The sequence below is a fragment of the Numida meleagris genome, chromosome 20 (assembly GCF_002078875.1).
Source record: "Numida meleagris isolate 19003 breed g44 Domestic line chromosome 20, NumMel1.0, whole genome shotgun sequence".
Classification (NCBI taxonomy): domain Eukaryota; kingdom Metazoa; phylum Chordata; class Aves; order Galliformes; family Numididae; genus Numida; species Numida meleagris.
Genome location: NC_034428.1, coordinates 3,548,974 through 3,691,191, shown reverse-complemented (window position 1 = coordinate 3,691,191; position 142,218 = coordinate 3,548,974). Strand labels below are relative to the sequence as shown.

General features: G+C 44.2%; 5 protein-coding genes across 21 annotated transcripts in view; 2 read left to right on the top strand and 3 right to left on the bottom strand.

Moving 5' to 3' along the window:
• CTNNBIP1 (catenin beta interacting protein 1) overlaps positions 1–18,612 on the top strand; it is a 26,235-nt gene extending 7,623 nt beyond the window's left edge. The window contains exons 2-5 of one of the 2 annotated variants that reach the window (XM_021417367.1): positions 6,445–6,535; positions 7,947–8,068; positions 8,559–8,649; positions 16,611–18,612. In XM_021417367.1, coding sequence (XP_021273042.1) covers positions 7,973–8,068; positions 8,559–8,649; positions 16,611–16,669 — 246 coding nt within the window. In that variant the 5' untranslated portion in view covers positions 6,445–6,535; positions 7,947–7,972 and the 3' untranslated portion in view covers positions 16,670–18,612. The remainder of the gene's footprint in view (positions 1–6,444; positions 6,536–7,946; positions 8,069–8,558; positions 8,650–16,610) is intronic. The other variant, XM_021417368.1, reaches the window with a different exon arrangement.
• Positions 33,283–69,278, top strand: CLSTN1 (calsyntenin 1). 4 transcript variants are annotated; one of them, XM_021417822.1, is made up of 19 exons: positions 33,434–33,521; positions 42,449–42,571; positions 48,289–48,318; positions 49,732–49,927; positions 52,221–52,429; positions 53,369–53,518; positions 53,613–53,798; positions 54,312–54,560; positions 55,109–55,230; positions 56,637–56,799; positions 58,797–58,847; positions 60,681–60,838; positions 61,481–61,629; positions 62,107–62,333; positions 62,736–62,906; positions 63,498–63,643; positions 65,096–65,231; positions 65,756–65,940; positions 66,646–69,278. In XM_021417822.1, the coding sequence occupies exons 1-19, from the start codon at positions 33,434–33,436 to the stop codon at positions 66,838–66,840; spliced, it is 2,934 nt and encodes a 977-aa protein (XP_021273497.1). In that variant the 3' UTR covers positions 66,841–69,278. The 4 variants fall into 4 exon arrangements, with proteins under 4 accessions (XP_021273500.1, XP_021273497.1, XP_021273498.1 ...); XM_021417823.1 differs by lacking the exon at positions 48,289–48,318 and having other exon boundaries at positions 66,646–66,840; XM_021417824.1 differs by lacking the exon at positions 58,797–58,847 and having other exon boundaries at positions 66,646–66,840.
• On the bottom strand, positions 69,414–115,223 carry PIK3CD (phosphatidylinositol-4,5-bisphosphate 3-kinase catalytic subunit delta). 8 transcript variants are annotated; one of them, XM_021417819.1, is made up of 23 exons: positions 114,923–115,223; positions 91,898–92,061; positions 90,308–90,536; positions 89,847–90,076; positions 89,036–89,215; positions 88,236–88,385; positions 87,840–87,929; positions 86,620–86,841; positions 83,375–83,471; positions 82,830–82,960; positions 81,876–81,935; positions 81,506–81,673; positions 80,732–80,853; positions 80,424–80,567; positions 79,639–79,738; positions 78,598–78,776; positions 78,246–78,355; positions 77,547–77,625; positions 76,546–76,713; positions 75,995–76,118; positions 74,660–74,805; positions 73,827–73,959; positions 69,414–73,308 (listed from the first exon to the last, which is right to left on the bottom strand). In XM_021417819.1, exons 2-23 carry the CDS (start codon positions 92,036–92,038, stop codon positions 73,171–73,173), a joined length of 3,141 nt encoding a protein of 1,046 aa, XP_021273494.1. In that variant the 5' UTR covers positions 92,039–92,061; positions 114,923–115,223; the 3' UTR covers positions 69,414–73,170. The 8 variants fall into 8 exon arrangements, with proteins under 8 accessions (XP_021273494.1, XP_021273491.1, XP_021273496.1 ...); XM_021417816.1 differs by lacking the exon at positions 114,923–115,223 and adding an exon at positions 109,078–109,174; XM_021417821.1 differs by lacking the exon at positions 114,923–115,223 and adding an exon at positions 108,850–108,873.
• On the bottom strand, positions 98,155–114,916 carry LOC110408759 (forkhead box protein L2-like). Its single transcript, XM_021417832.1, has 2 exons — positions 111,748–114,916; positions 98,155–98,239 (listed from the first exon to the last, which is right to left on the bottom strand). Exon 1 carries the CDS (start codon positions 114,504–114,506, stop codon positions 113,772–113,774), a length of 735 nt encoding a protein of 244 aa, XP_021273507.1. The 5' UTR covers positions 114,507–114,916; the 3' UTR covers positions 98,155–98,239; positions 111,748–113,771.
• On the bottom strand, positions 116,210–141,678 carry TMEM201 (transmembrane protein 201). Of its 6 annotated transcripts, none has more exons than XM_021417828.1 (11): positions 141,494–141,678; positions 136,373–136,496; positions 135,626–135,820; positions 134,942–135,118; positions 133,953–134,344; positions 133,263–133,466; positions 122,778–122,995; positions 122,405–122,476; positions 121,470–121,760; positions 120,876–121,007; positions 116,210–120,437 (listed from the first exon to the last, which is right to left on the bottom strand). In XM_021417828.1, the coding sequence occupies exons 1-11, from the start codon at positions 141,595–141,597 to the stop codon at positions 120,340–120,342; spliced, it is 2,007 nt and encodes a 668-aa protein (XP_021273503.1). In that variant the 5' UTR covers positions 141,598–141,678; the 3' UTR covers positions 116,210–120,339. The 6 variants fall into 6 exon arrangements, with proteins under 6 accessions (XP_021273503.1, XP_021273504.1, XP_021273505.1 ...); XM_021417829.1 differs by having other exon boundaries at positions 136,373–136,493; XM_021417830.1 differs by lacking the exon at positions 141,494–141,678 and adding an exon at positions 139,489–141,372.

The window sequence follows — 142,218 nt, the reverse complement described above, 5'->3', positions numbered from 1 at the left end:
GATATGACCACAGTTGTTGGTCTGGATGCTCCTTGTACCCCATGTACATGTTTGTGGATTGCCCTTGGGGCTGTTTCTGAAATGAACACAGGGCAGACATGTGCTACGAGAGCCTGGCCTTGGTGTCTGCAACTAATAGCCCAAAAATACGGTACTTCACTGATGGAGATGTTATCTGGGTATATATTTTTTCTCATATGTATAGCATACCTCTCTCGTTGTATGCAGTTTGTATATGGAAAATATTTTGATTCGTGTAAGGTATCAATAAAATTGTTTCTTGTTTCTGGTGCTCATTATTTTCACTAGTTTGATTCAAGTTGAGTTCAAACTATGGAAATGAAACCAACGTCTTCGGGTGTCTCAAGTTGTCTGGCATGTTGTAAGCTTGGTTTTCTGTTTCTGAAAAGCTAGAATATTTACAAAGAGTTCCATGGAAAGCATTGCTTTGTCTTGATGATGGATGCGTAACACTTTTTTTTACAGCCATGATTGTGTTGTTTGGGATACCCGGTAGTTAAAGTCATTATCTATCCATCATTACGGCCTGGCTTCCTGTTTAGAGGATTTGTAGCTTTGTTATAAATGAGGGAAGAGGTGCATGAGCCTCTGAGAGAGGTGCTGGGGATCAGGACAAGAGCAACGCTCCTCATTGCTGTCGAAGATCATCTTGGCTGAAGTAAAGTATTGCAGTGCTTCTTAAAAGTTGTTTCTTTGGCTTGGGATAAACTTTGAATATTGACTGCTATCACTACATTTTGTAACTTTTTAAAGCGTTTTTGGCAAATTCTTTTTTGAAGTATGAATACCTTGAAAATGGAAATCTTTTAAGATTTTGTTGCTGTTACTACATTTAATTTCAGAGGCTTCGCACTGACTGCCAAAAACCTGTACCACCTCTTCTAACTGCATGAGGTGTGAGCGATGTCTTCTGCGTTCAGGTTTGCTGCCTGGTAAGGCAGACAGTATGAATCTGGTTTGTGTGTGCCTGAAGGTCAGGACACGAGCAGTAATTTAATTTAGATGGTGATTATAAAAGTAGGGTGGCAGCTTGAGCATGGATTCTAAGAGTAACTTCATTAAACTGTGGCAGTGGTTTGGGCTGTTTCCTGTCCTTCTCGAAGAGGGAGGACTGCAGTGGCTTTGTTTAAAATCAAGTTCTTACATTTAAGAGCTGTGAATCTATCATTGGAGTTCCAGCTGGAAATGGACTAAAATCTGACACTGGGATTCAGGTTCTGTGATAAAGTAGAAGACAATACTGAATTTAAAACAATAAGACAAAAATAGACAAATACTTCAGCTCTTACTGTTCACCTATAAATAGGTAGCTGTTACAAATTCTTCCTTGCCATATCCCTCTGGAGATGGAAATTAATCCCACCTCCAGCTGCCTGCAGCTGAAGGTCATGAGTCAGACAGAATTAGAGGAAAATTGGTAGCAGGATTTTGCAGACTCTGCTTCCTGACTTGAGGTTTGGGGCTGCAGCTTGGAAGGTTTTCAGTGCTCAAGCTGCTCTCTGTAAAATGGCATTTGAAAATTAACAAGGCTTCAAGGTGCTGCATCCCTTTGCACTTAGAATTTCCCAGTATGATTATATCTTAACCACTGAGTACTCAATGGTGTGGCAATGGGAGCTAGCAGCTTCGCCTTGGGTAATGATATCAGAGAATTAAGGGGATCTCCTTATGCTGGCTGTTAGCTCCATTTGTGCAGTGCAAATGAAACCTCTGCTGGTTGGGTTTGTTCACCATGACTCCTTATTGGAGCCTTTGTAATCCTATCCCAGTAATTGGGGTTTTTAGCTGCCTTGAACAGAACCAGGCAGATTGAAGAAAGAACTGTTTCTGGAGCTGAACTCGCTCCTGTTGGGTTTCATTTGGTTGTAACTAGAAATAATACAGTATATTAAAAAGGCAGTCAGCTGTAACCTACATCTTAAAGAGCTTGCCAGATGGCTGCTCTAAGTAGCCTAAATTATTAAGACTGAATATGTAAAATATTACTCACGATTACTGGCGCTTTGCTGCCTTTCTCACCTTCAGTCCAGGCTGTGCAGGCTGCTCGCTTCTGCTTTGCTTCCTCCCATACCAGGGAGGTGGGGGTGTTAGGAATTGTCAGCGTTAGAGAAGTGCTGGGAGAAAAAAACCACCGGGAAGGAACAAAAGCTCGCGTGGCTTTTTTTTGTTGGTGGTGTTGCATGAAGCAAGCATGCCTTTAAGATGAAGCAGGGTGCTGAAGTAACTTGCTTTATGCCAAATTTACAAACTTTCACTTCTGAAATCTGTTTTTTTTTTTCTGTTGGGGTGTGAAATGTCTTTCGGTTCATTTAAAATAAAAATAAAGGGGGTGTCAGGAGTTGAGAAATTCTTTATAATAAAACTCTCTGTGGCAGTGCCCAGAAAAAAAAGCCCTTCCAGGTTCTGAGTTGGTAGGAGAGGAGGTGGAGGCGAGGGAAATGGTCATAACTCTGTCCTTGTCAGTTGCTGTGTGCTGGAATCCTCCTTGACTGAAAGAGCTCAGTCAGAGCAGCTCTGGCCAGCGAGCCCAAGTTTCCTTAGGAGCTGTTTCCATCTGTTCATAAAACAGAGCTGTTAGCTGAGTTTGTGTCCAGAGTTCTCCCATCTCTGTTATTTTAAATGTGCAAACAGTGCTGTTGATGTTCTAAATCTGGTTAGGAAAAGGACGGGGGGTGGCGAACTGGAAATGTAATATTTTATCCCTGTGTTACTACTGCACAGTTGTGTACAGCGTTAGTGGTTGAAGGGAACTCTGCGTGGTTCTTCTGTTTGCTTTCGAGAGGGATTTTTTTTCTTTTCAGGACCATGGGCGATGTGGAGAGGCGAGGGAGCATCCCTTCCATTAGCAGAAGAGTTAACACTTAATCCTCTTCTATCTTGGCAACATACCTACAATGTAGCCTAACTTCTCAGGTGTACATCTGCTGATTCCAAAATAAGCCCATTTTACTCTTATCCCTATTTACTGCCTTGCTAGGAAGTGCAACTTCAGTTCTTCAGTGGAGGAGGTGGTATTTAAACTCTTCCTTTTGTAAAGAGACAGGATTGCATCTGCTGCTTCCGCTGCTGAACGGATGGGCTGGGTAGGCAGAGAGGGATGGGAGCAGGGATGTCAGGCATGCAGGGCTCTGCCCAGTCCGCATGTTGGGCCTTGCCAAGCAGAGAGCATTCCTGTGATGCTCACCCAGCCCTTCTGCAGGCAGAGTGAGGGACGGGGCAGCTTTTCCCATGGCTTACTGCTTGGGAAAGGGAGACCGTGTTTTTAAACCCAAATTTGTCATTTCGCAAAGCTGGGCTGGCAGCTTTGGATGTAATATGTGGGGCTTCCTCATTCATTATTCTGTCTTGTGAATCATATTAAATATAAATGAGAACCAAGTTTCATTCCCCATGCGTGCCAAGCAGGGAAAAATGAGGTGACCCAGTTATGTCCGTTTTGCAGCGAGTTGGATGCGGCGGGTTGAACTTGGAGGATTTAGTCCTTTAACACAGGTTAGTGGGTGACGCAATTGTTGCAGCCTAAAGGGCAGCTTTTGAAATGCAGAGTCCCATCTTTTTCAGGAGAGAGGAAGAAGTTCTTATCTGCCAGATGGATGAGGTACTGAATTTCAGCGGTCACCTTGCAAAACAGTCATACCTGGAGAGACCAGTTTCAGGTCGGTAGAACAGCACGTACTGATGGCTTAATCACCTTGTGGCATCTCTTCCTTTAGAAGTACTAATTCAGTGTAGGACTGCCAGGAATTAAGCTGAGAACCCTGTATTTCTTGGCTTAGACCAATAAGTACCAATGAGAGTGTAATGGGGCTTCTGGGTAGTTTTGTGTTCTGTTTACTGAGTGTGAAACGCACTCTTTCTTCTCCAGAAAGTTTAGGTTGAAATTGTTATTCATCCAGTTGAATCTTTTCTAACTGAGAGGGAGGTGAGGCTGACAACCTATGTTCATTTCTAGGTTCAAATCCTCCTAGGTCCATACCTCGTTTGTTATCTCTAATGGACAGTATTCGTGCTCTGTTAATGCTGTGGAAATTCCTTCAGTCCGGTATATGACAGTTCATGTTTTTCCATCTCCATGTCTGGGATCACACAGATCAATATCTCATCTTTCAGGGAGTTTCTCATTCTTTCTCTCCAACGCTTGTGGTGACAGAGGGACAGCAAGTCAGAGCTGAGTGCTGGCACAATGAGCAGCGGCTGGGCAGGAGCAAAACGTGGGCATGGCTGAGCACAGGGGATGATGGTAACTGAGAGGAAGAATTAACCTGAGCTGAGAAGTGCTCTGGGTGGCTTGCTGTGCAGCGGGCAGGTCTGTTGGGACTCAAGAGACTGCGAGCACAACTTGTTCTGCTGATGATTCAGCTGTTCCTCAGCTGTCTTGCTGAACGCTTTCTCATAGTTTGCACTTCTTCCCTCCCACCCCTAAAATACACAGTTGCAAAATATTTGTAGATCTTATTTCTTAGGATTTGTTGGAGATGAACATGGAAGTGTTGATATATAATTGAAAATGTTGGGTGTGTGAGCTGATGTTGGTAATAGCTAGGAATTGGTTGGTACGTGGTCACCAGGTCTTACAGTTGTGTTTTGCCCTTGTGCATTTAAAAAAAAGTAATGGAATGTGATTTGTTTGTCTTAGGTCAGGTATCTTGGACCTTTAGCAGTGAAGGTGTGTGTCATGCAGAGCACTCTCACTATAGGTTAGCAGAGAAGCTCTTGAGATATGGTGTGCAAGCGTGGTGGTCTGCCCATTGACTTGCTGAATTCTTCTGAATTTACAGGGCTAAGAAAGCATCTCATCTTCCTGTTCTAATTTGTGTTTGGTGTTAAATACAACAAATGCATAACGACTATTATTAGCGATTTAGGGGAGGATTGGAGGTTTTAATGGTAACCATAAATACACTGTTACTGTGAGTAGCATCTCAGAAGTGGTTAGCTCCTGTGTGCTCTGCTTTTCCTTGAGGAAGGAGTTCTCACGGCTGTGCGGTAGATATCTGCACGCTGTGTGGGGTTACTTTGAGGTGTATAGGAATGAGAATGGCAATTAGTTACTGCAAATGGCCCTGTTGTCAGTGCTGTAGATGATCTTTCTTGGGACTGCATATTTAGAGGGCAAGAACAGTGAGAGCTAATTAACAAGGTATGGTTTAGATAGATCAGATGATTTCTCTCCTCTGGAGAGGTGAAATGATTCTTTTAAATGATAAAACGCTGAAGCTCAGCTGCCTCCAGCACGTGTTAGTAAGAGCTGCTGTAGAGAACGTCTGGGTGAAGCTAGCAGTGTTTTGAATGCAGCCTCTTTCTATGATGAATCTGGTGCACAGAATATTGAGTGGCTGGAGCTACCCCTTCCTTGTTTTCCTGCTGGTAATGACACCTGCATGCGGTGGTAAACAGCCACAAAGGACACTTAATTAGTCTAGCTCTGCTTTTACATACTGACTTTTCAAAAGACAAAAAAGGGAGAATATGTTTAATAAATATAAACTGGAGTTTGTTAACAAATGATGTGGGTATGCGCATCTTCTCTAATCAGATACTTAAGTACACCAGCATATGGTAATTAATACACGATTCTAGCTGTGATGCTGTCTGGAGTAGCAGGCTCTATTTCCTAGCACATAACCCTGCAGAGGGTTGGAACAGTGATCGTTGAAGTCCCTTCCAACCCAAGCCATCCTGTGGTTACAGGAGACGTGAACTACCACTCCATTTGTGAGCTTGAATCATTTGTCTTACAGGCTAACATGATGGACAGGGAGAGCTGTAAACTCTTCTTGAGCCCTGGTACCCAGTGTCAGTTGTAAAATGTGTCAGATATGTGTCACAAGTCCAAAAGAAGGAAATAAGAACATGCAACTGTTAGCTGTTGCTGGCTGAACACTGAGGTTGGTCTGGAAAATTCTGTGCAGCGGGCTTTCTAGCCCAGCATTCAAATGCCAGTCTTGTAATTACTATATTCACATAACGTGTGCATAGCTGAAAGCAGTAATTTGGTCGAAGTCACCATCCTTTCTCCATAGTTTTCCTCAAATCTTTGCTAAGCTACGCCTGTGTTTTTTATCTAGAAGAAATTACATGTCACTACTTCTATTGGCTTTTTCAGGGAGCCGGCTTTTGTGCGTAAAGCTTCTTAAGGACTGCTGCAAAGCTTGAATGCCTCCCATTCTCTAGTGATTGGGAGTGTCACTGGTATGTACAGGGTATGAATCTCGCAGATGTAGAATGGATTTACCTTTAAAAAACTTACATTTAAAGAATAAGAAAGGATCTACAAACTCCAGACAGAGCTTTGCTGTTATGAATTTTGGCTACACCGTGGTATAAAGCAAACTGTGCTGCAAAAGGTATTGGCTAAAGTTGTTTTTTCTGGCTCTCAACTTTGTCTATTCCTGTAATGTTTTGCTTTTTTTGTTTTCATAGGGCCGTTTCCTCATACTTCTTTTTCCAAATCTGGCAGTTAGTTGGGAGTGAGCGCGTGGATTATCTGATCTTCTGTGGTTTTTAGAAGCAGGTACGTTGGCAGGGAAAGCTCTTAATGTTGTACTGATTTGGGAGGGGGCAGGGTGGGGAAGGGGGAGCTTTCCTGATCCGTGTATCAGAAAAAGGATTGCAGGGTTAGGGAAATGCTGCTGGGTCGCGTTGCATGGTGTATGGCATATTAATTTAACTTCCTTGGGAAAGCCAAGTTGGTAAGGACTTCAGTAAGGCTTTCCAATCCTTTGTTTGTAAAGATGGATTGTATTGTTTTAGAGCATAGACCGGTTTTGCAAGTGGTTGTGGAAATGTCCTGATGTAATTGCACAATATATATGGTGGGTAGTGTTTGTCATCCTAAAGGGCATCTGCATGTAACAGCAGCAGAGAGGTGTTTTTCAGTCTCAATATTGTTTTAAAGTTTTTGTCCTTCTTCTTTAATTGTCAAATAGGAAAAGCTGTGGTTGCTGAGACTTTGACCCAATCTGATTGTGCAGTAAATGGAGAGCAAAGCCCTGCTGCTCTGTATGTCTTTATACATACGTTGCAGTAGCTTTTGACTTGTGCTCAGTACTTTCCCCCCCCATGTTGCTACTGCCTTTGTAAGGTATTCCCTGGATGGGCAGGTTTAATATTTTTTGATTCTTCCTGTTAAATATGTAGGTCGTGATGAATCCATCTCTGTTGAAACTCGCTTTAGAACAACCAGATTTAAATAGCAACATTACATTCACCTCTTTTAAAATATTTGATAAATTAACAAGCGACTTGAAGTCTGTTACGCTGGAAAACCATGAATAATTATATGTATTTACTGCAAATCTTTGTAATGCCTGATGTGTAGTGGGATGCTGAAATGTATGGATTGCCCGAGCTGGCGTGGAAGCTGCAGTGGCATTTTCTGGGTGCTTGTGTGTAGTGCCACCTATTGGTAGATATTCCATATAACTTCTGTTCTTAAACGGTAGGTGTGTTGTGGTTGATTGTTTTGTTAATTAAAAACAAAAAACTTCAGGCTTAAGAGTTAACATTTCATCTACTTCTATTTATCCAGCGTGAACTTCGTGGCTGAGCATTCTGCATCCTGTTTTCACGTTGGCTGTCGTTATTTATGGGGGGAGATACAAAAACACAGGCTCCTGTGTCAGAGTAATTCTTTCATCTAGGAGTCAGATTGCTCTTTCTCTACTTCTACAGTAATGTAACAACAGATAATGAGCTCGTAGTATCTGAACGTCAGCCTCTTTCAGTCTCTGAGTTGAGTATGGCCCAATTTAGATTTTTTTCAAGGATTTCTCTTATGAAGCTTGTGATTCCTCACACTTGTAGTCAGCGAGAGTTCTGCCTGCTAGTGAAAAATAGTTTAGGAACTGAACTTGCCTGTTGTTCTCACAATAACACCATTACCTGTTTTGATTTGTCTTTTTCTGATATTATCACATCTCCAGGAAATCCAGGAGCTGGCAGGAGGGGAATGAACCGTGAGGGCGTCCCCGGAAAGAGTCCGGAGGAGATGTACATTCAGCAGAAAGTGAGAGTCCTACTCATGCTGAGGAAGATGGGATCAAACGTAAGCCTGTCACAGCCTGTGTTCTGTGGCTTTCCAGATGTAATTTTGTAATAACTGGGATAATGCTGACTAAGATGGGGAGATGATGATCTGGCTTTATTATTGAGTTGTTTTAGCTATTGTTGATTTAGCCATTATCCTGTGATTAAATACAATTGAGTTTTTTTTGTGTGTAAATATTGTGAGGCTTGTGATGCCTGAATCTAAACCTGAACATCTGAGTATTTCTCTATTTCCGGAAAAATTTTTCATTATTGTGATAGCAGGAAAGTAAGGCAACTGCTTTAAAGTGACTTTGAATCTCTCAGTGATGTACCAGTTTGCAGCTGTAGCCTTGCTGGTGTTATAATTTATGTGAGTAATTGTTAGCCTAAATGGTTGAAGAGTAAAATAGAGGTAACCCTGACGTTTCCTATTGGAAAGTCAGAGATGATATCTTGAGTCTTTCTTCATTCTCCTTTTTGCTGACCAACTCTTTGTACACTTCCAGCTGACTGCCAGTGAAGAGGAGTTCTTGCGCACGTATGCAGGTGTAGTGAATAGCCAACTTAGCCAGCTGCCTCAACACTCAATTGATCAGGGTGAGTACTGGATTTGTTTGCCTTGTGTTTATTTCACTTGTGAGAAGAGTCTCAGAAAATACTGTTTAGGTTCCTATCTTTGTGTAATAATATACTTCCTATTAAAACCCATCCTGCGATTTGAGGTATATGGTTCATTTTCTGCTCTAATCTTTGGAGGAGAACTGGAGTGTAATGTTCAACAGGACTCAAACTTTTGAGATACAGTACAGACAGAGATAACTGCTGCTGTAAAGCTTCCATACTTGTTCTGGTAAATTATGAGCTCTTCAATAAAATATTTTCATTGGTTGCCGTACTGTGTTATTTTAATTGGGTTTGTTTAGGTTCCAATTAAGGAGATGAAGTAGGTGTTGCTTTTGAGAATTCTTTACAAAGGTCTTGGTGAATAATTCTGTGGTGTTATCCTGAAGCTGCAGATCTGTTCTGAACTGAATGCTTCTTTCTGCATGTTTTTTTTTCCCTTCGTAGGCCCTGTGCCGGATCACATTCATGATGTGGGTTTTGGTTTGGGTGGAAAATTTTCTTTCTTGTGCTGGAAATAACTGAGTTGAGCAGAAATTTAATATAGATCTGAGACATTTAGAAAAGCATTAGAAAACCTGTACAGACTTGCTCTTCAGTTCTAAGCGTGCATTCATTCCTCACATAGCTGGGGGATTGATGCAGATAGATAGACTTGTGTATTTTGGCGTAGAATTCCTAAACTTTTCTGCCAGTCTCGAGTGAAAATTTGCCAGTTTCTCCTCAAAAACTGAGGAAGACATGGAGATAAGAAAGGCTGACTTCTTTAGCAGACAGCTATGGTGCTGCCTTCAGCAGTTGGCATTTGTCAGCTTTATCCCTAAAGCAGCTACGTTTTGCACAGTAAAAAATGTATGCTGAATGGTCTCAACTTTGGCAAGGAAGAGATACTAAAAACAGGAGTCCAGCCAGGGGACAGGGATACTTGTACAGCTCTGTTCCTATACATCTTATCTGACTTCCTCGTCTAAGCCGTCTGGTTTTATTATCTGTAAAATTAGCAAACTATTTTCTTTTCAGAGGGCTTTGGAGACCGTTCTTATATTGTTATATGTAGAGTGCTTTGGAATTCCTGAGGCGGTGTTGTAGAGAAAGCTCCAAGTACTGTGCTTCTGGTTGCTTTGCATCTGTTAAGATAACATTAAGAACCCCCAGAGGATGCTCTTTCTGATACAGGCCATAAACCTGCAGCTGGAAAAATGAGTATTGACATAAATTTTAAATTGAATCAAAAGAGAGATCAACAGATCAACAGTTCATTGTTTTTCTAGACTCCCTAATCGTGCAATACAGGAAATGTAAGAACTTTATACTCTGTTCAAAAAGTTGTCTTTGTTCCGTATTTGTACAGATGCCAAATGATTTCTCTGTCATCGTTTTCTATAAGTCCTTGAGAGTTCTTTAGACTTCTTCCCCAGGGAAGTGAAATCCTCCATGTTAATGCTCACTTTGATCACATCTGAGATGCTGCTGTCTTTCTTGTGTGATTTGACCCTGCGATCCACCTTCAATCCTCCCAAGTTATAATTAAACTGTTGGCCTCACCATAAAGGCTTTTCTTGGTATAAGAAAGCAGAACAAAGAAAGAAAATATTTAACTCTTCAGAGAAGTGGAAAAAGGCGTTGGTCCTTTCCATCACCAGATATGCCATCTTTCCAAATAACTGGAACTTAGCACGAAGAAAAATTGTAATGAGGAAACCTGGCCAAATACCATTTCCTCTGGAGGAAGATGAAGCTGCAGCACACTGTAAAGGCATGAGCAACTGTAATCTATTGCTCAGGACTTTGATCCCCAGAAAATCTCGGCAGGTTTGTAATAGTCAGTTGTGTTAATGCTGCTCTTTGCTCATTTTCTTCCATGATTTTTCTTTATTGAGAATCACCACCAGCTGCCGGGACCCTTTGGTTGCAACGTAGTGTAGGTGAACCATTGCTTGGGTTCATCATGAAGTTATCAAAAATAGAGGGGAAAAATTCCTTAGGTGTCCAATGTGCCATCTAAAGGGAGATCCCGTCTCCACTAGATGGCGTTATCTTGCACCGAAAAACCCTGTCCCAAGTCCGAGCACTGAGGTACTTTCATGCTTTGTTTTCTTCAAGGTTGCTTAAAGGAGTTTTCTTCCCTACTTTTCTAATGCTTTCATTGGGTCTCCCCTGAAGGATTTTTTTGGTTTTCGTGCAGTTTGCCTCACACACCAGAGGTGTGTTATGAAGGAGTTACTTACAAGGACTTACTAGGTTAGTGGATTTCACATTCTTTCCATCCAATAAAAGGACCAATGGCTCTCAGCCCCACCAATCTTCAGAGGCCTTTTTCTCCAGCACGCACACGCTGGGCAGAAAGCTATTTCATACCCTTTCTTTCCCAAAGAGGGAATGATTTTCTTGGCCCTAAAAGCTGTGGTGCAGACCTGCACGTTTCTGTGCATCAAACATGCTGCAGTCTGGACCCACACGTGCAGAAGGTTCTATTTTGTTTTCATTAAGAGTGTAGGTGGATGGTCTATTCCAGCAGGCAGCAAATGGAAAGAGGTGCAATTCTACCTAGTATATGTTCCAAACTTCACTTTTGCAGAGCAACATATGTGTGAGTCTTGAATGCCTAGAATAAATGTTTCAGTCTTAAAATAATTCTTTGTATTCCAACTCTCTCCTGAAGTATTTAATACATAAATTTAACATTAATGAAGAGCCTAAACCTCCATACCATGTTGTTGACTTAATGTTCTAACCATTTTATTTTTGGATTGTTTCTGTAATGTTGTTAACACATACATGGCAGTGCAAAATATGTGGCATTTTCCTTTGCTGAAAGACTTTTTCTAAACTGACACCTGTGGCTTTTGCTGTTTTGTTTTCATGGCTTCAGGAATAACTGAGGAACCATCTCTCTGCAAGCAGTGCCTGTGCTAGAGGGGAGGATTTGATCAGGAGCTGTTTCAAGATGTTGCTTGCTACTCTTCTTCCCTGCATTGCAGCAGCAGCTAGAGCAGCTCAGCCTCATTAGGTTTCTTGAGCTTGAAATGATGAAATTAAAGCTTTGTTACGTATTTTTAACACAAGCAAAACACTTCTCAGGAAGTGAAGTGCACAGAAACACCTGGGAGGAGGAAAAAAATCCTGCTTGTCAGTTCCTGAAATTGCTAAATGGTAAGCTAGCACTTGGCTGCCTCAAGTCACTGCTCTGTGGTGTATCTGAAAATGGAAGCTATGCAGCTAGTAAGCCTGATATGTGAATTATACTAAGACCTTGGTGATTACAGCTCTGTTGTTCCTATAGCAACAGGAGTGTCATGCTGGCTCTTGAAGAAAGCCGGTCCCTCAGGGAGAGCAGCGCTGAGATGCAGGCACACGCCTCGGCTGGGTTAGACACGTTCTCTGGATGTCAGGGTATTAAAAATGAATCTAGGCTGCTCGTGGAGTTAAGAGGGGGGACTGCAGCCCTGAAATACCAGATAGTGGTGGAGAAATTGAGATATTGGAGCTCTTCCCATCACAGAGCGTTTCCTTCCTTTTGAGCACCATGCTGGTCTGACTGCGTTCCTCCTCTCAGCAGCGCGTGTTGTATTTTTAGAATGCCAGACTGGTAGGATATTAATACTGAGAGTTTCCTAGAAGAGTTAATGTTTAGAAGGTAATTGCTGGAAGGTGATTAAAGGAATGTATATTTAAAGATCTTGGGGAAAGCAAAGATATACATATATATTTTTTTCCATTTGGCTTCCTTCTGACATTCATAACACATTTACCTTTCTGATCTCTGAAAGCTTTCCAGGTTTATTAATTTTGCAGGTGGCTGCAAACAAATCAGTTCTCTGTATCTGTACATAGTTTCAAGAACACTTGGACATAGCAGTTGCAGGAAACATCTTGCTTGGGGTCAAGGCAGTGTGGTTTTAATCCACCTCGTACCCTACTGGCTTGGTGTCGCTGTGGGTGCGTGCTTGCTGTGGAAAGCTACAAATTAAATATTGTGAACTGTGGGAGGGATGGGAGTGTGAAAGTGTAAGGCAGAAGTGGGAAAAGCATTTTCACGTCCAAAAGTTTGAGGCAATGAATGCTTTGCTCATGAAGGAGGATGGCAAATATTCTGTTGGCTATATGCAAGTCCCTATTTCAGTGTAGAAATGCGTGCCCAGAAAAGGGAAGGTTATGCAGAGAGGGTTTGTGTGTATAGAATGCAGGGTGCACATTGGGTATACGTGTACCTTCTTCATTGTTCTATACATTAATTACTGGAAGTGCAAAGCTCCGCGGAGGATGTGCTAAAAGTAAACATGGCCCACAGTCCTATTGTCTTAGTTGCAGACTTCTGGCAATGTGCAGCTTAACTTTATAACCTGTGCTCTGGTTTTTCAATTTTTTACTTGATTAGAAAGAAAACATCCGCTGTGGGAGTTGAGTGAGGCTGTTGCAGAGGCCTTATTAATTAGTACTTTAATCCCTGCTTTCCTTTCACTGCATAGAAACCCCTTCTCCATTCTCTGGAAATGTTTGTACTTGTACATGAGCACAAGTGGCCACAGAAGTGCTTAATGAGCAGCCTTGCTCCATGGGTTTCATTTAGCTCTGGCTAGCTTGGGTTTCAGGACTGGATGTGAACAAAACCTGCTCTTGTGCTGAGAAATGTGGATGGACTTTTTCTCGAGAAATGTCACGTGGGGTTTTGTTTTTTGGCTACAAGGTATCTTCAGAAATACTGTCATACCAAGTGGCTCCAGGAAGAGCAATTCCAATTGCAGAGTGCGCTTTCACCCTTACTCAAGCAGGATAGTAGTTATTCAGCAGAGAAGCTTTTCATTCTGCTTTCAGATCACTGAAATACCACTAGATAAGCTTCTCAAAATTGTACAGTGCCTCCTCTTTGAGGAACTCAAAATACTTCACAAACTCATTTGCTGGAACCTTAGTGTTCATATTAGAGACAATGGAGGGTGAAGCGAGCTGGCAGATTGTGCGCTGGTCTGAGGCACATGGGATGGGTGTAGTTCTGCTGGGTGCTGTGCCTTGGGATTACCTAGCTGCTCATCTGTCTGCCTTGAAGGTATTCTCTTTTATTTGATGGATCAAATGATCTTTTATAATGTGATCACCTGAGGCTCTTGCAAATGGTGGTTTGCGTGTATTTCCTGCAAATGAAACCATTGGTTTTTCTATTACAGCACTGAAAGGATCTGAGGAGGGAGCTGGAGGTAACACTGCTCAGAGTTGTGTATAAAATCCATTCTTTTCTGATCTTGTGCGGGGCAAAAAGCCTCCAAGGTGTTTTCTTCATAAATTCACTCAACTTTAAAACTATGATTATCGTAATTACATCAGTGCCAAAGCAGGAGCTGGTGTGCTGTTAGCTTTGGATATGAAAGACTGCAGCCTTGAATTCCGGACTCATTCTCCATCCCACTGATCTCCGTTGTCATTTAGGATGCACGTAGTAATAATGCAGTAATGCTATATACATTTTTTACTCCGTATTCTTTACTGTAGTCTTGCTTTATTCCTCCAGAGAGAACGTAATTTTATAATTCGACTTTTTCTGCTTTCTGATCATATTGGCAAGCTGTATTTCTTCTGTTCCCTTCTCCTATTGAGTGCAGGCACGTTCCCAGCTCCTGCTGACAGTGTCACTGGCACTGAGGCTGTGCCACATGGGCCCAGAATATGAGAACAGGAACTGGTGAAGTGAGAACCTGCACTTTGGTGATAGCTATTTTGATTGTAAAGCCAAAATGAACTGCGGAATTCCCAGCGTCCTTTGCCGAAAGCTATTTCTGCTCATCATGTGCTTTAAACTGCTGCTCGCTCGCCACAGCAAGCTGTGCAGAGAACAGCACTGAGAGCTGGGCTTGCTCGGGGTAGGCAGGAATAATGCCTGGTGGGTTTGTGGGGCTGCGCAGCCCGTAGGGAATGATATTTCCATGTGAAATTTGTGAGAATGCCTGCAAGAATGATTCGGTTCGTATTTAGCTGGTAGAGAGGGGAGATGTCAGGAAAACAATCAACATCTGTTAGATAATCCAGCTCATCTCCGTGCCCATGCGACGTCACCACTGATGCTGCTGTTGCTAGGCTGCTCCAGCTGCTCTGGGCTCACACAGCTTGAAAGGGGATGCATACAAAATGCAGAGGCATAGGCTGTGCTTCATGTGCACTTGCTTTGCTAATGATTTCAATATCGTTATTCCCTCTCTCTTTTTGGCACAGGTTTGTTTTCTCAGAACCGCTAGAAGTAAAATCCTCTTCCTGTAGAGGCTAATGGCTGTAGTATTTATGGCCTTGGAAGAAAAAAATATCATCGCTGCAACTTGTTAATTCAGATCTGGATTCTGGTGCTGTATGCCATTAATGTTTTGATCCAGGAAAAAACAGTTTGTGGAGGAGATGAAAAGGGAGAAGGCTGCAGGGCTTCTGCGTGTTGGCAAGAGGGAGCATCGCTGCAGTTTTTGATGTAGTTCTAGAAAATGTGGGTCCTGCATATGAAAAACAAATTACCGCTCGGTCCTTAATATTTCTTCCTTTGAGTACATAAAACAAATAAGTTGTGAAGTGTATAAAAATAAATGTAGTCATATTTCATATGCATTGATTTAGTTTTTAAGGGTATTAGCAGGGGGAATTAATAACCTTCTCTTTTTCTCCTTTTAAGTCCCTTCTTCCTTCTGTATCGCAACTAAAGAGCGACCTAGAGAACTGAGAAGTGACATTTTGGCTGGCATTCATACAGCTGTAACAGCTGAGGACTTCTTGTTAGTCCTCTTTTACCTTGTGTGCAAGTGTACAGGTGAAGTTGCTTGGGATGCAGAGCTGAAATCTGCTGCTGGATATGCTGCAGATGGAAGGGTCTGGAGAGCTTCATGTGCTGATGCTCCATCCAAGCCCAATCTGAACTTTCCAAACCCCGGTAAAAGATATCGGCAAAGCTGAGCAGTGATCTGAATGGCCCAGGCAGTCAGCGCTGCTCATAGCATTTCCTACTTGGTTGTCTAATCCTTTAATAGAGGCTTTGAGGAAAACCTTATTAAGCAAAATTATCCCAGGCAGACCAAATTAATTAATGAAGACTAAAATGGTCATTTTGAGTCATCTGTTGCGTTTAAGTGTCTCAGATCATTTGATTTTTAGAAATTATACAGACAGTAACTGGAGGTTTCATCATATTTTCTAATCGGTTAAATAAATGCTGTTAGAGGATCTACAGATGAAAGCAAGCATTTACTTTTATCTGACTTTGTTGGGGATCAAATTCTTACCAGAAATTAAAAACATTGCATTCAGCCCTTCAGGGTTCTTCTCCAGTTCTTGTCTAGACAAGAGATGTTGATCTAAATCACTGATTTGACACTATCACGTGATGTATTTTTATTTCCCTATTGTCCTGAAGAAGTTTTTCTTTAAGTGACTGTTAGACCATGCTCTATATTTAGGAAGTCTAAAGAGCTGATGTGTTTTTAATCTGAATATCTCATGTTACCGTTTTTGAAGAATGAGAGTTTAGCATGGAATGTTCTTTATAAGCCTTTATCAGACATGATTCTCCAACTGTTTAGGGCTTCCTGCTATAAATGCCCACTTGAAAGATGATGGAAGACTTGGAGATGGTTCACAGGAAGGTAACAGCACGTTAGGGGACATGAGTTTTGATGGCAGTTACACAGTTGATGGTCTCAGTTGAAGAAAAAAATTGAAGAACTGAGTCTACGCACTGAACTCTTGTGGAAAAGATTTCTTTAGGTTAGGGGAAAAAAAAAACATTGCTTAGCAAAGGTAAGTCTCAGTTCCAGTTCAAAAATAAGAAAAACACAGCCTTCTGTTCTCTCTGTGCTCTTTCCTTTCCTGTTGATTTTACGGATGTACAGGGTGACAGTGTGGATATTGCATCTATCTACTGTTTTTCAACAGAAGTAATCATGGCACACGTTTTCCTGTTTCTGTTACAGGTGCTGAGGATGTTGTGATGGCATTTTCCAGGTCAGAGACAGAAGATAGAAGACAGTAATTACAGGACACCTGAATGACACAGAACTGGAGAGGACAGTGTGATTCCTGAAGATAGAGGAGGATGGCTGAGCGTTAATAAGTTCCTTTGCCCACTCTAAGTTTTCCATGGTTGTCCTTCTCCTTTGTAATTTTGCTTCCATTTGCCCAGCCCTCAGAATGCATCTCACAGCCATCTGTTCCTATAAGTTTTTGCTACTCAGCTGGGCTGTGTTAAGTAAGGACAAACCTACAGGTGTGTTTTTGATTGGCTCAAAGGGACAGACTGTGATTGGCTAAAAGAAGACAATTTTTAAACTTGACCAATGAAAACCTTTTCTCTTATTTTATTTTCTATTTCAAAGTCTCTTGACATCCTACTTCTAAAGAAGCTTTTCATGCTGTGGTGCTTATTTAGGTCAAACTTGTGAATTTGAAGAGGGTTTGATTTGGCTGCGTAGAACTGGAAGCAAGTTGTGGTTGGTTGACAATGCAAATGCTTTACCTTCAGTTGGCTTGCAGGTGTTTTGCTGACATCAACATTCTCATTGCAGAAGGCTGATATTTTGGTGCGTTGGCTGTTTCTTTATCCTTACTGACTTGGGGAAAAAGACAAATGTGCTTTGCGATATTTATTACATCTATACACGTATACATGCTTGCTTGTTTGTTTTTGTTTGTTTTTGATTGGCTTTGAAATCACGTTTTTCCTTTCCTCTTGTCTGCAGTGTTTCTGATGCCATCAGTTTTTCCATACTCATCTGCCCTGTGGCCTCGAGCTCTTTTGGGAGCATGTGTTGAAAGTGTGTTTAGTTCAGTAAGCCTACCTGTTTCAGCTGGAACACGGAGATCACCAGCCGTTCTGTGCTTCTGTGTGAGCTGTGCTATGAACTCCTGGTTAATCTGGTCATTCAGGTGGCTTCTCTCTTTGCTTCTGACAGAGGAGCTGTAGGTATTTTGCAGGAATTGCAAGAATGAGATCTATGGCTGTGATGTGAATTTGCCAAATTTGTATAGAGAATATGTGAACTTGTTTAAAATACGACATATAGTTCCACTTTAACCTTTTAATTGCTGCACGAGACTAGCTCTCGTACAAGGGAAAACTAATGATCATTAACTTAAATCCAGCTTTCACTGGGCTTTAATAAAGTAAGTTCCTAGTCACTTGAAAAAATTACATGTGGTTTGGCTCCCTGAGACTGTTTGGTGAGATGGAAATTATCTGGATCCTGGATAATAGCATTTTTCTCTAGGCACTGGTCCAAGAGGCAGCAGCACTGCGTTAAGCTGTCCGGTGGTGAGTGACAAGTGACACTCAGGTTTACTCTTCTGGTAGTTGCAGGGCCTTCAGACACACACAGATGCATTTACAAACTTAAAAAACCTGCAGTGAAATTAGTGCACTGACTGTTCAGGAATCTGCACATAGACTATCAGAAGCCTAAAATTCCAAGCACTGCTGTCTAAAACCTAGCACTTCATTTCCTCTGGTGTGTGCAGGTCATTTGTACAATACTTCCAGATTTTTCCCATGGGTTGCACTGATTTTAAGATGTTTGAAAACCTATTAAAGCAGAAATCCATTCATTCACCTGTTCCTGGCTCTTTTCATGTGGTTGTTAATTATTTGTAGTAACAACTCGGGAATCTGTGTCAACGTGACCCTTTTCCATGGCAAGAAGTTCTGACAACAGGATGCTGTTGTGGTCTCACAGTGGGGGGAAGAGCTTGAAAGAAACCGTAGAATGTGTGCAAAAGGAAGAACGGACTTGTGAGCATGAGGAGGGAATGTATCTTGAGCAAATAAAGATGTAATGAGAACAACTGTACATCTATTTATGAAAGAAGATCCTTCCGATTCCATTACAGCTTTGTAAGGTTCGATTTGTTTCTCTTTACCTCCTGTTTGCTGGGGCTGGATAAGAAACTACTTCATTAAAATAAACCAGGAACAAGCCCAAATGATTCTGTACCTCTTGACTTGATTGCCTAAGAGGCACTTTTATCTTAATTTTTGTGTAAACAGGGCAGCCCATAGAAGGTGAATTTAAGGGGCGATGAGTGTTTCTGACTGCTGGCTGGATTGAGTGGGCTGGGTTGTGGTGGCCTGTCGTTGTCAAGCTAACGTGCTTCCTCTGTGTGTATCTATGGCATTTCTGAGCTGTTGAATCTTTTCAAGGAGAAAAGTGAAGTGTTTATGTGGTTTAATCTTATCACTGAAAATGTAACTGTTGGGGGAAAAAATACAGATTTTAATAGCTTCTCTTGTTTTTTTTTTATTTCTTATACTGCTGACCCACTAATTGGAAAATATTTGCTTCACTCATGTGGAAGACTTCCATGTAGACTCCAGTCTTGGATTATGAGTAATGTGTTGAGAAGGATACATTGAGAAATGTCAGTGTGTCATATAACAGTGTGCTTTGGGATCCAGAGCCTGGAAGAAATCTGATCTCTCGGGAATATTAGTGCTGCCTTTGTTACCTGTGTGCTCCCCGGCTCCTCACAAATGATTTCTTACCTTTAAACTAGGGCCAGAACGTTTACAATAAAGGATTGGTTTATAAATCAGGGAGCAAGTAGTGGAAGAGGCAACTTCCTGATATTTCCTTTGAATTATCTGTCTAATTATTTATTTTCTTGCTATGAAAGCTAAACACCCATTAACACTGTGGAGCCTGGATTAATTGGGAGGGAGAGGAACCTGCATGGAGTACATCAGCGCAGCTGACTTGTTTATTGCACATGCAAATTTCTCCAGCTCCACCTTTTGCTTCTGCCTTCTCAGGCCAGCTGTTATTCATAAAGGGAAGAAGTGCAGCACTGTACAGGTCAGAGGTTAGCACAGACCTACAGAGAAAGGTGTCTATAAACACAAGAGGCTGTGCAGTTCAACTACCAACCAAATTGTGCTTAAAGCATTCAGTTAAAAAAGCACACATCCTTTAGGACATCTTTTTGGGCAGACGTGTTCCTTCAGATGTTCCAAACGTGCTGTTCAACTTTTCTTATCACAACAGGCTTATAACCTACCTCTCCATACGCAGTGTTTTACAGAACTTGAGGAAAAGATTTAGAGCTGCATTGGATTCCCCTCTCATCGCTCTCCAGATGGGCAGCAATTGCTGTAATTGTCAGTAAAGGTCATTGTGTCTGTGAGCAATGCCCATTGTAAAGGAAAATGAGACTCCTTGCTATTCACATAAGCCTTTAGATTGATTGTCCCAGGTCCTGCAATAAACCCTGGAGTGGCAGGACATGAGCTGGTGGCATAGCAACTCTTGGAAGGAACTTTTGTCTGAAAGAGGCTGGACCATGAATAAAATAAGATTGCAAATGTTTTTCTTGTTCCTGTCAGGTAAGTAGTCAATGTAAGGCGTTACCTTCTCTTGCCTGTGTGAAAGTTTTTAATGCTTAACCCTTAAATCTGTTTCAGTTTCATAAGGTCAGTATTTCTAATTCACCGGCAGCCTAAATAGTTCTGGTGAAGGCTAAAGATTAAATGGCCCATGAAATTCAAAGACCCTGTCACACATAGCCAGGATCATCCTAAATAAGGCTTCAGGGTCACACGTAGGATGAATTTGTATAGCTCTCGAGAATTCTGGTATAAGAACAGAGCAGTGTTACGTCTGAAGTTATCAGTGTTCTTATAATATACTGGGAAAACAGAGGGGAGGGGAAAGGCCAAAAGTTGAAAGCTTTGATTCCAATGAACGTGGGTTAGAAATTATTTTATGAAAGATGTACTGAATGCCTGAGCAAGGAGGGGAATCTGTGGTGTAGGTTATTTTAAGATCAGTCCCTGAGCTTTCTTTTTGGTCTCTTGGCCCTGAAGGAACGTGTGGCAGAGCTGGTGCCAGCAGAAACCAGCAGTGCACTAAGAACAATCTCTGAAAGTTAAACAAATCTTCAATTATATTCAGTGTCTACAGAAGAAAGCATCTTTATCTCACTGTTCTTGATCAGTAACAAAGTATTCCAAAGCTTAGTTGTTAATACAAATCTCTTAAGAAGCTTTTTAGAAACTACAGTTATTTTAGCTACAAGAGTAACAGGATCACTGCAGTATTGCACAGTTGCTGCCCTGGTGGAATTTTTGCTTCATGTTGTTGATTTTCAGATCAACTGACAGCAATATGATTTACACTTCACCCGAGCATCAGCCTGTTCAACATCAGAATTCAACCGGACATATTTGTTGCTCGGTGCTGTAGTCAGAGCTGTGTGTTGTGTGCAGGGGAAGTTCTTCCCTGTTCACAGTATAAACAGGAAATAAAAATTATTTTAAAATGTGTTTTCAATTCAATGTTTTGATTTAAGTTCACCTTCCTTCTGCTGTAGGTGAGCGTTAAGGATCCTGTCAGCATGCCTGGCTCCGTTATTTCAATAAACTCTTGCAGTATAAATGGTCTCACGCGAAACCAACTTGTAAATACGTAATAATGAGTCAAATGTTGGTAATCATGAGTCACAGAGGCATAATGCTGACGAGTATTTGCTGGACAGTTTTTTTTTTCTTGCAGTCTGAGGTGCAACAAAATCAGTTTAGTGCATGCATCCTTGCAAATTATGTATCCTATGTATCTGTAACTTTCAAGCTCTTGTGAATAGGGCACTGCATTGCTGTGGTTCTTCCAGGCCTGCTCTAGGCTTGCTGTATAAGCATGGCGTGCCCGTACAGATGTCTTGCAGTACAGTTTTCCTTAACCTTCCTTTTGTTACTGATGCTTTCCACATTTGCAAATGCAGATGTGCTTTATACAGCGAGGAGCGTTGTTATTGCTCACCGCGGTAAGAGAGGAGCTTGGATCTATTTGCTGTCAGACCATAGCAGGTGCCATACAAAGACAGAAGAGATATCACCTACTCTGTCTTCTGAGCTCTACTTTCATTTTCTTAGCAGCTGATTTGCCCTAAGCAGAGTTCCTGCAGTATGTTATAAACAACCTGGCTGGTTTCCTTTATAGCCTGAAGCATTTCAATTTGAGGATTTATTTATTTTGGAAGAAAGTTGGTTTTGTTGGGTTTTTTTTGTTGGTTTTTTTGAATATTTTTAACTCGGCTTGCTCCCAAGATGCCTCGTGTAACTACTTCGCGCTGATACGTGCACGGAGCTTTTTGCTGTCTTGACTTATTCCAGGTTGGTTCTCCTTGCTACTAAATGCTCACCTGTGACCTGCAAAATGCAGAAAGCCAACTCTGAGCCTGTGTTTCACAACTTCAGTACCAACTCCAACCCGGGTCTGAACTGATGCATCTCCACTTCTTTAGTTTTTCACCTTGAATAGTTATTCTGGTGGAGTTAAAAATGCAGCAGTCCCAGCAGGGTCAGAAAAAGACACCTCAGTTCTCAGTACTGCAGAGATAGACCAGAATTAAAATGTGACTCTACAGCTGTGCTCACCAGTTGCTTTTGTTTGCATGTTATTGTACATGTACGTTTATCCCATAAGACAGGAGAATGCATGAAGTTATTTGATCATGCAGTGACACAGAAGCTTGTCTGGCTACGGACTATGCACTGTAATCCATTTTCAGCTTTATGTGTGACCTGCTAATTGAGGGCACAATGGAAATTGCATCGAACGTGATTGGAATGGACAGCGGTAACCAAGCATTTTCCTTCGGTCTTTTGTCGTGTACCTCAAGTAGCTGGAGCAGGCTGACATAACTACATTTTTTTCTAATCGGTGTCGGTAGTTCATGCTTGAAGCAGGTGCTCGATGCCTGATCACAGCTAGTCAAGTCAAACAGTTCACAAAATAATCTGTGCTCTGTTTGATGTCTTTTCTGTTGACAAGATTCTACTAAAACTGATGTGTGCGAGGAGGAAGGTACTGGCTGGTCGGGAATGGATGAATTTCTGTAGGTGGAAGCATAAGAGGAGGATTCTCTGTCACTGTTTTCTTCTCATAAGCTGCTTTGAGCCCGGAGAAAGATGGTAATTAAACTGGACAGAATCTTAAGCTTTTGACTTGCCAGTAGCGCCAGGTTTCCCAGTCCTCTGAAATATCTGTGCTGTGTGCTGGTTCTGCAGCATGCTTAGCTGCTTGTACCACATGGGTGGACGGAGCCTTTTGTTCTGTTCTGGCCTCGACCTTGAAGTCACAATCATCTGAAGCTAAGGGGGACGTTTGGACTTTATCATCCTGGCTGGTGTAGCTGTGTGACTGTTACCAAAAGAAGGCAAGACTTAACTAGCTGAGAAGTGTTCAGATGAACTGCATGCCGGTAACAAAGAGGAAAGGCTGTCTGGAGGTTTACAGACACCAACATGAGCAGAGCTCACATACCTGCTCTAGTAAATAATCCAGTTAGCAGGGTAGCACTGCTGTGTATGTGGAGATTCATAGTGCATGTCCTTCTGCGTCCTTTCTTGTGTCCTTAGAGATTTAAACAGAGAATTTGTCAGCAAAAGCACCTCGGCTTAAGTGGTAGCAAAATGGATCACAGAGAAAGAGGTCTTTGACATAGTAAGATCCTAGACCTGGTAGAGCTTACAGCTTAAAGTCAACACCTTGAATTCAACTTGGGCAGATGGAGCATTAAATTCAACTGTGTCTGGTTGCTGTAGAGCAAAGCCATGAAGATATCTCAAACGGAAGTCCTGTTAGATAGGTATCACTTAGGGGTATTGTAAAATGAAATGACACGTTCTGACATTCTTGCAGGAGATGCTGTGCTGCTTTTGTGATCTGATGGATAATGTTTTCTGCCACCTGGGTAGAAAAAGGAGATCATGTGTTTTCTTTCTTTAGTCTCCTATCTCGACAGAGTGCAAAGAGTTGATTCCTGTCTGGGCCTGAATTAATCTTTATGAAGATTGTTAATACCATTCTTGCTTCAAGCTACTGAAAAGAGAAGGGGAGCAGAGAGGGGAAAAAAAGAGAGATTAAAGGGAAAAAGCCAGTAGGTTATACATGCGTTTTCCTCTGTGCTGCAGGTTAAATAATACCCTATGCATGTGAAAGAGATACTGTGATTAAGGAGCTGTCAGGCAGAACGAGAGTTGGGCAGCAAAGGGAGCAGAGATGCTTGAGGGAAAAGGATATGAAAATGTTCTAATGCTGAGCTCTTTTGTGCATATCTAGCGAATGATGTGAGGCTTTGTGTGCCTTTCATTGGAAAAAATGGTTATCCTACAGATACTTAGTTTTTCTTTTCCCCTCATTGCTCAAGTGTCTTTTCCCTCTGGGATCTCTCACTGGTTTCTAGTGACATTATTTTAGAAAATGGCCCAAATCTCTAATCTGCACTGCTCCATCAGGGTTAGGATGCCATCTGATAATCTTGTACGTAAATCATGGCTCTGGTGAATAGGGAAGATGCTACCTCCGTTATTTTTTTCCTGTTTACTCAGGCAGAAAGAATAGTTCCTGTGCATGCTGCTTTGTGTGAAAACTCCTCAGCCACTGCAGAGCCTCTGGAAGTGCAGCTGTCATCATTATAGCTCCTGCTGAAATTGGTGAACAGTAGGCGCTCACTTTTAAATCAGGTCAGTATATATATTTGACCTGTCCTGAGCTGCATTTTCATGCTGCACAGACACCAGCCGTTCCCAGAGGCAGCTCCTCGCACTGCAGGAAGGTGCCTGTGTAAGCTGAGCTTCAGACGGGATGATATGCCTGTCTCCTCTCATAAGCTTTTTACTTGCATTAAGTGGGTAATGTATCACAGAACCGGCAGTAAACGTGGAAGAACTTGTGTCGTTAAAATGCAGTGCAAAGCTCTGTATTTCTGTCGCTTCCCACAGCAGGGGGTTTACAGCCCCCTCAGCTTCCTTGGCGGAGCACAATGCACCGCTCCACTTGTTCAGCTGGTTCACTTCTGACTGGTACAGAACAGTGCCTAGACCAGAAGAGGAGAAGATAAGAAGGCTCATTGTCCACAGTAAAAACAAGGAAAAACCTAAAATGTGGAAGAGTGCAGGTAGAATGGAAATGAATGGCTGCTGAATGGAAGCCTACGTGGTAGGATGGCCCTTCCAACTGGGTTGCGTCCAGCAGAAATGAGTTCTGCAGAAGTGCTCATGTGTCCGTTACAACAGAGCTCTCTAGGAACGTTTTCCACCACTGACACAAGGAAAACATGGAGTTAACAGTCTGACAGATACATTAAGGCAGAGCATGTTGGGATGGGGTAATTACTATAAATCACTTGGATTCACTTACGTTTATTAGGTTGGATGGGGGCGGGGTGACATCCTTACCTTAGTGCTGAGTACAAACCACGGTGATGTTGGTTCTGCTGGCTCTTAGCTCTCCGTGTCTATTTGCTTTGTGCTTTTTTAAAACAGTACAGCTCCTTGCTGGCTCCCTTTTAAGGTGAGACAGTGCCTTGGTGATTCATATTCAGCCCTGCAGAGAAGCCACTGAGCGGAATTCTGTGAAGTTTTCCTGCTGGTGGTAGGCTGAGTCAGTGATAGATACAAACCTGTGTTTATCTTCAGTTGTTCCCAGAACAGGATTCCACTGCTTTAAAACAGCTTTCCCACCCCAGGACAGTTTGCTGGTTAGAGGCAGGGTCAACGCTTAACCTCCTTTCTGTAGCAGAGCACAGCGAGCGTTAAAACCAGCAGACAGACGTGTCCTTGCAGGGAGACTGTCTGCCTGGGAGCTCCCCACGGGGAGGCAATCAGCCCCTGCCATTGGCAAAGAGCTCTCACCCACTCAGCAGCATTAATCAGGGTTGACTGTTCCTCTTAATCCTCTGATCCCTTCCATAAGGACGAGAACGCAAGCGTGGTGTTTGCGTGTTATGCTCTTCTTCGCTGACAGTGGGCCTGGCTTTGTGGTTAGTGATTAGAGGGGTGGGTGATCAAAACATGATTAGCAAATCTGCAATTAGAGTGAAGGCCAGGAGGGCAGGGGCTTACTGCGAGGAAGGGTCACAACTGGTATGTGTCAGAATCGAAATAAATATGTGAAAGGACAAAGGATTTAGCTGCACTCTTGTCTGATGAGACTGTAAATAGCCATGGCACTGCTGGGAAGATGCTTTGAGCACTGGAATTTTAGAAAAGAATAGCAAGTGAGAGGAGGCTTTCCTCCTGGAGTAGGTAGTTTTGAGAAGCACTTTTTAAAGCAACAGAGGTCGTTCACAGAGCTTAAAACACGGGCTCAGAAACTGTGACATCAATTCTTAATTTTAGGCCAGACGCTTTTTATGACTGATGCACGGGAACTTAATTAATCATTTTCTTCAGCAGCTAGACAGCAAAGGAACTCCCCGTGCCCTGCAGAGGTTTGTGAGCCTTTAATATATCAGTGAGTGAAATGCTTTGGGACTTTGGAAAAAGTCTAGCAAACCTATAGACTGTTCTTGCCAGATGAGATGAATTTGAGCAGGGAGTTCATGTCATGAACAATAGTTTGCTTGAAACCAACTGCAAGGCAAATGATGGTATGCTTTGGCTGGATTTTTGGTCTATGAATAGCAAATGCGATGTGGAAAATATGGCAACGAGAACTCTGTCTCAGAAGACTTCTTCAGTAACATTGATCTTGCAAAATATTCTTGATTCTGAATGCTTTTTATAGCATAGTGTATTTAAAATATCAGTCCTTGTGCATCTCAAGATTGGTTTGGAAATGGGACTGTCAGCTTGAGATATGGATGGTCATTTCATGGTAGGGCATCGGTAAAGGCTGCCTTAATGAAAATAATACACAGAATTTCTAGAGGCTTTTGTCCTAGGATCTTAAAGTGCTTTACAAACATTAGTTAATGAAGTCTTACTACATCCTTGTGGAATAGGCAACTGGCATTAAATTGAGAGGATAAATGAAGCATAGGGAGATTAAAGGACTTGTCTGCGGGTAGAATCAGTCAGCGGTACCATAAGAAACAGAGCACAGCAGCCCTGCCCCCCTTCCCAAAACCTTCCTGTTGTACATACAGACAGCTAAGAGCTATCTGAATGGGGTTTGTACAGTTGGGTGCTGAGATCAGTTTGGGGTGGTGGTGGTGGTGGTGGGTTTTTTTGGTCTGTATGGGAAATAACGATGACAACTGTCTTTCAGAGAGCCCTTGTAGATCATTTTGGTCTACTAGTCAGCCTTCAAAATAAAAAATATTCCAGATGGTGTTTTCAGGAAAGGCAGAGCAAGCTTTTTCAACACTTGCCTACTGAGGTTTTATTTCTCTTCTTCCCCGAGGGACTCAAAGGCAATGCAGTACAATCAGGAAAAAAAAATGAAATAAGATAACATAAAAACAGTAGTGGAAGCAGGCACAGTTCAAGGCATTTTGCCATTATAAACAGTCCTCAGATTTCCTTTTTGGTAAGACTTGCCCCGGATAGCAGCAGACATTCTCTATTTTCTGCTGTCTCTGGGAATGAATGAGTGACATTCATTCTGCTGGGTGACACCTCTGTTTCCTGCACTGGAGATCTGGACCCGAGGGACCTGGCGAGGAGGTAGGGTGCTAGACAATATGCTATTAATTTTCTGCCTGTTGCAGGAATACAGAATATTTTGTTCCTCCTTTTCTTCCTTCTCCAAACAAGCACATACAGAAAGAAATTTGTCTTAAAGAAATATCTTGCAGGTGTTTGTGGAGTACACCTATAACTGTTTAATTTAGTCAAACAAAGCTACTCGCTCTATTGTCTTATGGTAGTAAGCAACCGTTTTTTGTTCCTTAATGTTTCTTAGGGACATCCTCCCTGTTGAGCGTTCATTTGTAAATTGTAAACCGTCTTGGTCGACCCTTTGTTGTAACTTTTTAAATTCCAAAATGTCATTGAGTTTCATGGCTGTCAGTGGGAGATGAACAAACAATCTTGCTAACAGCGGGCCGTGATGACATTGCAGTTAGAGCAGCGTGTGGAAGTGCTGGTCCCGTCCTTATGGCCCCGCTGCTGCAGCCAGTGATTCTGGTGCTGCTTGTACTCCTGGAGGCTTGTAATTTGGTTTCCCTTTAGAGCTCTCTGAGGCTGTGGCCCAACAGGAGAGCATCTGCTTTTCTTCTTGCTGAAGAGCACTGCTGGACCTTCTCTGTAAAGCTCACTTAAAAACCTATCGCTAGGTTTTATTGATATGTAATAATTTGGCTCCTTCTACCTACATAAAATTACTTATCTAAATAAAATGCAAGAATATTGTCTAACCAAAGGGGAAAATAAAGAGTATAAATGTGTTAATTACCAGAATACCAGACATGTAATTAATATGCCAGAGGAACAAAGAGCAAATGTACTAATAGCACATAATTGGACTCAAACTACACCCTTGGTAGAAGTCTCTGCAATGGAACTCTTGTGTTTGTGCTCCTTTTCAAATTAGCACTGAGGAATAAATTAACATCCATTTTCTTGCTCGTACAAAGACAGAATCATATTGTGGGGCACGGTAATGAATTCAGAGAATGCCTTTACATTCCCGAATGGCTCTCAGGGAGGGGAGTGCTAATGCTCATAGCTCTCCTCTTCCTCTCAGGAAAGCAAGCAGAGAGAAGAGGAAAACATCATTGTGTGACCAGATGTCCAATGAGTACCACGATCCTAAAGAATATAAAATGAAAATTGTGCCCTGAGTATTTTAAACATTGTCACCCGTATCTGGCGCAAGTATTGAAGTATTTCCACAGACGTAAGTTTATCTATCCATATTATTTCACATGTGGTATGTTACCCCATTATGTTTTCAGATAAGTAATATGTAAGGAAGGCCCCTGACCCAGAAGGGACTATTTAGGACAGAGCTTGAAAGACAACCCAAGAATCTTCACTTTTTTTTTTTTTTTAACACAACATAGGTTGCTTGTTCAGTTCCATGCAGAAATGAGGAAGGTAAAGCAGTTGTTAACATGGGCAAGGCTTGCACAGTAAAACAACATAGAACCATAGGAGCCCTTGTTTTCCATGGGCAGGCATTCTAGACAGGCTCATCGAGGGTACCTGACTTTAATTCTTCTTTTATTGTGTTAGTAGGTGATTAGTACAATCACTTTTCTGCTGCCTGTTTCTCTTGCTGTACTCTCTCCCTCTTTGTCTTCAGCAGTGTCTTACTAAGCTTTATGAATAATTGATTGAACGCTGTTTGGAGGCCATGGTGATTTCAGGGATTTAGGAGGCCGCAGTACCCCTTGGAAAAAGGAAATCAGTCTTGTCAGAAACTGGTCCTGTTTCACTGAGACTCCACTCTTACTTATCTCCTATGACTTGCGACAGCTATTGTGGTACCAGATGGAAAGACCTGTTTTTATTACACCTGAATTTTCCTGAGGTCCCGAAGTCAAGCATGGGTTTTTATCTAACGACTTGGAAGTCAGTCTGCGTGTGGTTCAAGGTGTTTCAAGGCGCGACAGTTGTTCTGCTTTCCTAAAAATGCAAATGAAAAACCTAGAAATTGTCTTACTCTATTGTAATGCACCTGTCATTGCAGTTTCTAGACACCTGCCTTTCTGCTCCTCAGAAGCCCTGTGAGAGTGCATTAATTAACGCTTGTAAAGTGCTTGGAGATCCTAGGATGGTAGGTGCTAATGAGTTGCAAAATATTATAATCATGTTGCAGAATATGCAGCCTATCTCTTAGTGAGGGAAGACTTGCGTCTTTCCTTCATTGCACCCAGGAGCATGAAAAGCATACTTTGCAACAGAAGGTAATTCTAAACAGGAAAAAAGGAATGAGCAAGGTGGAAGGATCACTAATGCTGGTGCTTTTGTTGAGGAAGCAGTCGTTTCTGCGTGCTCCTTCCCTTATTCCATTTTCTTTTTGTCTCTCTGATAAACCCATACTTCAATGGCTCGCTGAGAATTCTCTGAATGTTCAGAAATGTCAGGGGAGAAGATTTGCTGCTTCAGATTGCCGGGGCCTTCATTTGCATTGCCTAAATCAATTCACACACATGATCAAAGCATTTCTAGAAACGCTCAAGTGCAGGGAAAACCAGTCCCCTAATTCTTTCCCCTCTAATATATACACTCAGGTTCCAAAGCATTAAAAAAGACAAAATTATCCTCCACCAAATTTAAAAACACTTTAATTTAATGCCTCTTTGTGTTGAGAAGATTGCAACTCTGTATACTTAGGGACAGCAAGGCTAGAAAAGATGTAGTAGGTGGGAGTGGAGGGACCTGGAGTGGAGCTGTAATACAGATTCTCAGAAACTGCTCTGTTGTTGCTTTCATGTAATATTTTGCTTGGCTGTGCATGCAACTCTATCATGAGCTTAATTACTTTACAGCATAGTCTCTATGGCAATTGGTCTCATTTCAGAACTGGTTTCAGGGCAGCTGTGATAAAGAAAATGCTCCGTAGATGAGATGCAGCTGGGTTCTGGGTTTGACTTCTCTTTAAAAGCAATCATATTTGGGGAAGCAAACTAATATGCATACATTAATTGAAGGACTGAGGCAAAAATCAAACCAAGGCCAGTTCTAGTCTCTTTATTTAAAGACCAGACCATTTTCTCGACCCACTTCCAGTCTATTTGAAGCCTGGACCCTTTCCCCTTGGCTCCCCTTTGGAACAAGGGTCCAGAACTACTATCTAGAAACAGTGCACATTCTGAGTGCGTTCACAATCAATTAGGAGCCTGAGATGTAACAATCAGATGCAGATTTGCTGGTTACTTCATTCAACGTGTCTCACGTCCCTCTCTATGTATAATATGCGCCCTCCTCCTTCAAGCAGCAAGCAGGCTACCGCATTCATCTTTACCTATCACCTTATCTTTTCATTTCTGGCTGCTCAGCTCCGTTCTGAAAAGCGCAATAAATATGTGTCCCCCTGGGTCCTTGCAAGCTGGGCATTAGTCACACCGTACATTTCAAGGGCATCAGTCTGATAGTTTTTCAGCTGTAACAGAAAACATGTTCTGCCAGGAGCCATTTGTTCCAGTTTTGTTGCTTACTAATAAAATCAAAATCAATGCATTTTTTGAGCTCGAGAAGCAGGTCGGAGAGTAGGAGGGAGATAGGTGGTAAAAATGAAGGTGCTGAAGTTGGTTCTGCGAGTTTCTCAGAAATAATGGCATGTGGCATTTCAGAGCAAGTGAGAATCTCTGGCAGCTTGTGAAAGGCAGTTACCTCTGGCAAGCAGTATAGCGACTGTTTAACAGCAAATAGGACTGGTGCATAGCAGGCTTCACGCTGGGCAATTTAAATCCAATTTTGTAATATGAAAAGCACTGAGAGGATGTTTTATTCTCCATCCTTCTGGATTAAGTGCTAGTGGAACATCAGTGTTGACATGGATCGCTTTTAATTTCTCATCTCTGCTGCAGATGGAGTGCTCCCCTACTACCAGTTCCCAACCACTGACGTACCAGTTCAAAGCAGTTACTCATCTACCCAAGCAAAATCGTCTAGCTGAGCCTAAAATACGGCCTGTTGGCTTTACTGAATCAGTGCCTTAGTCACAGCTGCTTCGGAGGAGTTTTGCTCAGAGGAAGATGCAATCAATGTCTTCTCCAGCCTTGGAATTTTCCCAGTTTCGTCATGACTGATTCAGCTGATGAATTTCTCTGAGCTGACAGTGTCACCATGCAATAAATGAAGCTTACCTGGACGCAGCATTTCTTCTCTTAATAGTATCTCTTTTCTTCCGAATCATGTAGATGAGTCAGGATGGTGACACTGAAGTCCCCTTCTCACTGTGGTCAAAGGTCCCTGGAGGTTTTCAGGAGAAGGGTAACTGTGTGGGGCTGAGGGATGGGGATGGGGATGGGGACAGGGACAGCGACGGGGACGGGGACGGGGATGGGGATGGGCTGGTGTTGCGCTGGATGCTCTTGGTAATCTTTTCCAACCTTAATGATTCTATGACTCTAAAGGTGCAGTGTTCTCCCCCATGTAAATGCATTATACAGAGTGGGCTATGGGGCAAATTCTGCTCTTTGAGCACTGTTTTCTCTGCCAAGATGAACGAACCTGGATTGACCTACAGTTTAAAGGTAAAAATGTATTATTTTGCAGAAATTGTGTTAGATTATGGGTTTGTGTATACCTGCATGCCAGCTGGCCACTGTCTTGCAAGCCCTCTTCAAATACCTACTGGTATCAAACTCTGTTATATTCCTAATCCAAATCGAATAGTTATGGAAAAGATTATTTATATCATATGTATACCAGTGGGCAATCACCTTAACCTCTCGCCTCGCAGATCCTTACTCATGGGGTGGTTCTCCATGCATTAAGTCAGCGAGGGAGTCGTGCTGAGCTGGACAGCCCTTCTACTCTTCCTACAAAAGAAAACTAGATGATGTAGCATACTGTCAGCTGAAGCTGCGTTGGCAGAACGTAAGGACTCAGCTATCTGGCAACAGATGGGCCACAGGCTTCTTCTGACACGATCTGCCATCCAGCATATGTTAGGCTGAGAAATCAAGGGGGTTTAGACTGAGGCTTTACCTTTAAAAAAAGAAAATGTCTTAGGTGCTGCTGAGCAGGAGGCTGACAGCACGCAGTGGAATGGGCATGGTTGCTTGGTGAGGGAATGGTTTCATAGCACAGGACAGGAACTGGAGCACTGTTCGCTGTAGTGAACCATGACGTATTCCTCTTGAAATTCCTCTTCTCTGCACATCGTCATCACTGGCAAATTGAAGTAAGGGGGGCTGGTTTTAAGGAAGGAAAACCCTTGGTGGGGGCAGAACAGCCTCTGGAATATCCAAGTGCATCGTCTCACCAGTTTGACCTCTTGTTGCAAATGGCACCTTGATATTTAAGTCACAACGCTTTAGAATAAATACCTCATCTCTAGGATCTTGAATGTTCTGGATTTTATTTTTATTTCCCCGTGGGAGAGGAATGGCTAATAGGTAGGAAACATGAGCAGTCGTATCTAAGTATAAAACGTCTTGGTTGCATTTTCTCTGTCAAAACTCTGATTATGGCATTTCTTCTTCTCTTTAAGCACCTTCTAATTGCAACTCTTGGCCGGAACGCCAAGAGCTTTTCTATTCCAGCACAGGTTCGATGTCATTTATTCTTATTCAGTGATTTTTTTTTAATTTTTTTTTTTGTAGTACTTGCAGATTTTCCCAGACAGAACTTGCAGCCCTTGGCCTGGGGAGAGCTGTGCCATGGAGGGTTTCCCACAGCGTGCAGCGTTCAGGTGCAGCCGCCGCCGTTTGCACGGGGTGGTGCTGCGTCCCTGCAGCGGTGCTGGGTGCGGGCAGGTGGACGCAGGTTGCTCCGTGCCCCTCTGCTGCCCTGGCTGGCGGCTGTTAGTGAAATCTCAGCTTTTCCTTTTCTTCTTTTTTTTTTTTTTTTCTGCAAGAAGAGCACTAACAGCATTCAAATGGCTCCATCGGGGCTTTAACTCTTGCTGCAGCGGTGGTTTTGTCGTCAGCTCGGCTGCGGACAACCAGCAGCCCTCCCCGCTGCCCTCACCTGTGCAAAAACCCCGCGCCCAGCAGCTGTGCCCGCGCTGCCGTAGCGCCCGGCGGGGCTCCTCTCGCCCCTCCCCCTCCCGCACATGGGCTCTCCCGCGCCCCCCGCCCGCGCCGTTGGTTCGCTCCCTCCGCTTGGTAACGGCGCGCGGCGGCGAAGGGGGGGGGCGCGGCCGCCATTTTAGGTGCCGCTCGCGGGGCGCCGCGCAGCAGCGAGGCGGGGGAGGGCGGGAGGGAGGGGAGGAGAGAAAAGCCGAGCGGAGCGGGGCAGCGCAGCGCTTCTCCTCCCTCCCCTTCCTCCTCCTCCTCCTCCTCCTCCTCCTCGGGGCCGAGCGGAGCCCTCCGCCCGGCGCACGCAGAGCGGAGCCCGGACCAGCGGGGGCGCCACAGCCTCCCCGCAGCCGGGGCTGCGCGCTGCCCCTCGCCGCTCCGCGCTGCCATGCCGCGCCGCCCGGGCATGCCGCCCCTCGCCCGCTGCCTGCTGCTGCTGGCCGCGCTGCTCTGCGGAGGAGCCGGGGCCGCTCGAGGTAAACAGAGTCGCGGGCGGGAGGGGGAGGCTGCGCGGCACCGCGGGGAAAGGGAGGGCGAAGGATGCGTGCCCCCCCCCCGCCTCGGCGGGCTGCGGGGCTGAGGAGGGCGGGGGGAAGCGGTGTCCTCGGTGTCCTTCGTGAGGGGGGAGCCCCGGGGGAGCTGCACCTGCGGCGCCGTGAGGGAGGGGCGGCGGCAGCGCTCACCTGCGAGCCCACGGCGCGGAGGTCGCTCGGTGCGGGCGGGCCGGGCCGTTACGTAACGCCGCCTCAGCAGCCCCCCGCCCCGCTCGGCCCCGCTCTGAGGTCGGCACTTGTTGCGGGGAAGGTGAAGCGACGCGCCCACCCCGCGCTGGGTCGGTGCTCTGCTGCAAACGTCGCTCGCTCTCGGGGGTTTTAGAAGGCGTCGGTGTAAAGCCGTGCCGGGATTCTGGCTCCTCGGCCGCCGAGCGAATGGGAAAAGGAAAATAACGGAGCTCCGCGAGCCCCCGGGGAGCCCAACCTTGAGGCTTACGTAAAGAACGCTGTGCGGCGGTGGGCGATAGCGCCCGGCCCGGAGCCGCGCGGCGGTTGTTCGCCGTGGCCTTGCGGCCATCGATCGGTGTGGCGGAGCAGAGGCGCAGATACGCATTGCAGGGCTGCGGGCAGCCCCGCCGCTAACGCACCTGAAGGTTATCCCCGCGCCGGGACTGCCGCTCCTGCGGGGTTCGCCCGATCGTGTGGCGGAGCTGAGATCCGGCATTTGAATTGAATGCAGATGAGGAGCGTGGCTTTAAAATGGCTCGCGAGTGGATCGAGGGGAAGTTGTTGATCTTAAAGACAACTCGCTAGGGATGCATCTTGCTGCAGTTTCCCTCCGGAGGATCGAGAAGCTGTTCCTGTAATAAAGGAGGCTGCCAGCTGCGTAAACGTGCCCATAATTTACCTGCACAACATCTCTTTAACTACAGCCTATTTATCCACTGCTCTTCTTGGAGGCAGGTTTTTCTTACCACCCTAATGCGGAAACACGACCTTATTGCGTTGATGGGCTTTTCCACCATTTGAAAACTAAGCTCAAAAACTGCTCCAAAGAGAGCTCGCCGTACCTGCAGCTGAAGGGCGAGTTGAGGTAGCAGCTGAGGGAGCAGCCCTGCGCATCGGCCCTTCTGCAGCTTGCCAGAGGCTCTGCCTTCCACCCGATGCCCAGGGCTGCTCTGCACGTCCCGTGTTGTTAAACTTCATCACACATTGTTAAACTTCATCACGCATACCTGAGTTACCCGCTGAGCCCGGGTTTGGCCTGACGCGTGCTGTTGCCTTCATTCTGTGGCCTTTTGGTAGGCCTGTGACCAGTGCTACGCAAAGCTCTATCTAACGGCAAGGGAACTGCAGAATACCTGGCTGAGGGAAAGCTGCTAGGGCTACTTGCTTTCGTTTCACTGTTATTAGGAGAAACGTTCATTTGGAAGCATTTATAAGCTTCCAGTTTTGTGCTGCAGTGTCGGTTCCATTTCCTTCAAGCAGAGCTCCCTGTGTTTACAATTTGTGGTTTTAAAAGTCATTGGAACTGAGATAATTCAGATTTATTTTACACCGTAGAAAGTGAGTTGTGCTTGGTCTGGTAGTGAGCAGAAATGGAGTAGAAGCACTGGGCAGAGTGGTGAGTTTTGTTCTCAAGTCCTGTATATTCCTGTCGGTAGAACAGAGTGGTGAAAACCGGTTCCTTTTGTGATAAAGGAAAAAAACAGAAATAGCTTTTGGTGGATTGCAGTCTTGCACAAAAGTTAGATGTGAGCCTGCTGACTCCTCTGTGGTTACTTAAAGTGGTGCAAAGTGTTGTATCGGTTTTAAAGAAGCATATTTTTGTCCAAAACATTTAACTGTATTTATCTTGTAACTGATTTGGTAGACCCAAGTATTTCAGCGTAGTTTGACTAACATTGCGGTGGGAAGCAGTAGTTAGCAGGACACAGAGGTATTTTTAAGCAACGTGTAGTAATTTATCAACAGAACTGAGTAAGAATTGGCATGGGGTGGCTCTCCAGAGAAGGCAGTGCCTCTGGTGTCTGCCTGGTTCTTCCATAGTTAGTGATCAGTTCGAGTGTTATTGCTCTGTGCTGCCTTGGACCCTGGCTGACTTACGGTCATTTAGGCAGAGTATTAATCAAAACGACAGCATCTCAAGGAAGCTTTGCTGTTTTGTGATTATTTTTTTTTCCAGGAAGTTACTTGGTGCTATGAAAGTCTTAAATCCAAACCACAAACCACATTGTTGCTACCACTGCTTTACTGCAGATGTTTCTTTGGCACAGTAGCAGCCTGTGTAATATGGGGCTGGTGGTAAGGTTTCCTTCTCCGTTTTAGAGGGAGGGAAAGGTAAGACTATACAAAAGCATAATGAAAAGACAATTTGGGAGGATGTTGTTTTTTTCCCTCCTAAGCTTTTGTCTAGGCAAAAAAACACTGAAAAGGGGCAGAAGTAACCAACGCTAAACCTTCATGTGATGCACGGTTCTTAGGCATGACAGGGAATTATCTGTTCAGATCAAGTAACGAGCAGAAAAATTTCATCTGTTTTTTAATTCATATTGTATATAAAACATGACGCTGCTATAGAAATTGAAATGGAGGAGATGTGGTGTTCTGAGCTAGCATAATGTGCTGCGTGTTTGGAATGCTAGTGTGCCAGTTGTCTTCTCCCAGATCATTGGGCTGCAAGCTGTGCTATCTCTGCCAAGTTATCAGGAAAATGTATCAATAGAAACGTGGCTAGACTCTTAGTTATGGCTTTGGTTTGAGATCTCCATGTTTTTGTGGACTTGAATCATCATTTTTAGATCATTGCAAAGATCCATCTATCTATCCATTTAGAGAAGGACAGAAGCTAGGCTCCTGGACTTCTGCTTCTCATGAAAGTTAGAAGGCATGAAGTTACACCCAGGCCAGGCCTCAGGACAGCATAATATGAACATCTCATCCCAAAAAGATTGTTAGAATTCTGGTATTTGGGGTAAAACAGCATTTTGTACAGTGGAAATGTAAATATCTAATAGCTTGGAGGCTTGTAGCTATGAAACTCTTTTACGGAGCAGGAAAAAAACTGAAGTAGTCATTGACTTCTTCTGAACAAAAGCACTTAGATAATTTTTCTGGACCTTATCTCTCATTCTATTAAGTTGTATTCAGGGAAGTCTCTATGAAATTTTGTTTATGATATTAAGGAGCATTCATCTTGTTGCATTATCGTTATTGTCAAAGACAGAAGCGGTATCTTGAAACATGAGAGAGTTCAGTAAGTGGGAACCTGGTCTAAAATCTTGTTTTGCTCTCCTGGTTTCTTTGACTCGTGCTGCTTTACTCCCATTGGCTTCAATAGGAACTAAACCTCCTTAGGAGCCTTAAGAATGGATTATTAGAAGCCTCAGTGCCTTGGAAGAACTGTCTTTCTGTCCTTTGTTTGTAGTATTAGGCCCCATCTCGCCCGCTTTGTATTTGGATTGAAAACAATTTGCTGCTCCTACTCCCCGTTGGTTTCCCCATTTTTTAGAGTCGACAAGCAGAGCCAGGAGCGCTGGCTGCACTGAGGTGATGTTTGCTCCACTGGTAAGTAAGGTTCCCTTTCAAGGCGTGGAGTTTAAAAATATGACAACAGAAAGTAAGTGATTTCTGCTCCTGCACTGTAACTGGCAACATTTAAGAGAACATATATTAAAGTAATGGGTATGGTTAGGGGCTTATGTTTTCTATTCTTACAGCCCTTAGTCTGAATGTGGTGCTTGGAGAATTATTGTTAACGGCGTGGATTTGAGCCGTAAGCACTGATAATTTATAAACGTTAGTTACCTCCTGCACCCAGTGTGTGACAATTTGGCCCCCAGAGCATAAATTCCGAGGGCTCCTTAGCTGTGGTAGAGGATCTGAGACAGGGATCTGGAATTATGGGATGAATTTCAGCCCCCTGCTTTTCCTTCAGCTGCGGATCTTAGAGGTTAGTGTCAGGGAATGCCCATCCATGCCCTTACCCAACCGCAGTGCATCCCCGAGTTACAGCCTACAGTTTTTATGTCGCACCAGTAGAAATGATAGTTCATATTTCAAACCCGTGCTATAGACACAAAAAATTCCATGCTGTCAAGAAATTCAGTGTTTTAGCAGAACTCGTGTTCAGTTTTATCCCGTTGTTTATATGTGACTACACGATGGGTTTTGGTAAAATTCTAGCTATGATAAGACCTACTTAAATAAAGAAGTCTTTTCGTTATCACTGATGTGTTTCAAGTTGTTTATATGCAAGGTCAATCCTCGCCCTTTTCTGATAGAAAATGGAGGCACAGCTGTGAATTGCAGGCTGGCGAGACTAGGGCAGGAACGGAACACATTGCAGTCAGACCATGCTACGCCCTTTCTGCTTAAACTTTGCTTTCAGGGTGGAGAAAGTTATATTTTGCTTTGTACATCCTTTACTCCTTGGCTGAGCTGTATTTCCCTCTGGTTACCTACTACACAAACCTTGTTCTCTTACTGATATTACTTGAAGTTTCATCAGAGCAGTACTGACTTATGCATATTCCAGGTAAGGCCCATAGAGGTTTCGTTGTCTTTGCAAGGCAGGCTTGTGTTCTCTTGCACCAGGAGGCAGACAGTTGTGCAGAAGATGCTCAGTAATCAAAATTTTTGTCAGCCCTTCAGGGCAGGAATCAAGGACTGCTTACTCAGTTCATTGAGTGCAATTCATCTGAATTGACAGAGAATATCTTTCTCTTTTTATGCACTTCTGGAATTTTCATGAAGTCTTCAAGCTGGATTTTAAAAGCAAATATTTTAAGTTTATCTGCTGTCAGTAGATGATGGGAATGGATGTAGATGTGTAGCTGTCAAACTCTCTAATATTATTGAGTTAGTTCAGCATGTTTTATCGGTTAATTCACACAAATTTGTTTTGACATCATCTAATTCTGAAGATATGTAGCATGGCTGAACAGCACCATATACTTGGAATAATTATCCAGCAGAAAAACAAATACTGTTAGCCACAGTCCTTTCTGGTTGAGGTGTGTCTAAATCTCCAGTTACGTAGATGCCAGATCCCACTTAAGTCTAATGAACTTTTGACCACTTCTAAGAAGATAACTGAAGTCCTCAGAAGGGACTTTGAGAAGTACATTTAACTTTAATGTGTTCGCATTCAAATAGTAGAACTGAATTCATTTGGTTATTTTAAGACCGGAGCTTTTGCCTTAAGTTTCCATGCTAGCCCTAAACCCCACTGTCATGCCAACGCGTTCATTTGCGTTCGTTAATTCTTCTAAATGGCAGGGAAAGATGGATTGCATAGTGCAGCATCAGCCATTGCTCTCGGAGAAGCATCCTTCCTTTAAGAAACATCTTTCTGAGAACAGTCAGGAGTTGTTCCAGTTGGCATTGGTGAAAGTTGGTCTGTTCTGTATCATGAGAAACTGAGCATGCTGGCTTGGAGTGAGTGGTATTTTTAAACCCTACGTTCATGGCACGTATCCTTCCTCCTTCCACCTCTAGCTTAGCAGCAGTTATCTTCAGGTAGAATTGGCCAGGTTGCTTGTGCTCACCTTGCAGATGCACGTTCAGCCATTGCCTGGCAGCGATAAAGGCTCTAGCGTGAGTTGTGCAGCTCAATTTGCTGCTAGGGATAAAGAGAGAGGCTTATCTGTTTGAAAGAATATTTGGTCACTGACTGCCAAGTAGAAGGCAACTTGCTGTGATTTGCCAGGGAGGCTTCCTCCAACAATGCTCGTTGGGATTTACAGCAGATTCCAATGGAGGCGCTCACAGATAGTGTGAATATTGTATTTCAAGGAAAGCAGTGTGGTTTATCCCACTTAAATGGCAGGAGATTAACAGCTCAGGGCACTAAGTGTCAAGCTTGGAACAGACTGACTGTTTCAGTTTGAAGCGAACAGTGTGGCTGTGGACAACTTTCTCCACAGGTTCCAGGAATTTTGTGATGTTTTCAGAGAAAAAAGAAGCGAGAGGGTTGTTGTCAGTCTAGCATTTAATATCATTTAAGCCAACTGACATCAGAATAGTTCTTGCTTCAATTCTGCAGTTGTTTCAAGGGAAGCACTGATGAATTACTCATAAGCCTGGCCTCATATTTCAAATGCTAGCTTGAGAATTTCTTACACTATGTGGTTATGCTGGAGTCAGGAGATCACAAGTACGGATAAGGGGCCTTTCCTGGATATTCAGCAATTAGTTCGGTGTGTGATTTAAAATCCGGTGATGTTTAGCCTTCATAAACACAAAGGGATTTAAGCTTTATGTTTTAAAATCCAGTGGCGTTTTAGCCTTCCTAAACACCAAGGGGTTTAAGCTTTATGATTTTATTGTCTGCAGCACAATAAAATGACATGACTTTGCTTTTAACTGGGCCTGTTTGAAGGTTCACTAGGCTTTGCAGATGCTTAGCATACTCATCATAATTGTGTTCATGTGTGGTTATGGTACTTTAAGCTTTTGTAGAACTCCCTATCCTACTGTAATGGGATTTATCATGGCTTGCTAAATTAGGAGAAGTTTTCTCAGTGTTTCAAAAAAATGTATAATCTATGTTTAGAAGCATTAGAATGGAGATGCTTTTTTTTTTTCTGACAGAGATCTGTGCTGGTATTTTTATACTAGGTCTTGAGAAGGTTAAGATGAGCAGGTGAGAGCTCAATCACAGGAGGTGTGAGACCAGGTTTGGATTGGGAGATGTGCTTCAGTTAGAGACGTACACTTCAGCAGTCATCGGCGCCTTCCCTCCAGGGGAGGAACGATGTGTTGGTCCTTTTGAATGTGAAGAACTTTGTTTTAAAACACCAAGTTCCTAGGGGGGTGCTGCAGAGCATCCTTCTGGGCCAGCAGAGCCATGTGGCTGACATTTAGCTGGCTGTGCGGTATGCTGAACATTGAAATCCTGCCCGGGTGAGTGTATTGAGGCAATAAAGATAGTGCTGCCATATTGAGTAAAACCACAAGGCAGTAATTAAACACTCTTGGCTTTAAAATAGTTCATTGCAGATTCTCTCTTGCTGCATCGTTGTGTATGAAGAGGTTATATCCTGTATCAGTTTGTTGCCACTAACCAGCAGAAGATGGCAGATGAAAGTGTATTGAGAGGATGTTATGGTTCTGTACGCTTCTATATGGTACTATATGAGTTCCCTACATCTCTGTTTAATCATTTCAGTGTCCTTTCATCTCCCTTTCTTTACATTTCTCAGGGTCAGCATATGACAGACATCTTGAATGTGTTTTGGTGTCTAGGTTAGCATTGTGTCTCTGCTGCACTGACAGTCTGCTTGTGTAATTCTGCAGGGTGAGGCAGCAGGGCTGAGCTGCACAGCACTGTACTTGCTGTCATGCAGACTTGGTTGTGATTGCACAGGCGTTTATTTTGGAGGTTGTAAGTATTGCATCTCATAAAGGCCAAAGGGTGGATGGTATCAGCTATTACATGTTCTTTGTATGTCTGTTAGAACCTCTAGCAAAGCTTTTCTTATGTGTGGCTGCATCATCTGCTGACGGTGGCGTGGTTCTGTATGGCAAGGAACAGTTTTCAGGGCCTCCAAGTGGATGTTCTCCAGAGGCTCCAAGCAGCTGGACACATACAACCTTCCAGAATTAGATCTGGGAAAATAGCATTAATTCAGTAAGCAAGAGGAGTGCATGGTAGCCTGAGAGGTTTTGTGAAGTGACAAATACACATTGCCCAGAACAATTCAGGTACAACTGGTGCATGTGGAGCCTCAGCATAAAGAGAACTAGATAAAAAAAAATACATTCAACTGTCACAAAAAAGTAATTGTTAACCACATAGGCTGTTTTTGTGAGCTGCATTATCTTTAGCAAGTGTAATGTAAAGATAATTAATAAGGAAGGCTTTCTCACATTGGATTGTCACGTAGGAGCTGAGGACCTGGTAGGTAACGTATGATTTTGCCTCGTATCTTTCATGATGTTCTACAAAAACTCTTTTTGCAAGCTGATAAATAAATTCAGCAGCAGAGGAAGACCTGCTGTCTTAAACACGCTCGGGCCATCAGTGCGCAGACTGTTCTGTGCAGAGCTGAAGAATGCTTTTATGGGCAGTGCTTGGGAGCTTCCCTGTCTCCTCCAGCAACTACTGAACAACAAGTAGTTGGGGTGTAACTGAGATTTCAAGGCATCCTATTAGACATCAGAAAAGGCCTGAGGTTACGGTCCCTTCTTTCAAGCATGTTTGCAACCTGCGTTAATCGTATGCTGGATTAAAGAAAACTGAAGTGCAAGTCCTGCAAAAGCAGAAGGGCACAGAACTCCTGCTTTGCACCTCTGCAGCAGAGATATGGAAGTGCTGAACTTGTGCCTTGCCCTTTTCCGTAGCCTCTCCTGTCTGTTTTCTTGGGCTGATGTTGTTCCACAGCTTCAGCAGAATTCCTGGAGCTCTCCTTTTGATCTCTGTCTGCTCTCTTAGTAATCATAATAATAAACGCAGACAAGAAAAAATTGCTGGAACCAGACAGTGCTGACTATTAGTGCCTGTTCTCTGAAGGATAATCCACCAACCAGACCCCAAGTTTCCCAGGCTGGAGGGAAGCAGAGTTTCAGCAGCCCCCTCGTGTTTCCTGTTTTCTGGCATTGTGTTTGGCCCTGATGATTGCAGCTCCCTGTCGCTGTTGAAAGGTTTTGAATTGCACTTCAGGGCCATCTTAAATCCCAGCATATTTAAAAGAAACTAATTTAGATGTGAGTTACTTTTGGAAACCCTACAGGGGCAGTGAACTCTTCTGAACATACCTGGCCGGGATTTTGTGTCAAATTTTTGAATTTAGTACAATACTACTTCAGATTTAGAAAACAAAAATGAAGCCAGAATTGTAAGGAATTTTTAAGAAGTCCTTAGTTTCTAAAATGTTGACCTCGATTTTTTTTCTTCTTCCTTTCAGTTAACAAACATAAGCCATGGATTGAAGCAACGTATCATGGGATAGTTACAGAAAACGACAACACAGTGCTCTTGGACCCCCCTTTAATAGCCCTGGACAAAGATGCACCTCTGCGTTTTGCAGGTAAAGAATTAATCTAGTTTTATTTTTTAGGAAGAGGAAATGCTATCTTGATGGCAAATACTGAGTGTTACTTAACGTGTTTTCCCTAACAGCAGCATCGTGTTTGTAGCTTCTAGGCTGTAGGAAATGCTCATGCGCGGACCAGGGTTTTATCTGAAATTTACAGCCATATTCTAATGTCCAAGTGGAGAATAGTGTGTATTGCAGGTACTCTTTCAACTGCATGTGTATGTGTTACTTTTTCTGAATTTCTTTGCATAGTGTCTTTTTCTTCAGTCCTCTGGATTCCACATTTCACACCATTCAGTTTGGAAGTTCTGAAATAAGTCTTTCCTTATCATTCTGAGCAGTTTTCAGCTTTCTTAGTGTATTCAATGTGTGTCTTAATAGATTGAGAAGACATTAGTAGAATTAAGATCGCATTTCCTTTCTGCAGTGTTTGGACCGTGAGTTTCTGCAAAAATCCAGACTTTCTGTGATAAGTTTATGCAGCAGTTCAGTGTTTTAGAAAATGGAAAGCCTCTTCTACTCAGAGAATCACTAAGTTCACAGCTTGGTCAGTGTCAGAGAGCAGAGGTGCCATGAGAGAATGTTATTCTCAGCACTCTTTTTTTAATTTGAGAAATGTGAAGCTTGAGACTTACTGCATGGTGTAACATATTTTATGGTTGAGGTTCCTTTAGCTGCGAGTGTTAGAAATATGACCTCTGTTTAATTCCGGGAGGAGTTGTGGGGGGAAGCTTGGCTCTTTTGAAGTCTTCTAAATGTAAGCGAGGTTCCTGCATCTGGGAAGGGTCTGTGTGTTGTGGGTTTGAGCCAGTCTTGCTGCTGTGCAGAATATTGTCCCAGATAATGGAGTGTTTCACTTGCACTAGCATAATACTGGCTGAGGAGATGGGGAAGTAAGCTGGCTGTTCATAATCTTACAATCTCGCGTTAGATTAGTGGAGTAGAGTTGAAGAGGCCTTTTCTTCTAGGTGCTGTTCACTTACATGAGTGGAGCATTTCTGGCCTGAGGTTTTCAGCCTGAATGATGCAGATGAAATATAGTTCCTTTTGCTTTATTTTTTCTTGTTTCAGATCAGAGCTCTAAAGCACAGACAGTACTGTGTTTGCTTGAAAGTGATGAATTCAGGTCTTCTATCTCCTGTATACCTCAGTGGTTTAGCAGTGTCTTAAAGGATTTTTCTCCTCTAACAAAGCATGTAGGAGATGATACAGAAGCAGTTTGCAAAATGCATGCTAATTTTTCATTTTTGACATAGGACTGACAGCCAGCAGTTCTCTTAGAAACTTCTGCTGTAGTGTGTGTTTGTTTGTTTGTTTTCTGGAAACTACCATGTAAAAACATTCATTCATTGAGTGGATATATTATTATGGAAGAGTGTTCCTTTGGTTTGAAATATTAGAAAACTGTGTTTGAAAAACACTATCCAGCATCTGCAGCTATTTACATTAATTGTTGTAGTTAACAGAGGCTTAAATTCTGTACTTGCAGATTAGTTGGTTAAATAAATGTTTCTTATGTCTACCATAAGATGGAACAATACTTGAATCTGTCTTTGAGGAGACCAGATGTGGGAGTGGTGTTGAATCAGCATTACCAATTTTAGTTGGTGGTGTGGTGGCCGTGTCCTAGAACGGAGAATAGCGTTGTTGTCCAGCAGCATCTATGTGGGTGTCTACGTGTGAGAAACCCATTAGGTTAGTGACAGCATGTTCTCACAGCAAAACTGAGCATTTTCAGGATTCAATGGCTATTTCAGCCCTAAGTAGTGTATGGGTATTGCAAATCAAATTAATTCATGCTTCAGAAGGTTGGATATTTTAATTAACTGTGCCTCCTAACTGAGCTATCAACCCTTGTGAACCGTCTGTCTTTTTAAAATATTTTAAATAATCTTTTGCTTCACTTCAAATGGGAGCATGTCAAAACAGCTTGAAAATAGTTCGTTTAAATGCTCTGCAGTACATGAACTGTGGGGCAAGAAGGAAGAATATCCTACTGCTTTACTCTGCTGTGGGTAGGATCCTTACATTTAGGTATGCAGAAATACTGTTATTTAGACATCTCTTTCTAGAATAACTTGGTAAGGTTTTGCATCTGAAACAATACACTTTTGAAGGCAGAATTTGAATTTAGACGTGCTGGGTCTGCGTAATTCGTAGAGCCCCTCTGGCATCAGTCTTTTGTTCTGTATTTGTTATGGATCTGCTTGGGAAGACAATGGCCTTTCTCATTCCTCACTGAAACTTTTCTACGTTATGAATTGAGTCATGCTGGAATTTGATCATAAAATAAAGGGCAACAACATTTTCTATTGTACATTAGCATAATTCATGTCTAAAATCAGTTTAATTTTTGAAACTTAGTGTGGATTTCCCATTCACTGTGCAAAATGGAACTGGCTTTGTATTGCATTTGAAACAAACCGTTGTATCTGGATGTCTTCACGTAGCTGAATTTGTATTGTTGAGGGTCTTACTATAGCAGGAGGTTTGAAGTGTTTCCTTTGTGGAAGGAAAAGTTTCTTGAATTGTTTGTGCATCTGTCATAAGGTTCTAATTCCCCTGCCTTCCAAAACCTAGGGAATAACACAGTCACAATACGTCGGTTTACTCTTACTGATCTGGGATGCAAGAATTATTTTTGTGGGGGTTAGGAATTTTTTAACTTAGAGCATGAATATGAATAGAGCTTTGAAAATGATCTTGCAGAATCTCAATTTATTCTTTTGGAAGCAAATGAAATCCACCAAACCTTTTGTCAGCCTCTCCCTGGAGGTGTGCAGTGCACATGTGCCCGTGGGTGAGCGCCGCGTTTCCACGCTGTGCTGCCAGCCCTTGTTTGGTCAGGGCAGGGAGCTGTGCTGACATCCTGTCTGCAGCAGGCCGCTGTGAATGCAGTGCTCAGCTGGATGGTGGCTAGAAAGCAACAATATGTGGAGAAGATGAATGCCTCTGTGTAATCTGTGGATTTGATCTTGTCACATCCAAGGAGTAATTCAGCAAACGTACATCAAATGTGGTATACAGCCCTATCTGTAGAATGAGATAATTTTTCAACTGTAAGTACAGCTGAGTCAGAATTCTGTGAAATCGAGTTCTATCCCAGTGACATGGCGTTCAGCCGAACGGTTCCCAATATATCAAATGAAAAACCAATTACAGGTCAAGCTTTATTCTCTTTAAGAGCGAGGAGAGATAGAAATCCGTTTCAGCAGTGAGTCTCAGCTTCAAGGTGAAAGGAGAACAAGTGACGTCCATGTATGACATAGCATGAAACCTTGGGGAGTGTGTTTGCCACTGAAAACCTTGCATGGGACTAAGCTTGCTCAATGGCAGTGGAAACAGAAAAATTCTATTATCATAGAAAATTTTAACTCTACTAGATAAATATACGTATTTCATAACTGAAATGAAAAGGAACATCATCCATGTGTGGGAGTATTCATCTGTAAGTCGTCTTGTTTGTCTTCAAGCAGTTTGAAATCAGTGTGTCATGTTTGGGAGAAAAGAGATGGAGCTTAATTTTTGAAATACTTTGTACTTCAGAGAGTTAAATCCCTCTGTTTTGCTTCTTTGCGTTGCAGAGACCTTCCAAAAATGAGCTTAGAAAGCATGTTCAGATGGGAACTGTGCATTTGGTTCTTTATTGCACTTTTACCATAAGTAACAGTGAGGTTCTTATGCGCTGTAACTTGTACAGTTTGAAGCACCTTGCCAGTGCTATAATAAAAGGGATTTTTGTTAATCTCATTAGCTTGAAGTGGAAAATACAATTATGTTGGGTCAATTGTTGTTCTGGGAAATATCTGGCAGGAATTGATCTCTAGTACACCTTGAACAGAAGCTTTGTGCCCTAAAAGCATCTGGAGACACATGGATATTAACTGAAAAGCTGATTTATGTCTTTGCTTGGGAGCCTGAATGTCCTAACAGCCAAAATCGGAGTTGGTGCCCGAGCTGAAGGCCGCTTCAGGTGGTTGTGAACTGACCAGTTGTTAACCAGCCTCCCCTTCTCCCAGATCAGTAATTGCTGCGTTAACACGCTTCTCCCTGTTCCTTCCATTACAGGCTTTCTGCTTTCATGTTCCCTTCAATTTATTTTTTCAGTAACCTTCATGTTTCACACCCAGTGCGTGCCCCTCAAGGTTAGGGTTCCTGGCCGGGGCAGGAGTTTCCTTGCAGGCAGATTGTCAGGTGTCGTTAACCAGTGGTGTCAGCCACAGATTGAAGCGGCGTCAGATTTTCATGAATGATCCTATTGCCATACTAAAATCCAAGGTTGTATTTATATCCTGTGTAAAAATGTACAGAATAAAATTATGGGGATGCCTCAAAGAGGCAGTATATATGTGCATTAAAATGAAGAGCTGGTTATAAATCTAGGGGCTACCTGATGTGGGCTTCAGGGAGGACTTAATGAGAGCTTTTTCAGAAACTGGCTCCTTTAGAAAAAAAAAAACTACAAATCAGGGTACATTATGTTTTTCCTTAATTACATTTTTGCTGGAAAATTGCCTTTTAGGAAAAAATACTTCTGCTATTTTAGTGCTCTATCTCTTTCTGAGGCAACTCCAGAATGGAGAAAACTGCAAGTTGTTGGAAATACGTGAGAATTAAAAGATCTGCCTGATTTGATGGGTACAAACCTACTATGCTGTACTGCAATTCAGGTCAAAGATAACGGTAATCAGGAAAAAAATAATTAATATGTTAGGTGATCTGTAAAAGGTGGCAGTATGAGGTCTGAACAAAATTAGAACTTATAAAGGAAGGAAGAACGTGGTCAACTATATCTTCTTTAAAGTCATGAAGCCTTTCGGGGTGCCTCCTGCAGCCATCTAACGCCATTGTAAGGCTCAGTTATGTCTGAGATCTCCTTGTAAGGGTGGAAGGCCCAGGGCACGGGAAGCCCCTGCTTTTCTGAGTATGCAGTACTGCAGGATCATAGAGTAAAATGATAGAAAGCGTTGGTTGGTTGTTGAACCTGGAAAAGAAATACACTGCTAAGAAAATATACAGGCTCCCCCTACTTGCCTGAATTTCTTAAATTAAAGCTTTTCTCATCAGTAGGGTCAAAGTTGAATCTGTCTGTCTTTAGTTCTGAACTATTGCAGTAACCTCATGTTGAGTTTGATATAGTACTTAAACTTTGCAAATGCTACAGCCTATACTGGTAAAATATTGTTTGGAAACACAAGCATCCTGTGACTGTTTAAGGTTGTTTCTTAACTTCTGGAGATCAGAACAGGAACACAAAGTGGTTTTAGTTCTAGAAACGTGGAGGTTTCAGTAGATAGTTAAAAGTTTGTTTAAAGTATGTAGCCCGTCTTCTTTAAATAGAAGAGTACCAGTAAATTGTAATGAAAATTCAACTTTATGGATAATTCTACATCAACTTGAAATTTTGAACATTTCTTGTTTAGCAGTTGAATTCCTTGAAAAAGAAAAAGCCTTTTGATAAGCCTACAATTTAAATCTCCCACTTTAGAATTCTATGAATGGCAACCTGGAGATAAAAGGTTAAATCATGTAACATAACTAAAACTCTAAAATGGTAACAGTTACAACAAATCACCACTGGAATTGTTAAATACACTTTTTTTTCCAAAGTTTTTCTGTGTAATGTGTGCATCTTTGCCTTTTCCTTATTTGCTCCCTTTTCAGCCTTTCCTGTATTACTGACTTGGGTTTATCTTTTCTCCCTTTAGAGAGTTTTGAGGTGACAGTCACCAAAGAAGGTGATAAAGGGTTCTTTCTATCCCTTTTATGAATATTAACCCACTAACTTTGGTTATGAAATGGGGAATCAGCACTTAAACAGAAGATCCTGTCATGCTCTTTGTCCCATTTATTCTCCCAGTTCTTTTCTATTTTAAAATATATCGATTAAAAATTGTTATGTAACCAAACCCTTGGTTAGAAATATCTGTACATCAGACATCCATTTGAACCATTGGGGATGACTGTACGTTATGTGGGCATTGATGGTTTGGGGAAATCTGGCATTTTCTGATGTTTTCACTGATAGTTTACTTTTTTTGGAGGTTATGTTTTTTTCATATGCTTGGTAAAGTAATATTTAGCTGCCAAAGCATTATTAACACCTGCTTCCTTCAGGACATATTTCAGTAGCATAAAATCTGAATCAAGTACATTTTAAAATGATCGTAGGAATATCTATAGAAGGAGTGCGTTCTTGGTACTGTGATACCACTGCAGTTATAATAACAAAACAGTATTTTATGTTGGAATAAGAGAATCCCTTCCATAACAAGTTGTACAGGTAAAAACGCAGTACAGCTCATCAAAGGTTGAGTGGCTTCTGTTAGCGCAGCTAGGTCAGCGAGGGCTCAGTCCTCATTACCTGCTGCCAATCGACCTGTCTGTGCCAGCAAGCTGTCTGGGGGTGTAATCTTAAGCTTAGACGTGTTTTAGAATATGTACAAGGAGCTTCATTTCAAGTGCGTTAGGAGGAAGGGTTTGAATGGAAAGGAAAGCCTACCAAATTGTCCCTTGGGAGAGCTTTCTCGCCTAATATATTTGGTCTGTTAGTAGATAGCTGTTGAAATGGATGCCTGAGAAGTTGGTATTTCTACCTGTCTCATTCAGTAGTTTATTTTGATTCCCTGATTTTAGTCAGGTACATTGCACAGGAAGACTTTGTTCACTGATCTGTTGACAGAATTTCTGTAATTAAGGTGCTGAACCTGTCCTTGAAGCTTTCTCATCCCTTGACTTGTAACTGTGCATTTTAACCTTTTGCTCTGGTCAAAATAAACAAGCCGCCCAGCTATTCCCAGTAGCTTGGCATAGAAGATATTACCAGTGGCCTTGGCTGTGTGCTCTCCTAAGTTCTACTCTTACCCTAGAGCTATCTCAAGTACTCCTGTGAAATGCCTGTCTACATTTCTCTTTTTCTCTTTTGTATTCCTGCATGAATGGATGCAAGTAAACGAGTTGCTTGGAAGGCAGACGTATGCTTCTTTTTACTAAAGTTCCCAGAAATCACCCATTTTAAAGCACAGTGCTCTTGCTTTGTCCACAGACCCTCACAAACCCTTGGCTGCAAACTATTTGGTCATTCATTTAAAAAAAAACAAGAAGCATAGTGATTTTGACCAGTTCTAACCTCTGTTGCTTTGAATCTGTAGGTGAGATTTGTGGATTTAAAATTCATGGGCAAAATGTCCCCTTTGAAGCAGTGGTAGTGGATAAATCCACTGGTGAGGGAATAATACGCTCCAAAGAAAAACTGGACTGTGAGCTACAGAAGGACTACACGTTCACCATCCAGGCCTATGACTGTGGGAAGGGACCAGATGGAGCAAATGCAAAAAAATCCCACAAGTAAGTAAATCTGCGGTTGGCTGAGGGGAAGTTTGGTTTCAGCTGGTCTCCTGCTCCTGGTGATTTATGGCCTGTGTGTTTAGAGTAAATGCAAACCAATTGGTAATAGTGGAAGACATTAATATAATGGCAATATAAATAGTAGCAAAATGGAAATGAACTGTTTTGATATCTGTAACTGTATTCTAGATGATACTGCTTTACCCTTGACGTCTCTGAAGACCCTTGAAATATTTAAAATCTGGCTTGAGTTGATATATAGACTCCAGATGGGATACCAGTTATGGACATTGTTTCAGAATTCAGTTTCAAAACCAAAAAAACTGATTCAATAAGCCATGACAAAATGGAAGGGAATGCGTATGGGTATCATTTCCAGACAGCCTCACCCTAAAAAGCAAGATCAATAGCATAAGGTTCTTCTCTGCCTAGATTAAAGGATGGGAACAAAGCAATCTGTATCTAAAGAATAAACCACAATTTAAAAGCTCTCTAGAAATGGACTTGCAAGTAACTGTGTAACACCCTGGTGTCAACATCTGCTGAGCATTTGGAGGATTGCTGTCAGCGCAAAGCACAGAAGGATGCGAACAAGATGAGGGCTGGTTTACCAGCAGTCATCTCAGTAACAAATGCAGTTGCTATTCTATAGCTGTATGCTTCGAATACACAGCAGAAAGTTATCTTGTTAAGAGTTACACTGATGGAAAAGATGGAAAATAGGTATCCCTGTCATATTTCTATTTGACACTCAATTTTACTTTTGAAGAAAGATCTGGAACAAGAAGATGGCAATTATCAGTTTGGTTGGTTGGCTGGAATTAATTCTTTGCTCAGTTCAGTGTTGTAGTACAGTTCCTTCTCCTCACTGTGGGCCTGAAATGTATTCTTGTGCCTGTGCAGGTTGGTTGAGATGTAAACTTCCTTCTTGATGGCTGCAGAAAAATGTGTATAAAACTAAAATATGAGTTGTATCAAAATATGTAAGCAAGAGAAAAGGTAACGCAAGTAGAAGTGGGAAGTTCCTAATAAAAAGACTCAATCTCTTCAGTACATATTCAGAAATACCTTATCTTGGGCATCTCGTGAAAGTGCACGAATGATAAATAAATAGTTCAGCTGTGGCACACAAGTGGCCGATCTTTTGCCTTTCTGAGCAAGCAAAACACAGCTTCCTTGGTAGCGGGGTGATGCGTGTGGTTGCCGAGTGATGCAGTGTCATGGCTGTGCACATTTCTCTCTGTGTAGCGAGCTGAGGCAGCAGAGCTTGGTGAAGTTGCTGTTGCAGTGTTGCTCTGTGATCCAGGACTGTGTTCTGCAGCTCTTCTTTTGCCACAGAAGAATAATGGGTTTCTAAAACCTACACCTGCAAACCACTCTTCAAATTTTCCTGCCTCATGGCTGTTGCTTTAGTCAGGAATACAGGCAGTGTTTGCTATAGAAAGCCTTGTATTGCTGAAATGGATTGGGTATACAGGATAAAAGAAACCTTAAAGATGCTTTTTTAACATAAGCATTTTAAGTCCTTTGTTCTTATGCAAGGACTATAGAGACTGGATTCTTTATTAGTTCACAATTCAGGTACTTTTCATTGTTCACCTTTTCTTGATCACTGACAGAAACCGCATATCTTTTCCTAATGTGTGTATTCCAGGCCCAATCTGTTTAGGATTATTTAGCTTGCTGTATATGTGATACTGTGGATCTTGCTACTGCAATTCTTTCTTTCATTTAAATTGTCTAATCTCTCTTTCCTATATCCAGGAAATAAATCAGTTTTCACTGACTTATAGCACTCAGTACTTCATTATGAAAAGAAAGCTAATCAAATGCACTTGACTGAGCTCTTACACTAAGACTAGTCATGACTGTCATTATTCATATGAAATAAAGATTGGATGTTTATATCAAATACTCTGACAGCAGAAGAGAACTGAGAGAATTGTACTGCTATCAGAGCTAAATGCCTATTTTGTCCCAGCTGTACTTTGTTATATTTCTGGAAAGTGGCAGCAACTTAGTAGTTGCAATATTGGGCATTTAATTTTGAACAGCAATAGTAAACAACAACTTGGAACTACACAGAATTACATAGGAGCACGTGGGGAAAATATTCACTGCTTTTCCAGTTAGGGTACTCGAGATTTTCAGTCTTGTTAGTAACTGGTGACTTCCTTCAGGGAGCTTAAATTCTGGAGTAGCTTCGTCTGTAAATGAGGTGTTCTGTCAGACTCCATGCATGAATGGGAGATCTGCAATGTAAAGAAAACTGACTTTGCTGTTTTATTTCCAGAGCAACAGTACACATTCAGGTGAACGATGTTAATGAGTATTCTCCCGTGTTCAAAGAGAAGTCGTACAAGGCATCAGTTATTGAAGGGAAGAGGTATGATAACATCCTGAGAGTGGAGGCAGTGGATGCAGATTGTTCACCTCAGTTCAGCCAGATTTGCAACTATGAAATTGTAACTCCGGATGTTCCCTTTTCTATTGACAAAGACGGTAAGAATATGATGCAAGGCAGAGTGGGAATTACTGTCGTTCACTGCCTTAGGCATAGGGCTTCAAACTGATCAGCATAAAACTGCAGCAGCCCTGCTTTAACCCTTTCCTATGATGCCGTTAAATGGACATGTTTAGCAATTGGAACTTATGATAAAAAGTGAAATGTCTTCCAGTGCATAGTATAGTCACTATCTACTGTTGTGAGGAGCAGGTAGTTGGCACGTTTTGTTTCCTGTAAAATACTTAAAAGTCAGCTCTTAGTAAGCTCTTTTTTTTTTCTGTAGTTTTCTTTTGCTGAACAGCTTTCAAAAATGGAATTCCATTTGTGTGCTTTTTTCATATGAGGTGTTTACGTGTGGCTCTGAAGTTCACAGTGTTGTGGATATTGGGTTTGAAGTGTAGTGATTTGTTCAGGTCATTTCCATTGAGTTTATGATCTGTGGGCTATTTCCAGGGGTCCAAGGAGCCTGACTAAGCAAAATAAGACAGTTTTTATTGGGCTTTAGTTTGAATTTTGGGGGTATTCACATTTCTAAAGGTCTGCAAATGAAATAGATAACCTGATCAAGTTTATTTACCAGTTACCAGTTGTGAATAGTTTAATTTGGAGCAATGTAATACTATTAAATATTATACGCATATGATATAAGGCAGTATAATGTATTACAGAGAGCCTGATAAGTATATACTAGTTGTTCTGTATATTAGTACTTGTTTTCTGGATATATATCTGTAACTTTTAAGTGTCTGGACCTTGCATCTAGCATTGAGAGCACAGGTAGTGAAGGTCTAATTCACTTGTGTGTTTGCCTGTTAAAGTCTTGTTACCGATATGAAGTACATAGATGGTACCTGTATGGATTTGATACAGCAGTGACCCTGAAATGTTCATTTCTGAATGTTGTTTTTTTTTTTGTTTTGTTTTTTTTTTGCCAGGTTATATAAAAAACACAGAAAAGTTAAGCTATGGCAAAGAGCATCAGTATAAATTGACAGTAACTGCATATGACTGTGGGAAGAAGAGAGCTGCTGAGGATGTACTGGTTAAAATTAGCATTAAGCCTACATGCAAGCCTGGCTGGCAAGGTTAGTTTGAGCTCCATTTTATCTGCTTTGCCAATGCCTTCCATTAAACAGGAGGTTTTTTTTAAAAATGTTGTTTCTCTGAATAATTATACAGGTTGGAGCAAAAGAATAGAATATGAACCTGGTACTGGTTCTTTGGCACTCTTCCCAAGCATGCGTTTGGAGACGTGTGATGAGCCAATAACCTCAATTCAGGCAACAGTTGAACTAGAAACGAATCATATTGGAAAAGGCTGTGATAGAGACACCTACTCTGAGAAATCCATTCACAGGCTCTGTGGTAAGAATGCTGTTGTTATGATAAAGAGCTTGTTACAGTCTGAATATTATATTAAAGCACATGCAGTCTTACTAGGCAGTGATTTGAGAGGGGATGCTTGGGTTCAATGTGGTATTCTTATGCAGACCTCTTCAGCTGGGTGGATATTAATCTTACAGCTACCATAGTGGCAAGCAAAAGGCATTATTTTCCTGGATGTGAGGGACAAATGATATTAATGTAATGGTTCCTGAGGTAGAGGCAAAGTAAAGTTCTACATGTGCAGAGATGTCAGCAAAACGTTTTCAACAAGACTGGTAAGCAACCCAGAAGTTAAACATATGGAAGCCATCATGATCTTAGGTATGTTGATGCCTATTATTCAATGGGAGAATTGTCTGATAAGTGATGATAATGCATAATGCTGACAGTTGGCGCTGCAAAACTAATGCTCATTTAAAAACTGTTTGACATGAAGCTAGCTGTGACCTTTCTAGTTACTACCTTGTCTACATGTGAGCGTTTTTATTGTAGGTGCTGCTTCTGGCACAGCTGAACTACTTCCCTCTCCAAGTAGTGCTGCAAACTGGACGATAGGACTTCCTACTGATAATGGTCATGACAGCGACCAAGTCTTTGAGTTTAATGGCACGCAGGCTGTGAAGATTCCAGATGGTGTTGTCACAGTCAATCTAAAAGAACCCTTCATGATCTCAGTATGGATGAGACATGGGCCTGGAACCAAAGAGAAAGAGACAATTCTTTGCAATTCAGACAAGACAGGTTTGTCAGTACATCAAGTACGAACAGTCTAATTTGTTGGATTTTGTTTTTATTTACTGTGGCAGCGTATGTGGGAACTTTAAGTATTTTCTCTAGATTTTTCTAGGTTTTTCTGGGAAGTGAAAGGAAGTGAGTTGCAAATTTGTTCTTTATTGTACTTACTGTAGAAGCTTAGATTATCTAGCTTTAGCTGAAAAGAGGCAGACTCGTTTTTCTAACTTGATTTATATTATGCATTTCTTTTCATCATGGTAGGTGCATTATTCTGGCCAGGACATCTAATTTTTACATCTCCACAAACAGCCTTATTCTTGATACTGCCAAAAAACCTTAAGATAGACGTATCAGATTTGGTGATGGCATTGGCTGCAGTATATATATTTTTTTCTAGGTGGAGATAGTGTCTCTCTTAACATGTCTGATTTGCGTGTGCATTTGTTTCTATCAATTACTGGGGCATTTACGTGTGAATTTTCAGAATTGGTGAATTTTCGGGGGTTGCTAATGCTTAGAGGAGAGAATAAGAAATACTTGAAACTCTCGTGCAGATATGAATCGGCACCACTACACGCTGTACGTGCACAACTGCCGGCTGGTTTTCCTCTTCCGGCAAGATCCTTCAGAGGGAAAGACATACAAGCCTGCAGAATTTCACTGGAAGCTGAACCAAGTAAGTTTGGAATGACTGATAGAATGTTAGAATGCACTGAAAAGCAATGGAGCCTAAACTCTCAAATAATGTAATTATTAACAAATATTCTTTTTGTAACTCCAGACTCCTGAGTTCTGTAGGACGTAGTGGTATTTACTTTATTTGTGGTGTCAGGGATAGATGCAGCTGTACCTGTTCAACTTGATTTTGACTTACTGCTTCAGCACTTCCATTAAATTCAGTGGGATGCGCATGAAATAAAGTATAGGTCATTGACCTGAAAGGCAGTAAGAGGTGGATTTATGTATGAAAATAAAATCCCAAACTTCAGCTGTTGTGTCAGTTACCTTCACCAAATACACCATAACATAGTGCATGTGAAAACTGGCAGCGTAAGCATTCTGGTCTGTTTATAGCAGAAAAGTACTTCTGAGCATGCAACACTTTTGTGGATCAGGGTGTTTAATGGGGTAACAGAAGAACTTGAATAAAATCTGTGACATTTTACACATTGCCAGCAGTAGGTACACATATTGTAAATAGTGATGAGTCAGTTTGCTTAATTAGGTATTTACTCCACAAAAATAGAGTAATAGGCCTCTTAGGGGAGTGCAGGTACTTTCCCTCCTGTTCAGAGAGAAGTGTTGTCTGTGTTCTTTCAGTTCATCTAGTCTTAATTATTTTAGTTTTGGAAGCAGGTGCTATAATGCCAAGTCTTTCCTTTGGCATTACTACAATTTGCAGAATTTATTTCTGTGAATTTATGATGATTATGATTGTGAAGAATGAGACAAAAGGGACTAAATATTTGGTGTGCTTTTCCAGCCCTTGGTCTCATCAGCTGCCTGACCAGAGTTACATTCTAAGATAGCTCGAAATGTCCTATTTTCTGTACAGGGCTGTGTATATTGTTTTAATGGTAAAATGCTCATAGATGTCCTTAGGGAAAGTTTATTGCATTCTTTAAAGGAGCTGACTTGGAAAATAAATAATTATACTGTGAAAAGCTTTGTTTTATTCAGAATGATGATGTGTTTCTGTAAACAGTCCCTTTCAGCAGAACCAGTTCCTTTGTCAAGTAGTTTTGTATTATAACAGCATTTATAAATGTGCTAACATGTGGATGTGTTTTTTTAATTTAAATACACAGTTCATGTTTAGATCTTGTAAAAGTTAAAATAATGGAAATAGATGCAACTTCTCATAATGGCTATAGAAGAAAAGAAATAACTTACAAGTGTTTTACAGTTGCTTTACTTTTTTCATGTGTTCCTTATGCGTGAAGCATAAAGAACCTCTATTCAAGCTTACAGTTTGCCTGTATGTCCCCATGTGGGCATAGGCAAAATGTGCATCAGATCCAGTTATTCAACTGCAGCACTTCTTTAATATTAAAACCACTTTTAAAACTTCTTTTTATTTAGGTTTGTGACAAAGAATGGCATCATTATGTCCTCAATGTTGAATTTCCTGCAGTAACGCTTTATGTAGATGGTGTTTCATATGATCCTTTCCCAGTGACTGAAGATTATCCACTTCATCCTTCAAAAATAGAAACTCAGCTAGTAGTTGGGGCATGTTGGCAAGGTAACTATTTACAATTGTTAAGACATTTCATTAGCTTTTTTTTTAAATGAGATCTTTGTGGTTAGCCTAGCAGCACGTAGCTAATCTTCCTATAGCATGGAAGATAACTTCTGATGTTTCTTGCAGAATGCTTTTGGGCTTGGTTTTGGATATCTGATATTTCTTCTCTTAGTCATTTTATCCATGAGTTTGTTGTTGTTTGGTTGGTTGGTTTTTGGCTGCTGCGGGTGTGTGTGAACGACAAAGCTACTCACCAAGCAGCATTCATCAAAGAGGTTTCTCTGGTATGTGTGAGAATACAGACAGATAGCTTTTTAATAACAGTTGCAAGAGTCCATCTTATACTTCACCTTGTTGTGGAGAACACTAATTTCAAGTAGATTGAATGGCATGTTTTAGAAAAAGCGTTCTCATAAATCAAAGTGTGGCCAGTAGACAATTCAGCTGAGCAGCACAGCGTTGCTGTCTCGTGGGTATTTTCAGTTCTGCTTTTAGAAATGTAAGAATTGTCTGCTTTATTATGTGCAGACTCTGGTTAAGAGACAATATTCTGCAAGCTGTAAAATGCTGATTCGTATTCTCTAGTACTTGTGAAATCTACTCTTCAAACCTTGAGGAAAAGAAGTAGCAAGCATCTGAACGTGGAGCACTGATAGCTGACTGCTAGAGGTCCCTGTTATAAAGCTCTTGCTTTGCAGTCCTCCAAATGTTTGGCTTGCTGACTAAATTACATCCTAGGTGATAAGAATTGATCTTTTGAGTCAGAGAGAGAGCAGTGCTAAATCATTCCTGTTTTATTGTAGTTCAGAATGTAGGCTGTAGTTGCAGTCTGCAGTAATGCATAGAAGTTCCTTGTGAATGACTGATAAATGGAAAACTTCAGGATGTTTCTATCGCATTAACAGTCTCTGGTTTTATAATGTCTCTTTTTCTTTGAATTTTAAGGGTTTGAAGTATGAATGAAGGTTAAATTATCAAAATATTTTCTCCCATCAAACAATATTTTACGGGAAGTTCACTATCTTTCAGCATTTATGTTATTTTAGTGTTAAATTTTTTTGAGTCAGTTAATTATTTTCCCCATAATTCATCTCATATTCTGTTTGTAACTTTCCAACTATCTATTCTAGCTCAAGGGGAGATTAGAGTGGCTGGTTTTCATGAGACTGCAGCTTGGAAACTGAGTTCTAGCTGCGTATATGGATTGTGTAATGGCTTCTATTTACTCTGCATCAAAGCAGAAGCATTTAATTTACAAACTTGTGTGCTTTCACACTGGCAACGTTATATGATTCTTTAATTTCTTCTGATGTGAGTTTACTTTTTAATAACAACAGACTGAAATAGGAGCGTTAGAAGCCTGGGATAATGGAACTCTAGGGGCTGCCTTCTTAAAGATTCCACCAAAGGTCTGATTTTTGGGCAGTTAGAACACAAAAGGAAAAACAGACATGACAGAAGAGTGAAGTGAGGGCACGAGGCCATGATCCTTGCCTTACAAAGAGTTTTAAGTAAGTCAGGCTGCCCTAAGTTACATACACAGCTCGCTTCTAAGGGGGAAGAAATGTTGTGATTTTGAAAAAGGTTTTAACGTTTAGTTAAGAAGATGTAAAGTTGTTTTTTGGGTGTTTTTTTCTGTTTTGGTTTGGTGAGGGTTTTTTTTTTTTTTTTTGCACATTTCCATCTGATGAATATATGATACTGTTATTATTATTAGAAGAGAACTGTGTCAGGTGGTAGACCTGCATCTCATTACTTCTAGTGAATTGCCTTGTCATGAGTGCTTGTTCTTGAAAAAACACAGTAACACTTCTCCCCTGAATTGCAGTTACTAGTTGTCAAAGAAGTCATAATCTTTCAGAAGCTGGGTGGAATATGAGCATACTTCTGAGGGGAAGTGGTGGTGTGTATTTTCTGTGACCCAAGAGAGAATTTGCCAAATTGTAACGACCTGGTTGCTTCCCCGTTGTCCTGTTCTTTGTCTTGCTTTTCTGCAGAATATACAGGAAATGAAAATGACAATGAAACCCTGCCTGAGACCTCTGCAGGTTGCTGGAGTTTTTTCCCTACTGTTTTATTTCATTTTTAAGCCAAGACATTGCTTCATCTCACACACAGCATGAAATGCAGGCATCGCATTTGGGCCATTGACCTTCACATAATCCTCTCCTAGGCTTGTTTCTTCATTGTGCCTTTATTTCCAGAGCTTTGCCAGCTGATTTTTTTCCATTGTTTTTTTTTTTTTCCCAACCAATTGCACACCCATGTACGGATTTGCAACCATTTGATTGCAGTGAAGTGGTGTAAAATGTTTGCTGATGCAAAGTATTAGCTACAATTTATTTAACCCAGTTTTGTTAAAACATAAATACACCTCATCCTATATATATGTATGTACATGCATGAAAGTACGTTTGTGCATAGCATAGAGTCACTCTGTAGTTTGGGAAGGATCTCTGAAGTTGGATAGTCCTGCTCCCTACTCAAACAATTTCATATTTACATCAGATTGCTTATATATAAATGATTCCATCTTGTAATTGACAGTGGATTGGGTACTCGTGATGAGAAAACCCTTTTGCTCCTAGTTAGGTCTGGTTGGCTACAGGGTTTTATTTTCTTAGTCATTTATAGTCATAGTTCAGTGCATTTTTTTTTATCTTGAGTTGAGGCAAGTGTGCATTTCTAACAGCATGTTCAAGTAATGAACTTGTTTTATATAGCTTAAAAATTCCTAAAACAGTCTAAATAAAATAGAGATGAGATTTCTAGCTGTGCATCGTATTTTAGTTTGGCAAGGGTGTTACAGAATCCAGGAGCTAGATTCTGGAGCTGTGCAAGTCTAAACTGGAAACGATAAGATTTGTAATGCAGCAATTTACTACTGAAAAGTTGTGTTAGGGATCTTTCATTGCCCAGAATCTGTAAAACAAGCTTAGACGCTTTTATAAAAATCTCTTAGCTTAATAAGTGATGACTTTGAAATACAAATTTCCAGGTGGAGTCCTATGGCTGCCAGTTACTAGTTCACTAGGTGATCATTTGGTGTCATCTTCAAAATATATATATATGTCAGGTGCTTAGAAGATTGCAATTAACGTAGATGTGTAAAACTACATCACTTGGGTTTAAACTCCTCACTTTAATTCCATGCAGAGAAGTAGGTGCGGTTACAGAGAACTAATTAACTCTTAGATATCTTTTACAGGATGAGCTGAATCATAGGATTGAGTTGGAAGGGACCCTTAGAGGCCATCTGCTCCAACTGCAGTGAGCAGGGACACCTACAGCTCCATCAGGTGCTTGGAGCCAGGTCCAGTCTGACCCTGAGTGTTTCCAAGAGCGAGGCACCCATGGCCTCTCTGGGCAGCCTGTACCAGTGCCTCACTCCCTGAGTGATGCTGTGAAGCTTATTTCTCTCCTTTGAGTTTAAATAGAGCCTGAAATGATTGGCTTGGTTTAGAGAGCTAACAGCTAGAGGACTGACGCTGTTGTCTCCTCCCCTGGCAGGCGCTGCTGCTTTCATAGAGAACTCTCTAGTTGGAGTTAGTGCCTCACTGTGAGAATTCAGGATTCCATTCATTTTATTGGTTCTGAACAACACCACCTCGCTGTATGAGCATAAGAAATTTTTGTTATGAAAATAACAGTTCAAGATGGCCATACCATGATGTTTTGAAGGCCATATGCATGGTGAACTGTTGAATTCTTTCTTTATGCTTGAGTATAATGATAAGGTTAACATCCAGAATGGGTAAAAAACTAACATGCATGCCTGTAATATACTGTGGAGCCACAAAGCGTTATTTGTTGTTTTACAAAAGAAAAAATGGGAAAAAAATCAACGTATTTAAAGATTTTTCCTTTCTTCCTTTATGAAGGTGGTGAACTCCGCATGGCTCAGTTCTTCCGAGGCAACCTGGCAGGTTTGATGATTCGTTCTGGTAAACTGGAAAACAAGAAAGTGATAGATTGCCTGTATACCTGCAAGGAGGGACTGGATTTGCAAATTGCTGATGGTGTTGGCAAAGGCGTGAAGGTAGAGTCATGTATTAATGAAGGGGACCATGTATGTTACTCTACTGATAATAGATGCAGATTTTGCAAGTAGTTAATTAGGGGTGTCCTAACTGAAATAGACTTATTTATTGTGACACGTTGCATTAAAATTACATGAAAACTAGCAAATCTTTCTAGTATAGATGTGGTCATAGCAGAGTTTAAGAGTGAAAATTACTGTGTTCGCTGGAACTTCGGAGAACAGATTCGATATTTGAAAGCCTCTGTTTTACCAGCTACACCAGGCAAAGATTCTTATCAAGTAGCTTATAGAATTAACCTGAGTTAGGTGTCTTTTTTTTAATAATTATTATTTTTCATAGTAAGGTTGCATGAACAGATCTAAATTTATCTTTCGTATTAGCTGTCTCTCTTTCATGTTACTTCACATCAGAACTGTTATAAGTGCCTAGATCTTCTTCCTGAAGGACAAAACACTCAGTGTATTTGTCTGGAAGAAGGAAGCAAAGCACAAGGCCCATAAATAATGTCCTCACTGCTTTGAATACAGATGTAACTATCCCAGCACTTACCTGCCTAAACAATGCTGAACTTCTGATTTTAATTACCTGATCATTTTTCTGTTTGTGTTCCCTTTTTTTTCTCCTTTCTGTTATTTCAGATCCACATGAACCCCAGTCAGTCAGCACTGACCATAGAAGGGGATGATATTGACAGAGTTGATAAGGCCATGCAGCACATTTCCTATCTGAATTCTCGCCAGTTCCCAACACCTGGAATCCGGAGGCTTAAAATCACCACTGCTGTCAAGTATGTTTTAGCGCTGAAATAATGCTTCTCTGTATGGTGATATGGAGGCCTGAAAAAATGTTGACATATTTCAGTTCTAATACACAGAAGATTCTTGCTGTATCTGCTGTCACATTTGAATATGGCATCTGCTCCAAATACTGCTCTTCTTAGGAATGTAGTAAGGAAGGTGTAAGAGATAGGAGATTTAGCATTGCCAGGCTCCACTGCGAGGACATACCCAGTGTCATAAGCTTCAATAAAGTTGTTATGTGTAACTGTTAGTCATAGCATAGAAAATGGGGCAAAATGTTAAATGTAAGTAAAAATTAATTGTAAGATTGTTCCCTTGCTGGGGAATTCTTCCAACGCAGTTGATGAGTTTGTCTAAGACTCTTGGGTCTGAGACTGAGCTTTTTTAATTTATTAAGCAATTACTGAGCATAATTGTGCCTCCCTTTCAAATTGCCACCTTGACTGTGCTTCTGTGTCTCATAGGTGTTTCAATGAAGAAGCCTGTGTCTCCATCCCTTCTGTGGAGGGATATGTAATGGTCTTGCAACCAGAGGAACCAAAAATCAGCCTTAGTGGCATAAATCATTTTGCCCGGTCTGCTTCAGAGTTTGAGAGTTCTGAGGGTGTTTCCCTCTTTCCTGAGCTTCGCATAATAAGCACCATTACACGGGAGGTGGAGCCAGAGGGGGATGGGGATGAAGATCCTACAGGTAACAGCATTTCTGCTTGAAGCTGTTGCTTACCCTTATTCTATTCCGTGATCATGTTGGAGGATCTTCCTCTTGCAAAGAGACATGGATTTCTCCTGCAATAAGAATCTAGTAGGGGAAACAAGATGTGTATCACTTGGGAAAAAGTGTAGGCACTCTGCTCTGGGTTAACAGAAGTTTTCCTGGAAATGGTAATAAATCTTGGCCATTACATCCATGTAAATAATCCCCTGTTTATTTATCATTATATCTTGAATATTTGATCTCTTTACTTCAGGCCCAGATCTTAATGTTTGATTTGAAAGAAGAGTTCTGTTTGCATGGGATGTTTTATGGTTCGTGGACTCTTGTCTGCTTTCCTTTGTTTCTGCTAATCTCCTTGGCATTTTCTCTGCTTTTTAGTGCAAGAGTCTTTGGTTTCTGAAGAAATCATGCATAACCTGGATACGTGTGAGGTGACAGTGGTGGGAGAAGAACTAAATCAGGATCAAGAAAGCCTGGAGGTTGACATGACACGATTACAGCAGAAGGGCATTGAGATGAGTAGTTCCAACCTTGGCATGATCATCACAGGTGGGACTTAGTTCTTTTGCTCATGCAGGAAAGGTCTGAAATCAGTGTGCTCAATAGATGGCTTGTAACATCGTACTCCCAATAGCTCATTTTTTTACTGGAATTTCAGGCTCAGCAGTGTTTGCACTATTGTGTGGAAAACTGATGCTAGAAATTAGGTCATTTTAGGATCTCCTTTCTTTGGAGATTTGGTGTCCTATAAATTGCAGGTTACTTCTTAACTGTGGAAATGAAATATACTTCACCCCCTAAAAAAGGCTTTCTTCCTGCACAGATAATCCAGTGCCACGGAATGTGTGTCATTCCTTTCTATTTTGTGTTCAGAGTGTGTTACATAGTCAAAAAAAAAAAAAAAAAAAAAAAGAAGTCTATCTGAATCTCGAATTTTACCACAGAGTAAAACCACAAAATGTCAGTAAAGCCACACGTGTGTCCGTCTGTCACAATGGTGTTACTTTTTATTCTGCTGACAGAAAATCTGTCTGCCAAGAGAGCTTGTTCAAAGCTAGGGAGTGTGATTTGTGGAGTATATGGTGTTGCACTGGACTTTTGCAAGGCAATTGTTTCACTTGTTTCTTTTTCTCTCCACAGGAGTGGATACTATGGCTAGCTATGAAGAAGTTCTGCATTTGATACGCTACAGAAACTGGCACACCGTTTCTCTTTTTGACAGAAAGTTCAAATTGGTTTGTTCTGAGCTGAATGGGCGCTACGTCAGCAATGAGTTTAAAGTAGAGGTATGTGAGCTCTTCTGATTGCTCTGGGCGGTGTAGAGTCTGGAGGGATGGGTGGGTGATAGTTGTTGCCTCAACTGATGGGTTATTGATCAATAAATCAGTTAGATTTTGTCTTGTGGCTGTTAATAAACTTGTGCATCTTAAGCAGTATGTTATATATGTTCTCTTAATCCTATGTTTCATCTTTAAGTAAGGCTGCCTAAACAAGGATGAAACAATTTTGGAAACTGTTGTGTTGTAGCAGAAATAATATGGCTAATGGAAGGGTGAAGGCAAAAACACTGAATTCGAAAGACAGCATATAAATTTTGGGGAAAAAATAGAAGTGAAGGGACTACTAGAAATACTGTACTGTCCAGAGACCAGTGACTTGAGTAGCTTTAGTGTGTAACTCAGGTGTCTGCAAATGGATTTGCTGGGCCCTTTAGTGTTTAGCTTGTGTGATCCTGCAAACACTGATAGTAAGCACTTACGTAAAAGCACAGACAGGCTAAAATTGCATTTCTTCTGCAGTAGAATGGAGGCTAATTATTTCAGCTTCTGGAACATGGAATTATTTTAATTGAGTGGAACTGTCGTGTACCTCTGCACCTTTCAGCTATAAGCTTGAATTCCTGTATTTTAACGTTGTCCAAAAGGGTGACAGTGAAATTAACAGTTGTATTTACCATTAGTTGAGTGGGTATGGTGGGCAGGGAAGTTAGGCTGCAGAGCTTAACTAATTAATGTGGCTTGGTTTCCTGAGGAAATTCTCCGAGCTTGAGTCGGGATCTTTCCAAACTATTGAACTGCAAATGCTTTCCTTGTTCTGTACTAAACTTGCTCTCTTCCTGTTGTGCAGCTGGTCAGGTACCCTATATCACAACGTTCTCCCAAAGGCAAAGTATATTTAGCTCTGCTTGTTTGGCAGGGAAACATGAAATATGCTGTGTGCTAATGAGCTTGCAGTTGTTAAAAGCCAGCTATGCTAAGCATGGGTTAAACTGTAGAGAGAAATTTTACCTTAATCCTTGGTCTGTAATAGAGATTTTCTCTGTTAGCTGAAGATAACCAGCAGAATAAGAAAAGATGGGAAGGAAGAGTGTGTAATTAATGTGTCGTATATTTTTATATACTGTTATTTCTGGATTTAAATGGCTGGCTACTGAATTTGATAATGAGCTGGCTTTACCTGTGTTATGCTCAAATACTGATGTCTTGGCAATAACTTTGCCAGACCAGCTAAAACAGATTTGAGAGCTCAAAAGTGCAGGATTATGTGACAAGAAGCTAAGACAGGAGGAACTACTGGTTGGAATGATTGTCCTCTGTGACAAATGAGAGCTGTGGTCATTGAGAATGAGATGATTACTCAGGCAAATTAATAAATCTTTCTTCTCCCCCTTTTTTCTTTTTGTCTCTTGAAAGGTCAGCTTGCATTTCTGGAGTTTAACCATTTCCTTTTGTACTTAGGTGAATGTTATCCACACAGCTAACCCCATTGAACATGCTAATCACATAGCTGCACAACCACAGTTTGTACATCCGGTGCATCACACATTTGTTGATCTTTCTGGTCACAACCTAGCTAACCCTCATCCATTTTCAGGTAAGAATTCTCAGTCACAGAAGTTCTGCTAACTTTTTCTGGTGTTAGACTGATGCAGAGGCTTTTTGTTGCAGAGAGATTTTTATTCCCAGAGTTAAATGAATGTATTGGACTAATAAATGTAAGCAGCTTCTCGATCCCGTTCTGCTGTTGCCCAGATGAGGAGCAGATAGCTAGAGATCTGTGAGCTATCTCCTGGCCAGGAGGGCAGCTCTGCTGGGGCATGCACTGGAAAACATGAGGTGTACTGTTCTTAACAGGGACTGTAAGACCTAAAGGACTGTGAGGAACAGGGACGTTATTTCTTACGAATAGCACAAGGAGAGAATTGCAGTTATTCCCCCAATGAGTTCTACAGACTTTTCAGTAGCCCTATACAAACTGCCACCATGTAGCTACCTACAATCTTTGCATAATGCCATTTCCCTCTTGTAGGTGATGGGAACACAGGATTAATTATTGCCATTATGTAAAAATTACGTATCAGTATCATCTAAGAAGCTCCTTTTCTGTTGTTGTTGCAGTTGTTCCAAGTACAGCCACTGTTGTGATCGTAGTTTGTGTGAGTTTCCTGGTTTTTATGATTATTCTGGGAGTGTTCAGAATCCGAGCTGCACATCAGCGAACAATGCGTGACCAGGATACTGGAAAGGAAAATGAGATGGACTGGGATGACTCTGCATTGACCATCACTGTGAATCCTATGGAAGTAAGACTGGTGTCTCAACACAAAAAATGCCCTCTTCCAGTTGTAGCTGGTATGACTGTACACAGACAGAGTGTAGAGCAAAAGCAACCATAGAACACACAGAGAACAGACGTTAGCACTGTGAGTTTTTAATAGATGCTCCAAAGTGACAAATGACAGGAGCAGTTATGTTTGGGGCATGGCTTGTAGCTTTGTGATACGTCACTGGGCAGGAATCACTGGACTCCAGCACCAGGTGTTACAGGTCGGTGGCTCACACTAGTGTTTCTCGTGCTGTGTGATGCCTTCATCACACTCAGCTTTTTTCCCAAAGCTGCAAAAGTTTATCGTTGAAACACCAGATGGTATTTATTAAATTTATGTTTCTGTGGTTGACATCTGAATTTTTAGAAGATCACAAGAAAATCGTGCAACCTTAATGTTACTTGTGTAATCGTACTGGAAGATCCTTTTCTGGCAGAATTTGAAGTCCTGGATCGTACTTGAGTGAGTTTGCTTAGTGACAGGATTGATAGGAATGTTACAGAACTAGAACTATTTTAATGAGAGCTTGTTTTTATTTTCTAGTTGCCTAATGACTGCTGAACTTTTAAATCAATAAGAAATTAATAGCTCGTTCTCAGTAAGAGTACCTTGTGCTCAAATTCAAAAGAATGAAAGGAATTTTGGCCAGAATGTTACAGCAGCTGATTTCTGTCTCAACAGACTTATGAGGATCAGCACAGCAGTGAAGAAGAGGAGGAGGAAGAGGAAGAAGAAAGCGAAGATGGAGAAGAGGATGACATCACTAGTGCAGAGTCTGAAAGCAGTGAGGAGGAGGAAGGCGAGCAGGAGGAGGACCAACAGAATGTTAATAGACAGCAACAGCTGGAATGGGATGACTCTACCCTCAGTTATTGATTCTAGCTGTTCCCTTTGTCTTTGTTTCTGCTCTAGAAGACTCCACTGTAATACACTCCATTGTTCCCAAGGATTCATGGTGTTTTAAAAAAAAAATCATTCTGGCCAGTAGATCCAACCAACACACATCCCAGTGTTTGTGTACTGTCAGCTAGTTCCTGATGCTGTTTCTAGAGTTGTAGTTAGCACCTCTTTTCCCTCAGCCATGCCTCAGTGACTGGATTTTTTTACACTATGTGAGGAACCACCTTGCACTTTTTCTTCATGTCATCTCAGCTAAGTGACTGCAGATCTGTAGCCATTGCACATGAATTTCTGAACTTTTTTTGCTCTGTGAAACAATTCCAGCTTTGTTCCTTTTTGTCTTTCTGAAAGATGCAAAGGTTGCTTGTTGACAAAGGGTAAAGCTGCTCATTTCAGCCTGTTGATTTCTTTTAATTTTTTTCCCAAGTTAGTGCATGTGTAAAGTGGCAGAATGAGGTTAATATGTAGAAGATTAACAGACTTTTTAATATTTTGTAAATATATTGGAATTATGTAATTATGTCATTTGTGGTAGTGAAAACAGGGATTGGGGTTTAAAACATGCTAAAGTAAAAAAAAATCATGAAGCATGAAATAATACAAGTCTCATACTACTGCAGCAGGAGCACGGGCACGGTTATCTAGTGTAGATGTGTCAGTAATGCAGTGTCCTTGGCCTTGACTGCCGTGTTCACTCATGCCCCGCTCTGGTTTTTCTTCTTTTTGTCTCCAATTTCCTTTATTTTTGCAGAGGGAACAGACAAGCTTGTGAGAAACTGTAAAGGCTTTTAGGAACTTCTGCAGAGGTTCAACTGCCCTGCCTAACAGTTCGTTGGTTTGTTTTATAGTTTGTCCTTTTTTTTAATTTTCCAGTCAAGTTTTAGCATAAGCACTGTTTAAGTTATTGGGAGAAGAACACTACGTGGTTGGTGGGCAAATCAGGCTGTGCTGTGCTGTCACAGCACCTGCTAGCAGCGAGGCTGCCTGTAGTACAGTGATGGTCTGTTGGTGTTGCTGGCAGGATGGACTGTTGGTTTAGCTGACTGATTGTCCCATTGGGAACTGAAGCCAGAAAGCCTGAGACCTGTGTACCTGCGCACCTTGGCTACCAGTCTACAGAGATAGGTATTGAGTTTTTTGGACTGTTCAGTTTTTCTAATTTGGGAATGGGAGGGTTTGGGGCATAGCTGATACCATTTCTCTTAACGCACTCCTGCTCATTCCCTGTAGCTCCTTGTACAGTAACTTGGACTGTTGGTGTATTTAAGCCTTTGTTTACACTTAGTAATTGTGTTTTCCTGCTGGTGAAACTATAGAATAAATTATCCAACCAGAAAACCTTGGGAATCACATTAATACTATTCCAAGTCATGGCTGATTTTGGTTGCTTCTGATCAAAGTTCGAACTTGGAATTGCAAAGGACTTTTTTAAAAAGAAACGACTGAAAGGTACGAAAAGTAAGTTATGACCCCATGGTGGAGAGTGCTAGTTTATTTGTAAGGCAGGACTTGTCCGTTTAACTTTGTCCTATGCAGAGCCTGGAATAATGAATACCTGCTTACTTGATTTGGGTTTTTTTTTTCATGTTTGGAGGTGGATTAAAGAGTAACTTGTTTTGCTTGTAACAGGAAACTAGGACTCCATTCACTCCTCAGCACGGTAAGCAAAGTTCCATTTTTTTTTTTGTATGTAATCTGCCTGTGTTGTAGATGCACAGAGCCCATGTCGTAGCAGGCTCGTTAGTGGCAAACAGCACCCAGCAGGGAAACGTTGCACTGGATGAGGCTGCTAGAGGAGCAGCGAGCAAGCAAATGGTGGGAAAGGAGAGGGAGAAAAAGGGTCATAATTCAAAAAGATAAAGATTGGTCCAAATGTTTATAGTTCTGATTTTCAGAGCAGACCACTTCTCACCTAGCGCGCATCTTGCCTCCTGATGTATGTCATGGGATCTAATGGTGGGTTTTACCTGGGGGTAACAGATCTGACTCTGTGGAGTGCCTTTTACAATAATAGATGGACCTGGAAGCAGGAGGGAGAACCCACCCGACGAGCTTACTGTTTTTTGTGTTGTTTTTTTTTTTTTTAATGTAAAATTTTAGATTTCTAAAATGGGGAAATGGTTTTGACTACTTATGTGGTAATATAACTGCTAGTTTTAAGTTAACGGGGAAACTTTTAACTTATGTCTGACAGTTGTCCTGTGTTAATGTGTAGAAGACTTATCCTTCCATATACTGTCACTGTAGCTGCTGTATTTTAGACTAAAGCTGATCTTGAGGTAATGGTAATACTGAGAGGTTGTAAACGTCCTGATGCAGTTTGTAGCCACTGTGGGTATAACTCTGCAGATGCGTCTATTGGTAACAGGTCAGTTTGGAAAGTCTGTAAGCTACAATAAATTTCTGGTTCTAAAGGTTGCTTGCATTTATTTCTTCCTGAATGGAACAAAGTTGAGGCAAATTACGCTAACTGTGTGTGAGTTGGCCTGGAAGTAGAGTTTGGTTTCATTTTCCATGATCTTTGAAGTACAGGAGCACTGGGGCATCCATTGGTGTGCAATTCAATCCTTTTTTATTTATTTATTTACAAAACACGTACCTGGAGCAACTGAAAAGTTAAACATGTAAACACACTCTTGTTACAGAACCACGGTTTGGCTTAAAAAAATACTTTTCTTTTTCAAAGGCAACAGAATAAGAACAATCAGTTTATACAGAGTTTTAAAAAAATCACAAAAACATCTCTAAATAAATAGAACGGGGGATCACGGAGCATATTTATAAAGCAGAAGATATTTACAGTGAAATGTAATGTATTTTAAGATGATTTAAGTTTTCGTCTTCAGTACAATTCAACCTGCTGGAAAGCATCAGGTGAGCTATTGCGTAAATCTGGAGACAGCGGCTCTTTGCTGACCCAGTGCAGCCAGCAGAGCTTCATTCAAGATGCTGGCCAGGGGTGTACAAGGGAGGAAATCCACTCTGTGACTCATCAACATTTTTACTGCTTGTAGGAAAGTCAGCGTTGTTGATGGCGTAACCTAGCTGTAAAACTGTGCTGAATTGAGACCCGCCTTTGGAATGGCTCAGCTCTAGCAGTTGATGCTGACACAGCTTTGTTTTATTGCACTTTTACAATGGAAGGACAGATGACACGAGCCACTGCTGCTTTGTACTTCTGTAACCAGGTAGGAACTGCTGTGAGCCTGTGCACAAAGAACCTGAGCACACCCCAGGAACCTGCTAGGTAAGACTGCCTTGCTGCAGTACGACACAGGACCCTGGCATCCCTGTTTAGAGCAGTGTAAGATAATTATGTTTACAGTTTTGCAGCATGTTTCTTTCCTCCCATAAGATTATTGTGGTTGCACTGCTTGTCAGCTTGCTTGTGGCCTAATATTTCTGCGTGCTGTCTGCACTGTTCATTTAATAAGGAAACAGCAATATTTACCTAGTCTGTTAAGATACAGCAGTTGTGTGGCCACAGGCACCTCTGCAAGCATGCAGAGTCCAGGCACAGCACCCCAAAGGAGGGAGCACAAAGACTGTAAATGTCTGCCTCTCCCTACTGAGGAAGCAGAAATATAAGTGTGTGCAGTATCATCCTCTCATTGTCTGAATAGTATTCAAGGAGCTCTGAATTCTACAATATTTTCTTCTAATATCAAAGCAACTGAAATAGATTGCTTTTGCTTTCCCTACATAGTCCTTAATCAGGATCCCTTCCTACCTTACTGTATTCTGTGATTGTGGCACGTTTTGTGCATTATTCCACTAAGATGGAGTGCAGAATGCTTGCTCTCCACAAATCTGGGTCTTAACAAACTAAAAAAGCCACCAAATAATTAGAATAGTTGGCATGAGCTGGCACTGAAAATAAGTTATCCGTGTAATACTTAAATGTTGACTAAAAACATGTCAGATGGGTTACTCTCATAATTTGTACAAACAAATTTACAAATTTATAATTTGCAATTGTAATTGCAAATATGGGTTCACTGCTTTCAGATTTGGCTTGAAACCTGAGATCACTGGCTGTTCAATTCAAGGAAACCATGAATTATGTTTCCTGAGTCTGTGATATATCAGAGAAAACAATTTATGCTGTATTGCACCATTCACTGAGAAGTATAGTATCTACTGCTACTTTGTACAGAGATGGAAATTACTTTGAGGCAGTATTAATTCAGCTGTGCATCCGATGAAGAACAAATATATTTCAACTTGTGCTTTTAAAAAAGCACTGGGCTTACCCTGCAGTAGAGGGATGCTGCTTTTTGTTTTGTTTGTCTGTGTAGTACAGGGCACCTGATTTTAATGCATTAAAAAGAGCTAAAGAAGTCAAGAATGAGTTGTACTTAGTTCTGGTCGCAAAAATGAATGAAATTTACCCCATAACAGGGAAGATGTACTGGGAATAAATAGGTCAATTCAACATCTGTCCTAAACTAGCTATTTTTGAGGAAATGTTAGGCAAAATTAATTCAAACTAGGCATGAAAGCTTAAGTTTACCCGAGTAGCCCATCATGTGACATATTTCTTGTTACTTGGAAAAGGATACAAGGTGCCTGTGTTTCTTTTTATCTACCTAAGTCCTGTACACAAAGCATTGCTGAACCCAGGTAAGGGCATACAAATCAAAGATGTAATTCAACTTCAGAGATGTCATGAAAATCTGACTTTGTCGTTAAAAGACAGAAACGATAGCACCTCTTGAGGAACGTGATGTTTTGGAGAACACAGGGAGTGGAAGGGAAGCACCCCAGGGAACTGCTAAAAGAAGCAGATACTAACCAGACTACTTATCTTCCAGCATGACCCATAGGCTGCAGCCTGCTTGATGCACCTCAATTTGCTCATGTGAGGCACTGAGTGACAGCAGTGGCTCCTGTTCATCTGTCCCTGTGCAACACCAGTGCTCAGAACTGCCCACCAGGTGAGGACATGAGCTGGAAACAAAAATATGACACAGGGGTAGAAATACGTGATTAATGGCACCTTGTGCGAGAGGGGACAGATTCTGCATGGTAAAGAGACAGAGGCAGCAGTGACAAACAGAAGAAGGCTGGAGCAGTTTGTCCAGTGTAGGTACCAGCACAGATGTCTGCACCTTGCTCTTTGGCACAGGTCTTTGTACCCCAGCTGTAATAACAAACAGAGCTGTGTACCTTAGTTGAGAGCAGGGAACAAACTCTACAGATGAACTGAGATGCAATCTGAGTTTTTAGTATCAAACGCGCTCACCTGGCACTCCTCTGTCTTTACACAGGAAGGCAGACTGGCCAAATAACTTAAGCACAGGATGGTACCATCTGTCCCAGCCTGACACTGGGTTACAGTCTTGTATCCCAGGGAGTATGTAGTTGTAGGCCAGTGCCCTCTGTGCGTGCACTAGAGGGAAGCCAGGTGGCAAACTAGCTGTGGCGTACCCCAGCAGGAGGTACATTCAGCAACCAGTGGTACATGCCAGTTTGCAAAATGCAGTCTTAATGTTTTCAGGCTTAAAAAAAAGAACAAATATTAAAAAAAAACAGAAGCTGGCTGAGTTTGACCTAAAGTCTGCTTTAGGAAAGCAAGCAAACGTACCTAACTCAGGTTAGGCCAACCCAAGCACCTCATCTTGTGGCGGGAGATTTTAGACAGCAATAGCTGAACTCTGTTCCATCTCAGAACTCTCTGGCCTCTGCAGCAGAGAGACAGTAATGTGATAGTATGGATTCTTTTTTAATCCTCTCACAATGCAGAATAAAAAGTTTGTACAAGTTGGTTTCAGAGGAGATTTAGGCTGACCGACCTTGGTATACACTGGAACAGAGGAGGACTGATCACGTAGTGAGTAAAAGCCTGGGCTGTAATGGTAGGGGCCTACAACAGCTGTGCTATCAGAGCTACAGCAGAGTAGCTGTTCAGTGTTCAGCTGAATTGTCAATAAAAATAGACATCTTAGCACACTTACTGACTTGAAAGGATGTTGAAACTGCCTGAACTCTTCCATTAGAAGATGAATTTGAAACTTAACAAATTGTTAAGGATGCAGTACATCTACCTACCTTTCACTGTATGCAGTAATTTTATTGCCTCGTGCCTCTCCCTTGTCACCCAAAGATCTAGTGCAGGCAGGATTAGGTGGCTGATGACAGTCCAACAACTTTCAGTTATGCAGGAAGGTGTGATCTCGGACCACAGGTGAGGGATCTTGAACATGGCAACATTCATCAGTCTTCTAAAACCAGTCTACAATCGTTGGATTCAGTGCAAGTGGTTTTACATTCTCTTGGGGCAAGTGTGTAGGCTGACTGGGTGCTCTACTGTCTGTTATCTTTGGATACATTGTGTGCCAGCCAGTTCACTTTGGTTTTCCAGCTCTCTCGCAGGGCTTCATTAAACTTGAGTCTGAAGTGTTTCAGTGCCTCTTCATCTGTTTTACCAAGAGCTAGGGAATCCTGAAGGTAAGAGGCAGAGATCACTCACTGAAAGTGCAGCTGAACAATTAACTGCTAAACTACTAAGATTTACTTGCTAAGAAATTATGCTGTTGAAAAGAGCACTAAATAGGAGACAAACAGCCATTAATTGTTTTAAACAGTTAATGAAGTTACACAAGATTTTTCATTGTAATACGTGTGTCCTACTTGTAATTTAGGAGTAAGGAAGCATTAGATTTCTTGGTGCTCTTGTTCAAAGCTACTCTCTTTCAGATGGACAGAGCTAGGTTGTTAAATTGAGGAGGCAAGCTGGGAAAAGGAACTGATGCTCCTTACTACCTCTGCAATGAAGAATCTGATGGATTTCTTCCCTGAGCACCAGTACCTGCCATTTCTGACATCCTGCATGGGAGCCATGGATATTTACTCATTTTTTCCCATTCAGGTGCTTCAAGGAACCTTCCACTTTCTCCCCCCTGAGCTACACAACCAATAATAATTAAGTTTCATCCACTCCCGGGCTCTGCTTTTCTTACCTTCAGGTACTGAATGTCCTTAGAGCAGCTGAGCTCTGGCAGGCCAGCAGCTTTCATCAGTGCAAACAGGTGCAGGAAGAGAGGGCCGTGGCGCCTCAGAATCATATAGGCTTTTTCACAATAACCCCTGAATCTGTTCAGAAAAGAAGATGAGGCAAATAACTGAAGGTTGCGAGATTGACTAATGCCTTGCTTTATCAAATAGCGAGGCCTGTTGTCTGCATCAAGGACTACCTTTTCACCTGCTCTAAAACACAATCGTTTATTTGCTTTACTTTGTATATATTCAAATGGACTAGCTAATGGTTGTAAGTTATTCAGCTATTCCATTTAGCAAGAGCTAATGGAATACATGACTGTATCAGGTAATCTGGTCTAGGATCTCCACAGCCACAAGTTTGAATCCAGCTATAGTTCCAAGAATGTGGACAAGGGACCACTACATCAGGCACAGGCACAATTGCTGCAGTCTTTTTTTTGGCATTCTGCTGCGTAACAAGATCTTACAACTCCAAGGTAAGTGGCTGGACTCCTCACATCATCAGTCGCTTGTAAAAGCCTTCTGTGCCCCAAATACTTAGCATCAGAAGGCAACAATGTACAGAATTATGCAGGACTAGGGATGTGTTTGTTACCACAAGCAAAAGAATATAGCAGCCCGAATGCTTCCAAATGAGTAATGAGCATTTTATGTTCATTTTATATTAACCTCGGTATTCCAAAACTGTTGTTATGCTGCTTTGCAAATAGCTCTGCTGGTGGAAATACTGGAAGTACCTTAAGAAAATTCAGACCTTAAAAAGCTCACGTCACACTGAACTGCTAACACTTACCTTTCAAACTTCTCGCTGTTGTTAGTTTTTCCTTGCTGGATGACGTGTACAAAATCATAGGTTAAGATGAAAGGAACTCGTTCTCTATTAATGCCAAATTTGGTCTTGAAGTTCCCCAAAAAGTGACCAAAATCAATATGGAACAGCTGGAAATAAGGAAGAAATAGTTGTTTTCAGAATAGCACTGCTCCTCATAGTTACTGTATTCAAAAGATACTGACCATAACATTTGGGGAGGGAGAAAACTATCCTGTCCCCGGCCCTCCTTTGGGAAAAGAGGCAATGGTTACTTGCCAAAATATTCTCTAGTGTAATTGGAGAGGTACTTGCCGCTTCAGGACTTTTTTTTTTTTTTAAATAAAGTCTTAGTGTGCCATTAGTAGAAGCAGAAGAACTAAAATGGGCTGCTGTCTTATCCTACCAGTATAGTCTGGAGTCCTGGACAGCATGTGAGAACAAGATCTGTGATGTGCTGCTACCAAATGTTACTTCTTCAGGTAAGGCTGCCCCCTCATCCCCCCAAAATAAAACAACCTATAAAGCAAGTGAAGCATTCTCATCAGCACTGCAGTGATGGGAAGGAAGGTCACATGCACCATCGTGTAGGTAGCTTTCACAGAGCTGCTGTAAAACCCAAAGCATGTACAGACCCCAAGGCTGCATACAGCAGAGCATCAGCTCCCCCAGGTGGACAAATAACTGCGCGGCCCTGCTCTGAAGAAAGCTGTGCAGGCTTCTTCTCCAGCACTGTGGATATTGTCAGAAGAGGCAATCCTTGATAAGGGCTGCAGCGAATGATAGCCCAGGGGGGAGGTTACTGTCTTGTTAGTGAATGACACAGTGGCTCTGCAGTCCTTGCAGTATCAGTGTGAAATTAAAACCATACTGATCGCATGCAATCATTAAAAAAGGCTCTTTCCTTGAAAGGCTATAAAAATCTTGGACAAGTAACTGAGGCTCCTACCTTACCTAGCAACTACAAGCAATCTGTAATTCTGCTGAAGCCAGGTTAGTCTTCAGCCTGCTAAGTATAGTGCTCAGGTTTGTATCTGCAAATGATTTTAGGTCTGAGACTGCAATTTCAAAATTAACAGCAGCCAGATAAGAGATTACTTTGACGGCTGGTGGCAGTGACACTTTCTTAGAGAATATTCAAATTCTGAAGCTATATTTACCCTCTCAGTGATGGAAGCTATTGAGAATATTTGTCCAGTCTGCCTCTGCTGGAAGGTACATTCCTTAGCAGTAGAATTGCACTGGGATGTTTCCATCCATTGCTAAGTAGCATTCATGCACCTCTTCCAGCACTTCAGCAGCAGCAGTCAAGCCCCATACCTGACCAGTTTCCCGGATCATGATGTTATCGCTGTGCCGGTCACCGATCCCCAACACATACGTTGCCACGCAGTACCCCGCACAGGAAAGAGTGAACTCCTCTATAGCTTGTTCTAATGCATCACTAAAGAGAAAGAGATGGAAGGGGGATTTTACTTTGAACACCAGTGCTTCACAGCTGGGAAGGCTGCTTTTAAAGGTTCCCCCCCTTGCAGACCTGCAGATGGTAAAGGAATTACATGTCTGAATTACTTTCCGTAGTGTTTTCCAGGCAGTACGGCCATCCGTGCTTTACAAGAACCAGCTACAGTAAAAACTATCCATAACTGGAGAGATCAGGGTAATAATTCTGTCTCCAATCTCAGCCAAAATAGCTGAGTATTAACTCAGGTCCCCTCTTATTCTGCTAGGTTGCAGAGCTGCAGGAGATCTCACAGGACTGCATGGAAACATGCATAACTGAAGGAAAACACGGAGCGAAGCAGAAGAAATTCATCTCCCACTGGAAGGAAATAGTAAAGCAGCACTGAGTAAAAGCCAAGGCCACGTACCCCGGGTTCTTGGATTTCAGCCAGTTGAGCAGTGCATCCTTGTTGAAGGCTGCGGTGGCGGCCATGTTGCTCTTGTTCAGCTGGATGTTAGCGATGGTATCAGAATGCATGACTACTTCTATCAGTCCAGTCTTGTCTCCTGTGGAGAGGCAGCCATAAGGAGTCATCCTGCAGAGACGAAAGAAACCCTCCGCTGAAATCTTGCCTGCAATTGGGATGTCTTGGATTTTCAAGCTTTCCCTTGTCTGCCATATTGAGAGCAAGCTGGTAGAGAAAAACTGTCCTTTTGGCCTAAGCTTCAAATTGGAACCAAGGAAAATCGTGCAGTTCTTCAGTGTGTTGAGCCAGCAGAAGGAACCGTATCGCTGACGGCCCAACACCTTCAGCTCCTGTGCTTCGGAAGTGCCAAGCGCAGTTGGGACGCACAGAAGACAGAGGATCTTCCATCTGCAAACTTGTCTAAGCCAGCTACCAAGCACTGATTTATTCTTCACAAGGACAAAAATGCAGCATAACTATAGCTGAACAGGAAATGGGTTAAAAAAAAAAACAACCTGATTTCAGCCCAGTACCATGCATATCCTAACTTAACAGTTGTGCAGCCCTGGCTCCAGCATCAGCCATGAACTTCACGTTCAGTAACAGCACACATCATCAACTGCTTGCTGCCAGTGAATTTCCACAGACTCTGCTGCTGGACTGTATTTTAGATTTGTTCTCCATACTTCATCCTTCCCTAAACCATGCTGTGTGGGAGCAGCTGCAGAATTCTATCTAAAAATAAGACTGCCTGCATCCCTCACAGTGCATTTAGTTGGGAGTTTCTGATGCCCTAATTCTTTCTCCCACCTCTCACTGCATTTCTACCCCTCAGCGCCTTCAAACCTGACTAATTCAGAATACTGGACAGACCTGGCAGAGACAAAAGAAGCCAGCAAGCAAAACAGCTGTACCCACACGATCTATCACTGCAGCCAGACATCTGTATGCTCATTACTCACCTGAGGTCCAGGCCCTCCTGCTTCCACAGGACGTCCATCAGCTGGATCATCTGCAGAGTCAGCATGTCCTGACGAAGATCTGCGCAGCATTACAAAGGAAGAAAGGCTCATTAAGTAACTATCTCCCTCTTTTCCCCTCCTGTTCCCTTGCAGGCTAAACGTGTTCTGCCCTTGCAGCAGGATGCTAGAAGGGCCTTTGCCACCTCTGTCTTGCTAGCAAAGAATATCTTCACATTTGAATAGCACAGTACCAGCATAAAGCTACTGTTAATCCTGTCTGAGTTGACCTATCTAATGGAGATAAATGCTGCTTCACTTTGCCACAGCTCTCACCACAGCAGACAATGGAGCACTTACCTAGAAATTATCTTTCTGGCCACAGCAGGAGCAGGATCAACACTAACCATGCAAGGCTTGGACTGCTGTAGCACTTCCAGCCTTCACAGCAGGTTCCCCTTTACTGTGCAGGAGTATCCAGTTATCAGTAACTGGTACTACTGTGCCAAAATATTTTATTGAAGGTGGCAGCAAGCGAAATACAGAGCAGAATTTACTACATCTCCAGCTTGCTGTCAAAAAGCTCAAACACACCAACAGTCCTTGCTGACACAACATCTTAATGGTCCATATTTAGGCCCGTTCACCAGAACTAATACTTGAGGCTATTATGCCTAGAAAGCATATCCTATAAAGACTTACCATCTCCATTTTTAAAAATGATACCCACTCCACCTCCACCTGTCTCTTCATTATTAAAAACAATCCATAAGGGTTTCATTTTGGAATCCATAAAGGTGCACTGATCCACACTGGGGAAAACAAAAATACTACTATCAGTGTTTCTACCTATTAGAAATGTTTGCATCTAAGCTGCAATTTCAACAGCATCCAGAATTGCTAATGGACAGAGAAAACATTAAATTGGAAAATCTAAGAGCTGAGAACCAGCTTCCATGAGAAAAGAAGGCCTCAGAGTAACCAGAAACCTGGCTCTGCTGCTGAGCAAAACCTGCAGTGCAGAAGGTGGAAGAGATATAGCTATATTACTTACCAAACCTCAGTGAGGATAATGCTGGGGTTCAAGGGGGACTGGAGGTGGGAAAGTGCTTCAAGGTAAGTTTCCTGCTTCATGCACACATGCATCATCTCCTTGGTTTGAGGCTTGGTGGCCTTTGGAGAACTCAATTTAACAAACTCATTCAGAGCTTTCATCTTGCTGAGTGCTTCTCCCTGCAAAGAGATGGATGAATAGAGTAGGGTCAACAAATAGGAAATGCCTGAGGAAAGTGCAAGAATTAGAAAAATCCTCTGATGCAGAAATTGCTTGTATCTCTTATTTACTCCTCAACTTGCAGCAATTTCATGAATTGCAACAGAACAAATTTAAACTTTCTGCTTTAGAGAAGTTCATAATCAGTTATGGGTATTCTGCTGGGCACAAATACACTGCAAGGTAATGACTACAGTCCTAAATACCAGGAATAACAAACAGTTTCAAGCACCAGAGGAAGATGTGAGGTGCACTGGCTAGAAGCATAAGGATGAGTTGTATAGCCCCTGCCCTATAGTACTGCTGGGGAGTTCTGCTTATGCAAAAGCAGCACTCCGTCCTGAGAACAGACACAGCACTAGTTCTTGGCCACATCTTAGCTCTGACTTCATGTATGCAGCAGTCCCTCACGTCTGAAGTAGCTACAGTGATCCTGACAAATCAAGTTTTACAGTCAGTAATGAACAACATTACCTCCACTTGGCAACTGAAGGAAAGAATGCACGGCTCCAACTCAGGTGGTGAATTTTAATGACATCCCACTAAATGACAATTCATTCAACTCATCTAATAACAGCAGCCTGAACATTTCAAGCCGTCCTAAACACATCTTGTAGTCTGGGACACGTGGGGGTGAGTAAGAGATGAGCAAAGTCACATGTGATGGGGAACTCCAGGCTCTTAACAAGATATGCCAAAAACAATATAGCAGCTGCAAGGCTCTTTCTGTATTACTGATAACATTAAATTGGAAAATCTAAGAGCTGAGAACCATCTCCAAGCAACAGGGATGACAACCTTATAGCTAAAAGCAATTCTTACCTGTTTCATCAAAACCTTCATATGGTGGGTGCTGCCTCGGCAGTACGCTTCCAGGATCAAGCCAAACCTCAAGGCAACTGCAGGGACATGCATTTCTGACCTAGAGGAAGAAGGGAGGTTAAAGCAAACCTGACTACCACAGCAAGTGACTAACTCTCCTGTTCTGTGTGTACGTGCATGCAGTGGGGTTGTAGGAGATGTTTGCTGCTGTTCAGATTCTATGCAGTAGAGAGAGGAAAAAAACAGGCACCCCAGAAGGTGCTATAGTAAAAACACTGCTTGAAGTTGTGAGACATCTTTGTCAATGATTAAAACGCTAACCACTTAATTGAGAAGATTATTTAAGGAGTAAGGACAGTTCAGAGCCTATGGCACACAAGGGCAGGTGGCCAGGGATGTCCAAAGTAAATTTCTACTCTAGGCATATAAATAAAAATCCTAAAAACAACCTGATCCAACCAAAACAACTCCCCTCTCTGCCACCTGGGGAAGAACAAAAACAAAACTATCCAAAACCAACCAACCAAAAAAATTGTGTTTCCTTCCAGAATAAACCTTATTCAGTCTTTCAAACAAAAAACAGCAGCTCCTGGGGTTTGGTAATCATGTCAGCAAAATCCCATGAATGCGCTGGTGAAAGATGCCAGCCAATTGCCCTTAAATAAATACCCTGGCATCCACGTGTGCCAGCATGCTTGCTATCTCATTTCACGGTGCAGTGAGGAATCCAGTAGACCCTGGTCTCACTCAGTTACTAAGCAATAGCCTAAAACATCTGTTCTTACCTGAGGTGCCAGAACAGGAAGTGGCCGATCTTGCGGTTGGATAGCGCCCTGTCCAGCAGGAACTTGGTTAATTCACAGTCTAAGTAGGATTCATACTTGAGCACCTGGACAAGCTGCAGCAGATACTGGAACAATTCATGATCTCTGTGGACAGAAAGGAAAAATGAAAGATAACCTCATCTGTACTGCAATGAGTGTGCTTACAAGAACAGTGCAGAAAAGGCTGTCAGCCTTGTTCACAGTCCTCCTCCGCAGCCCTGAACGTGCACAGAAAGGGGCTCTGCAAATCCCTCGTGGTGAACACTTACGTCAGCTTCTTTAATGAGTTGATAGCAAAGGAGCCAACATAACGGTCAGGGAAGCTAAAATCCAGCAGCTCCAAGGCATTCAGGACAGGCAGCTCTGGCCAGGTCTGAAGCAAGGAAATCATCTGTAATGAAGGAAGAAAACTAAGAGTGATTAAAAATCCCACTGACGGAAGAGCAGATCCTTTGTGTGCTGGGAAACTATCCTAGTCACTACAGATGTCTCAGAGACAGTTTGCAGACACCATGTTAAATAGCACTCTCTGGAAAAAGCACTGTTCTGCAGCATAACAATGTAGACTAGAAAGGAACGAGAATGGTCCTTGTCAAAGCTCTGGAAGTGAGGAGGGATGGACACTGCCCCTAACTGATAAGTTCTCAGTACAAAAGATTTGCTGACCACCTGGAGCAGGCTGCAGCTGATCTCTCACTATCTCATCCAGATCCTATTTCTGGTTGTGACATCAACTGACTGCTTCTTGCCTCCAGTTTCCTCCTTTCAAGAGAAAAATAAGCACTACCCTTTTGGTCAGTAGTGGGGCAGAGACAGCACACAGAGCCAAGCCTCAGCTTGACTGAGCGCCACTCAGCACACACAGGCATTCACAGCAACTGGGAGAGAATGGAAAATTTTGCTGAGCCCCAGTGATGCCAAACCTACCTGCACAGGGGCACTGCCAAACACCTCTGATTAAGCTGGCCTTTCAAACATAACACGAGGAGACAGACACCGAAAAATTCAAAGATGTGCCCTGCTGCCAACGCCAGCATCCTCACCTGGGCAACATCTTCATGCTTGTTCCATTTGGTGATGGTAAGGAGCTTTGCCAAAGCTTGTGGATATTGGTCACGGATATCATATCTCATCTTCCACACCAGATCTTTCTCATGCTCATAGAGCTCAGTGTGACTCCTCCGCTCCAGTATCTCCTTCAGCTGCAGCTTCTGCTCATGGGAATCACAGCAAAGAACATACAGAGGGCTCAGCCTCAACGCAGAGGGTTTGCTCAGCCCAGAGAGATTCAGTAAGGCTAGGGTTCAGTGAAAAATGCTGGCTGGGGGTAAAATGGAGATATATGACTTAATCTAAGAAGCCAGGCTTGCATATAGCCTGTACACAGCAGAAGAGCTGATGCCAGAGACTCACCTCCTCTGGATCTTCTGGTGCAGCACGGGGTTGTTCTCCATTCCTCCCCAATTCCAGCAGCTGGAACACAAATACAGAGTCTGAGAAAGACTCCTCATTTCTTCTGTACTTCCAGCCTGCTATCACTGCAGGCATTTGTGCTGCATTAGAGACCAGTCAGTTGCCACCTCTGGAGAAAGGAATCGCCCCTCACAGCTCCAATGCAGGCAGCACACTCAGTGGGACCGTCTGCTCAGAGGTGTAACCCAACTGCACAAGGTGTCCTCTCCCCAGCAGTGATGAGAATCAAGGGATGAGTCCTTCCTCCCAAGAAAAGCACATCTGCACACCCATGTGGTCCATGCATGGAGCGTTGCCTCACAGAACTCTGGGTTAACGTGAGGCACTCTAGGTTCCTACAACTGGGATGTACTTTCTAAACAGCCAGCACTGCCAAAGGAACCTTGCACACCAGCACAATCTGTTAAAGCTGCTAAGCCAGAACATGCATCACAGATGAGCATGCGTATATGTCCCTGGCAGAGCAGATCTCCTTCCTTTCCTGCAATGGGCACGTTTCTTCTTCCACTTCACAAGTTCGGCCAGCTGTAGCGACAGATGGAAAATTCTCATAGCACACAGCATGTTATCATTCTGTGCTGAAAGGCAGGGAGCTCTCTCCTTTCACTCATTTTCCCCTCATTCCTTTCTATAGAGCCCAGTGCTGCCTGCAGTTTAAAGGCAGCTCAGTTAAACCCATTTGAAACAAATGCCCATGAGAGCAGTCTCACCTCAGAAATTCAGAGCGTGTAAAACTATTTATTCAAAGATCTATTACTATTTAACAGAAAAGGTCATTTTTCTACTTTCTCTCAATCAAGTTTGTTTGTATCTGGTCTTTGCTGACAGTTGCCCAAAAGAGTGTGCTCCTGCATTAAAAAGCTTGCCCCTCAAAAAAACATCCGTGTTCCCTACCTGCTCAAATGATGGATAATACACAGGGTGAGATGCAACGCTGGGGAAGCAGATGACTAAGGCTGCTGCACTTTCTGTGTTGGGGTTGCATTGTACCGTGCCCATGGGGTTCAGAAGTTCACCTTTCTCATCTGAAAAGCAAAGTACATTAATCCATAAACCCTAATCTTCTGAAGCTTTGGTCCAGAAAGCAGAGCACAGAACTGCTTCCAGCTCTGCCCCTGGTCACTGCCTGGCCCTGAGCAGGTCACTTCATTTTCCCAACTTCTCACCACTGAAGTACACATGTCATCTTTAGGACAGCAGCAGCCTCTTATATCATGTGTGCAATGCCAGTTAAAACAATTCCTTCACCTTGGCATCGCTGTAAGTGCCTCCCCAATACAGAGCAGTAAGGGTACTGGAACTGTTAGCACAGAGTTAACGCAGCACCAGTATGCTCCTCCTGAAACCCACTGGACAGCAATGAAGAATGCAGGGCAGATCCCATCTTTGTGGCAGAAGTTAGAAACAGAAACACACAGCAGCATTAGCTCCTGACATACCTGGGAAGGAGGACCACATATGCAAGCAGCACTCCCCTGTTTTCAGCTGGTCCTTATAATCAAAGAGCATGACATTCACCCAGGCAATGGGGCAGTCCTGGAAAGCAAAGAAAGAAGCTTATGCGAGTGCTGTATTTGCAAAATCGAAGGAAGGAAAGAGCAGAACAAGAATACGAGATATCCCTATGCAAAGCAAATCCCTCACAATAGCCAGGACTAAAAAGTTCTCCTTAATTTCTTCCATTCTAGAGTATCCAGGCATCCCCTCAAAGAGATGCTGTAAAGAACTCACCCCCAAAGCAGCCATGCCTGCTGCCTACCTTTAACATTCTAAAATCAGAGTACGGGATAGCATCAACTTCAGATATTTACCAAATCCTAGAGGCTGAACGGCACCAAACATTCCCTGCAAATATGTCTGAAGCTTCATCACCCAACATTTTGCAAAGCTGAAGATTCTCTAAGTTTCCAATATGGCCTTGTAATTCTATACTCAGTGATATTTGAAGGAGTCGTATCTTACATCCTTTAAGCCTTATTTCAAGGCTTGAGGGGAGAGGGAAGAGCCTCAACTTTGAAACAGGGAGGAGACAGTTAACGTGCCCTCAGAACACCAGGCAGAGAACGCTGAGTATATCTGATAATGGGAAGAAATAAATGTTGGCTCCTTTGTGCAGTAATGAATGCTACCTACCTACAGATGACAAACTTCATGCTGCCAATCCCAACACAACCCTTTCACCCTTCTCCCAACAACAAGAAACAAAACCCCACCAAAACTGCCCAACTAAACAAAAAAAACAACACCCAAAAGCCCAAGCCCAGCCCCGTCACACAAGCCTGTCTCAGCTGGGAGGTGCAGGACTCCAGCAAGTAAAGTGACTGGGACACGGCCAAGAAAGAGAAACCATCTCCCTGCCACCACAGCAAACAGACATATTCCACAAGTGACCTAAGATTTCCTGTGCTCAGGTTCCCCAAATGGAACAGTTTACTTCATGTAGCAGTTTAGCAAAACCAGCATTTCACTTGGCTGCTCAGAAAACAAGGCTGAGTGTACACCAGCACAGAAACTGACTTGCAAAGAGGCTGTGAGACCAAATTATAGTGAGACACACACACAAACTGTAATATTGGAAGGGATTCACATGGAGACGTCTTGTTCTGCTGAGATATTTTAGAGAATACATCAGGCTTCCCCAGAAGGTACACCAAACCTGGTGGAGATAGCTGTGTCAGCATCTCTCCCTAATGAAACAAAATGAATCACTTCCAAGCGGCCGCTCACAAGCCCCGGTGTTGATTTGATTAGGCTAATCATCTTCTGCAAAATCCTATTTGAGACGTCAGCTTTCAGACTGCAGGGAAAAGCTAAACACACCAGCAATAACCTTGTCTAACAGACTGTATGACATCAAACCACAGCACAGAGCCTGCCAAAAAGCAAGGCGAGATTTGTGGTGGATAAAGTCCAGTAAAGAAACGATTCAGCATCGTAAGGACAGAAAATATCTCCTGCATGACTTACACAAACACTGAAAGCCAACCAGTGACATTAAAGCTCTGACTCATCCCAGCCAGTCTGCAGGCTTGCCTGTTTTTGTGATAATAAATGAGTTAGACCCACCTATCTGCTCTGCACTGTCCACACAGACAAACAACATGTGTGTATTTAACCTCTGAGTGCTTTAAGCAAAGTAAGCAAAAAGATAATTAATCTAATACAAATCAGGGCGCACTTCGACTGGAACCTCCAGTTACCAGTGGTTCTAAATGAGCTCTGGGCACCTCACTCAGAGCTGCAGCCCAAATGTGTCATCAGCTCCACCTCTGCAAAGCTCAGCTCCAGCAAATACTGTGATTTGACAATAAAAGCTCATCAGAACGCACCACTTTTCCCCGTTACTAGAACACAAAAGAACAACTCCTCTTAACAACCCAGCTAACTGAGCTGCTTTTGTTTTATCAATCAGAGCAGCAAAATTTCCTTCTGACCGTCTCAAACCTGGGAATTGCTCCTATGTGACCACAAAAATGCAGCCTGTGGATGAATTAGACATTCTGTTCAAGACAAGCCTCCAGCAGGAACTGGAGTTCTGCTACTCTTAAGTTAGTGTGCTTTTTTTTTTTAAATGAATAAAATGAAAAACAAAAAACCCATTAACAAGGTAAAAAGGTCTGTCCTGGTCTTAGCCTCGTGATGTTTCCAGTCTGAAGGCTCCAACCTGGAAATTGGTCCATGCAAATGGGACTCATGGGTCATCTGTTGCTCCCCAGATATGAATGCACTGTAACCCTGAGAGCCTCACTGGTGTCGACACAACAAAGTTCAGCAAACCTGCCAGCCATGAAGAGGAGCTGGGAGAACCGAGACTTAATAAAAATCTTCTCTGATTGCATTTGTCAGTCCCTCATTTCCCTGCGCTCTAGAACAGTTACCATGACTAAATCCTCTATTTAAAGCACGGCAACTGTTTTTATGGCTGCAGAAACACTCATTTACAGAGGAACATTTGTTGCTCACAAAGAAAACTCTCGTGCAAAGAGCTAGAGGTATCATGCTTACTTAAGTTATAACACTAGGAAACCAGCAATTCCATTATATTTAGATCTACTCTTAATGAATTATTATTATTAAGGGGATAGAAGTTTTGAAATAGAGGCAAAGTAAGTGAGAAATATCACTGCCTCTCTGATTCAGAAGCTCAGCACGAGAGCTTCCGAAGTGACTGGACACTTTCCATCCGCAGTTTGCAGCATCTGGACAATAGCCATCAAGGTCCTAGATTTACCTCACTCAGAGCTTTGCTGCAACAGTGCTTACATTACTCATTTTCTTCCTCATTCTTAGCTGTTAATTTGCTCCATGGAGGACTTGCATAAAAGACCTTTCTAATAAAAGAGGATGTAGCATAGAATAAGGCTTTAACCTCGACTGCAAAACAAGGAAGTTGTGGAACAGCAAAACAGCAAACCTAACACAAACGATTCCTCTTTGTGTGCATTCTGCTGTCAAGTATGTTTCTTAATAGCTTTTCTGAAGAAGAAATTACAGTTAAAACATCCTTCCCTATGGGCAGCCATTCCTCAGCTTCCTGTTCCTGCTGAGGAAGTTACTGCTGATCATTCTGTAAGCTCTTTTATTCACAAAGTCATCTGAGAGCAATGGGCATTTGGCTCAGAATGGTGTCGTGTGCCCTGCAGCTCTGGCAAGCCCAGCTCAGTCTCACATTGGCTTTACTTACAGCTTTCTTGGACTTCTTCTTGGTGGAGCGTGCTTTCTTTGCTTTCTCGATGACAGCATAGAGGGCAAAGCAGAGCCGCGCCATACGAGGAAGATCACAGATGTTAATATCGAAATCCAGCCTCTGCTTCCACACCGGCTCTGAGCACACGTTCACTTCAGAGCTTGACACCATTTTGCACAGCATCTCATTGCCATGGAAGAGACCTGCCTGCACCACCAGCTGAGGGGAGAAGAAATAAGAGAATACTGTGAATCCACAGGGACTTGACCTGTCTGCGAAAAACCCATGGCCAGAAGCAGAATGGGACAGGGAGTCCACTCCTGAAAATAGGATGCCCTACTCCGATTTCTGTCCTCTGATTTACCAAGATAATAAGCTCTTTAATACCCAGCTTTGCTCAACTTCAGTAGGAGTTCTGTTATCTTTTTACTTTATGTAGACTTGCAAGACCTGCAGTGCAATACCAGCAGTGAGTTGTCTCTGGGTGCACATTTGTCTGCAAACTTGCACTGCTCCTGCAGTCGGCCAGACCATGGTACAGCCGACAGGCCAGGCTCACCCGCAGCGTGACCTCCTCTTGCAGCATTGCTAGCTAGCCTAAACCACAGGAGACTCCCCAGGAAAAGCTCCCTGCAAACGATGGGGCACTGGGCAGAAGGAAAACTATTTCACTGTCTGTTTCTTTATAAAGCCTCGCCCTGCAGAACACCCGTATGTATGATGTATTCTTGCCTTGGTTCCTCTTCCTTTCCCAAAGGGTAACCATTCCCCTTCTTCTCATTCACCCGCTCCCCCTTCACACAAACACCTTGCAAATCCCACGGCTTGGCTGCATCACGCACTGTCTTAACTCTACCAGACACATCTCCCACCATTCTCAGAGCTGAATTTCCCCTCCTCTGTTTTTGCAGACTTCCCTGCATCTCTGCACCTCTGTCAAGCAGCGTCACTGCAGGGGGGCAGCTGTTTGTTACTCAGAGACTCTTGCAGGGGAATGCATTTCTCTGCTGCTAGGCTGCTGCTTAGCAAGTTCCCTTCCCTTTCCTGCTGCATTGCGTCTTAGAAGTTGCCCAAGGGCTGAATGAAGCATAATAGAGGCTCATGTGAGACCAAGCTGTTGGCACCTGCTTTCCTCACCGCACACACACAAGACCAATGCAACTGGGAAAGCAAAAAAGCTAAAACACAAAACAAAAACCCCACACTGCAGTACGTACCTTCATTCTCTCATCTGCATTGACCTTGCTGCCTTGCACTAGCTCAATGTAGAAAGACTGCTCCAAGGACCAGAGAGAACCGTAGTTTGGCTAGAAGGAAAGGCTTCTGATTAGAAATAGATGCAACAAAGGCTTCTCAAGCCAGCAGCAGTCCTCATCAAATGCTTTTGACCCCAACACAAGAGCACTGCACTGCAGGTAAGCAGTATTCTGTGACAACTAGGGCAGATATGGAGGGCTCTGGAAGGTTGACTGGGACCCCCAGCCCTAAGACCCTGGAGAACAACCTGCCCCGGGAGCAGCAGGGAGAAGAAGCTGCTGTTCCAAGACCAATATTAGCACCTCCATCAGTGTACGAGTTAACAGTGTCTTGCCTCAGTCACTGTGCCTTTTTACCTTTTTCTTAGGGAGTGGGGGAGGCTTCACTGCCATCTTTGGGGGGTTAGCAATACTGTTGACCTGCTCATCTCTCATAGCAATAATAGTGGATGAGTGTACCATAGTCAGGTGGGGTGTTAGGCCTCGGTGCAGGCAGCTGCGAATGTACTGCAAAGAGAGGAGAGAGTCAGCATGGATGAAACAGAGCCAGGCAGGCGTGAGCAGTCAAGCAAATCGGAACTGCTGAAGCAGAAATAGGTAACAAGAAATTATGGAAAGGACATAGCAACAATCAAAATTCCATTTTAATGTACTTCCTCTGTTTTTTTTAAACCAGCACCTCCTTGGGCTCACGTTGCCATAGCCAAGAACACGACATGCCTTACACCTGACATTTCATCAACTGACTCAGAAGGCTACACTAGGGAAAACTGGTGAGGATTCAGCACTCACAGCCACACTTTGCCCTGCCAGGGGAACGCAGAGTAGGGAATTACTTGTTCAACTTTCAAAAAGCAAATCTCTAGTCCACCACGCAAACAAGAACTAGAAGCTATAAAAGCATTTACACCACTCTTGGTACCCAGTGACACGCTTCGATCACTAGCCTCCAGAATTGTAAGGACCTGTTTGGTTGCTAGAAGTACCCTTTGCCCTAAGCAGAACTCAGGTCTTGCCACCAACGTACTGCATTCCTATAAACAATGTCTCCTTGATGAAGTGCATGTCTCAACCCACCCTCCCATCCCCTTTGAACTCCCAAGAAGAGTTCAAAGGGGAACAGACTCTCTTTTATCAAAGCAAGACAAAAGGCTCACCTGGAACTGGTACAGGGGGTAGTTCCCATAGAGATATTCGTACTTCCCATTCACCTGCAGCGTGTAGTCCTCCGGGTTCTCCATTGTCTCATGGCGGAAGACAGTAGCCTGCTTCTTGACAGCATAGCTCATTAACGTGATGGGGAACTCATTTGGGGAGATCTGGAAAGTGAAGCTCTCCTACAACCCCAACAACACAGCATGGACTGTCAAATACCAGCAAAGAGCTGAAATCAGCACAAGAAGCAGCAATAGCTCAGCTGGGATGTAACAACATTCCTGTTACTGACCATAAAGGGAAGGATAGGGAGGACAAATTATTCCCCTCCCACTCCCACAAGTAAATAAGTAGGAATGTTTGCCAAACTGGGCAATATGTTTCAGCAGTGCAAGCACAGGGCTGGAAATCAATAACTTTAAGTCCAGCATAAACACTATCACTAGGACGTGTGGCTGGTGGTTATAAAAAAATAAAATAAAATCTTTCTACTGTTATTCCACCCGTAAAGCAGACGGTGGCTGGGGTCATTGTGCTCAAGCTATTCTCTCCTGGAGGTGGCTCCTGCTTCATGCCCAGGCACAACATGCAAAACTCACATTAACCAAGGGCAGCAGGCAAGAACAGGGCCCCATGGGCGTCACAGACCAATGCCCACAGGCAGTGTATGCTGAACTGGCTTCTGTGCTTCTCTCTGACCCATAAGCAAAAAGCTTTCTACCATGTGTGCATACAGCAACTTCAGTCACCAGCTAACCAGTACCCAAGGGAAAACACAAGTTAAACAATGCCACAGAAATATTTGTGCTTTACCCCGCCAGACTGAAACTTGACGTTGACAAAAATGTTCTTGATGGGTGTATGCAAGAGTCCAGTTCCAAGGCCTTTGGCCATGGGCTCAAGCTGCAAGGGAAAGTTGTACTCCATCCAAGCTGCCCAGCTGAGCTGCTGCCGCTTTGCTGCTCTCTCCTCGCAGAACTGGCACATTTTGGTGCGGAAATCATTCACCTCTGGATCCTGCACAGAGTCAAACTCATGCAAACCTGCGTGGAAGTTAAGAAGGAAAGATGAAATAAGCACTTGTACCCCTTGGGGCAATTGGCCAGTGATAATCAAATGTCTGTGAAACAATCTTCCTGAACACACACTTAATATTTGTTCAAGATTCCATCGCTATTCCATAAGTAATCACGCTGTCTAGGACAGAGGCGCATATCACCCGCGGCCAGCAGCCCTGCCACGATTCCAGTGAGAGCAGCAACAAGGGAACTGACCTTTCCCAATGAGCAGGCTGATTTGGGAGTTAATAAGCTTCTTGACCCTGTCGCCTTCTCGAGCCACGAGCCGCAGTACCGGCAGGAAGGGCTGGATGTCACACAGGCGCCGCTGCTCATCCTCCAGCTCTTGCTGTTCAGCTGTCTGGTTGATGCACGTGAAGACGTAGGCCTCGGGATCACTGAGCATATGGTAGAGTGGCTCATACTGAGCGTGCTTCCACACCACCTGGGACAGACCAACAGCAACATGAAACTACTGCTGCACTGCCAGAACCTCATCTTCCTCCTCCTGCCAGCCCACAGCCTCGCTCTCCACTTTCTCACAGCATTCCTGCACCTGCAATCACAGGCTGTTTTTTCAGCCAAGTCTGGCAACTCCAACTCCTGCTGAACTGTGGGTAGATGTATCAGCAAGTGCCTTTAACTGACTTCCTTTTCTTTTTTGTGCTTGCCATTAGTTTCAGGCACAGCGAATCTCTTGACCCCAGTATTTAAGTAACTCCCATCTGAATACCTTGCAGTAAGTACCTGCTGACTGTGAAATGGAGGCATTACTCCCACTGCAGGGAAAAGTGGATTAAGTAATTCACCTGCCGTAGCGTGAAATCTGTGACAGAGCCAAGAACTTTTCTCAAGTCTTCTGAACTCCATCAAGTGCTCCACCCCCCTCTGCTCCCAGTGGACGACACTTCCACACAACTGTTGATATTCCAACTCCTTTGCTCTCTTCCTAAGCACCTGCTGTAGGAGATGCAGCCCTGCAGCCGATGGGCCTCCAGCTGACCCAGTAAAACACAGACCTGCAACCCAGCAGCTGGAACCTATCAGCTCCACTTGCCTTTTATTTATTTATTTATTTGGGGCCTGAAAACTGCAGCATGAGAGAACTGGGAATAATCTGGCACTGTGCTTCTGTCCCTTGTGATCTGTGACTCATCTAGGCCAGGTTGCTGCTGCAGAGAAAACCTTTTCCATTCTATTTTCCTTCACTCTCCCCTGACTCCACTTTCTGCCCAGGGAAATAAGAAAGTAGCATTTCTTTGACACATGGTTTCACAACAGCATTTTTCTCCTCAAATTCTGTCACTTCTCAATTTTCACTGTTCAGTTTCTGTGAGGCAAGAGGTAGCAGGGCTGACACCCTGAACACTGAGTCCAGCATCTGTATTTGTCTATTTGGAGTGACTTCTCTTCCTTGAATCTGCACAGACAAGAGCACCGTTAACGAAAGATCCAGCGTGGTGACTGGCTGGCTCAGGGAAGCAGCAATCAAATACGCAACCCGAGCCTTGTGCTCCCAGCTCATGTCTGCACTCACCCTGTAGTCACTCACAAACCAATTCGCACCTCAGGGCTGGACAAGCACACAGTGAATAAAGCCCAGCACCACCAGCAGCACCCTGCTGCTGGCAGCCTCAGAAGTTAGATGTGCATTTAGGGGGTTGCAGAGGCTCTCACAAGAAGCTGCCTCAGAGCAATGCAGCAGAAACCCAGCTTGCATTAGGATCCAACACATTTCCTCACATGCTCCCAAGAACAGACTCCTTGTTGCAGAAAACTGCAGACGAGAGTGAACACGGCTGTTACCTGCTTGATGGTGCCCAAGCTGGCATTGCAGGGCACGGAGAGGTTCAAGTATATGCCTGTTGGCAGCAGAAAGTCCACCTGGATGTTTTGGTTTTCCCCCTTGGACCAGAATTCCATAGGGCAGTAAATGCCCGGGGGCATCCTGCTCACTGCTCAGCTACAACCTGCAAGAAAAGAGAAAAGAAGCCTGCTGCTTCCAACCACATAACATCTCAGGGCACAACGCAAACCCGCGCTGGGCTTTGTACAAAGTTAATAAGCAAAAGGACCCAAAGAAAGGATGCTCAGCATATCCTCCACAGCTCAGGAAAATTGGCACCTTAGTCAAATTTCCAGTCCAGTGCCTTTAAGCCACAGGAATATTCTTGCTACAGAATTTGCTTCTATTTCAACACAATGCTTTTGTAATCTCCTGTAGACAGATATTAACACCTCCACCCATTATCATCAAGGAAATTGGAGAATTGTCTTCATAAAGACACTTGTCCCCACCGCTCATCTACGACCACGCAGCCAACAGGAACCCCTGGCTGTGCAAGGCAACCCTCAGGCCTCGTGCTCCAAGCCCCGTTTTGTTCTTCCAGAGCTCAGTTCCAGTCATCCCTGCACATGCCCTGAGCAATTCTGACAGTCACTTATCTTCAGTCTATGAAAGCAGTACAAAAACTGCTAACTTCACAACTTAAAACATGGCTTTGCAGCTGTCAGCTGGTGTACAAACTTAGAAACCAAGCAACATGCAGCTGAAGATTTGGGTTTCCCAAATAATGAAGTACTGCTGGCAGCTCCTCGTGAGGCAGTCCCATGCTTCAGTATGACAAGAAGCCCAGCATCTTATCTGCAGAGCCTGGGAACACAGCACTTCCCCACCAGCAGTGAGGTAAGGATTCCCAGAACTAAGAGCTACGTTTTATCTGTCCTGCTTCCTCAGCACACATGCTGTATCACACAGAGACCGGATACAGAGACCACAAAACCACCCATGTGCCTTAAAAGGGAGGGGAGTAAAAGGGGGAGGAGGCAAGGTCTACAAGTTTGAATAAAGCAAAACAAGCTTGCCTAGTCCTCTGCTCATTAACAATAAAACCAGCAAATTTGTAGAATATCTGCTGCCTCAGCCCAGTAGTAACAAAAGCAGCAAACTGCCATCGCCCTGCTGACAACCAGAGACAGAAGGCACAATAATGGCCAGAGCTGCTTCGTCCTGCTGAGGATTTACACCTGATGCAAGGTCCCATCAAGCAGGAAGCACCGTGACTAAGGCAGTGGCATTGCAACGCCAAGCTCCAATCACTCAGGACCGTGTCCTTCCAAAGACATCACACGGATATCTCAGGATGCACAGGGATTTTGCCAACAGAAGACGAGGTGGATATTCCAAAGGAATGCAGGGTTGCACTGAAAAGCAAATCTATGAAGAGGGTAACAGACATTTGAAATTACCTGGTTGGTATTTAACAAGCCAGCAGCTAACATAAAACACACGTCTTCTATTAAAAATGTATTAAGTACAACTCGGGTGTTTACAACATGCAACTGCTATTGAAAGAGGGAAAAAGCAACAGGCTACCAGATCACAAAGGGAGCAGTGTTCCACAAACCTCTGTGAGGCTACTGCCTTACACAGACACGGAAGCTCGAACGCCTACAAGCAGATGACAGAATTACTAAACCCCAGGACTACAAAAAGTACCTTTCAAGTTCGTAAGAAATGAGTGGTGCAGAGTTTACAGGTGATGGGTGCAGTGTGGGAGACAGCAGGAAGCTGCTTTCATTGCGGGCATCAACTGCAAGGGGAGGAGACCACGGGAAATAGTACGTAGTACACACGTGCTCGGCAGGTTTTTAAGCACAGCACATCGGAACCAGCCCTGTGCTCTCACAGATGCAGCAGATTCGTGTCAAAGAATCTTCTGAAGGTATTTAAGCATAGGCTAGATTTTTTGGGGGTGGTCATGGGGTAAAATACTGTGCACTGTGGGGAAAGGCAACTTATTTGAGCACTGACAGACTCTTATAAAAGTAAGCCCAAGTGGCAGTCACTCAGCTTAATGGGACAGAAGAAATGTGCTGAATCTGCTTAACCTTGTGGCCTAATGTAATAATTCCCAGGATGTGGATGCAACCAATAGATGCTCATGGTGGGACCGGCCTTAGCAGCCCTGCTTGCTGATAAGGATTGACAACCTGTTTGTTTATTCATCTGGGAACGAACACACATGTGGTAAAAGGTGCTAGAAACACCCGCTTGTCTGCAGAGGTGCAAGTGCCTGCTGTGCTGCTCCGTTCAAGGCAGCAGCTCAGAGCAGAGCCAGCTGGACAGAGGACTCACAGCCATCTCCTGCCACATCCAACTACCTGCAGCCCCTTCCTCCAGAAGAACAGCTTTGCTGCCTTCTGAAATACTTGCTAACATCATCCATTTTGGAGAAAGCAATCATAGAACAGATTTGACACAAGAACTCCTGCGCTCTCACGTATCAAAAATAGTGCTTCCTTTATAATTTCCATTTAGTACACTTTAAAATACACCTCAGCATCCCAGCTGAGCTGATGAGCCAACTTTCCCCTCTTTCAGTTCCTGGGACAGTGTTGCACCTTCAATACGAACCTGAGCTGCACCATAGCTCTCTGCCCCTGCTTCCTCCAACACATACACACAAGCTAAGACTTGGACCACAAACCTGGCAGGAAAAAAAAGCAGGAGCCCCTGAAAAGGTGGAGAGAAGCATGCAAGCACTTATTGCCACCTGAAGCTAATGCTTCTGTATGCTCGGGGTTCATTTCCTCAAATCATAGTTTAGACTATTATAATCTTTATTTGGTTTGCCATAATAAGACTTCTACCCCTGCCAAATACAAAAGTCAGTTAAAGATTTTTGCATATTATCAGTTTTCGCTTTACAGATTGATCCTGCCATACAATTCCATGCACTGATTCACGTTCTCTCAACAGTACTTTGTCCTTCCTCTGGTTCCACAGTTACATTGTTTCTATGATGCCCTTTATTAGAGATTTCTAAGCCCCTGATTAATCACCTCTACTCATTACTTTACACACACAAACATCAGACAAGCAGATCTGTAATGGAATCTGTTCAGGATAACTGGGCAAGGGATTAAATCATGCACCCCAGAGTTTCAGGCCTCTGAAACACTGCAGAGCATCCCCTTCCTACCAGAGAGGCCAATGCAAACTGTACAAACCACCATTTACAGAGCACAATCAGCACCTTCAGCATACAGAGATGTCAGCAGAAAACAATGACCTTTCCATAATGCACAGCCACCCCAGCTACATGAAACATACAGGGAGCGGGCTTTGAACAACTGCTAGATCCAAAGAATCTCTTGGCTTGTGCCCTTCCCTTTCTGAAATAAACACACCCACATTTTGAGCATTTACATTGCCCAGTGCCTGCCTTACGCATACACGTGCCCATCAAACAGGCTCACAAAGAAAAGTAATGGGAAGCAGAATTACACTAATGCAATCCAAACTGGAGCTAACCTTGTTTGTGTGCAGGACCGATGATGAAAGGGGTTGTCAGCAAGGAGAGAGATAGGAAAGCAGAATGTATACATGGTGATAACAACAGGCTGCAGTTCCGTGGGGCTCCCAGCTGCAGAGCAACACAGCAAAGAGCATCAGAGCAATACACCATCACTCAGGCTCAGCAGGACCACCAACCCAACCGCAAGGAATAGCCGGAGGGAGCGAGAGAGCAGCTCTGGTAAAGCTGCTCAAGAGAAACAGAAATGTAAAGCCATACCTCGTTCTGGAAGGAAACCAGCACCGTGAGAGAGAGGCAGAGGAACGGCAGGGAGCACGGAAAGCACCTGAGGGGAGGGCTCCAGAGCCGGGCCCTGCTGGAAACTTTAAGCGGCCTTTTAGGCGACTCAGAGACAACCAGCTATGTTTTCAGTTGTTGTCTGAAGAAGCATCTAGTGGAAAACTGTGCATTCAGCGGTTAAAGCAAGAGCTCAAAAACCGACAGCTTGCAAAGTTCCATTCCCAACCCCGACAATCGTTTGATGCGTGACTTTGAACAACCGACTCCTCTTGCGTTTCGGTTCCCTCACGTGCGCGGGCGGACCTCGCGAAGGATGCTGCAGAGCGCCGGGCCGTGCCGCAGGCCTGATGCTACTGCCAGCACGGGCACAGTCCAGGAGATGGAGGAAGTTGTGATAACGAGAGCTGCTTGCTGAAATTGGTCTTTTTGCAGCTGCTCCCACGAGCAGACACCACCAGACACCCAGATGCAATTTGCAGACAAAAACAAGCCGTACGTCGCTACTGACCCTTGACCACCACGCATCCAACCCGCTGCTGCCGGGCTCCCGTCCGAGGCAGGAACGGCTCTGCGGTGCCAAGGGAGCAGAGAGCCGGTGGGACAGCACGGCACGGCATTGCCACCCACACAGCACGGCACGGCACTGCTACCCGCACGGCACGGCACGGCACGGCACGGCAGGCGCTGACAGAACCTTCAGGAGCCGCGATGCTGCGGGACGAGGCCGGGCCCGGCACCGCCGCCTCCCGCGTGCCCTGAGGTGACGGTTGGGAGAGCTGACCCCGCGCAGCCCGAACCCGCAGCCCGGAAACACCGCATCCTCGTAAAACAGAACCGGTTTGCCTCGGGATCTGCCACGGGATCCCGGGGAGCGCGCGCAGCGCTGAGCGGGGCTTTATTCCCCGCGGGGAAGACGGACAGACGGGACCGAGCACCCCGCGCCGAGCCGCCCCGAGGGGCCGAGGCGACCCCCGCACACCGCCCCCCGAGCCCCGCTCACCTGCTCCGCGCGCCCGTGCCCGCCGGGCTCCCGGCCCGGCCCCGCTGCCGGCGGGCGGCCCCGCCCCGCTCTCAGGCACCGTCCGCAAAGCGCCGCCCGCCCCGCGCCGTCGGGCACCGCCCGCAAACGGCGCGCTGCCTCGGGCCCGGCCCGCGCGCAACTCGCGTGCACGAGGCGCGCGGCGGAGACGCGAGGCCCCCGCGAGGAGCCGGGCCCGGGGGCTGCCGCCATGGCGAGCGGCCGGCACGGTGCGCTGCGGCCCGAAGGGTTCGGCACGGCAGGACGCCGCACGCGCGCCGCCCGAGGCCTCAGCCGTGCCCCAGCGCTCCCCGGACCGCTCTGTGCCTCCTTAGGCCGTCAGCAGCCGCTCGGTACCGACGGAGCTCCTGTCTGCTCGCGTGGGAGATGCCGGCTCCGCGCATCTCGCGCGGTGGGGCCCGGAGCTGTGCTAGGGCCGCGCGGAGCGCTCCTGCCATTTTACGAGTCCCGAAATGACCATTTTTCCTAAAGCTTGCAGGGCCGCAGGCGCACCATTAAGGTATAAGCTCAGGTTTTTTCCACGTTATAATCCAAGAAAAGCTCATTATTCTCTCGATCTGACTCATTTTTTTTTCCCTGAACATTACTAGTTGGCAGTGTGGGCTAGTCTCTCAGCATCAGTACAAACTGTGACTGTTGAAACGTTCGTTCTTCAGCTCTGCTTGAATCCACCACGTCTTAACGTGACCTTTCCAAGCTCAGAAACTGCCTCTTTTAAATTGTAGCCCCTGACATGCGCTACGGATATTTTTAACAGACTGTTTACTGGAATTCTGGTTTCTGTTCCGCTATTTTTTTTTCTTCCCTTTCAACAGCTTTTCTGTTCACCAGCTCCCAGGCCCACACGCGGCACCGCGCCGCAGGACGCCTGCCTGCGAGGCATTGGACAACACGCTGCAGGAAGGGGGAAAGGGAACTGAAAGTCAGAAAGCAGCTGCAGTGCACCAGGGTAAGGATGCGAGATGTCCAGGAAGGGAAGGTGGGTTACTGCTTTCCCTCTGGGTTACTGAGAGAAAAGGGCTAAGAGGTTTGGAGAAAAAAAAAAACCAAAAACACAACAGTCAAAGGTATCCACGTGGCATTTGCAGTGCATCCAGCACGAGGCACGCGCTAGTCTTCTTGAGCCAGCACACGGCCTCTGTGCCCTCAGTCTGAGTTACCAGCCTTTCTTGGCATTTATCTGCACATCACGTTGCAGGTTGCTTCTGTCTTCTCTGCTCTGGGTGCACTGTACTTGCACGGTCTGCCCGGCATCCCTTTGCACAATGGACACGGTTGGAAACACCGAGCGTAAGGTTCCTAAACATCTCCCTTCCTAATCCCTCTCTGCAGCAATTTGGTGCATGAGAACGCAGCCGCTGGATGGAGCCTGCATGGAGCAGCTGGTCAGCTTTTAGAGGGGAAGGGAGCAGAGGGAGAAGGAGGATGACAACAAGCGAACAACGTCACCATGGCACCTTGTGTTCACAGCACTGCCTGGCAAGAGTGCTTGCAGCTGCCCATGGGCACCTGAGGAGAAAAGCACCGTGCCAGCTCCTGAGCCACCTGGGTATTGGCAAGCTTAGTAACTAACAGCACGTAGGTATTCACTGCTTCTACAGGCAGAGAAGCGATAAGGCTACAATTTCTAGCCTTTTACCTTCCACTTACTCAAAATAAAAAAAAATAATAAAATAGAAAGAAAGAAAAAAAGCCACATTTAATTGCACCACAAAGCAAACAGGAAGCCAGAGCAGTTTTAGGAGAGTTGAAACTATTTGCTCCATGTGGTTAACACTACCAAACAGGCAGGCAACCGCATTTTTGCATCAGCTGTGCAGTAGGCCTGCAAATATGGCAGGTAACCTGCTCTTATTTAAAAGTCAAAAGAAGTTCTCCTGGCCACAAGACGTGAAATAAGATCACGGCCACAAGATGCGTGCGGCAGCGATCCCCGCCGGCTGCCAGAGACGAGCAGCAGGCTCACCATAAGAGCAGAGGGAGGCCCAGGGTCACACCAAGAGCACGCTGAGCTCTGAAGATCACCGTTTCTTTTTGCCTCTCACACGTAGGGTCTGTGTGTGACTGCCCAATGCTGCGCTGCTGCAGGCTTCTCCTTCTCTGGGGCCATTTCTTGAAACCCATGTATGACAGGCCCTGGGTTCTCTCGAAGCTAGCAGCGTGCACTCTGAGTGGAAGGGAGGAGAGCTGAAGGCTTCACTAATTATAATCAACTTCATAAACGCTGTAATACTGCAGTATCTTACAGATGTTGGCTCAAGCAGGCCACGGCGTAAGAGGAAAGAGGAAGAACAGACCTTCCACGCTTTGAAAATCAGTGCCAGTGCTCTCAGGAAAGCGTTGACTAATCCAAACCAACTGCAGACCCAACGCTCGACTTTGCTGGTGAAATTCAGACGTGAATCCACCATTTTAACATCAAGCTCTGTACGATTCATACAGCAATCCCTGCTGTGGCACGATGCTGGAGGTAGCACGCGCAACCTGCTCACCTGGCAGCAGCGTGACAGAGCAAACATCCATCCCAGGGAACCAGGCTCCCAACCAGCACCGGGAGCACAGCAGCACCAGCTTTGACAAATTGCCATTTGACGCCGGTACAGCACTGCTAATGACATCTACTTTTCATTATTAATGCATTCAGAGTACATACACTCATTCGTACTGCCTAACAAGATTCTAAGTGGAATGGTACCATAATCTCTGCGCACACAGGCTTTTCCTCCTTTGTCCTTGACGCCTGAAAAAACTGGCACGCAGAAATGAATTGCCCAGAAGTTACATAGGGAGATAGTGGAAAAAAATCAGATTAGATCTCTGGTGTCCTTACCAAAGGACTTGTTCTATTAGGATAATGTAAATTTACTTGTAATTTTATTTTTTCCCCCAGAGAGGTGGATGAAGTGGTTACTTCAGCTAACAGTCTGGTACAGGATAATGCAGGCAGGCTGGGAGGTGACATGCACTGGGACCCCTGACTGGTGGGAATTCAGGGAGATGGTGATTGCTCAGGAAAGGAGAGCGCACAGAGAATTTCCCCGAGGAAGAGCAGTGGTTAGGAAACTCAGATTCACCGCAGGGACTGTGGGGTGGTAACCCCTCACGTTGGTCTCCGGAAAGAACAGAAACCAGCAAAAGGCTGCGCTGAATAAAACTGAGAGGAGAAATTCACCAGCACACCTTCTTAAAATGAGGACTAAAACCACCACCACCTCTCTCAAGGTCATTATCGCATCTCTTAGGTTCCACATTCCCACAGCTCAAGTCCCACCAAAACAGCACATCCTCTGCTAGGCACAAGGCAGAGAACAAAACAAGGGATCACAAGCACCTTCACCTTCCTTTACCACATATAGGCTGGGGGAACCCAACTCAGGGAGGTGAAGGGCTTGCTGAACACCCAGCTCCTCGCTGCCCTACGCTGAGCTCCTTGCATCGTGAATGCCGCATCCTGACCCATGCATCCTAAACCAACCCTGAAACAGCTGCTGGTTTTCTCCCAGTCCTCACCTTTGCTCAAGGAACCCTCCCAGCAGGGGCTCTCTGTCTGAAGGAAAATGCAGCAGTTATTTCATAGCTCGGACTTTGGGTCAGCTCACTGCATGGCAGTTTCAATATAAATCGTTTTTTCAATAACAAGGCCATAGCTTGCTTGTTGTTATTGACACAAGAGCGCTATTTTGGAGCAGAAAACCACAACAAAGTGTCCACACGTTTTTCTCTTCATTTGATGGGCATCAAACAAATAACCCATAAAGTAAGATCTTCCCACGAGCCGTACAGAAGCTGATGGTGAATTATCAGGGGTAGGATTCAAGGTCTTGAGCAGCCTGTTTGTTCAAGGAGTGTCAGAGCCTGGGTCTGCCTGAGTGACAGAGGGAGGGAATGACGACGTACTCGGCTCACCTGCTGAAGGCTGCAATGGTACGTGTCGGCATCTGTGCCCAGATGAAAATAACATTTGATTTGTGTGACTGTGCATTTCAATGAAGGACATCACGGGCTTGAGAACAATGCACTCTTCCTTATTTGTGGAGGAAAATTAAGCAACAAGAACTGACCTAAACCTGAGTTAGTTGCAGCAAGCAGCTAAGTTTCCTATCTTGACCATCAGCAAAAGCCCAGGACTTCTAAAGGAGAAAAATAGCTGGAGGCACTCCTTAGGAGGTTATCAAAGTGAACCAGGAGACCACGCTTGATGCCTCCTTGGTTGTAACTTTGAAATTCTAATGAAGAAACAACTTCAACGCGTGCCAAAGCATTGCATGAAGGAAAAAGTAAGTTCACACAATTGGTGGTGGTGTAAGAAGCACAACATCCCAGAGAACACAAGGGAAGCTATTAGTCAAATGCTAGACTGGGGGAGATGCTGCTGACCCAGTTCTGTGAGAGACGCGAGGCTCCACTACGCCGGGGACACGGTTTGGGTTACTGACTGCAGAGATGCACGAAAATAGTTTGGGGAAAAAAATAAAACAACGTAACACAAAACCAAATCAATACCAGCAAAAGAAATCATCCCAAAATTACACATGCTGCTTCAAAGCCCCAAGACTTAATGCTTTCAAGCACAGGACCTAGCATCACGCGCCCACATTCTAACTCTTACTGGCACTGTGGCCTTTAATAAGTTGTTTCACCTGTTTCTCTGTATGCAGAATACAGATAACAAGACTTCCGCCTCTCACCGGGCATTTTGCAGAGCTTTGTTGTTGTACAAGTCATCTGAGGTCCTTAACCAGTGGTGCGACGGGCTTAAAGCATCTGTGTCAACACAAGATATTTATTTCTTTACCGCTTCGAAATAGAATTGCATCCGTACACACAACATTCCTCCCCTGCACAAGGAATGCCTCTCAGAAATGCACTCCTGCTGAAAATACAGAAACCAAACGAGTCCAACAGAAATGCAGCTCGTCCCTTTTCTCACTATTGCTTCTTCACGAGGGACAAACAACTTTCCTCTTTTTGTTTTGCAACTCATTTTCTTGGGAGCATTTCTTTTAGCAGAAAATAAGCGACCTATACAACCACAAATTTCCATTATGAGTTGTAACTGCCTGCTTAGCTAAACCACACTATTTCATCTTGAGATTACTGCTAGGGGATTCTGGATCCTTTGCTATCAGAAGAAAAGCAGCACCCACTCTTCCTACTCTCAGAAGTCCAGTTGAAGTTCATGTGAGTGCTGGGTATCCAAAAATATAAAATTGGACCTCAGCGATCAACTCAGAACATTCAAAATAAGTCCTTCACCATCCCAGTTTTGGAATCTTGGGGGTCCTCAACAACTGTTTCCAGTAAGACCGGATCTTGCAGGCTTTGTGTGGGCGGCTGTCTGCACACTGAAGACAGATGCAGGTGCTTGCCTGCACCGAATATTTTGCACAAGCTCATGGGTTTGCTATGTTTGGGTGGTTTTTGTTTGGTTGGTTTTATTTGATGTGTAGGGCGTATATTCAAAATTAAGCAGTATTCAGAACTCAAATACACCGGCTCCGTAATAAACAGAATATATGTATCGCATTACAAAACGAGGCAGATGCCAGTGACAAACTCTGTAAGAATTTTAACAGCCACCTGAAAAATCACTTAAGAGTCAGAAATAAGTGGCAAAGGCCATTGCATGAGTCACCGTCAGCAGCAAGGAGAAAAGGAATGTCCAGGGAGAATTTTATTTTTTCTTTTTCCTCCAAAAACGACAGCTGGCTTTGGCTGAAAGAAAGCTCTTATTTTTACTGTCAGCAGAGTAAAATTTCCATTTGTGAACAGGGGAATTTCCACCTGAGGCAAACTAACGAAGCGTCATTTACATGGCTGGAGGTAAAGGTACAGCTTCTGCCCTGGGAAAAGCAATCCCTTTTGGTAGCAGGAAGGTGCAACGTTTTTTTGTCCTCCAATTTTGGTCCAAAAATAGATAATGTTTGTTTTCATTAAGTCTTTCAAAACGCTTACAAAGAGGAGAAGATGTGTTTCACAGAAGCCAGCATTCCAGCCAGCCTAAACAGAACTGCGACTGGGAAACTGTACTGGACAACCATTAACTACATTAAAGACTTACACTCTATACTACAAGGGTGAGTGGCTCTCAAAATAAAGTGCTTCACTCTTTACTCTGACCACATCATCATTCTGACCGGGATTTGAGGCAGGCTGGGGTCCCCTCGTATCAGCAGGTTGCACTTCTGCAGCTCAGTGTGCTGCCTCAGAGGACTCATGGACATCTCACCCTGCTCTTTTCCCTGACACAGCCATGCTACAGCCAGCTGCCTTGGTTTCCCTCCCAGGAAAGAGAAAGAACAGCAATGCTGAGCACTGGATCAGTTAAGAGATTAGCATTTGTGATGCACAAATTACAATATCTGATACCGTAGCTAACTGTTTTGTATGATACTCATAGATCTTCTACCCAGCGATGCAGACACTGATACTATGAGCTTGGGCCAGTGAGAAAACATTCACGGTAATGTTTTTTTAAGCGTCAAAACTGAATTCTATACTCTCCTGCTGGGGTCCTTTGGCACATGGTTGGCAGCTGCCCCCATTCACCCCTACCCAGATCCACGAGACAACAGGTAGCAGCACACTGCTGTGCTGGGTGGAAAGGTGCTGCCCGAGAGCATGCACATGGCACTTTGCATGCACAAAGAGATGAACTGCATGCAAAACAGCAAAGCAAGACACACAAAGGGAGTTTTAGATAAGCACTGCATCTACATTATTGACAAAAAAACCCAACTCACTCCCACTCTTATACCACATCCTCCTGGGTCATCTGGAATTTTTTATCATCAATAGTTGCAGAGTTTGCTTCTTTTCTCTGGGACTTAATTGATTACAATAAAACAAAGCAAAAAAGGCAGATTCTTCTGCGAAAATTGTGTTTTGCATGCTGCACGTTGTGTGTGCATCCCTTCTTTCTGAGCATAGGTTGTGCATGCCCTCATCCCGAGTGCTGCCTTTCAAAGCCGAAACACCGCGCTCCGGTAACTCAACTTCCTTCAACACCCAGAACAACATTTCCTTCAGGTTTCCTGGGAGATTAGGCTGCAAAGATGTCAAGGTCTAACATGAGGTAAACTAAGAAGAAATTAATTGAAAATTAAGAAGAAAGTCTCACATTTCACTGGTACTTTAGCTGAATCTAGCAAGTAATCTACTACTAAAGAGACAATAAAACCTTCTATACCGCTCAGTGACATTGGTTATCAATTCGTTTATTAAATCAATTGAATGATTGCCTTAATTCCTTACTAAGGAGGGTTTGCAATCTACCTTCATATTCACACTTGGTGTAGTTCTGAGAAAGCACCTAAGCAACTTCTCCGTTTTAACAGATGAAATGCAACGTACCACAAATTACCCCCAGCTGTACACCTTCACACACTCAACAACTCCATTATTTGGTTGGAAAACTGTAAAGATATTTGGCTGAATTTGAAACAGTTTTTACACGGTCCTCGACGGCCAGCTTCTGTGTTAGCATGACAAGGACACAGCAACTCACACTGCCTCCACCCGTCTCTTTTCAACAGGAAAGATAAAATGTTGCTCTTATCTAGGCTGCCTGGAAGTTCCTTTTCTAACCCGTCTCTGTGCTACCACCAAGACCGTAAGTCCAGCTTTGCCCTGACACCAAGAGGAGCAGATCATCAGATGGAAGCTGCAGTACAGCACCTGCAGCCTGTGGTACCAGCGGGGCTCAGCGAGATGATAACATTGCATTGAATTTCCTATTTTATTTCCTGGTTACTTGCAACAGGAAAAAACTCAACCTCTCATTTCCTTCCTCCTGCCCACTTGCTGCGTGGTGTTTTGAGTGGCTGCGACAAATTGGCTACAGTCAGGAGCCAGATTTTCAATTTGCTATTTGTTCTAAAGGCCACAGGTAGAAAGATGCAGACGAAGCCTCCCAGATAAGATGAGGGCATCTCAGGGCTAAGAGGACGGTGACAGGAACAGTTAGCAGAGTTCCCGTGCAGTAAGAGGCAGGATGCTTGGCTGCCCAGGAGACAAATGGTTCCACCAAGATCATTGGCAACTGGGGCAAGGTGAGGCTTTCAAAAATCAGACTTGGAAATTTAACAGAAAAAAATAATTTGTGCAGCCTCTTCCCTACCAGCCTTGTTAGGTACATACCATGTGCAGCACTGAAATATCGCCACAGCGTGTTGCCACACCACACTGCTTTGTGTGACTCTGAGAATGAAAGGGAGTTTCAATTGAAGATACTGTCCACCTGGAAACCACTTGAAACCATGGACCAAACACAGACATTTGCTAGAGTACTGCATCAGAGGATGCAGCTTGTTTCCAATGCCCTGACAACGAAACCGTATTTCTAGGAAGCAGGGTTTTGAAAGAATTAGTGGGAACACAGCACCAGAAAAGAGAACTATTCCATTTATGTTAGTGTCAGCAGAGATGAGCTTCTCTCCACCATCTCAGGCTGTTGCATTCTCAGCCAAAGAACAGCTCATGTGGAACAGCAGGGAGCTCTGCTTGCTTTGCTCTGAAGAGCCAGAGGTGCCAGGACTTGAGATGTTTCCCTAGGAAGCACTGGCTTCCATGCTGTCCAACAAGCTCAGCGGTGTTGAACTGCCCGTAGAACGAAGACTGTCAGCTACATCTCACACTCCCATGACCTGCAGTACTGCAAACTGTACCAGCAGTTGCGGGGCTATGCAGGCTGCAGGAGAGAGGGCAGAAAGTAACCACAACAAAAGGCGCTGGTGGCCCTGCGTTATCTCCTTGCTAGAAGTGTGGCTCACCAGCCAGATGCCCAGCAGGTCACCAAGCCCCAAGGAACCCCTGATGGTGGCATTTCCACCTGTCTCTGTGGTGACCACACAGCACCCACCGCTCGATGGCCAGGTTCCTTTGGGACGCTCCAGAGAGCCAAGATGCTCGCTCAATTCTCTAAAGAAAAGCTTGAAAAGAAAACGGGCCTTTAAATACATTTCCTCCCCAACCCCAAAAGCCCCCAACAAAAATGTACCTAGCTACAACACACGTGATTCCTTTTGTGGCAAAAGCAAAATAAATTCACAAGCCCTTTGGCACTAAAAATACCTCCTTCCTCCTCCTCAGACTTCTCCTTTTACAGAAGCATTTCTCTTTCTGTACCATTTCCCAGCCTGTCACGCTTGCCTCATACCAGCTCTCACACTGGAGCCGTCCTAACACCGAGCTCCTGGTGATGCCATGCCACTTACAGACCACTCCATGCTGGCAGCATCAGGAGAAGACACGGAGGGTGAATTGTCCAGCCACACTCCCCATTTACAACTTAGGATCGGTCTTTAAGAAAATTAAAACCAGTCACATTGATTCTCACGTCACAGAAAAATAGAAGGGGACAAAAAGGGGGGAAAAAAAAAAAGCACAGCAGAACTGACTCTGAACACGATGTTTTTCTTTGCTGTGAATAAGGAATCAACAGCTCTGATTGCATGTGTACAAATTCCCCCAAAGTTTCCCTGAAACTTTCCATTACAGAGAGGCGACAGAGCTCTAGTAAAGACGGCTATGACTTTTCTGCTGATACTTGTTTATTTACTTCAGTGAAGATATATCAGTTAGATCTTATCATGGGTGACTGAATCACCCTCTGCTGAATACGTACAGTTGACTCTCCCTGAAGGAAGGGAGCACATCAGTAGTTCTCCAGATTACAAGGGCTCAGAAGTCACCTGGTTGTAATGGGGCTACACTCTACAGTGCCCTTCTACCCTTTCTGGTTGGACACCCCAAGTCAAGAGCAACGTTCTGGTGGGAGAATTGGGAACAGCCAACTGATGGGCTGTCTCCTTTAAAGCTGTAGTTTTTATGCTACCTGCAAGTATTGCACATGTTTACAAAAAATATATAATCTGCTTTGGTAAGGTAGAAAAGAGAGACTGTAGAGAGCCAGGTAGGAGGCGAATCAGCTGCAGCTTTCCAGGAGGAGGAGAGAGCATCTGCTAAATCCTAGACAGATGTGCCTGGAAGACAAGCAGCAAGAAACAAATCGAGGAACTTAGTGACTCTAGGAATTGATCTGGAAGATATGAATGAGCATCACCATGAAATCAGCAGTGACAAAGTTACATTCAGCACACAGCAGAGTCACTGCTAAAGCTTATTAACTGCATTCTTGCATTACCGTAGACAGCCCTGCCCACAAAGCAGAGACCACAGCATTACAGTGCAAAAATCATTCATATGTTGCTGGTGCCTCGGAGGGAGCTGTAAAAAGGAGAAGATAATTAAATCCTAATGGAAGCTTGTTCCTGTCAGTTGGCAAGCAGGACCAACCAGCAGTCTGTCCAGTTCACTTACAGTTCTGGTAACAGACCGGTTACAGAAAAAACAGGCAACCCCTCTGCTGCTTAGCAAACATTTGCACGCGCTGTTCCTGCCTCTCCTGATATCACTGGTCAGATCAGGTACCACCAGTAACATCAGCTGAGACCAAGCTATGAAAATGGCTTTATCTGCAAGAGTCTGATGAAAGCAAAGAGAGGACAACTGAAAGGCAACGTCCCCTCCGTCCTTGCCCCATTCTAATCCACATGCAAAGCTCATACATTAATTTTCTACATCTCTCCCCGGTGGCTGATTAAAGGGGCATCTTACCCAATTCCCCTTCCTTTTCTATCTCGGACCGAGTGCTATCATTCCATGCTTTGGCAGCTGCTTCTCTCCTCCTCCCTGCCCATTTGCCTGCTGTTGTCTCACTAATTATTTTTTACAAGGCTCAATAATTGATGCTATCTTTCCCATTTTTCATCTTCTTCCTACAGCACTGTCTGGCAAATGAGGAACTCCACGAGCAGCTGCGCTCTGCCGCCTGCCCATCTGCCTCTTGCAGAGAGGAGCCATTGCCAGAACTAGCCTTCGTGACTTAATCCTCTATTTACCTTTCTCTGGACTCTGCAATCAAACATCCAGAAGAGGTGCTTTTCAAGTCACTTAGCAACACGTTAGCAAACCAATAAACGAGTAAAAGTAGTGTCTGGGAAGCACTGGTGTCTCACATTGGACCAAATTTATCCGCAGCCATCAGGCTCCATTCCTCAAATTTTTTTTTGCTTCTAAAGAATTTATCTTTTGACTCACTGCCAGACAAAGCAGCAATGCTGATTTCATAAGAAAATTAATCTCTCGTTCTGCACCAGTCATACTGACCTAAAGCACAGGCCTCCTTGTGCCTTTCTCTGAAGCACACGGGGCTGAGCAAGAACACAGATCAGATATCAAAGGGAGTATGGTACTAGTAGGCCTATATGGCAGAGCAGCTCCTTCAGCCTGCAGGTTTTTCTTCTAATGAAGGCGAGTTTCAGATTTAACCAGAGTCTTACAGATGATAAATTTGTGAGAAACTGGAATAAATGTTTTCCAGCAACGTTGGTAACAAAATCCTGTTAGGGTTGATTCAAGCAAGACACCCCATAGTGCAGCTCCTTCATCCAAGCGATGTCCTAGAAATCTCTTTCTTCACGTTTTGCCTTCAGCAATGATTCAACATACCATTTCCCCTCTCACAATAAAGTAAACAGAGGAATTACACTGACAGCAAAGTTCCTAGTGTGTCTTGGTATTCTGTGAATGCTGCCAGGCACCTGGAAACCAGAAGTCAGGGCTTGTCAGAATTTTCAGTAATATTTGCAAAATATTAGCGATTGCCGCTGGCTCAGAGTTTGAGAACCTCTTCTCTGAGAATATCACGATTGTCTAGCCCCTGTATGAGTTGCTGACTGCCCAAGGTCACGGTAAGGTAAGGCAACACATCAGTGTTCCCCTTCAACCTGGATGGTTGCTCATTTTACACACTAGACTGCATTTTAAAACAAACAAACAAAATAACAACCAACCACTAAAAAAATCCCAAATGCTGCACGAATCAGAAGTGGTGATTTGTTTTTCAGCTCTATCTGACACGGACTACATCTGACTTACTATAGCAGGATGCCTAAATTTAGGGCAAATTCTGATTTTGTCCACTCAAGAGCGACTCAGGAAGACAACTGCCAAACGGGAAAGGGAATGGGTCACCACAGCAGCACCTCTGCAGAGAGCCACTTCTGCGGTGCACAACAGCAGGATCTCACCCAGAGGAACACAGAAGCACGCGCTACCTCTTCCAGAGCCAGCACCAATCTTTCTCAAGTGTTGCCAGAGGCTTCTTCCAGCCTTCTAACCTCCACCCCGTCCTCCCTTGCAGCTTGTTGTTTCAAAGAGCAGTGGTGTGAAAAAACAGGAAGCCATGCAGAGAAGAGAAAGAATACAGATAGAGGCATGAAACTGCAGCAGCAACAGCTCCCCCCGCACGCACCCCACCTCCTCTTCCCTTCCCACCCCCTTACCACAGGCCACGTTTTTGGTGAGAAACACTGTACTTTTGCTCTTGACGGGAAACCGGTTACGGAGTTGCATGGCCAGAGAGCCACTGCAGGAGGGGAAATCCAGCAGCGCGAAGGAAGTGTTTCTCACTTGACTCTGCAGGTCTGGGGGAAGGAGACGGGAGTGTGGCTGATATCAAGAAAGCCAGAATAAACCCGCAGGTTGTGGAGTATCAGAGGCCCCCAGTAAGAATGCTGCACTTTGCTATCAGCACAAGTCCTAGCACCTGCTGTGTGCTTCCACGTGGCAGAAAAGGCAGACGGCATCAGCTATTGAAGAGGGACAGCAGATCAGTTTGTTAGTGACTCTCTGCATTCACAGCTCTCCCAGTCCACCCTCTGTTGGCAACTTCTGCCAACAGGTTCCTCTTCTATTGGAGCCTTCATTGCTTACAGCCTTATTGTTTCAGCCTTTTACACAAGGCTGAGAGATTAAAGGGTGGCGATGAGAAAACATCAGGGGCAAAAACAGCGTACTGGGGAGAGAAATGCCAAGCAAACCCCTATCAAACAAGTAAATGCTGTGGCTTCCACATCATACAAGGTATTTTCAACATTATCTCTGCACATAACCCTTCTACTTTGATATAAATCAGTCAAGTGGATAAAAGGAAAAGCAGCAATGTCACGAGAATCCTGCTGATGCAAAGAAGGGAAAATAAGCAAATATAGCCAAGAACCATCTTGACCAGTGTTTCTGAAGACTAAGCTCAAAATTTCAAGCGAGTGCAGGTGGGATAAGCATGCACGATCTGAGCCATAGCAGGTAACAGTTCACAATATGAAGCCACAAAATAGCCCAATAATCCCATAGCAAATGACAGCTCAGGGTCAGATATGAACCTTAACATAGCACAGCATCTCTCCACTCTGCACTCAGCTTGGATATTGACAATTAAATCTCCTATACCTACACTAATTTGGCACGGTGCATTGATAAACTGTCCTTCTTTTCCACTGCTAGTGACATATAGAACTATTATTTCAATTGCTAAAAATCAATAAGGGAAAGAAGTGAAGACAGATGTGAGACGATATAATGGAAAGGAATTTAACAGTCTGATACCCACTGGTGGGAAAAGGGAGTGTAGTATTTTCATAGCCATTTTCAAAGACTTGTATTGCTTGCAGAGGGATATGCTATGCTGTGGTTTATTTATAAAACCAATAAGAATGTTGACCGAAGAAGAAACTTGAAGAAAAATAAGCAGAGGTCGAGTTTTCTAAACGCGGTCACAAACCCAAGAGAAAGGGGCTCACCAATAAGAGCCTTCACTGCCTGTGGGATGCAAAACACAGGAGAGGCCCCAGTACTTCAGAGCTGCTAGAAAAGCCATGCAAACCATGAACAATCTCTCTGATTTAAATGCAGCCAGTGCTGCAGTTTTCTATTCCAACCACAGAAGCAAGAGGGGCTGTGCACGAGTGCCTGAACAAGACCGAGGGAGATTCCCAGCACCTCCTTTCGCTGGCACCAACTCTTCCTGTGCTCTTAGACTGATTGTTCTGAATTTTCAAATCACTGGTGAAAAGAGGTGCTCCTACAAAGAGTGATTCAGAGCAGGGAAGTCAGCTAAACGATCTGAATCATCCTTTGGAAGAGACCATCCCTGCTTACAGTTGGATGCTCTGGAGAAGGGAGCTGGCTAGAACAGATGATTCACTCTGTAGCAATCACACCAAGACATTCCTGCAAGAGACCTTTTTGCCAATGGAACTGTGGCTCTTTTATTCATGATTACCTAAAGAAGGGACAAAACAGGAGCAATAAGGAGCGTGAAAGGAGGAAAGCACAAAGCCCCTACCAATGCAGTCTGCAATCCAAATAACTGGCCCACAGATGTCTTTCCCGCTGTGCATCCCTACTGTTCTCACAAGGAATACAGCACATGATGCCTACATCTGTAGGAACACGTCCATAAGTGCCATCACTTTAAGAAAAATGAACCAAGCCCAAGATAACAGGGAATGCTGCTAGGAAGAGGTGAGCAGAACAAACCACTGCAGCTGAACATCCAATCCCATCTCCCTTTTACACTGCTCCTACACATCCTCCCCGTTTCATTTTCTGGAAGGGAAGGAGTTGCAGTCAGCATCACCAAAGACCACGACAGCCTCCCTAACAGCAATCCCCAGCCTCGGTGTGCTGGTACAAACGCACCATCTAGTGGCAAACACAAATGGAAAAGCTGTGGAACCAACAAAGCGCAAACATAACTCTTAGCAATTTAAACAGGCTGCTAAAAGTCCAGTCCCTTTAAGAGCCCAAGATCCTGGCAGCAGGCACACGGGCAGCAGGTCACTCGCTCAGAACACACCATCCTGACACAGAACGCCATACATTACAGCAGATGTGTGACTTGATCTCGCACGCTGGATTTGAGAGAGCTGCTGAGTGCCTCGTGAGCGGGCACAGAGCCTCCAGAAACAACCAGAAATGGGCCTATACAATCCACTTTATGTGCTTACTATCTCTTGTTTCAAGAGGAGTAATGGGGAAAGAGCAAGCTTTACACAAGGGAATTTAAATTCAGCCTTATCCATGTGTTTGGTGGGCGCACACAGAAGATGGCACCCACAGCAGGGAAGACAGAGAGCAGCCCCTGATGGAGGGGAGAAATTGCCATCACTTACCCAATCCACGTCCTGCCAGGTAGCCACCGGATCACATAGAGCTGTGCTCCAAAAGCAAGCCCAAATCCAAAATATAAATCCAAAAGACAGGGGTAGATCTCCCCACAAGGGAGCAGAAAGCACAAAACGCAGGAGCCCCTGCACCCACTGCCCCACAGAAGCTTCTAGGCCTTGTTAGCATGGATGGGCTGCAGCTGCCAGGCCCTGAGTGGGGCTGCTGACACCTGCCCTTGGCAGCAGGTGACCTGGGGAAAACACACACAGCCCCTCCAGAAACAGAATCAGTTCTTGTTCCCCTTTCCTATGTGTAAGGGCACTCCCCACAAGGCAGCCTCCTCAGGAGGTCCCAGCTCCACAGCCTCTGCCCACAATCGCATGACATAGGTGGCCCAGCCCATGGCCCACAGCTGCCAGAAAGCCAACACAGAGCAGACAAAAGCCCTCAGCAGAACCTAGGGGAAACCCAGCCGGGGGGAAGGGATGCTCTTCTTTTCCCCCAGTACCCAAACCGGCGATGTGTGGTCACGCTAACTGGCAACAAAACGCAGCTCGGCTGGAAGAGCAAGGTGAGAAGCACACACATGGAAACACCGACTTTCAGAAACTCTTCTTATTTTCCTAATTGTTGTGCGCAGTGGAATTAATGACTGTCCAGAGCTCAAGCTTCATACCCCAAACGCAGCAGCGATAGTTTCACAAACGTGCATTATTCATATATGACCTAAACCACAGCAGGGACCTAAAAACTTCTCCAAAACAGAAGGATGCAGTTTTAAAACCTGAACCCTAGCAGCCCTTGTTGTCCTTACATCCTTACTGCAAGCTCCAAGATGCAACAATTCCTTTATGGCTGTGTTCCTCTGAGGGTGCTATATTGATTTTATTGCCACCTGCGTGGGGGCACTGGGGGTGAGTGCAGGGAGACAAAGAGCAACGTGGAGAACAACAGAACTGCAGCGTCTTTAATGCGTATCCTGCAAGACCGGCCTCAAAGTTGTCGCCCGGGCTGAATCTGACAGCATTTCCACGTTTCATTGACATTGCGTTCTTAGAATTTAAAGACAGCACCCAGAATCATTTCTTAAGTACAAGAAAATGTTAAAATACAAACTACGAAACCGGGTTTAATCCGCAGCTTCTTTTACGGGTGAACAAAAAAGGGCCAAGTCAGTTCAAGTCCTTTCCAAAGTCATGGACTCTAACGGGGAGTATTGAACAATTCATGAAACGTAACCTATGGCAAAGTGCACAAACTGCACAAACAGTATTTCAACTTTTCCTTAACAAACTTAAATGCAGCTCTTACTGGAAGCATACTTGGTCCCTGACCCTTATTTTGAGGGGGAAGCACAGAAACGACTCTGAAATGAAAAGGGGGAAACACCCTCATAAAATAATTATAGCTTCACTTGGAAGAAAAATGTTAAGAACAAATGTATGTAAACATCTCTAAGAAGCAACACTACAAAATAAACCCTGGCTGTGTACAAAACCTCCTGCAGCTCTGCTTTAAGCACAAAGTGATAAGATTCCCGGCGTTACTCCAAAGATCTTTGTGGGTTGGTTATTTTTTTCTCTACAAAACTGAAAAATACACGTATCGCTTACAGATATACATCAGCTTGAAATAACAGCTCAAGAATGAGTTAATGAGTTTAAGGACACTTGCAAAAATATTGTTCCTGTAGCAAAGCCAAATTTCACTTCCACAAGGAGTGGCATCCCTTGACCTTCCGTATACTTCCAGATCCAAGAAGACACGACGCGCAGGTGAGCTTGCCCAAGCCCCCTCCAGGGTTGTCTTAAGGTTCAAACACCAACAAATCTGAACTGACAAATTGCTGCAGAGGAGATAATTCACAGCTCTGCAAAACACGGCAGCACATCGCAGCCGCTGCAACGCAACGGGGATCTGCTCAACCTACAAGAATCTTCCAGGCCAATCTTCCTTCGCACACTTCCGACGGATGGACCTTCTACAAGTCGAATCCCCAGGAAAGCGGGCAGGACGGAACGTGGAAGCCTCAGGGCAGCACCGGGGCCCCGCTGGCGGCCAGAGGGCGGTGGGGGCCCGGCTCGGGCGGGCACTGGGCGGCGGCGGGGACGCCGGGCAGCGGCCAGGCGGGCTGCAGCGGGGGCGAAGCCGAGCTCCCGGAGGGCAGCGCTGGGGACGGCCCCGGGCTCCAGGCGGGCAGCGCTAGCGGGGACCCCGGGCAGCAGGGCGGGCTCCAGGCGGGCGGCGCTCGCTGGGACTCCGGGCGGCAGGGCGGGCTCCAGGCGGGCAACGCTTGCGGGAACCCCGGGCAGCAGAGCGGGCTCCAGGCGGGCAACTCGGGGCGGCTGCAGCCGCGGGGCAGCGCGGGGCGGGCACCGCACGAGCAGCCGGGGAGCGGCGGCGGCGGGGGGGGGAGGCTCGAACGGCGGCGGCGGCGGCAACCGCCCCCCGGGAGCGCGTCCTGGAAGGCGGGGTCCAGCGCCCATTCGCCGCCGCGGTGCGGGGCGCCGGAGCGGCGGGGCAGGCGGAGGAAGCAGGGGTTGAGGCTGAGGTTGTGGCGGATGCTGTTCTGCCAGCCCTTAGGGCCGCGGCGGTAATAAGGAAAGCGGCCCGCGACGTAGCTGTAGATGCCGCTGAGCGGCAGGCGCTGCTCGGGGCTGGCCCGGATGGCCATGGCGATGAGAGCCGCGTAGGTGTAAGGCGGCTTCTGCGGGGCCGGGCTGCCCGACGGGGGCCGCGCCTCGCCGGGCTCCGCGTCCCCCATGGCCCCGCCGCGCTCCGGCTCTGCCCCGCTGTGCCCCGGCCCCGGCCCGCACCTCCGAGCCCTCTTCTCTCCCTCCCCGCCTCGGCCCCGGAGCGGTTGGGGTCGCGGACGGGTCAGAACGGCGCATCGCCTCGGCAAACCCAAGCACGGCAGCGGGCGAAGGCAGCAGGTGCGGCGGGCACCTCGGGGGCACGAGGTCACAGCGGGGGAAAGCGGCGCGGGGAAGGGGCTGTCCCCTTCGGGGAGAGCGGGGCCCTCGAGCCGCTCGCCCCTGTTTGTGGGTTCAAATGCCCGTGGGGTCGGCTCGCCCCGCAGCGCTGAGAGGAGCCCCCCGCGGGGCAACGGCCGCCAACGTGGCAGCCCCGCCACTCACCGAGTGCGTCCAAACGTGTCGGTAAAGGATGACAGTTACCTACCTTAGCCAGTAACGTGGTTCAAACTCACGCCCTCCTTTCTGCGATCGCAGTTAATAAATGGATCAACTCTTAATTTGAAAAAGCCAAACTCGCAACTCACTAGTCTGGATGGCATCAGTTCCGCTTCTCCAAAAGCTGTCGTGCAAAGCTGAGGAAGAGAAGGAAAATGCTCAGTCTGTCAATCCCAGCTTACAGCAGCTCTCAGCAGCAGCTTGGTGGTGATGGGTCAAAGCGTGCTGCCATGGCTTTCATTTGAAAAGCGCTGTACGGATCCCTGAGTGCTTTGACAACCCCAGGTGGAAATGTGGAAATTATTAAGAATGTAATTTCCCCACTGCTCATAACAGACCTGCCAGCAGCAGGAGGCTCTGTGATGGAGCACAGAGGACTCACCTGCAGTTCAGCTCTTTTTCTACTAACCCCTGGATAATGGAAAAGAAAGTAACAGAACACCCTTGTTGGGAACAGAAGAGGTGGCAGGACCAAACAGGTCTCCACTGCTGAGAGAAGGGGGGAAAAGGGAAAAGAGTCTGAGAAATACAGGCTGTCCTACACAACCACCACAACGTTTCTAGGTACTTAAAGATAGAACACGTTGCCAGGTCTTAAAACAAATTAGCAGCACATTTTAACTAAGTAAAGCATGAATTACAGAAGTATAAATAGAGGACAAGCACAGCCTTCCAAGCTTATCCTCATAGAGCTGTGCCTAGAAGCTTGTCAATGGCACCTTGCACGCTACCAGTACACTGCAAAATGAAAACATAAAGACTATAACAGAGCCCAGAAATGAATTCTGAACAGCCCTTGCATTCACCCAGTCCTTGTGCATACAAACATTCCTCTTGGGTTCTCTGGTGTGCACACATTTGCAGGATGACTGGATCAGGACCAACGCGCCTGCATTCAGAACTCTTTTATTCCACCCTCTGCCTGCCAAAATACTGGAAATCCCATGTGATTTTGTGTGAGATGTGACCGGGCCGCCCTGCAGCCATCAGCCAACATCAGGGCTCCAAGGAAACAGGAACATAAAAGACAGCCCCTATCCTATGTGAGCGTGAGACAGCGACGTCTAACAGAGGTGCAGCAGCACCAGAGAAGTTAGAGGCAGGAGATGTCTTGCCTTTACTGAAGGAAAGCCTTCAAAGTGTAACGCTTTCACTTTGGATCTCATCAGAGCAAAGAGATGAAAGCTAATCCGAGCAGAGCCACACACACAAGCCCGAATCCCATCTCCCTCGCCCCCCCCCACAACACTCCGCTCCCCAAGAAATAAAATCATCATAAGGTGAAAATTTTTCCATTTTTATTTTTTAAAGAAAAATATTCCTCTTTAAACACAAAGCATGAACTAAAAACCTCCGAGGAACAGTTTCTCCCCCTGGAGTACAATTTAACTAAACTGTACAGTGTTAGAGCTCCCCGAACAAGGACACGTACATGACATACAGTATTTCTGCCACAGGAAATAAGGTTCAGGACTCAACGTTGTCCTCCACACCCTCTCGAGATATCAATTCCATTCAAAACCATGATGATTGCCCTCTGCTGCCATGTGTATGTGTTCACATACATATATACACACACACACGTATATGCGTGTGTGAATATATATATATTTAAAGTTGAACTCTGTTGGCCAAATTGGCCCTTTCTAGCCTTCTAACAAATGGCTGTGATAGAGGTTAAGACCATAGTTATTTCCTGGAATGGTACTTGGAAGAAAAAAAATATAGCAGCATCCACAGGCAACACAAGCCCTTCATTTCAGCTGCCTTGTTTAAAGGAACCCGGTCAGTTCAGCAGCGTTTACAGGTGCTCCCACTACCCAAGAAGAGACAGTGAGAATAAAACATTCACAAGCCAAATTGGTTGCTTGAGCAGACAGGCAAAATTCCAGTGAATCTGGCCCGTGGATGCCAGCAGTTTTTCCACATTGCCACGGTGACCAACTTCATGTCTAAGCTTTTAAGTAGAAGATACGATGACTTTCAGAAATCAGCAACTTGTTCTATCTATCCCATCAAACAGGTATGTGTACAATAGTGATGGCATCTGCCAAACTGCACCCAGGCTGCAGAACTGCAACAAAGATTCTAGAATCCAAATTCTTCCTAATGCATAACAACATAGTCATTAAAAGCCTTCACCAAGCCTCATAACATGACAAACGAGCCCACACCCAAAGGAGTACACGGGCACGTTCTGAGGAAGGCAGAGAATGGAAAAGGTCTGGAAATGGAGCTCATTTATGTTCCACCTTAAGATTAATTGTGGTTTTGATTAAGTAACACTAAAATCTTTATCAGACAGTCCATTTCATAACGATCTTTTCAGTTCCAAACACTCCAACAGTTTTAACAGTAGGAAAAAATATTAGAAAAATAAAATTTCACCCCCGAACAACACTGTGTGAAGATCAACATCACCCGTCAACAAGATTTCACAGGGGAACCAGACAATCTTTCCTTTCCTCCAAACCAGCTTCATACAGAAAACAGCAGCAAGATAGACGCAGTATCCAGGAGCTAAATTAAGGCCAACGATCTAAAGACAAACGTGGGGTCAGATCTTTCCAAATGAAGAAACCCTCCGAATGTTTTTATACATATGCACGCACACACATACACACATGTACTCTTGTGTACTACTCAAGCAAAGGCTTCACATCTGTGAAAGCACCACTGGAGAGTATTCTAGCACCAGAATGAAAAAGTTGGTTGTCTTCCCTCTTCAGCAATAAAATCCAAAGTCTTTATATTGCTTTGGACAAGGTCACCAAATGCTCATCTAAGAACAGCTTCAGTGAGTGGATTCAGAAGTGCAGCGACAGCTTAAAGTGATCCTGCTCTGGAATATGGGCAACATGAGGTGCATTCAGAGGGTGCAGCTCCTTGGTTGCTGGAAAGGAGGGGAATTTCTATATTGCAGTCTGGTAGAGACAGAGACCGACTTGGGCCCCAGGTGAGTGTGATGGTAAGTGAACTCAGTGCAGACTGGGAGGTGAAAGTAGGAAGTTTGCATACATGAAGTCACAGTGCACTTCTGTCAGCATAATAAAAACAAGCAAAACCACTGTATTTCTGGCAGGCTTGTCTCTGCATAGGCAGCCCCTGGGTATGCTGGAAGTCAGGACAAGGATCCACGAATGGGATGTCACACACCACACCAGGACAACATCAAACGCAAACAGCACAGGTCTAAGGAGAAGCTTGTATGTTGGTCTGCTAGCATCTTGCCTATACACATGCTTGTGGGAGCCTGCACAAGTTTATAAAGGGGATAAAAAGCTCGTAACAGCAACGTTGTGGGGCAGGTTCAGCTATAAGTAACAATTCATGCAAGTTACAAAAGAATTAACCATCCACCTGCAGCACATCCAGTTATTTCTGCTGCAGGTATTTATCCTGGATCTACACCTTTGCACAGGGGTGCTGGCAGTCAGGTCTCTGCAGTCTCTCAATGAGTGTGTGGCCAGAGGTCTCTCCTCTGCACATAAGAGGCAGAGAAGGCAATAACAAGGGAGGATGGGGAGCGGTGGCTGGAAGCGGGCTGCTAAAACAGTGCAGGAAGAAATGGAAGAGACAAAGAGAGATTTAATTTTTCAGAGCTTGAATCACCAGCTGTGAAGCCCTGCTCACTTTGTTATATGGCATGCTGATTAGGGTCTAGCTCATGTGAGGTACTAAGTGAGGCTGTGGTGGGATCTTAATAAAACATGCAAATAAAAAAAATTAAGTGAAAGGAAGGGTGATCATCACTCTGAGGTGTGAATTTCAGGGCAGGACAGAGAATTATCAGCACAGATATGCTGTGTTTCTGTGCATGTGCAAGAGTGCAATAATGGGAACAGCAGCAGGACTGAGAGGAAGACACAGGAAGCTTAACTGTAATTCAAGATGCAAACAAAAGGCAATGGGATGAACTGAATGGAAGGAGAAAGGATGTTTGAGGTAAAGGAGACCAAAGGAAGAGACAATAGAAAAACTCTTAACAGTGTGAGTCCTGTTTCAGAAAATACACAGCTAATGTCAGTTGGCTCTCTTTTCACCAGGTATCCTTGGCATGTTGGTAGTTCTCCTCTCTGTATATGGGATTTAAGAATCAAGGCATAAAGATCATTATTTTTTTCCTACGGTGTATTAAAGTATTTTGAGTGTTCAGCATGATACTCTAAATGGCCCCTGAATTCTAAGCCATGCTGATGACTCACCCAGAAGTGGAAGCACTCAAATTATAAGCTGCTTTTGAAAACCTAACACTACTTTCTTTGGGTTAGAAAAACTATCTTTCCAGAAAGCTGAACTGTCCAGAAGCAGCTCTGGCATCTCTCACTAAGAGCACCTTGGTATTTAATTAAGAAATATCTTAAATAATTACTTTGTAAATCCCAGTATCAGACTGAGGAGCCAGTTTTATGTAGAAATGTATACAATCAGACAGCCACTCACATACCTCCCAATAGAATAGATACGTGCAATTTACAGCAAGAACAAGATATGCCACTCCTGCTTCAGTGAAAACACCAGCAGCTGGAGTTGGGAGCTAAAGCCCCTCAAGTGGGGATCCTTTCTTATTACAACAGAATTAATGTCTCCTGGACAAAGCAAAATTTAGGTTTCCTCTTTCTAATGCAAACCACAAAAGGATCTCTGTTTTGGATTTGTACATCCCTACAACAGCACTGGTTGGAGAAGTTTCTGGGAACCAATAAGACCAGAATGGCAGCTGGTGAGAGTGGCCTCAGGGCAGAGCCCAGGTGGAAGCAAGGGTCATATAAGATGCAAGAATATGACAGAGCAGTCAGAGTCACCAATGTGATCAGGCAAGCTTAAGGCAACCAAAGAAAAGTTCACTGATAATTGAGAAGAGTGTGCCAAAGGAAAGGGAAAAGAGGAACCACTGACCAAGGAGGCTGGGAATCCTGTTAATGTAGACAAAGCCCAGCACCAACTACTAAGCCATGTGTCTTCTTCAGCTCATTTGTTCTAATTCTCATTTTAACAGCACCATCAGCGTGAGGTTAGTATGTCAGGATGAATAGCTGAGGGGACATTCCTTACAGTGTAGCTTACACCTTTTCAGGCTCATGTCTCAGGTCAGTCTGTTTGAAAGAAGGAGTATGGAACATCTGAATAGCCTCTGGCTTAGAACTAGGGCTTTCCAAGAGTGCTGCTCACTGCCTCCAGGGACAATCCTGTGATATGTTCTACCTGGAAATGATGGCAGCAGCCACTAGGGTTCCTTGTCACAACAGCTGACTAAACAGTTGTTATAAAAACACAAAACAAAAAAAAACAACAGCATGCACCAGTGGCACAGCCATTAGACATGAAACCGTGGTTGAATTCATCTTGTCAAGGAGTCTTCTCAGAAGCAGGTGGGACCAGTAAGAAAGGAAGTGTTGGCACAAATCAGCGCAGGCTCCGGTAGACATAGGCTGATGTGAAGATAGCATTGAGAGTCAGACTCACTGCTAGCAGACCTCGGAGAGCGGAGTTACCAAAATGACCTTGGTGGAAAAGGACAATACAAAGAGAGAAAGGAAGAGTAGGAGGAGATGTTAACAGAACTGATGAGATAAATAACCGAGAACATACGCGGCATTCTCTCTTCGCGCAGTGTTTTCACTGTAAGCAGAAATTTCTGAAGCACTTTTCCTGTTAGGAAAGATTCCACTGCACTCCTTAGCTCTATATTCATCTTGTCCCTCTTCGAAACACCCACATCCCCACCCCTTTCCTTCTGACTCAGTTGAGCACTCTGGCTGTCACTACTCTTCAAATGGTCCAAACAACAGGAATAATCTTGTTAAGAGTTTACGATAGCAGAGAGGAACCATTTTTGCTACTAATTTGTTTGACCTTAAGATCAGATCACTGCTCTACCACAGAAAAGATCTCAGTTGCCCTCATGGGCACATTGAAGTGCTCATGGGACTTGTGCTTACCTCTCCAGCCTACCAAATCTTCCCCTTTGGTAGTTGTATCTACCACACAGGTAGATGAGTGTGATGAGTGATCCTCCTTTTTGATGGAATTATTGCTGCAAATACTGCCTCCTTCCACAGCAGATCTCATATCTGCAAAAAGAGATACAAAAATTCAGAAGGCACCAGCAGAAGTCAAAAGCGGTAGAATTTAGCAGCCTAAAGGTAGACGTGAGTTATGAATGCTTGCCTGGTAAAATCATGAAAAGATTGAAGATGGGAGCTGGAAACAAAGGCCAAATTTGTTTTATAAGTTGTCCATATCGGCATCACCAGAACTGTAGTTAGAGGACTTAGCAAACAAGGGTAAGGGCAGAAGCAGTAGTATCCCTGTGGCACCACCCAGTGAGAACAGAAAATCTGCTTTGGCACAATAGTGGTTCTCCAGGCCAGTGAATTCATAAGAGAGCTTTGGTAGCCTAATAATCATCACCACCAGGGTCTTTCCTAAAGGTTTCCCATCTACCGTATGGCCTAGATGATGCATGACTTCATTTGCAGTCCAAATCTGTCCTACAAATGCATTTCCAAGAGTGCAGCAGGGTGCCAGCGTACCATGCGTTCCCCGCTCGCTGAGGTTCTTCTTTGGAAACGAGGACAGCTCAGTTGTGAAGATGTTGCTGTCTGAGTGGGTGTGCGCCTCTGAGCTGGTTGGGGTGAGCAGGGCCTCATTCTGAGATGGGAAAAGCAGCAGCTTCTGTCCTTTCAGGTTCAGTCGGGCAGGGCTGATGAGTGGCCGGCGATACCGCAAGGAACCTGAGCTGGAAGTCACAGAGCCAGCCACTGATGGTGCTGGAGAGGGGATGCGGGAGGGAGCACAGCTGGCTGACAGCAGGGAGAAGTGCTCTGAAATGGGAATACCCCGGAAGAGATCATAAACCCAATGAAAGAGGCAGTTTTCTTTGTTAAGGAAGAGAGAACAGGAATTGCAACCGACAAACATATCCTGTACTAGAATTCATTATTCATTCAATTTCTCACATTGCAAAACTTAGACAAATTCCACATACACTTTGGTATGTTCAAGGATGACGTATACTAGTTTGCTGCATTTGCAGCAGCACAAGCAGCCCATGATCCATCTGGGGTCAAGAGTGCAACAGACGGGTTCAAAAGGGCAGAGCAGACAGGGTAGCTAAATTAGCAGTTCTGTGGGCGACAGAAGCAAAGTAAAACAGAAGAGATGCCCTAGGAACAATTTAAAGTCTCATTCCAAAGCAATCTCAGCTCATACATAGAATAGGGAAGGGATCCTTGCTTCATCTCACTGATTTCAGTGGGAGCTTTCCCAGGGAGAAGAATATCCCAAACATACAGAATCTTATTTTAATGCAGTCCCACTCTTAGCTGGAACTATCTCTGAAGTATTTTCATCGACATTTTCCCAGGGATGTGAGCAGGGAGGAAAGAATTAAACTGGGATCGTATGTGTCAATCCACCCACTGCAAATCCTGCAGAGATGCTTGCTCAGAACACCTCATGGCATTACCTGATGTGGGAGATTCCTTGGACTGCGATGACTGCGAGGCCGGTCGACTTCCACTGAACAAGTAGCCAGAATCTAAAAAGCAAAAATGAGAAGAGCTTGAGCCTAGATGGCTCAACTACCAGAGGACTATCCTTGAAAAAGGTAACTGCATCATCTTGTCATCAACCTCAGGAGAGGTTTTATGTGTAGGCAAGAAAAACATCCCCATTTTTCTAAGCAGACTAAATACCACAGTCAGAATAATGACCTTTTCCCAGCTGCAGTGGAACAGCCCAACAGTCTCCAAAAATAAAATAAGTGATCCTCCCCTAAAATATCTGCAATGAAAAGAATCTAAATCTATTTAATGGGCTCCTTCTTTCCACCGCCTTACCTGCTCTGGCCAAGGAGGGGATGGTACCCAGAGACAGTGCCCTGTTGAGACGTCCAGGAAGAGAGGAAGAAGAAGTCCTGCGTGGGGATCTGAAGAGCTGCTGGTTTGTCAGCTGGAGAATACTGGGTGGTGTTGGGACAAAGAGAGACGTAGTAGAGGAAGGGAAGCCAGTCCCAGTGCCATTGGGAAAAAGACTAAACGAATCCCCGGAGAAGTACCTGTAAATGACAGGCATGACAAGCATTTAGGAATGAAAACGTTCCAGTAATTCCCTCTCTCAATTCTAACTAGGGGAGCCAGAATGCAACAACCTCAGTAGAACAGAAAAGAATTTGTGGGATTTTTCTGGACCAGAACTACAACAGTGTTTGCGTCTCCAGCGTATGAAAATTTGGGTTTGTCACTAGGTTTGCATTAACTTTTCAGTGCAGGAGTACAAGATACAGAATGCTTTGAGTTTATGGGAATGTTTCCACACCTTAGAAACTTGGGAAGGAAGAAATGCTCAACCTTACTTAAATTGGGCAGGAATATACAGGCTGGAATAAATGGTGGGACGGTTTAGAATCTCAGGTCCTTAGATTTCTCCCTGAGAAAACCACTCTGATATAAATCATCAGAATGCTTTACAAAGTCCAAATTCACAGAACACCAATAACACTACATCTGATATTTGCTATATGCGTACGTAAAGAACACACTTAGACATTTCTTGTCGGTGGGAAACAAGCATTTATCTGCTTGTCTTTACAAACCAGAATCAGTACCTTACCTCTAATGCAGTATAGTGAAGAGTGTTTTAATGAATAGATAAAGATTTAGGCACAGTTCCATCTTAAAACTAACATTCAAGCCCCTTTGATACATTTGCCTTTGTTGTATTTCTGTTGGCCTCATTACCATCATTTTACAGATAGGAAAGAGAAGCAAAAAGAAGCTAAGTAACTTGCCCAGGGTCACCTAAAAACTCTATGGTAGAACAGAGACAAAAACCTGCATTTCCCAATCCTAAATTGAGGCCTAAGCCATTAAATTTTCCTTTCTCCATATATCGTAATTAGCCACAAACATGTACTGTCATAGGCATGCAGGGGGAACTGTGCTGCAGCATACTCTCCAGACAGTGCCTTGTTTCTAATGTGTAAAGCACCATCTCTATCGCAGCCTCTGGAGAAATTTAACATTGGCAATGATAATGGCAACTGGATTCCTAGATCTTTGTTTCCAGTAAGTTCTTTGCAAGTGAAAGAAGGGAGCTGTGAAACAGTGCTTCCAATCTGAGAACACAAGATGAGAGAGAACCGACAAAATGCACTTAAAGACACCTGCATCAGCTGGCTTGGTTTTTAAGTACCACTGACTTCTATTCTACTGGTAATATATGACAGGACATTGCATTTTATGCAGATATTGCAGCCAGAACTGCCACAGCATATAGCTTATATGCAAATAAACTTTACAATTAACTTCCGATCCTCGGATTTCATTATGGACCTCTGCGGTGGTTTACAGTTTAAGGATCAACCCAAACTGAAGCATCTCTCACAAAAAGACACCTCTCTCTACCTTCCTCCCATTCCTCCTTGCAAACATCAGTACCCGTGTGTGCAGTTCTGTGTGTGCAGTTCTGCTGATCACGTTACCGCAGCAGAATCTGCTTTCGAGTCTCACTTGTGTTCTCATACTCTCTAAATGAGTGTTTTAAGGGTGCAATGCTGAAAGTATGGGAACTTTGTTTTATTTTTTAACAACTGAATGACATACATGAAAGAGTCTAGAATTGGAGCAATATACCTCGAGGATCTCCTGCAACGTTCTTCAGTGAGAAACAGTTATTGTCAAACAAGTAATGACAAAGGACTAACAGAATATGAAGTGAATATATACATACATTTTTAAGTGCAGATACCAGACTTTGCAGCCTGAAATCAAACTGCAACATTTGGAGGTTTAATCTCACTTCTGATGAAAATACTGAGACAGATGAGAATAGAAACACGGTTTTTCATCTGTCAGAGAAAAGCCAGTAGTAAGACAGGGAGCGGAGGAATACGTCTATCTGAGTCTTGTGCTGTCAAATGATTTATGCACGTGCCACTCTCTCTTAGAGATTAGAGACGTGATGCAGCAATATTACACAGTGCTAGCGCACGCAGAAGAAGCAGTTGAGATTTAAGATCATAATTTAAAATATCTTATAAAACTACTTATCTGCTAGTACGAGGCAGACATCAACAATCCCGACCAGCTTAATCAGGCTGAACAACATCTGAGCCAATCAGCCTCCTGGTGCTTGCAAGCAGGCCATGCCTTTAACAGCAGCTAGGAACTCGTCAATCTTGCAGCAGAAAGTGCCCAACCTCTTCAGGTTCCAGAGGACCTGGGAAGGGTGTCATGCTTCGCAAACGTGCAGAGTCCTTTAGTGCACACACATACACACATTTGCCTCACCACACGTACAGACATGAACAGCAAATGGACATATCGACCTCCAAAAGGGAAAAGGAATTTGAAAGGAAGTAAGAAGCGCAGGTCAGAACTATGACATGTCTCATCTCAGAACCGGCAATATCTACCACTCGCAATGCCGATGAAAGGTCAAATCAGAGCATCACCTGGGAGCATCATCACTCTTTTTTCCTAACTTTGTGCCCTTCCTGCTTTTGTGTAAAAGGATCCAACCTTGCTGCTCAGGAGAACAGCATAATCTGGCTTACTGGCTTTTGGCTGCTTTCCACGTAAAGAGGGTGGAATACATGACAATCATTCACCACTCACAACTACAATATTTTCACTAGCATTTTTACCTTTTTGGATTGGACTTCCACAAAGCCTCTGCTACTCAACAACTCCGAATCTCAACACGTTATAGTGCAGTCCAATCCACTGGGCAGCCAATTAATCATCCAGAAATCTACTTTTCCAGTTAGCAAAGAAGAGCTGTAGAATCTTAAGGATAGCATAACGCCTTAGGATTAAAGGCTGACCAAGAATGGCTTACGTGTTGCTCTGCTTTGAATAAATTCCTGCAACATGCACAAGAACTCTTATCCTTCTCTATGCACTTTTCTCTAGTGTTTGCTACTGTTGTGTCAAGAGATGCTGCTAAAAAACAGGGGTGCTGTCACAGGATGGAGTTCCATGCCTGAGATGGAAGCAGATGAAATAAAGCAAGAAAATCAAGAGGGTCAATAAGGCAGGAAGCAGTCAGATCACAGTCCTTTGCTCTCAGATTACTGCATTGCTCCAAGCCATGGGTGCATGATAAAAGTGGCTCTAGCAAGTGGGGAAAAAGTAACCAAAAAAGGAAGAAGGGAAAAAAAAAAGGCTCTGGAGTCAAATGGTTTGTGGAAATAGGGCTCGGAAGCCATTTATTTCAGAACTTAGTATTGAGAACATCAAAAATCAGTATCTTAATTAGTGTTTACAATGATCACAGAGTTACTAGACAGCTGGGCACAACTCCTCTACACAGTTACTTGGAAAAAAAAAAACCAACAGAAAATTAAAGAAGTGCATTACATGGTATGGGACAGTACACTGTCCTGAAGAAGCACCTCGCGCCAGTAGAGCCTCCTCTCTCCCCATATCTCCCCCTCCTACCAAAGCTAGCATGCCTTTTTAATTCAAATTTTAATTGCAGATAGACCACATCACCCACAGGACAGAGAGAGAGATAGGGAGAGAGCATGGGTCAGGTACAACTATGGGGCTAGAGATGGGCCCCTTCGCACTGACAGGCAGCTTGCTTGCAGTATGCATCCAGGTTTGCCTGGAATCAGCCAGGGAACCACTTGTCAATCATTAGGTAAAATGGAATTAAGTTCCCACCATAATTTACCTATGAACTGTCCCTGTGTAACTGCACAGTTTTCTCCAGACAGCAAGGGTGCTGCTGCACAGACTGCAGAAGCAGCTCACTGCTGCCTTGCTTATTGCTAGCTGCAAAATAAGCAAGTTTCTGTAGGCTGACACGCAGTCACTTGTCTGTTCTGCTGCACTGCATCAAGCCACCAGTCAGTTCCATAACCTGCGCCTCTGGTCAAGGTGATAGAATCAGGAGTAAAGAGCAATATGGCAAATAAAAAAAACAGGGATGCAGGAACAATAATGTTGAGAATGCACAGGTCCCAAATACATTACGATTTTGATGCCAGAACAGACCTAGGAATTTCATCTGCTCAGACTAAGAACCGTTTTCTCCTACAAGTCACTCTGCTTTAGGTGAAAAGGGAGGGATGAACCGTAGCTGAAAGACTCCAGCTGCCAGGCCCTGCACTGATACCTTCTGGAATACAGATGGATGTTTGGCACCAATTTGAGCTCCCCCCCGACTGGTGGCACAAAGGTGTGTGCACATTCCATGTCTACAAAATCTAGACTTGCTGGCAAGATGAGAAGGTTCACAGGACCTCCCCCCTGCCCGCGCACTTGACAGCTTTGGTCCCATATGAGGCTTTACAGGGGATGACTCTTGGTACACTTCAGGACTGAGTACTGCCCCTTTCGTGTGAGAGCATCTGCTAAGTCTCAGCAAAGCCTTAGGTGTACATGCAGGTGATGGGACACCTGGAAAGATCTGACAAGTTACATGCGAGATCACACAAATTCAATGGCAGCTATTTAAAACTGAAAGCCATGTTCTGCAGCTCCCCACTTTCATAAGCAGTCAGTCTGGAGCAATGAAACCAGCTATTAATTAGATCAATTTATATGAGTATAAATAATTTGCCCACAATACATCCATATATGACTTCTACAGTATTTAAGCATGATTATTAGCTTCACATCATTTCAGCTTACTCAAAAAATACTGAAGTTAAAATAAAACATCACTACACCATTTTTATATTCCTCTCTTGTCCCCATCCTTTGACACACCCAAGCTCAGTTCACTAGGGCATGCAAAACACAGATGTGGGAAAGGAGAAGTTATTAGAAAGGAATGGGATATAAATATAGGGTATTTAAAATTGTATACAGTCAGGAAGGGGTCAGTTTGCATGCACAGATATCAGGGAGGGCTTCAGGAAGACCAAAAGCAGCAGCAGCAGAGATACTTACTCAGTTGCTAGCTTTGGGTTCTCACCTCAACCCTCGTAGTGTCTGCAGAGTCAATGAAAATCCAAGAGTATAGCCCCAAACCCCTCATATTCGCACCCACACTCACTGGTGGTAAATGCAGGACAAAAGCACTAGCCTGGCAGACGTGCAGGCATTGTTGTCTCAAGATGCAGCTGCAACAGTTCCACTGAAGCAGAGGAATGCAGCGTTGTCGAAAAGTTCATCCAGGGAAAGGCACTTAATAAAATCACCTTGACCCCTTCATGCATCTCACTCTGCTGAGCAGAGCACGAGGTGTTTTGGAGCTGGGAGGCCAGCCACGGCCGCCGTAAGAACTAAGAAAGTCAGCCACGTCAGGCTGGAGCAGGTTTGATTTTAGGTGAGGCACAAACCCACTAAGAGTTCCTCACCACCTCAGCTCCACGCTGTAGTCCCCATCCTCTGGTTCAGACAATAGCGTAAGGCCAGTGTCAAAAAGCAGCACCTAAAATGAGAGGCTTTGGGGGCTAATATCCTCTAATACTACTGAGTTATGGTGCTGGCATCCTCTAGCCTGCATGGCTGGGAGAACCCTTAGGCCATGAGCTGTATCTCATGATCACAGGTCACCTGCCACCTGTTTCTCTGTAGCTTGAAATATAAATACCTCTCAGTGAAAATAAGAGGCTCAAAGCACCAAGCAAGTGGTTCTGGATGATTTCTTGTCAGTGTTTTTTTGTACGTTACCAGCCCTTTGGTAGCTCTTACTTCCCTCAGCAGAAGGAAACGTGTCATAGAAATCAACATCTCAGCCTTGCAAGGACAGTGACACCATGCTCAGATGTGGGGCGTGCACCAGAATAACTGAGCTGCTGGCATACACTTCCTTCTGCTGGAGCCTGAAGGGGAAAGCAAGCAGTCACAGTCAGATGGCATATCTAACTGCTGAGCTATTCCTTAACTGAACCCCAAGACAAAAACACGAGATTGGCAAAGCACCTTCCTTACAGAAGCTACAGCATGGCATATCATTTAGAAGAGTCTATTTGGCATTGAAACCAGGTACTGCAGGAACAGTGTCAGTAAAGGCAGCAATAGTTTCCTTAACTAGGTTTTTTTTTTGCAGAAAGAGTCAACAGTAAAATACTAATAGCTGAAAATCATCTTCTTCAGACCTAACTGTCAAAGGAGGAGCTCCAGGGACACAACTGGTACAGATCTAATATTAGCAGATCTAATATTACAGACCTCTGGGAAAACAAACACCCTTTTCCTCCTTGCTTCCCTCTCCTCCTATTCTAACAGCCCCAACAAAACACGTAAGCAAGGCAAAAAGAGAGCCTCCAAGAGACCACAAATTCAATTGCTGCACGTTTGTTTCTGCAGCTTTGAGGTTTTTCGTTGTTTTTAGAAGCAGCAACAGCACCAACTTGCTCAGGCACCAAGAAGTGGGAAAATAAGCTCAAGTCTGAAGCAAAGACAACTTCTTTGGCATTAGGAGTCACACTTCAAAATCTGTTATTTTGTTTTGCTTTAAAAAAGTTTTCCAATTAGGAGTCCAAAAATTCTCCAGTTGTAAGGTGAAGAAAGCACCACAGAGACCAAGGCTTCAGCTGTACAGGCAGGCCACAGAACGAAGCAGCTTTCTGGCTCTGACATGTAATACTACTGCAACCTGTAAGCATACTTCACTTGTATTAATTTGCATAAAGTGAAGACAAACTGAGGTCTTGCTTGCAGTGCAGACTGCAGGTAATGTAACTCCCAGATGAAAAGCATTTATTTATTTATTAACTCTTTCGGTATGGGTTTGCACTTGCTAAGCTCAAATATTTTTTTTAGTAATATTACTTGGGCTTCACAGTATAAACCCCAATTCCTTCCCCCAGTTCTACTGACCGCCTGCTCAAGGGATTTTGTGTGCACCTCCCATCACAGCACTGCACAGGAAAAAAGGCAAGAGAGTAAGAGAAAAGATGAGGCACAGAAGAATGATGTAAAACAACCGAATAAGAGTGTAAGAAGTGCCAGAACCCAGAGTGCAAATACAGGGCATACTTGAACTGAAAGAAAAAACTAAAATACTGCTAAAAAGAAGAAAACAGCTTCTCAGAAGGCTTATGGGGCCACAAGAAATAGGACCAAGTGATATTTGATACAGTCCTTTCAGCTCTTGGAAGTACAATTTCTGAAGAGGCTGGCAAGCATCTTCGCGTGCTGCCACCAAGTTTCCTTGCTACAGGGCAAGAAGATTCAGATTAATTTTGTTCTTTTGACAGAAAAGGATATTGCCATCAGAAATCAGGCACGATGTTACTGTGACCATTCCCACATATTTTAACAACTTGTCAGCTACTTCACCTCACCCCTTTTTCCCTTCTAAACACATGATTCCTGTCACTATTTGGATACACCTCACAGCAGAGCAGCGAGAGGAAACTGCTTACCTCTGCAAGACCAGCAGCCTGCAAGTTCACATGCTAGAAGGAACCTGCAATTTAAGTTCTATATGCAAACGCACAGGACAATCACAACTTAGCATAAACACAAGTATTTGCTTCCATTTAATTTTATAGAGCGAACTGGGAAATACTGAAGACAAAGAAGGGAGCGGAAAAAGCCCAGGGGCCTTATTTCAATAATAGCTCAAGGTCACCTGTGTCTTTTGTGCAGCTTGTTTAGAGAATGACAGAGCTGGCACTGGATTTGGTTCCGCTGTCCATTTCATTCAGTGGCTTTGTCCATGACACTTTCAAGAGAAGATGACTGCAGGAAAAACGGTGTTGGAAGGACGGCTGCAGTGAGGAGTGTTCAAGGTCTGAAAACATTGTAGTGATCACTGCACCAGAGGGAAGGCTGAGCAGACAGTGGTAAGCCATCTATCTACAAAAATACACGCTTTTCTTTTTCCTGCTACTTCCTATCTTTCCACCAGCCTACTACTGTCTTTCTTAATATTGCTCCCTTTTTCCGCCAGCTGACAGAGCAGCCCATGGTCCTGTACAGAAAACAGACACCGGATTTTTAAGGCACACTTCCTACTAAAACTCCTAAGAGCCAGAAAAAGGAGCCAGAGTGACTGGAGAAGTCTAACCCAGTACAGAGGACTGGGAATATTTCAGGATTTTTTTCTGCTTTGATGAACTCCCATGGGTCTTTCTAGGTATTTACTTCAGAGAAACAGTTCTCTAAATTCAACAAATAGCCATTGTCCTCATGGAAAATGGGATATAGTGTTTGTTATTTAGCACTTTAGGAATCTGAGACAGGAACAAGGAAAACTGGAACTTGGGAGTTGGAAGACAAACCTTCTGGGTCAGGATTGATAAGCACCAGGAAACAGAAGGGCAGAACCAGGCTTTGAAGGTGTTGGTTCCCTTTTGTGCACAGTAAATAAGCAGCCACCTGAACAGCATCATTTGTGAGCACCAAAATGGAGAAAGGTATTCTGCTGGCTTGGAGGTGGATACTGCAGTTGTTTGAAGGCACCAGTAAAAACATTTCCAAAGAAGAGCACACATGGGAAATAGGTTTCTGTGTCCCCTTCCAACACCAGCTGCTAAGTTACAGGCACAAAGTCTTTCATCCAGGAGCTGTACCTGCCTATGACACACTCAGCTCCCTTGGCTTATTGTTAACTGACCTCTAGAGAGCTTTTTGTTAGTGCTACATTTGTGCTTTCACAGTGAATACTGGCTTGAAGAACAATAACTATGAAAACTATGAAATATCTTTTGTTTCCTTAAGTAATGTTCTTAGCATTTCACCAGCATCTCCAAGATCCAGGAGCATCTGGACCTTTCAGTGGAAGATGCAGAAATTTCACAGTGAGAGCTCCATTCTGATTATTTTAGAGTTAATGCATAGGAAGATCAAGACATCCAGCTGACGTATAAGACCATAGCCATGGCATGTTCTGCCTGCTATTCTGAATATAACAGCAGATTTTCTGGAACAGTGCTATTTCCTCTAGAAAACACATCTCCAGCAGCAAGACCTGAATTCAGATGGGAAACCCAGTGGAGTGCCTTACAAAAAACTGCACAAGATAATCAGCCTGCTCACCCAACAAGGACCCAACAGGCTCAAGCTTCTTCCTGTGCACGCAGTAACCCAGACAACCAAGCTTTCAGCAGAGGACTGCCAGGCTGTCAATTCACAAGTTACAATTTCCAGGCCCCTCTCTTTAGGTGCATTAGTACCAATGCCAGCTTCCACTAAAACACCCCAAATTCCCTCCAGTAACAAACATAATCCATTTCTATTGCTATGTGGTCCTGCAGCAGAAGCTCCCACCCCTTAAAACAGCACGTCCTCCTGGGTTCTCAAGGACCTGCATTTCTTTAAGTAAAACATTGACTGGATAAGTAGTGACGTGCCATGAAAGTCAGTCATATAGCACAGCACAGAGTTCCTGGTACCGTATGTCTTCCCTTTCTAAGGCTACAGAAGTGCAGGAACACGGTTTTATCCAGTTGTGCTTTTACACAGATACTCCTCTTAAGGAAAAAAAAAAAGCAAAAACAAAAACACAACAAAACCAACAAGCAAATAAAGAAAACTAGCAGAGAAAACAACAGCCACTGGTAGAACTGAAAACTTAGCCTAAAATATTTTCAGATATCTAAGTAAGACACTCTGAGCTACATAACATTTTAAAGCACCCTTAAAAACAAATTACTGACATTCCAGTCAAAAGGACTTCAAGACTCCTTCCCATTTAAGATAGGAGTCCCAGGAGAATGGCAGAGCGAGGCAGCATGCAGTTAAGTGATGCTACACGGTGGAAGGCAAGAAGAACAATGTTATGGACTACGCGCGTCCCCTCCTCGCATGCCTGCACACCATGCAGTGTTACTACAGCACACGCCAGGAGGACTCAGAATCCAGAGGCAAGTTTCCATCAGTTTGAAATTAAAACAACCAGCACCATTAGGAAATTGAATGTGGCCCAGGCCCCATGGAGGATCAAGGAAGAGGACTCCTCTGTGACTGGCTAAGGATGGACAGGCAGTGAGAAGAACCAGAAGGACAGGAGAAGCCAGAATCTCTTTGGCTGGAGAAGCAGAAGGGGAAGGAGTCTGCATTTACGGAGCAGTTTGTGAAGCAGTTGCTGGAAGAACTGGCTTTGGGAAGGTTGGATATTTGCACTGCTGACGTAGGATTCAGAAGGAAGGGAGAATGGATGCAGCAGGAGAAGCTTCCTTGGCTAGCACCAGCAGTGGGAATGCTCCAAGAAGCTAGCACAGTGGGAAGCAAGGATGGCAGGAAAAAAATTTTTATATATATAAAAGAAGAAAAGATCTTCACTGCTTTTCTAATTAAAAATAATAATAATAATAAAAGGGAGGGAAAATAAAAGGAGGAGAGAGAAGCACCAGTCGCACAGAGTTCATAAGGCTTTTTTCCTCCTTCCCCCAGCGTCACTGCTCTGGCTCTGACCTTCGGGGCCGGTATCTCCGCTGGCCCGTTGATTTCCGCGTTGCCACTGCTGCAGTGAAGCCCACCAAGCAGCACAGGGACGTGGTGCCAAATTTGGCCGTGTCTAGCCAGCTGGGTGTTTCCGTTTTCAGGTACCTCTCAGCTAAATGCAGGCTCATCACTATGAACCACAAGACTGAAGCAAATGCATCGATTCTCCGGAGCCTGCAACGTCAAAAAACAAAACAAACAAAAAAACAACCAGTGAAGACACGAGGTAAGAGATGAAACTTCAACAAACCCCATCCCTTAGCTGTGAGGAAGGGGTGGGAAGGGAAAAGCTAGTGAAAAAGGGGGGAAAGTTCAAAGACTGAGCAGGCTACATGCTGTGGTTGTACCATCACCAGCCTTTCCCACTGCTGCGTTAAGCACCCTAGGGAATTAGTTTTACTCTCCAACAGATTACACAGTTGCACTGGGAACTTTCCATTCACTGTAATTCCATCTTAAATTGAATGAATCAAGGCATAGAAACAAAGTAAGTTCTGCTGTTCAGGTCCCTAGAAATCCAAAGAATAACATGGAGAACAGTGCCACCCAGTACTATTACCATGTTTGCCATTCTGAGGCTGCCCCATTTCTCACTGAGTCAAGACAGAACTGCCAACACAGTTTTTCTTGAATTGGAACAGAAGTAAAAAGCACACCCACCTGATCCGCCCAGCCAAGAACATTGCTAGCAGGCAGGTGAACAACCCAAGCACAGCGACTGCCATCTGATGATTCTTCCCGTAATCCCATGCAGTGCTCAGGTTCTCCACCATCTGTTCTGGGAGCAGGTGGAGCAGCTCCCGCCAGCCTGCCACTGCCATGGAAGTGTCATTTCCCAAGTCTGCATGCGAGCTCGTGCCAGTCCTGTTCTGAACAGATGCTGGACTAGAAGAGACGGGAGCAGGGACTGCAGCATTGAGTGAGAAGGGGTCGCCTGACCCATACAAGGCCAAGAGAACCAGGAACGCGCAGCTGAGGAAGGCCAAGAACCGCAGAAATATCACCTGAGCTGGTGTAGTTATGGAAGTAGCGGACGAAGATGAACACAAATTCTGCAGAAGAAGAGATAAACTTATTGTCAGAAGCTGAAAAAAAAAAAAAGGTAGTAAGGTTTTGAAATGGTGCTTTACTCAGACTGTATGGCTTACTGGACAGTACTGCCCAAGTCCATGTCTGTCTCTGTACTGGACTGATACTGCATGGGACATGGTAGGATAGCAAAGAACAGAGCCATGAACAGAAGCCAAGGTCTGCTGGGCACTGAGTGAAAGAGGTCATAAATCACCTCCCATCATACTTATTTCTTTTTTCCTGAACTTTGTAGTTTGCTGCAGTGTACTCATGAACTAGCTTCCCTATCTCCCCTTTTCTGTCCGTCCCACCGTTCTCCTTCCACTCTTTCATGACTACGTTTCTGGCAGTCTCCTAAATGACACTAACAAGACAGAAAGATCAAATTAGCAACAGGGAGTATCTGCACAAACTATTCCACATTTTTCTAAACTTCTGCCATGGACCCACGGTCTCAGATTTAGAAAGCCCCATGGCAGCCACCAGCATTGATATATCCCCCAGCTATAAATCCAGGTGCAGAGGCACTGAGTTCTCTGTAATTTCCCCTAAATTCTCTCCCCTCTCCTGCAACTTACCTGAGTATAGGTCTTGTCTGTCTCACGGCGTTTGAAGTGGTGGCTGAGCAGCAGCGCCCGCAGCTGCCGATTCTGATGCTTTATGTAATATTCCACAGCAGCCTGGCATGGGCGACACAGTTTGTAGGTCTGCTCCAGATGGTGCTTATACACCTCTATCTCCTCATCATATTTGCCCTGATGGTAGGAAAAAACAAACAAGTAGGTGAGAACTGCAGATCCCTTACCAGTTACCATGCTCACTACTGACACATGAATGAGACACGCTTCCAGTCTCCAGAAAAACAATCCTGAAACTAGACCTGAAGAATGACTAAGCTGGAAGCAAACCATACAACCAGCTTCCCATGTAGCTCATCCAGCCTCCACATACCAGAAGAGACACATACAGCACTCAGAGAAGATTTCTATTGTTCTTATGAGAATGCTCAACTTGCGGCCAATTTTTCTGTAGCCAGTTTTGTCATCTTTGTTCAGATCTCATGAACACAGATGATGAGACAGAAAACTAGACTAGCTCCTTCAGCAAAGCACACAGCAGGGGGGCTGGTCCTTAAGGTCCCTTCTAACCCAAGCCACTCTATGATTCTATAAAGGAGGGGCCACAAAAGACCCACGGCCCTGCCACATGGAAAGCACTGGACAAACATTCTTCCATGATGCCAGTCCCTACCCAAGACTTACCTCCTCCCTTGGTGAGAATGAAGCAAGCTGTTTGATCTTTGTAGTTTGATGGTTGTTGCATTTCTTACAAAGCAAAATTTGGCTGCTCACCCACTGCTGTGGTTTGGTGGGATCACAGAAAGTTGTAGCACCTGAAACAACATGGTTAAGGTGTTCCATGTACTGAGCGGGGATGGGCTTGTTGTAGTCTCCATTCTGAAAAGAATCAAAAAGAAACCAGGAGGGAAAACAAAAGTGAGACCATAAAAATTGAAGTTAGGTATTCTCTAGCTGACAACAAAATCCTCCAAGCTCTGTACTTCATACTGAAGTAACAGAAAGAACAAGTGGAAAAAGAGATAAAACACTCCAGATTTCTCCTCATCTGCTGTTCTATACATCTACAATAAGTAGTTGTTGGCTTTTGGTTTAAGAAAGGCCTTGTTTGACACCCTACGTGACACAATTAATCTATTCCAAAATACAAAAGAATAATTATTCTTTTTTTTTAAAAAAAAAAATCCTTCAGATATATTGGCGAAAATGACAAATTTTCTCCCCTTGCTTCAAAGGGCAAAGAGGGTCTTGACATTACCGCTCCATGCCAGCACATCCCTGTACACACAGACGCTCTCTCAAATGTGAACAAGTGCACTCAGCAGCTGACTGCAGGTGCTCAGCACAGAGCCACCAGCTGTCACACTGCTGGATATTCAGCCACAGAGCACACACCTCCCCAGCCACCCTCCAGGCAACTCAGCACAGTACCTCCTGGAAGCCGTTGTACTGCTCGCAGTTGGGGCAATCCCAGCAGTTGCGATTCCCATATGGCACCACCGTGTCCTGATTACAAAACCAGCAGTTCACTGTCACATGTGTGGGCTTCTTCCTGCTAGGAACAGAAACGTGTCAGGCACCAGCATCAAATCTGGCTGATGTGAAGGAAAAGCGATGGTTTTCAAACAGGGAACCATAAGAGAGCCTGGCATAACAGCCAATCTTCCCATTCAGTACGTTTAACCGTCTGACTCACAGTAGTTCTTTTAGCAATGAAAAGAAGGACAATTAGAGTAGAAATAAATTCCTGCCTGATGCTAATATTTCTTTGTGCTAGTACCATGGACATGCCAGGACTTCAATAACGACCTTGTGAATAAACCACTTCACTAGTTTTTCCAGAGGTATATTTGGGAGTAGAAGTCACGTTCATAATCACCAGCATTCATACTCATGAAGGGTACAGCAGAATACCTGTTTAATATACAAGATCCTGGGAACGGTCCATAAAAACAGCGTGGGATGGTTTTCAGAAACCTAGGAAGTGAGCTCACTGTTACAGAGCTACCTGCCTTGATTATTAAGGAATTTTTCAAGGACAAGTGCATATCAAATTAGTCCAAGGTTCAGGCACTGTAAATAGCTGTTTCTTCTAACAGCTCTAGCTAAGTAAGAAGGAACTGAGGAATCATCAGGCCTTCCCCAATTTTTACATACTGGAACTGAAGAGATGAAGACTAATCATGTGGACCATAAACCCCTTGTTTTGTTTTTGTTTTTTTTTTAATAGTCACTGCAAGAGAAACAGCTGCAACATGATGCCATTAGAGCAGGCTTTGACAAACATTTGAACAAAAAACTTCAGTAAGCTGGCCCTTGACCCTGCCTGCTCAAGAAAGAAGCTCTGCATTTGTCTTCAAACCTGGAGCAATATCCAAGAGGAAGCTTCACACCAACACAGGCCAGCTGTCTGGGCTTAATCATAACCAGCCACAGTCACACCTCCAAGGGAGAGCAGCTGCTCAGGCAGAGCCCAAGCAGGGACCGGCCTTGGTGACCGTGCAGACAGACAGGTCCAGCTGCTGCTCAGCTTCGCCAAGCTATGAGAGCCAGACGGCTTCTCAGGAGAGTGTCCATCTAGGGCATGCACATAAATACACTGCTGTGACAGGTGAATGGCTGCTAAAAGTCGGCCCAGTCAGAAAAAAAAGAGGACCCCACACAGTGATCTGCGCCCAAAGGGGCAGAGCTGCTGGGCAAACATCAAACAACTAGAGCAACAGTGAAACACCTGATGCTGAAGAAACGTCACGTGGCACCCTGCAACCACATCGGTAGGTGGTTCTCCCCTTAGTTGCACAGGCTTTTATCACAGCAATCACCTTTGCAGCTGGATGCCTATAATTAAGATTCTTCCCAACTCCCATTTCCATAGACCACGTTTCCAAAATTGGTTTGTAAAACATCAAATCCTTGAACTATGCTTGGGCCTCCTGTTTAAGTATGAATGACAAGGATAAACTTGAAATGAAGCACCAAATAGAAGCGCACAAAGCCAGAGTGCACAGAGGATTCCCTGCCAGATGCTGAAAAGAAATGGCTGGAGCTACTAGGGTGGCAGATTCTCTTCTCAAAATAGATGTGTACACCCACGCCCCTCCTAAGATCAGTGTTCTCCGCTCAATTCTTTGCTTCATTGCCAAGGGGGCTCAAAACAGTACGCGATCTGAGATAAAAATACAACCACTGAAGCTGACAGGCGTGAGAAAGGAGAAAAAGAAAAGTTTAAACAAAACAGAAAATTAAGAGGCTAGTCCAAGTTACCCTTGAGCTATCACTACCTGAGATCCAGGTAAAAACAGCCATGCGACAGATGGACTGCAACGCCTAGTGGTGCTGGTTTCATCTCACTACCTTAAGTGTAAAAGTTGTCAAAGTATAATGCGTAGGATTTAGCATGCTAGCCTCATACAAATCCTGCTGTGCCTTGAGCATAGACTTTGACAGCAAGCACAACCTAAATTCCATCCTCAGATGTAGGTCACTGCACAGCTCCTTGAACTAACAGAGGCACTGGAGCAAAGTGCTTCAATCCCTTCCATCCTGCTGTTGAGCTATCCTCTGGCACTGGTGAAAATAAGAGATGCTGTACTTCAGCCTCCATCTACTTCCCTCTTCTGTGACATGATGGAATGGACAGAAGCACTAAATTCATGGATAACACAGAGGTGGAAAGCAGAAAAAAGTAGTAAAGCACGACTTGAACTGTTAACGTACTCAAGACCCTTCCAGCTTTACCAAACAGGATTCCTCTTCTCACACTCCAGGCTAAGGATGTGATACCAAGGGTTAAGTAGCTGCCATTCACTCACACAATGTATGCAAAAGAAATTGCTACATCCGAGATTATTTAGGATAAAAAGCAATAATCCTCCCTTTTGTGAGCTTATAATCTGTTGCCATAGAAACAAGTGAGGAAAAAAATAAAAATAATTTAAAAAATCTGGATACAGAAAGAAGAAAAAAGGTCATCTGAGGCAAGAACACACAGCTGGGGTGCTAATTTTCCAGCACCCGGGCAGGACTTTAAAAATGAAAAGAAAAAGAGCACGACTCTCAAACACAGACTGAAAGATGTTCAACTATCCACACCTTCACTACATTCACGCAGTGACTGAGCATCATAAGCTAGAGCGTACATTGGTTCTGAACTCAGACACGTACTCTCAGAGTTATGAGAAGACAGACAGTGCAAAACCTATATAAGAATCTACCAGGTGCTCAATTCTTTACAGAACAGCAGGAAAGCCATCTGCAAGGAGTTTATAATCTAACACTGCACTAACGTGAATTAGCTTCCCTGGACAGAAGAGCCATCCTGCAAAATTAAACGTGAGCAGCAAGCAGCAATTGAATTGCTGCACAGAGATTCCATTCCCAGCTGGTTTGCTGTACCAACTTTAAATCTAGTAGCACACACACTAACAAGGCAGAAAAATCGCCAGGTTTGGACTGCTTTGTACACGTAAGCTTTTTGTATCAATGAAAACGATGCTGTGTTCAGCTCACAGTCAGGGAAGCTCAGCTTCTGGGTGCCACTCACTGACCTGCTGTAATTCCAAGTTGTGCTGTCAAAAGGGGTCTTCCAGGGCAGACCCATTGTGAGAAGCATCCCAGCTGTCTAGATTCCAGCAGGTATTCAAGTGATGGCTCCTATGAGCAGCCTCTGCCACCACCAACCTGAATAGCCCCAAAAAAGAGACCCTCACAGGGCACTCTCTATTGGTCCTGGCAACAAGACAGTAGCCAACAATCAGGAGGGGCACAAGAAATGAAGGAGAAATGGCTACAGTTGCAGGTCTGAACTCAGCAGTGGACTTCCAAGAACACCTAACAAGTCAATAGCAATGGTGGGACCTCAGAGGAAGACCACAAACACATCACTTTTCCTTTCTGGCCCAAACTTGTGAAGTTTAAGGAGTTGCTCTGCGTATCTGGGCATACATCAAATCCTTTTCCACCTTGGTAAAAAAAAAAAAAAAAAAACCAACCATGTAGGATGCTGCCATAATTACAGCAGTGTAACTACACGTTAAGGGTTATCCCAGCACTGCTTTGCACTAGGTTGTTCAGATTTATTTCCCTTTCTACAGGAGCTGAAGCCATTGTGAAAAGTCACCTTGTGCTTACCTATCTAGCATTTACTTGCTCTGCAAATGGAACTGAGCTGTATCATAACACTAACAGCAAAGGCAGCACCATGTCAGTCTGGATCCCTGTGTCTCCTATGAAGTCCTCTATGAAGCTGCTACCCTGCTGACTCTAGAGGACTCGTTTAACTAAGACAAAGAAGTGAGATAGGTAATACTGGAACAGTATTGAAAAACATAAACACAGAGCCCTAAAGAATTACCAGCATCACGTGCTGGAACCATTTACAGTTTCACAAGGACTTGGTAAGAAATGCTTTCCATTCCAGAGACTTTTTGACAAACTTAAGCAAAACAAATTCCATCTCTTGCCTCAAAGGACACGTTAGCATCAGCAGGGTCAAAGCCACGCTATCTAGCTGCTTCACTTCACATTGCTTTAGGCCACTAGTTCTTTATTAAATATGCCACAGAAGTACCAATACCTCAATACCTGTATAGAGGCTAACGTACCACTGATGGTTTACGTGCTCATATAAACTGCAAACGCTGTAGAGCAGATCTGAGGCCTTTTGTTGTGAATATAGAAGCATGCTTCTGTTTTGAAGCATAAACCTGATGGAACCTCAACACCACGAGCCCGCGGGGCTGCCCTTCACCCCAGGAGCACTCAGCTGATGAACAGACTGCTCAAGCCTGTTCTGTTACACGGTCTAACATGCCTCTTATCCCATATATTCCCACATTCCAGCTGTTCTAGATTACCGTCTGCAGAATTAAGCTTTACGCTTACATCTGTACCCTGAACTCTCTCTAGATGCTTTTCAAACTTTGTTTTTTAACTGATCTGTTTAAATTTGCCCTAAGCTCAGAAATACTGAACGCAAATTAGAACCAAACGACTACAGAATCACGGTCACTAAATAATTCCGACTTCCATACCTGCAGCCCCGCACAGCGCCCTGCTACCCGCAGCACCCCTGCACTGCTCCCCCCGCAATCACTCTCCTGTGCTCGGAAAGCGCTGCACCTCAGAGCGGCTCCCACAAGAAGCAAACCACTCTCCTCGTCCCGAGCACCAGAAGCGCCTTAGCGACCAAACCCAATGCCGGGACTCCAGCGATCCTCGCCACACGGCCACTACGTCCTGGAGGAAGGAAAGACGTTCGGAATATTTTTTAAAGCGCAACTCCCACGGCAGCCAAGTCCTCGACGATCGGCGCCGGAACACAAAGGCACAGAACAATTCCAAGGAACGCGGCAAAAACGCGCCCAGCCCCTCACCGCCCGCCGTTCCGGGCGAGCCGCGGGTGCAGCCGAGGACCCTTTCCCCGAACCCCCCCCCCTCCCGCCGCCTCCCCGGCCCACGAGGCCCTCGTGCCGCCGCCCCGCGCGGAGCCTTCCCGCCGCCGGGCCCGCATCCGGCATCCGGCCGCCGCCCGCCGCTCCGTCCGGCCCGTACCTCCGCGCGATGCGGTACAGCAGCAGCCCGGCGGCGGCGGCGCACACCGTGACGCCCAGCCCGGCGGCGGGGCAGCGGGCCAGCAGCGCCCCGGCTCCCTCCATTCCGCTCCCCCGCCGCCGCCACCGCCGCTGTGACCTCGGCGGCGCCGCTTTGTACGCGGCTCGGCCGCCCCCCCGCCGCCGCCGCTCCGCCCCTCCGGCCGCCCGGGGGCGGGCGCCGTGAGTCACGGCGCGGCGTGAAAGGCCGGAGTCGTGCGGCGGCGGCGCCGTGAGTCAGCGCCGCAAAGGCCGAGATCGTGGCCGCGGGGGCGGGGGCGGCCGCCGGGCTCCCGGCCGTTCCGGGGGGCGGCGGGGCGGTCGTGCCTGGCCCCGCGCCCGGGGCTGCCCGCTCTCCTTTTTTGCTTTCCTCTCGTTCTGAAGTGACGCGCGGGGTTCGAGGTGCCGGGCCTGCCGCAGCGAGCACCCTCTGCAGGAAGGCTGCGGCAGCCGCAGCCCGGCCCGGCTGCAGGCCCGGGCCTGGAGAAAGGCTTCCTAAAGAAAGGATCGTCTCCCCGGGGCCTCTCACGCGGTGGAAAGTAGGGGTTCACGGGAAATGGCGGAGAATTGCCGTTTACATCGATACGTGGTTTTGAGGCAGGCGAGGAAAGTAAAATAGCGGCTCAGAGAATTATGAAAGTGGAACCAATAAAGAAATAAGAGAGATTTCAAGAGAACAAGCTCTTC

Coding starts and splice junctions, on each gene's coding strand:
- TMEM201 (XM_021417826.1), bottom strand. CDS start 136,989: ATGCACTTGTCCTTGAAAAATTCCTTAATAATCAAGGCAGGTAGCTCT. Junction 122,996..133,262: donor CGGAGATACCGGCCCCGAAG/GTCAGAGCCAGA, acceptor TGTCATTTACAG/GTACTTCTCCGGGGATTCGT. Junction 122,477..122,777: donor CCCCTCCTTGGCCAGAGCAG/GTAAGGCGGTGG, acceptor TTTGCTTTTTAG/ATTCTGGCTACTTGTTCAGT.
- PIK3CD (XM_021417819.1), bottom strand. CDS start 92,038: ATGCCCCCGGGCATTTACTGCCCTATGGAATTCTGGTCCAAGGGGGAA. Junction 89,216..89,846: donor TCAAGTTTCAGTCTGGCGGG/GTAAAGCACAAA, acceptor TTGGGGTTGTAG/GAGAGCTTCACTTTCCAGAT. Junction 81,674..81,875: donor CACCAGAAGATCCAGAGGAG/GTGAGTCTCTGG, acceptor TCCCATGAGCAG/AAGCTGCAGCTGAAGGAGAT.
- LOC110408759 (XM_021417832.1), bottom strand. CDS start 114,506: ATGGGGGACGCGGAGCCCGGCGAGGCGCGGCCCCCGTCGGGCAGCCCG.
- CLSTN1 (XM_021417822.1), top strand. CDS start 33,434: ATGCCGCGCCGCCCGGGCATGCCGCCCCTCGCCCGCTGCCTGCTGCTG. Junction 42,572..48,288: donor TGCACCTCTGCGTTTTGCAG/GTAAAGAATTAA, acceptor TTCTCCCTTTAG/AGAGTTTTGAGGTGACAGTC. Junction 60,839..61,480: donor GTGTTGGCAAAGGCGTGAAG/GTAGAGTCATGT, acceptor CTGTTATTTCAG/ATCCACATGAACCCCAGTCA.